This window comes from Patagioenas fasciata, chromosome 1, assembly GCF_037038585.1.
Source record: "Patagioenas fasciata isolate bPatFas1 chromosome 1, bPatFas1.hap1, whole genome shotgun sequence".
Taxonomy (NCBI): Eukaryota; Metazoa; Chordata; class Aves; order Columbiformes; family Columbidae; genus Patagioenas; species Patagioenas fasciata.
The window spans coordinates 66,784,903-66,903,998 of NC_092520.1; the positions used below are offsets into that span (position 1 = coordinate 66,784,903).

Consider the following 119,096-nt stretch of genomic DNA (forward strand, 5'->3'; position numbering starts at 1 on the left):
ATTGGGAAATTATGGCTCGTCAATGCCATTCTTTCTGCCTGATGCCTTTTCTCTCTCCTTGTGTGTGCTCCTCATGGGAATACGACTAGTCCTGGCCACCAGTAACTGGGAATGCACAGGGTGCTGGCCAAGACGTGATGGTGCTTTACAACAGAGCACAGTTGCTTGGCTTGGCATTTTCTGAATTGAAAAATGGCACTGTTGATATGACACCCTCAGTCCTCTACTTTCCAGCATACATTTCCCACAACTGTGCTCGAAGGGGGAGGGAGAGAAGATGAAGTTATTTGCCATAAATAATTTGTCTGAAAACACATTTCCTTTTGCAAATGATCTGCACACGGTTTACAGTCCACGACTTCAATAACTGTTTAAAATTTTACAGTGTGGATATACTTGAGCCGATTTTCATCCTAAGCTTTCTGCTGCCTTTCCAATTTTCGTGTCTTATGGCTGGTCAGAGAAATCACGTGCTCTCATTTCTTGTCCATGAGCTGATCCAGGTTTTACAGCCAGGAAAATTCTCTCTCTTGGTTGGTGATTATGCTCAGATGCTTTTTCAGTATTCCAGAAGTGCCTCTGCAAATAGAAAAATCACATTTTGAGGAAAGCTGCAGTTGCCTTTCTTGAATATTCACGCAGATTTTGACAGGGCTTTTAGATTCTGTGTGCCTCTTGCAAAACACAGAAAGTTTCCTGCATTAGTGTTCATGAACAAGCAAATACAAAGAAAGGGCGACGAATGTCAACAAATCTGTGTTACATCCAGCAGTGTACGAGCAGAGTCTCTTCCCATTGCTTGCCTCCAGCTCCCACGCTGGCAGACTGATGGTTGCATCGCTAACCTTGCCACCTTCCCTCGCAAATTGCCGGGGATCCTTTCGGGTTATCGCCTTCATTTTACTTACCATGAGTGAAGCGTTATTTCTGCTGACTCCTCCGCTTCCCTCCCTCCAGGATAATGACTGAAGAAATAAGGGCTCGGTGGCAGGGCTGAGATGTTTTGCTTATGACCTCTGGTGGTAAAAGGGAGGCTCTGCAAACCCATTATTTGCATCAAAAATGACCATGAAAAAAGCAGGCAGCCTTGTTTCCTGTCAAGAATTGGGCAGTAGCTCACCTGAGGATGTTGTTCTCCTTTTCTTTTCTTTTCTTTTCTTTTCTTTTCTTTTCTTTTCTTTTCTTTTCTTTTCTTTTCTTTTCTTTTCTTTTCTTTTCTTTTCTTTTCTTTTCTTTTCTTTTCTTTTCTTTTCTTTTCTTTCTTTTCTTTTCTTTTTTTTCTTTTCTTTTCTTTTCTTTTTTTCTTTTCTTTTCTTTTCTTTTCTTTTCTTTTCTTTTCTTTTCTTTTCTTTTCTTTTCTTTTCTTTTCTTTTCTTTTCTTTTCTTTTCTTTTCTTTTCTTTTCTTTTCTTTTCTTTTCTTTTCTTTTCTTTTCTTTTTTCTTTCTTTTCTTTCTTTCTTTTTCTTTTCTTTTCTTTTCTTTTCTTTTCTTTTCTTTTCTTTTCTTTTCTTTTCTTTTCTTTTCTTTTCTTTTCTTTTCTTTTCTTTTCTTTTCTTTTCTTTTCTTTTCTTTTCTTTTCTTTTCTTTTCTTTTTTCTTTCTTTTTCTTTTCTTTTCTTTTCTTTTCTTTTCTTTTCTTTTCTTTTCTTTTCTTTTCTTTTCTTTTCTTTTCTTTTCTTTTCTTTTCTTTTCTTTTCTTTTCTTTTCTTTTCTTTTCTTTTCTTTTCTTTTTTCTTTTTTCTTTTCTTCTTTTTTCTTTTCCTTTTTTTTTTTTTTTTCAACCAAACAGCGAATTTCCCTTACATAGATCCATACATGATATTGATCCTGCTGAATGATTGTAGTAATGCAGACAGTGTCATTCACAGAGGCACTTCGGGGGCTGTAAGGAGCTGTACTTTCCTACTTCTTGAGTGTCTTGAGTGCTTGCTCTCCAGGAGTGTCCTTACCCTCTGTTTCACCACAATGTTTTCTTTTACTACAACTTCTACTTTAAAATAATGCATTCAAAATCATGCACTCATGCACTTTTTTTTCACGTTGAAGATTTCTTTTATAAAATTCAATTTATTTCTCATTTCTGAAGCACTTTGCACCAGATAAGTCATGATCCTGTTTACACCTGTACAAATCCAGAGGCAGTGTAGAATCCAGCCAGATTTTGGTTAACTAATTGACAGAACCGCAGTAAAGTGTGTACATACAAACTGTGCATTAACTAAGTATATATAAATATTAAATACATATTACTGAGGAGGAAGTTGTGGAATGGAAATCAAGTAACGTACACAAAATCTGCATAAGAAAGGTGGTGCTTGGTACAGGACAAGATACCTGCAACCTACTCTTGTCTTCAGCTGGCAGGTTAAAGCAACAACAAAACTGCTTTCTTCTTTTGTACCAGTCCTGGCTGCTGCCCCCATCTGCTGCCTAGCCTCTGGTGATGGGTCATGGTGTCTCTGTTGTCCAGTGGATTAAGTCTCAAGCTTTACCTGAGGGCCCAAAAAGGGGATGTTTTACCCCTGCTTAAGCTGCCCCCTGCCCATGGGGCAGTTATCCCAGAGCCGGGGGCAATAATGTTGCTCCTTGGCAGAGAAGAGGATGAACTGAGGCTCCATCTCCCTTCCAGTCCTCAAGCTGCATGGAGAATCACAGGGCAGGTTTTTTGCTAGAATCAAACACCCCTCTCCTAAACTGCACAGCAAAAATGAGGCATTGTTTCCCAGACCCTCGGCAGTCCAGCAAAATCCTTCACTTGTGAAGTTTGAACAGAACTAATGACACCGAAGGAAGGAGACGCACCACGGGAATGTGCATTTACCCTGCAGAGTCCTGCAAAGAAACTGGGTCACCACAGTGAGTCTGACGACAGGGCTTCACCCTGCCAAAGCATGTCAGCCTACTTTTAGCCCTGTGTATGTGTAGATCCCGCTAGTCTGTCCTCAGTTTTAAGCCCACTCACTTCACTTGGATCTTTGCTTAAATCTTGTTTTTTCTCTGAGCTAGGTCAACAAAGCATTTTTTATTAATGAAGCTGGATGGTTTTGAAGTAGCCTTTTCAAAAGTTACTTTGCAAATCTTTATCTTTTATTATCTGTGCTCTGAGAAAGGCAACTTTGCTTTTAGTGCAATCTGGTATCAAAAGAATTGTCTGCACAGAGGTAGCCACAGGAAGAGAGACGCCTTCTTCTCTGAGAAGTCAGGGAATGTACAAATTATTACAAGGAAAGCAATTAAATTGCATTTGGGAAGAGTTTCATTATAGATAGTAAAGTCATTTCAACAGATGGTTGTAAAGTCACCACATTTCAGACATTTGGTTGAAAACAGACCAATTCTGACATCACTTTGGTGACTTCCTGTACCATACATGTCCCAGCTTCAGCATTTTTATGCTACATACCATGGACTCAGAGAAAGGGAGTTACAGACTTGATTAATGCCAGACCAGTACATCCCACCTCATGTCACTTGCCACCTGGAAGTGCCTGTGTCTGGATTTCCCGTGACCATGGACAGAGATTATGATGGGAATTAGACGTTTACCAAGTACGTTGGTTATACACAGGGTGTTAAGAAGGATGGATACAGACTGAAGAGTCTATGGTGATTGCAGAGCAGGAGGGTCCTGGAGAGCTAAGGAATGAACATTGTTAAACATGGGATGGTGGGGAGCGGTGCTGGAGGATTTGAGTACTTGTCCAAGTGCACACAGGCAGTCTGGGCGAGAGCCAGGGGTGAACACATGACTCCAGTTCACTTGTCCTAGCTGTCTCAGAGAGGTGTGAAATGGGTCTCTGCAGTGTGACAGCTCTTACCAGGACTAGTTGTGACAAAGAAGGATGAAAAAAGACATCAGAGAAGCAGTGACGTCTGGCCAAGCGCCCATCTTTCCACTGACTAGCACTTCTAAAGCCAAGATATTAATGGTAGAGGAAGTTTATTTCCTTTATGTCACACCTCTGAGATCTCCTGCTGTGCCATTACTGTGCAAGAGTTTTATGCCATGGGCTTCACAGGGTTCGTATGTTTAAAGTATTAACCATGGCTCTGCAGTGAGATGGAAGGTAGGTCTTTCTTCCTCCTGGGCACACGTCACAACATCCTGCAAAGCACAGGACCAAGGTTCGTTACCTCGGCTCCACGGGCACATTGCACAGTAGCCCAAGTGTGTTGCAACACCAATGGGAGCCCTTTGCAATGTCCTCTGTGGGACCATGGCCCACACAGTGGGTAATTGTCACAAACCTGGTGACTCAGACCACCCATGAACCAAAGTCCCTCCTTGATGGGGCATTTACAAAGGCTGAAATGTCTGAAGTCTGAAGAGGGGAGGCTTGGGAGATCAGAGACCAGACTCTGGTCAGAGAGAACTCATCTGTTCCTGCCCCTTCCCAGTGCTGATAGTGTGAAGGCTCTTCTACACAATACCATAGAGTCCAGCTGCTGCTGCTGTGCTCCTGCTCCTTCTTCAATACGCTAGATCTTGCTGCATGGGCAGCAAGGAGGAACAGGAAGGGTGTCATTGCAGAGTCATTGCAGTGGCATCTGCCACGCTGTTCCATCAATGCCATGACAATGCTGTGCCATGAGGAGGGTTTGGTTTCTATTTTTTGGTTTATGGCTACCTGGGAGTAGCAGAAAGAGGCAATAAGCCCTGTGGTTGCTCAGACACCTCCAAACCATTTTTCAGCTGGACAGAAGGGTCAGAGAAAGAATTAATATTTTGTAATATGAAATACTTATTTTATTCTGAAACAAAAGCTTTCTGCTTCCTTCTTGAACTGCAAACATTGAAGATGTTTTGAAGAGGAGAGTTTCAAAAACTCCACCCAAAGATGAACAATACAGTGAAATGAAAGTGCAGGAAATCCTTTGGTATTGCTGAGTTCAGATTTGACACTTGAAAAGAGTTTTAGGTGTGAGGAAAGGAGAGGAGGAGGGGAAAAAAGCCTGTTTTCCATTTTTACGTGCAATGTGGGAGACAAACGAAAACACTAAAACCCAGTTTTAGCAAGGAGCAGCTGACACCTCTGTACCAGGCTGAAGGCCATGAGGGGAGACAGACACAGGGAGCAAACTAAATTAGAAAACAAACCAAGCAGCCAATATGTGTGCACAGACCATGCTACAGCCCACGCAGTGTGTCCCCCAAGTCTAACACCATCTCAGCATGGGAAGAACAAAAAAGGGCACAAGGGAGACAAGAGCCAAAAGACAAGGACAAAAAAAAAGAAGGGGGAGAGCAGCATGTCTCTCCCAGCAGAACCTGGCTTTCCTCTTCTCTGTATGCTTTTCCTATCTTAATGTACAAAGCTTGAGGCCAGTCGATTAGATCGCTCTCTCTTCCTTGCCATTTGTATGTCACTTCTCTGCTTATCTTGGATTCTCCCCAGGGCAGGGAGTATATCTTCATGTACACAGTCTGGCTGCACTGCAACACGAAGGTGAAGAAAAATAGGAAAGTGCTCGCAAGAGAGAAAACAGCACAAATAGAGAGGTGGGTTTTTATGTAAAGAATGGAAAAAAATATATGACAGTGTCTGAGCTTGTTACATTTAACTGCATAAACATATTGAAACTCTGCTGCCCTCTGTGCTCTCATTATTCCCACGCACACCTCACTTACCCTGCACAGCAGAGTAGGGTGCCCTTTTACTGGAAATAAGTCCTGCTCCTGTCAGTGCTGAGGAAGATCACTGTAATGCTTGCTGTAGGGGAAAGAGAGAAGAAAATCAGTGCCTGATGTGCTAGCAGACAGTAAAACTCGAGGGTCATAGGAAGCCACAAATCTGCCAGAGAGGATTAATTCAGTGGAGAAAGCGGAACCCTAAAAGTTTTTTCTGTTTTCTTTGTACCGTCAAGTTTCTTTTTATTTTACACAAGAGACAACACTTGATTAGGACAGATGTCTGAAATGAGTGGTCCGAGAGAGACACTGGGGTAGCGGGCTGTTGCAGGGCAGCATGCCACCGATCGGGACCTACTTGAGCACGGGTGACACGTACGTGCCTGATACATCACACCACTGTCCAATCCTGTGACACGGCATGTTAGGTGATGTTAAACACAGCCTTTTGGCTGATCGGATGGGAACCATCTCCAATAGGAGGAGGTAGCCTGGCTCCTCATCTCCAAATTCATGGCTTTACCTCTCTCTTTGGAGCAGCACAGAGACGAGCTGTGTGAGACCTGACTGTGTGGACAAGGATGGAGAATTATAGCAAATATAAGTGAAGCTGCAAGAAGCAAATCTTAAGAATCATAGAATTGTTTTGGTTGGAAGAGACCTTTAAGATCATCGAGTCCAACCGTTAACCTAACACTGTCAAATCTACCTCTAATTCATGTCCCAAATCCCATCTGTGGGATTTCTCAAAAACATCATTTGTTAAAAAAGGAGGGAACCTACATATTTGGACCAAAACAATTTCATAGTTGCTGACCTGCTTCTGGGAACAGATTAATCTCCATCACGCTGGATGCACCACCTATCTGTCCCATTTTCTTCCCATCTAGTCTTTGTTTAATTACACAACTTAAAAAAACACAGACATCTGCTTTTCACTATCAAGACCCTGTGTAGCCCTGCCCTTGCAAATACCCTTCTGATCTTCCCTTCCTATCCCCTTACCGTCATAAAACCCATGGCATCCTTTCACTCTCCATTTCCCACTCTCATTCTGCTGCAATCCCTTTTGCAGCTCTCTCCTGCAGAGAAAGCTGTTTCCATGCTCATCCTCTCCTATCAGGAAGTTCAGTTCTGTCATGGACCTGACAAGTAGTGCAGTAATACTGTACTAATAATATACTAGATCTTCAAGATGTCCATGATGGACATATATATATATGTATATATAGATATAGATATATAAGTGCAGGAGAGCTGTCAAGGGGAGATAACTGAAAGGATGCAGGGCATTTTTCTTCCTCCTTTTCTCATCCATTTCCCCCTGGTTTCTGCGTTGCCTCTTAATCTGACAGAGAACTCTTATAACCAGTTACTCTGTTTCTGTCACTGGAGAGTACTAAAAATGAAAATAATAGCAGACCAAAAAGCAAACAAGGAGGAGTATCAAGATTTGCTCTTTCCTCCTATTACTGCAGATGTTATTGAGTAACTGGTGAGAAGCTGGGATGTAGAGTGAAACCAAGGTTTGTCTACAGCTGTGGTGTCCTTGATGGCAGCGAGGGAGCAGAGAAATACAGCAGTTGGATCTTAAACCCCATCTCTGCTTTGGGCCCTCCCCAGAAAAGATCTTCACTGCAACCTCTTCCAATTCTTGTCTCTCACAGTGGGCTACTAGTGGACCCCCCACAAAACTGTTACTTTTATTATCGAGTAAGATAAAATGCTATATGTACAGCTTTCAGACTTAATTTTATTATAACATTTTTAAGACCAGAAGAGCAAGCTAACTTTTTGTGCATTTTTCTTATAGTTTTCAGTGCATTTACACATATATAATTGTCCTGGAGCACTAATCTAATAGAAGACAACTTTCTGCAAACAAGGATCTCAATTACTCCAAACCCAACAGTGATCCAGATGTAATGCAGCAAATCTCCTGAAGGGCTGGACATGCAAATCTCACAGTTTTTAGGCCCATAAGCTGTGTCTATAGTTAATGCAAAATGGAAAAGGGACTGACTCCAGCTTGGAAGCCAAGGGGCAGGACACAACTCATATCCAATCAGCTAAACTCCATGGCCTTTCCTTCCCCCTTCCAAAAATTCCTAGTGTGGCCCTTCCAAACTTGTGCTGGGCTGGTTCCTTCACATCCTAACCTCTGAGCTGCACCCAGGCACTGTTGGGGACTGCTGGTTGACTTGACCAAACCCACCTTAGGAAAATGCTACTGATAAGCTGCATGGACATATGGAGGAATAGTGCTCAAACTCATGGCCCGGCCCTGTTTAATTTATCAGTGCAAACATGCCCTTATTGAATCTGTGGCCCAGCAGATGCTTTTTCTTGTCCTTACTTTTCCTTGGCAATCTCATACATCATTTAGCTGTGTATTGAAAGTGAGAGGCTCATGTCTCACTCTGTTCAGCGGAGCCTCCAGAAAGCACTATATTAGGAAACAGATCTGTGCCACATGAAGACCTACAGGACACTACTTGCACACCAGCTCTGTCTTTGCTTCTCCAGACTGACTGACAAGGTGGTCTCATGCATGTGAGGCTGATTTCCCCAAAAGACCCAACAGTAGCATCCTTCGAGCACCATCTTTGAGACACACCATCTGTGAACTGACTTGTATGCACACAGGCACAAACGAAAACAGGGGCACATTCTCAAAATGTTGCTCACAATAGAAGTGTCTGAAGAGATGATGCCCATTGTTCTTCCCCACATGCACTCCTAAGCCAGGGTGCTGGTCTGTTAACCTGCCCTGGGCAAAAGACTTGTGAGATGTAAGGCACACAGAACTGTCCTGTGCTTTCCCTTTCCAGTGAATGTAAACATGATAACAACAGTACTTTATAATGGACAATCAGGTTGAAAATAGTTTTGACACTCTGAACTATACATGGTCAGAACAAGCTGGGCATGCATTGGGGTAGGAAAATGAGTATCTGGAAAGTGGTCTCTGATGAAGTGTATTCAAAACCTTGAATCCAAGCCCCTCTGAGTCCTTGATTCTGAACTGTGGTGCTCAGGCTGGGTTCTGGTGCCTGTTTTTTCCTGACTCTACAAATTGGTGAATTCACAGATCTTCAGAGCAGAGGAAACTGCTATGAGTGACAAGTGTGCCCTCTTCTACCCTGCTGGCCACAGAGTTTCACCACATAAAACATGCCCAGGAGGGTAATTCTGTGTTGCTGTTTGTAGGTATCCATGCAGGGAAGATCTGATGTGTCATTTCTTGCACAAAGTTTCATCTGGGGTGAAAAGAATTTGACACTTTCTACCTCTGTAATTTTGAGGTTAAATACCTTTCCTGAGTCCTAACAACAAGAACACATGCATTTAGCTTTGGATTCACAAAGACTGTGTGTAAACCCTTCTTCTGGGAAGGAAAAAATACCTGTGATACCTGGTGCCTGCTGCATCCATGGCAGGGAGCAACTGGAGATCACCACAGTGTTGCACACACACGCATTTCCTTTTGTGGAAAATACTGGTGGGGTTAGTGGACTTCTGGGTGTGAATGAGGACATACAGGTTTGAGACCATCTACAAGACTTCCTAATCAAGACAAAAGTAAAGTAATTTGTGGTTATGCAACAAGTTGCAGTGTAATCGAGGAGACTCGAGTATTGAGGGTTTTGGTGGATTACTCTGTACGAGTTTGGTACCTTAATGAAACAAAGCTTCCCCCTGCTTTCTGGTTCCTACAAAAGGAAGCTCAAGAGTCTGAGCTCAAAGAGTTCCTCAGACTGCCCCATGTCCCTGTGACTGGGGAACAGAAGGTAGGACCAGGTTACACATTGCATCCGCTCTGCAGTTTGGATGCAGCTTTTCCTGTAATTTACAGTTTGTTCATTTATTACTTACCATGATTGATTTCTGTGGTTATTTGCTCAGTCATGCGACAATAACTGAATATAAGTTGGTTATTTGTCTGTTTTGTATGCTCTTCAGTATGTAAGAAATGTCTTTACTTTTATGAAAGCTTGGCAGGCACGAAGTATCATTCATTAAAGCAGAGAGGAAAAAATGTTAGATTGGATGTGGAATGTGTCTGGGAAAAAAAGACAGAGCTCTCCATTTATGAAAACTGAAGTCCTAGAATTGATATTATTCATTCCATCTGAGTAATTAAGCAGTAATGACCATGGTATAGGCTATTTCAGGCAATTAATGATCAGCTCCAGGGGTTGATGGCCTGTGAGGAAGCTAAGGGACATTAACCTCTGCTGGCTATTAGTCATCCAGATATTGCCATGTGCTGACTCTATTGCAGTTTTCTCTCATTTAAAAAATATAGATGTTAAAAGTTACACTAAAAGCATCTGTGGTATAATGACTGTGAGCCAGACATCTCTGCAAAAATAGCAGGGTCAGAGCTGTGATGGCCCAAAGATCTCTTGAGGATGTCTTGAGTTCTGTTTAAGTCCTGAGGCTGAGAAGGAATGACAGGAAGGCAGAGAGAGAGAGAGAGAAAGAGAGGGAAGGAAGAAAGACAGCAAGAGAGAGAGAAGTAGAGAAGGAGAGAAAGAAGGAGAGAAAGAGAGAAATAAAAAGAGAGAGAGAAAGGAAGGAAGGGAGAAAGGAAGGGAGGAAGAAAGAGAGGAAGAAAGGAAGAGAAGAAGGGAGGAAGGGAAGAAGGAAGGAAGAAAGGAAGGAAGAAAGGAAAAGAAGAAAGGAAAGGAAAGGAAAGGAAAGGAAAGGAAAGGAAAGGAAAGGAAAGGAAAGGAAAGGAAAGGAAAGGAAAGGAAAGGAAAGGAAAGGAAAGGAAAGGAAAGGAAAGGAAAGGAAAGGAAAGGAAAGGAAAGGAAAGGAAAGGAAAGGAAAGGAAAGGAAAGGAAAGGAAAGGAGGAAGGGAGAAAGAAAGAGAGAAAGAAAGAGAGAAAGAGAGAAAGAGAGAAAGAAAGAGAAAGGAAGGAAGGAAGGAAGGAAGGAAGGAAGGAAGGAAGGAAGGAAGGAAGGAAGGAAGGAAGGAAGGAAAAGGAAAGAAGGAAGAAAGAGAAAGAAAGAGAAAGAAAGAGAGAAAGAGAGAAAGAGAGAAAGAGAGAGAGAGAAAGAAAGACAGAAAGAAAGAAGAAAGAAAGAAGAAAGAAAGAAAGAGAGAAAGAGAGAGAGAAAGAGAGAGAGAGAAAGAAAGACAGAAAGAAAGAAGAAAGAAAGAAAGACAGAAAGAAAGACAGAAAGAAAGAAAGAAAGAAAGAAAGAAAGAAAGAAAGAAAGAAAGAAAGAAGGAAGGAAAGAAGGAAAGAAAGAAAGAAGGAAAGAAAGAAAGAAGGAAAGAAAGAAGGAAAGAAAGAAGGAAAGAAAGAAGGAAAGAAGGAAAGAAAGAAGGAAAGAAAGAAGGAAAGAAAGAAGGAAAGAAAGAAGGAAAGAAAGAAGGAAAGAAAGAAGGAAAGAAAGAAAGAAAGAAAGAAAGAAGGAAAGAAAGAAGGAAAGAAAGAAGGAAAGAAGGAAAGAAAGAAGGAAAGAAAGAAGGAAAGAAAGAAGGAAAGAAAGAAGGAAAGAAAGAAAGAAAGAAAGAAAGAAAGAAAGAAAGAAAGAAAGAAAGAAAGAAAGAAAGAAAGAAAGAAAGAAAGAAAGAAAGAAAGGAAGGAAGGAAGAAAGAAAAGAAGGAAGAAAGAGAGAGAGAAAGAGAGAGAGAGAAAGAGAGGAAGGAAGGAAGGAAGGAAGGAAGGAAGGAAGGAAGGAAGGAAGGAAGGAAGGAAGGAAGGAAGGAAGGAAGGAAGGAAAAGGAAAGAAGGAAGAAAGAGAAAGAAAGAGAAAGAAAGAGAGAAAGAGAAGAGAGAAAGAGAGAAAGAGAGAAAGAGAGAAAGAGAGAAAGAGAGAAAGAGAGAAAGAGAGAAAGAGAGAAAGAGAGAAAGAGAGAAAGAGAGGAAGGAAGGAAGGAAGGAAGGAAGGAAGGAAGGAAGGAAGGAAGGAAGGAAGGAAGGAAGGAAGGAAGGAAGGAAGGAAGGAAGGAAGGAAGGAAGGAAGGAAGGAAGGAAGGAAGGAAGGAAGGAAGGAAGGAAGGAAGGAAGGAAGGAAGAAACACCTGACCTGCCTTTCTCCCCCTCTGCCCAAAGTCTTCCCTTTGCAACCTGCTAAAGTGTCTCTAGGCTTGTCACACAGTACAGAGATTATGGTCAGAAGAAAGATGAAACAGAGTTTCAAGATGCATTCGAATAGTCTTGTCTCCATCACCATTTCAAATTGCAACCCCAAGTGTTAGACGGAGACTAATTATGCAGTTTTATAACACAAAAAAGCATCAAAAGCCACAGACACCCAAATCTGCAACAATCATCAGCCTGAAGTGGGTAAAGGGATGGGTCAGTTGACCATTAGCAGAGAGGGAACCAGAATAGTAATTGGTTTTATTTTAGTGGAAAAAAATTAATTTTTTTTCACTTTTTTGTTCTTGTTCATCCTGTGGTAAGAGGTTTTTTTTAATAATGAAGTTATATTAGATCTGGTCTACTGAGTCACATTTGTGGCTGGTATAATTTTGCTGCAGACAAAAGCAGTCTAATTCATGTGAGATGGCTCTATTGCTTATCTCACTGGGACACTTACAAAGACGCTCTGGAGAGAATCAAGAGTGCGAAAATTGTAGGAAAATGCGCCTAAACAGAATACACCACTTCTATGGTGGATGGAATTATGTGCTGCAGAGTTTATTCTTTTTTTTTGTATATTACAGTATTCTCAGGCTCAAAGTATAATTGCTTTCTCATTGTAAAGGAAAGACAAACTGATGGCATCAGAGCCAGTGTAGAGTTGCAGCAGTGGTGAGAAATTGCAAATACACCTTTTGCTGTGGCCCATGTTCTAAAACTGCCTCCAGATTTCACAACAAATTGGCCTATTCAGCTCTCAACCCATGGTCTACTGACACGTTCCTCTGTAGCACTGCCCTTTTTTTTGGCCAGGGTGTTGGTGCATGGAGGTAGGTTGTTTTTTTGTTTGGTTGGGTTTTTTTGTATTTTTGTCTGTTGTAATTTAAAAAACCAAATCCAAATAAAACAAAACAAGCAAATAAAAAATAGGAATTAAGGGGGAGGGGGGAGGAAGGAGGAAAAAAAAAATCTGTTCCTAGAAGGCCAGTCCAGAACAAGCCTCCTTTAGGGCTCTCTCCACCCCTGAACAGACATTACTAAATTGTTTGCAAGGAGAAAATAAGCAGCAGTTTATCAACTGGTAACTGGTCCCGCTAGTGCCATGGCAAGACAAAACTGAGCTTTGCACTGGAAACACTGTCCTGCATTTTTTATTTGCCGGGGGTCTGATCTTTTGACCTTGGTGTCCAGAGAAGCTGCCCAGGTAATAACCTCTTAAAAGTGACAGGTCTAATACATGGGATTTGGGAAGATGAGGGACTCAGGGAATTGGCTGTGAAGTTTCAGAAGAAAAGTGCTGGAAGGAGGATGCCATGGAAGCTCAGGCTGACCTTTGCAACCCTGTGAAGTCAGCTGCCCTGTGTTCCCCTCTGGTTTAATTAAGGCTGGCAAAATATGCTTGCCTCAGCCCAAATCTGCTCTCTTGGTCCTTACTGCTGTGGTGAGTGCAATGAAAACACTCAAGTTATTTTGTTCCCTCATTAAAAAAAAAGGTTGCTTTTAGTGGGTAACAATTTTGCAGCTGGTTGAGTTTCTCTGGTAGTTAGATCTATTCTCCTTAGGGTTTTTGTGCTACTCATACTTTCATAGTCTCTGGTTTGATAGCCGAAGAGTTCAGAGCAGCTTCTCCTGACCAAGCTGCTCACACTGGTCTGTTACCTTCGGGTCTACAGAAAAATTCCTGAGAAGAAATCACCTCAGCCTTCCTCCTTTCTTCTCTTTTATCATTACAAGTGAAAAAATAATTTCAGATTAATTTAGAAAAAGATGCAGTAGATGCCTTGTACACAAGAGGGCAGATCTGCTTCTCCTTTCATCAATAGCAATTCCCTATGCTACTTTGCTCACCAGTATCTTCTGCTTTCAGCCAGCCATATGGGGCTGGATGTCACAAAAGCAGCATGGCTGTAAAGCAGAGTCTTAGTCTGAATTGACAAAACCATCTAGGGATGGCTTAAAAGCCTTTTATGCTGCTAAGGCAATACCCATGTTATAGACAGTTACACATACTATACACAGTTAAAAATGCTCCTTTATATTATTTTCACTGAGGTTACTCAACCTAATTTTTTTTTTTTTGCAAGCCTGAAATAAATAGACTTTCAGGCCTGAAGAGGCAGGGTTCATACCTGACTTTTTCAACCTATCCCCCACCCTCTTTCCTCTCCTTTTCCCAGCACAGTTTTGGAAGCTCAGACATCAGGTACCAGTTTCCACCGCTCTCAGGTGGCTGAGTATGAAGATTTCATTTCAAAACCTTTTGACAAGTAGGAAATACCTCTGACCTCAAGGCAGGCTGGGGGCTCTACGGATCCAGTATCTTGCTTGGCATGGAACTGAAACTCTGTCAGGAGTCACTTGCTGTTCCCTCAGCCCTGCTTCCCTGGGGCCCCCTCGCTTGGTGCTGTAAGGGAGCTATGGTTTAAACCTGAATTTTACCTCCCTGAGAGGAAAGGACAGCTTATTGGAAACCAGAGAATTTAATAGACTCTTCGCAGGCTTGTTCTGGATGCTGAAATGGTGAGCAGCCACCCCAGGATACCCATGATGTGGGTTTCACTCAAAGGGAAGTTTTCCACACCACAGAAGAAGAGGGACTTCCCCAAATTCCCAGAGTTAATTCTTGGCCAGCGCTATGCTTCTCAGGAGAGCCAGACACTGCCTCTTCCTTCCCCAGGGCAGGACCATGCCCCTTCATTTGGCTCCTAAAATGCCAGAGGAATTTCTGGTCACAATGCTGATGGAGGAGCCAACCCAATTTCTGTAAAACAGTCTTGAGGGATATAAGCAAACCAGCAGAGGGGGATGAAGTGTGGTCCTTCTCCCATAAAGTCTTGATTCAACTTAAAGAAACTGAAAAAATCAAGGCCTTGTGCAATGATACAAAGTCACACGACTACATTGTCTACACTAAGCCATCCATAAATTTAAAAAAAAAAAAAAGTTGTACATTTTGAAGAGCACTGGAAGGATTACTTTTTAAATCAGAAAAGGCACTCTATATCAAACATTTTTCTTGTAACACCTAGAGTCTTTGGAGGGAGGGAGGAGAAATGAATACCATGTTTTCCGTCCAAGTGCCCTGGAGAAAGGCTGAGGCGAGTGAATAGGCGAGCAAACCCAGGCTTACCCAGGCTTTTTAAGAGAAGAGCAAAGGTCAGAAAAGCTCATCTTTGAAAAAGGAAACCAAGAAAAAAAGAAAACTGGGCACAGTTTATCTAGATGTTTTTTCCTTGTACTTTATGGTGTCTCCTGATCCTGTCAAATCCCTTATATTTTATGTACAGAGGCAAAATATTGCTGTCAGCAGTGTCACTTGGTAACCGTCCAGCTAAAGGCCACCTGTTGGAGAACAGAGCTGAATGCCAGCTTTGGAAAAAACAGGGATATGGTTAAAGCCACTCATGTCAGACATAATTAGAGATTTACTGGGACGTTGCTGGAAGAGTCTCTGGAAATTTCCAAAACACCGGGTCGCTGACAATCAAACATATTTGCTTCTCCATCTTAGCAATCAATGTATCTGTGCTTGTGGAAAGGCTAGTGAACTATTTCTTTCATCAGTCACAATTAGAGAAGTGCTAATCATGTTAAGGGGTTGTTAATCATATATTAAATTAAAAGAATGACACATGCTCTTGTACAGTGCACTCACCAAGTGGCAAGCCCATCTGAGATACTCTCTCTTGCTCTTTATGGTATGCCTGTTTTGCCTACAAATACATAATAATTTATGCTCTTAATTAGATTATTGCAATGCACAAAGTAAGTAGCATTCCTGCGATCTACTGGTTATCTTTTTCCTTTTACAGAAACCTCTGCACAGTCAAGATGGATCTACTTTATCAACATATCCCACAGTGCTGCTAAAAAATTGTTCTAAGGACTTGCAGCCATTCAATGGGGAGAAAAAAAGGAGGATTGTTTGAATGTGTTCCCTGAATGGGCCAGCAATGGAAGACAGCTAATCAGTTGTAAATCGAGGCTTGCATTGCCTTAGCTAAGTCAATACAGGGAATACGCATCAACAGGTACAGAAGTGACATATACAAAGGTTTTCTCAGCCATAGCTAAAAAGTGCTATCAACAGAGCTTTGCTTAAAGTACATGCTTCTTAATATGAAAGTGGGAGTGTATATGTGTGAGTGTATACACCTCTGTGTGTGTATATATGCATAAATGTAGGGAATGTAAAGACAATTAATACAAATTTGAGAACATACTGTGCAGCAAAATGAGAAAATAGGAGTACACTGGCTGGCTGCTGGAAGAGGACTTGGAGCTATTTACCTGTCCTTATCAGTTCTCCTCAGCATTTGTTTGTGCACGCTGCTGCTGCTGTGCTAGCTGCCTCTTTGCTCAGCAGCTGTGCAGCCTGTCTTCTACCAGGGTCACAGACTGTTAGAGGAATTTTAATTCTACCAGGAGCAAAATACTTGCTGTGATACCAGTCAATTGCTAGAAGGAGATGGCAAACTATTTAAGATGATAATTTAGTGGGAATTTGTAATCAGTGGTAGTAGAAAACCAAGATGGCCCATTCTGATACCAATTTTGTAAAGGTCTTGGAGCACCATGGAAATTTCAGAAGTGTGGGAACATGCTGATCCTGTGTCAGCAGCAGACTAGCTCTGGCTTTTGAGCCTAATACTAGACATTAGCAGATAGAAAATAATAAAATTACTTGAAAGATGGAGCAAAGGCAGGGAATTTGATTAATGTTGATCCATGTGGCCTTATGGAAAATTGATCAGTTTATAAAGAAAGTCTAATTTCCTTTTTTGGATGAGACTACAAGTTTGTGTGATAAAGGGGCTTGACAGCAGAATAAAAATAATTCTCCTTAAAGAAATCCTGCATGACACATGGCCTAGTGCTATCAGTACAACACGTTAAACAGCCTAAACTGTCTGTGTGACGGATACAAAAAATTATCTGTCCATGGGTTTTCATAAATGGTCATTTCTAGTGATGTTTCACAGGTATCTGTATTAGAGTTGAACTCTGCACATCACTTCAAATTGAGAAGCATACATTAAAATATTTCTAGTAATAGGTGAAGATGATGAAGAAAGGCAGAGGAGTGAGGGAAGGATGGTGTTAAAGAACAACTTTGATCACTCAAGGAAGCTGGGCTTCAATGTCTACCTCCAACCTGGAGCATCCACGAGCACTTCTGGTTGTACCTTCCATTGGGTGTGTTGTCTCAATCAAAATGTGCTTTTATACCGCTGCCAAGTGGGGATCACACCTCAAAGGACCAGAGCTGGAAAAGAGCCAGACCATCCTCACAGGGTAGGGGGCCATATCCTTAGAAATATCAGCACCCTACAGCGACTGGAAAGGTGACAGTGTACAAAGATCAGCACAGTCGCCCAGGGCAGCACCAGTAGCCGAGATCCTGAGTGTACAATCAGAGGTAAATTTAGCTCTGTTGTCAACATAGATACTAGCAGGTAATTCTGGTGTCTCCATTTTCAGAGGGACTTGTAAGGCTGCAAAGACTGCAGCAAACCGCTGCCAACATGAGTTGGAGGCTGGAAAAACCGCTGTGTACTCAGAGACAGGAAGAATCTGTTAATTCTTCAAAAACAGACTGAAGGGAGATTGAGTTTCTGTGTGTAATTTCCTGTGTGTGGGGGGGGCGAAGTAAAAAAAAAAGAGTCTTTATATCTGGACATTAAATCCAACTGCATTCAAACCAGAAACAGTGACAGACATTTTCAACTGTGAGGCTGTTAGTTGTTGGAACAAGTTACAAAGGAAAATGCTGCATTTGTCATGACTATGTGTCTCTAAGTAAGGGCAAATCCTTCTAGGTAAGCTACTTTTCTATTTTATTTTGTTCCCTTTTTGTCTAGAAAGATACAACATTGTGGCCTTTGTTGTGAAGCAGATGAGAGAGGTGGTCAGATTTTAAAGTCTGTGCATTATTAACAAGAAGTTTGCTCATCACATCAGGATGGAATAGGGGACATGATCCTATGAATACAGTGCAGATCACAGCCATATAGTGAAATCCCTGCAGTGTCTATTGCTGAGCCTCTGGTACTGATAGTTTGAAAAAAAAGTACTGGATTTCTTCTTGCATAGTGGTTGTGTTATAGCAGCTAGAATAAGGTTGCTTATAGGACTGAATTGGATCTGGGCATGGATGTGACAAGCAGGTGTTGGATGGAAGAGCATACACTGGGAATGTGTTTAGATATCCCAAACAGCACTTTCCAGCACAAAATAGATATACATCCCCATCCAGCCTCACGCTCTTACCTGTTTACTTTAGTGCTGCTGGAAGCTAAACACACTCCTGCTTCTCTCCAGTTGCCACGTAACCAACCGTCTGTTGTCACAACCCAACTTGCCTGTGAGCAAGACATCTCGGCGGTTTTGAACCGCTCTTGGCTGTTTTTGTCTCTCATCTATTGAGTGTCAAATTTCAAGTGACTTAGTGGGCGCTTTCTGGAAAAAGTAGACTTGCTTAAATAGAAAAATTTCTCAAAGTTATTTTACCTCTAAGTTGTAAATGTCATTCAACCCAAAGAGACTACTTTGTGTTCATGTGGTAGTTTTCATGCACGCTAGGGAGCATTTCAGACCTGCTGTGTTTAACTGCTAATAGGATTTGCAGCTATGTTTGTGAATTCCAGCTACCCCATTTACTTCACTAAACTTCAAGTTTATATGCTGTGAAGAACCAGAATGAAATATTAACACCATACAGCTAAACAGAGAAAGTTTGTACAGTATCCTGGACTACATTTTTCTCCATTTTCCATCGGAAAAAGGATAAAGGCACCACAAGGCTATAAAAATTCTATAGCAATGTATCGGCTTTAGAAAACATTTTCTTTACTTCCAAAATACTGTGATTCAAATATAATTTATGAGGAGCACAGAGCTGATTTAGAGAAGACCTTAAAATGACCCATTAATCCAAATTCAATTGGAAACTGGAATAGCTGTAACTGATCTGCTGTCACAACAGCAGTACACAAAAGGCATAGGAACAGACTGAGAAGATAATACTGCTAAAAGGTAGATGTTTTCCCACAGGATCTTCAGCCAGCTACAAACAATTTCAGTTTTCAAAGAAATATAGCAAAGATAAAAATTATATTTGAAGTATTTTCCTTACTTACTTTATGTGAACCAAACCGCTGCTTATTTTTTTGTCATTTAAATTATAATTTAATCTTGTATTTCTAATTCCCCTCGGTGCATTTATATTGCTAGCCCATCCTTTCATTTGCACACATCCCTAAATCACCTATATTTTATTATACGATTTACAGCACAGGATTTCGTTTAAACCACAAAAGGACTGAACCCTAATTGGATCAGTTCTAAAACAGAAAACAGGGATAAAACTCTTATTAATTTGAAGTTTGTGGGCCTTGACCTAAGTTAATAAAGAAATATTTGTTTTGATACCAGAGTTGTTTTTTTAATCCCCTAAATATTTGTTCATACCAGTCATCAGTTCCAAAAGCATCTCCTCGGGACTGCTGGAGCTGCTCAGTCTGCAACTACAAGGCTTGGTATGAAATTGGAGGAGTAAATCCAGAAAACTGTCCCTTAAGGTGGCTATGATGATTATGGAATGGTTTCTTTGTCCCTTCCTGGAGCACTTGCACAGCCTGCATACCATATTTTGTGGGTACACACGCCATTAGGGCAGGAAGTAGGTTCTGCAGTGCCCAAGAGGAGCCTCTCTCTGTGCAGCCCCTCTCCAGCGCCCTGCCAGCTGAAGAGAGAGTTGGACCAAGACAGTCCAGCTGACAACCACAAATAATCTGCATGTGCCAACCAGGAAAAGTGAATCTGTCTCATGGAACGGGCAACCCCGTGCCCATGTAGCTGCCAGAGACCCTGTTACAAATTCTCTACCAGAAGAAGTTTGTCCTTTAGCCCTGGGTATCAATCTTCCTCCCATTCCTTGAGTAGGGAAATGTACCTATGGTGGCCTGAACACCCTATTACCTTTCATGGGCCCCCTGCTCTTTTGTGTAGGTGGCTCCAATGGTTCATCCATGCTGAAGGCCTCACGTGTCTTCCTCATCTGACTATGTATGACCTTCCTACTGCAGACAAGGCCTTCTCTGCTGCTTGAGAAAAACTCACAATGAAAAGTGTAAAGAAGCACAAAAATCATAGGCATGATAAGCATGTGAAATTTGTGGTCATCACCCGGATTTTTAATTGACATTTGCAATGTGAGCAGATCCACCTCCCACCATAAGATTTACTTGGATACAAAAGGCTAGTCTTCTCTGGGCTGGTCACATGGATACTTCCGTATTTTTTTGCTGTGTTTTTCTTGTTATTTGTTATTTGTAATTTATTTAAAACCAACCCCATTCAAAGTCAAAACAAAGACAGTATGTTCAGTCACTCAAATTACAGGCCGTTGCCCAGGACGATAACCCAATACTATAAAAATTCATGTAATGCCTTAAAAAAGAAGGAAAAACAGCAGCCTCATTATTTGGCAAGCAAGAACTGCGATTTTGTTGAGACTTGCTTAAAAGAAACATTATCAGATTTTGTTTTGTCCTTTTACCAAGGAATCTGTACATGAGCATAAATTATACAAGCATTCAGGATTTAGGATATGCCAGATTAAAAATGTCCATCCCTACCCTCCTTATGCCCTATGGTCCTCAAAAAAAATCTTCATATGCTAGGCTGCCTAATGATCCACAAAATGTTCACCTGCTGATTGCACGAAGTAACTTTCTACCCCACGAAAAGATGGTTCGTGTTACGAACCACGGAAGTGCAGGCTAGGAGAACTGTTCAGAAAGCTCTCTCAGTTGAGAAGAGAGACATCTGGATGTTTACAGCTGTTGAAAGACTTAGCAACAAGCTTCAAAAAAAGAGGCCACAGGGCAGTGGTTACACAAATAAAAATGAAGATGTTTTTCCTGGAGATTTACTTGCTAACTTGAAAGTGGCCTCTCTGCAGGCACGAGGGGATGATGCTCACTGTTAATCATCCAGCAGGCGCTTGCATATTACTTTCTGGCTGTTGAAATGAGCTATAGGATGAGGTGAAAGTAAGGAAGATGTGCCTGTGGAAATGTTATAAATGCTTAATCCCAAGAAGGCTTCCTCAAATATAGTCTTCTTTCCATTTGCTTCTCACAATTTGTAGTCAGAAGTACACAGAGTTGCAGACCAAAGCAGTATTTCCTGCTAAATTGTCGTTCCTGCTGCTACTCCTACATCGCAGCACATCTAAACTTAGCTAACTGTAACCTCCTATAATTTAATTTATTGCTTAGACATACCATACCTTTTTTTCTTAATATCAATGTGATAGTCATTTTTGGATACTGAGGGTATACCATGCTGGAGTATTCATGTTCCTGTACTCATGCCTACCTATCTGAGTTCATCCATTTTTGGAGACAGGTTACCAAGATGACTGGACTTTTGGTTATATGTCATTATTGTTTCCTCCCCAAAGAGAAAGCTGTTTTCTCGATAACAGCATACCTGGACAGATCTTGATCATGAGTAGTTTTGTAACACTGTACTCCAAAGCAGATGTAGCTTTGACAATTTACATCAGTAGTACAGAAGCCTTATTCCCTGGGTACCTTTCCCAGGTGGATAACCTGAGGTAGTGTTGTGGGTGGATCAAATTATTTCTGTTTCACAATGGCTAATAAGCAACCATGGTATGGCACATATTTTTATGACCTCCACTTAGTTTAATCTGCAATCAGCTACCATTTCTTAAGTGAAATTGCTGACTAAAATTCACTCCTATGGACACTTGAAAACCTTAAATGCATTGTTCACTGTTCAATTTACTTCCGAACTGTATGTTGACCCTTTGTGTACATTCTCTCTAATTTGTGTGAAGATATAAAAGTGAGCTTCTGAAATAGCTAAGCAGAACCCTAACCACACTTTTTTCCCCTCATCAAAAGTCTTAAGGCATTATCATATAATTAGCTGAGGGGGTACAGTTGACTGTTTTGCAAACTTTGTGGAAGTAGCGAGAAGAAGGAAAAGATAAACCAGTAGAACTGTAAGAAACAAAAAGACTCAGTTACTGTGCTTTGTAACCTGAAAGAAAACATAGTAAAAGAAGAAAACAAATCCTCTGATCCACTAGTTCTGTAAAACTCTTTATGCAGAATTTTTTTTTTCCCAATGTACTGATTTAAATCACTTCTGTACAAGAAGAAAAAACCCACATATCCATCCATATGAATTTAAAGAAAAGGCCAAGAGCACTTTCCTCATTCTCTTCCATGACACAGCAGAGCTTCAAAAAAGAGGCCACAGGGCAGTGGTTACACAAATAAAAATAAAGATGTTTTTCCTGGAGATTTACTTGCTAACTTGAAAGTGGCCTCTCTGCAGGCACGGGGGGATGATGCTCACTGTTAATCATCCAGCAGGTGCTTGCATATTACTTTCTGGCTGTTGACAGTGTTCACAGTGTTAGCATAAATCACAGTCCCTGTGACTTTTTAATTAATTTCTTTTTAATAGCTATCAAGACCAGAGGAGACCTTTACACTGTTATCTGAAAGGGCAATGAGTAATGGTCAAGGCCTTTTTTTCCTAAGTCAAACAGGCCAGGAACTAGTGTCATGTGCACTGGTAGAAGAGAACTGAATTTGGGGATAGATATGTCTTTTGCCCTGGCCACAGTTCAATCAGAGAAGGGATTTGAGGTCTGTTCACATCTGATGAGTTTTTGACCAACACTGCCAACACTACTGCCTGACCCATCTGCTTCTGCTCTGGGAAGTATTGACTCTTCCTTACACAAGGATCAGAACAATCATATGGAATTAATTCTGTCTCTCTTTCCTCTCTCTCTCTCTCTCTCTCTCTCAACACTTGAATGAGATTGGATTCCTGTCTGAACTTGCCTTAGCATTTATTGGTGAAGGCCATTAATCCCAGAGACAGGGAAATCTCCCATCTCATTTTCTGTCCTGCATGAATACTTCCCTCCCTTTCCTTCTCACCTCCCTCCTGAACACTGTCAGAGAGACAACAGCCCCACCTCTGGGGTGGTTGGGACTGGTTGGGGCACACAGGGGTGAGACACCCCCAGTCAATTCAGTAGGTCAGCCAGGGCTCAGGTATGAACTTGACAGAGGTATGATCTTAATCTGATCTACCCATCCTGCCTTTTCTTCTCTGGACATCAGTGCACTTGTTTTGCCTGCAGCATCTGAGCGACAAAACTAGCAAGGTTGCGGAGATAAAACAGAAAATTGCTGAGCAGATGAGGGCTGAGAAAATCAAAGACTGAGATGGAGAAGCAGTCAAGAAAAGCTGGAGCTGAGCAGCCAGCAGGGAGCTGGAAATAAAAGCCCATAGCTCTACTTAGGTTTGCACAAATTCCTACTTTTATATCCATGAAAGTGACTCATGACTCACTCAAATCTGAATTTCAGGATGACGAGGCAAAACCTGGCAGACAGCCTTCCCGTGCTATTCCTGCTCTTGCTCAGCAATATATCTCCCCTCCCACATGGCACTCTCTTTAAAACTCTTGAGCTGGTTCTGGGGAAAGTTTTGAAATGCCAACATGAAGGCAAAAATAGTCTTCCAAATGCTCTTCCTAAATAATCTGATTGATATAGAGGAGCCTGACAGGTAAGGTTTTCAGGCTGCTGGACTCTGAAAATCTCTGGGATTCATGGGAGAGCAGCTTCATTGGTACATTGGTACATTGCTTCAGATGTCTTTCTTTCCAGTCTTATTCTGTGTATATGTGTATGCATGTGTGTGTATCACCCAACAACTACCGATACGCCTTGATAATTTCCATATACATTGTTGGGTGGGTAATACTCTCAAATATATATATATATATATTTTTTTTTTTTCTGCAAGATTAACAAAAACAACAGCTAACTAAAGAAACAAAACCCAAGAAGCATGTAGAGTTGAGGCAGTCTCCCCATTAGCCGTCAGACAATAAACACTGAAGGCCCCAAACAAATAAGAGCTTTCAGTCTGAGCTTATGCTTTGTTCGATAATGCTGAATCTAACACAAAGCCATAAAATCCCTACTTTTTCCATTTTGTATTTGTATAGAGCAGTAAGATCTTGTTCTTGGTTTGAATTACTAAAAAGTCTCTGCTTCCAGTTGTATCTGGTGTACATGTTGCATGTGTACTGGCATTTTTTCAGATTTATTATCTTAGAGATAAGAAACCTCAACACATCTCTATTTTAATTTGTCTGTATTTTAAATTCTCATTGTGGTCTGAAAGATACTAAGGGTTTTGGTAAACAAAGGTGTGGATTTGCTATTTGTCAGCTAAAAGCTTGATTACCTCAGATTCACAAAATAAATGTTGTTCTGGTTTGTATGAGTTTCTGGTCTCTGTCAGGGTTCCTAAGCACTATGGTAATACAGATAAATAATAATTGCATCTAGTGCCAAATGGCACAGGTGCAAAAATAGTTTGTACCAGCTGAGTAGAAAATGGACACTTCACTTTTGCTTTGCAAGGAAAATTTGATTTTCTGGGAAAAAAAAAAGAACAGAAACGTCTAGTTTATCATTTTTTGTTTAAAGCAAATGAACAAACAAAAAACACTACCAAGAACAAATGTACTCTGCAGTGAGTGCTGAGAGATGTTTATTAGCTCTCTCACATCCCCATCCATTCCACACACAGCACGGTCACTGGGCAAGCGCTGCCTGTAGCAGCCCATGCGGCTTGGCTGCTGAGAAGCCACATTCCCTGGAGTAAACGGTGAGGGTGAGGCAGGGCAGGAATCAAGCGGAGGGAGGAGAACCGGTGAACCACAACTTTCATAAGGTCCTAGGGGCAAGGTTTCAATTAATTTCAATTGCTTTCTCAATAGATTCAACATTCATTTCAGAAAGCAAATATTTAACTGGAAAAATAAATGCTACATTGGTTTTCACCAAAAATAATTTTGAAGGAAAATTTCGGACTAACCCAATCAACAAGTAAAGTATATCAATCCTATAGGGATGCTTTGCGATTCCCAGTATCTGGCCAAAGGAAGCAAGAGTCTACACAAAATCTAAAACTGAGATATTTACTGCTGTAAGACTGCATGGTTCTCCTAGGTCTTAGTTGTGGCAGAGGATTATTGTATGATGTTTTCATTAGAAACTCTCATGTCTTTAAGAGAAGGTGGCCAGAATGTGTTGAGCTTTGATCACCATGCCCATTTATCATTTTGTGAAATGGTTAAATAATATTTGATCTTTTACTTCAAGCTACAGGTCCTGAAAACACAGAACGGAGTAAGAATGTCAGATTTCATTTTTCAAAACTACACCTTGAAGCCTTGTGAGAGATAAAGAAAGCCTGTAAAGGTAACGTTTAATCCTTCCCTTTCCATGCACATCCAACCTTCCCTTATTCCACAATCCCAAGTATCAGGAGGTCATTAACACAAAGCCAGAGGCACTGTTTTAAATCTCTGGTTTGTTGAAATCTGCCTCGTTGTTTGTCTTTTTCTTAGCACTTGGCATTGGCAATGATTAATGCTGCCAACATTTTCCTTGCCAGGAAAGATGTTTCTTTCCTCTCTGGATTGCCAGCAAAGCCCAGAGACACCTCCAATTCTGGGTCTGCCTTTGCTCCCTTACCTACAGGGAGAGCAGCTAAAGAGGATGGAAATCTCATGCCTCTTTCAGGAGAGGCATTTCCAAGCAGGAAGGAAGGAAAAACAGCAGTTTACAGTTTTCTTGTGAATCAAGAGCAATGGTAAAAACGTTCAGGAGTTCCAAACATTTTTTCCCTTTCTTTTCCACTCCTGCTGAAATGTAAATCAGGAGGCATAGATAAGCTCTCTTCTCCCTTCCTCAGGCACAGCACTATATGCCCAGAGATTGACTCAAGAAATGCTGCTTGGCAGAAAGCTATAATCAGAGTAATTGAATTGAGGGTTGATGCTTGAAGGTAGGAAGGCTTTACAAAGGGAGTTGGACCCGCTGGATCATTGGGCTGAGGTCAGTTGTAGGAGGTTTAACAAGGCCAAGTGCCGGGTCCTGCACTTGGGTCACAACAACCCCGGACAGCGCTACAGGCTCGGGGAAGAGTCGCAGGAAAGCTGCTTGGTGGAAAAGGATCTGGGGGTGTTGGTCAACAACTGGCTGAACATGAGCTACCAGTGTGCCCAGGTGGCCAAAAAGGCCAACAGCATCCTAGTTTGTATCAGGAATAGTGTGGCCAGCAGGACTAGGGCAGTGATCGTCCCACTGTACTTGGCGCTGGTGAGGCCACACCTTGAATCCTGTGTTCATTTTTGGGCCCCTCACTTCAAGAAAGACACTGAGGTGCTGGAGCAAGTTCAGAGAAAGGCAACAAAGCTGGTGAGGGGTCTGAAGCACAAGTCTGATTAGGAGCGGCTGAGGGAACTGGGGCTGTTTAGCCTGGAGAAAAGGAGGCTGAGGGGAGACCTTATCGTTCTCTGCAATCACCTGAAAGGAGGTTGTAGCATGGAGGGGGTTGGTCTCTTCTCCCAAGTAGTAAGTGACAGGATAAGAGGAAATGGCCTCAAGTTGCACCGGGGGAGGCTTAGGTTGGATATTAAGAAAAATTTCTTCATGGAAAGGTTGTCAGGCATTGGAACAGGCTGCCCAGGGACGTGGTTGAATCACCATCACTGGAAGCGTTTAAAAGGTGCAGAGATGAGGTTCTTAGGGACATGGTTTAGTGCCAGTCTTACGGTAATGGCTGGACTCAATGATTTTGAGGGTCTCTTCCAAACAAAATAATTCTATGATTCTGTTAATTGACCCATAGCCTCCTCGAGATTGATCCACAAAATGACAGCTACCAGGATGAGGCCAGTTGGGTTATCTCAGCAGTCCATACACAGGCCATGGGTTAAGACTCTTCACTTACACTGACACAGTGATGTGGGTTAAGCTTAGCTTTGCATGGGACAGATCTCCACTTGTTTCTTTGAATTTTTGCTCTCCCTGTGAGATGGAGTGACCGGGAGAGGCATTTTTGGCTGGCCATTTGCAGCTGGATGTTTGCCAGCTCCTTTTCACGTCCTGAGCACCACAGAAATGCTAGATCAGATTTGAAAATCTGGCCGATTATTTTTTTATTATTGTCCTAAGGATAGAAGAGTACCCTCTTCACTTGTCAGCGACTAATAGGTCACAAGTTGGCTGGTTTACCAAACATGAAAACGATTTGCCAGCAGCAGGGACTTAGACCCTAAAAGGAGAGAATACGCTTTCAGTTGGCAGCCTCCTCGCCACCCTGAACAAAGGAGAGATACAGGGTATCAGTAGCTGCTTTTAAGTTGTCCTGAGTGCTAACTTGTTTTTGATTTTTAGGCTGTCTGTCTTTTAAGTCTTGCTTGTCTAGTGCTAACAACTGCTCGGTGAGCTAATACTTCTTAAGAGCTGCTATCAGTCACCCACACTGCCTGGTCTGGAAAACAGACATGAAGTTTCTGGTAGCTAAATCCTTATCCCACCACATCGGTGGGATCCTGCCGCTGATGATGAAGGGTGGAAGATTAAAGCCAGCTCATTCTGTTGCCCTTGGTCAGGCTTCAGCCATCTTAAAGGTACTGAAAGGGCCTAGATTTATTTCATTTGAAATGATTGTAGCACCAGCTGCATCTTATGTGAATATGGAGACAAAATTTCCTCTTTATTCCTAATGGTATCTTAGAATATTCTAATTGCATATTTTTCCTTTCGTTTTGTGCAGCAGCTACAGAATTCAGACGGAGATGCCAGCAGTAGATGAAGAGGGTTTGGAAGTTACACAGGTGTGTAGAAAAGGGGAGAGAAGGCTTAGGATGGACTGAAAGGAATTGCATGCCCTTCCTTGCTCACTGCTGACACTTCCCAGTCTCATGTCTCGGCAGCCTGTCCCTTGGATACCCTCAGCAACTCTCTTCCGCTAAGATACTTAAGGTGAGAAGGGAACTTGTAAGGCACTGAAATGTTGCCCTTAGCAGTGATTCATGCTGGGAACAGTCCTTGGCCCTTGCATTTGGCCCTACAGCACATTTTGACAGAGGAACAGGGGTGGGGCTTGGCTGCCTGGAGTTCCTGGAGCTGTAATAGGAACACTTTTTATTCTCATTAAGGCCATGAGCTCAGTGCGGTTATTTAGGGTATTTGTGGGAAGATTCACCATCCTTGATACAGGGAACTGCAAGTTAAGATGTTCATTCAGCTGCTCACACAGAGGTGGCTCATGTGCTGTGAGGTGTCCTGGGCATCCAGGCAGCCAGAACAGCACAGGTCACTTCTAGGTCCTGTGTCCTCCCTCCTGCCCCATATAGGTGTCTTGGAGACCCCAGGGTACATCCAGTGGCATTAGGCAGCTCCCTGTGAGCAACTGCCTGGAGCCCTCGAGGGCCAAGACTAATATAGTCTCTTTTTCTAGGAATGAGTAGGCTTCTCCAGAGCACAATTAGGCATCTAAGGGAAGCCAGATGAATTGCCCTCTGGAGGTTAATGTTTCACTTCTTTAGTCATGCCCACAGACTTTAGACTTATGACTTTCTTGTGTCTTGTATAAAATGAGACAAATCCCACTTACGCTGCAGTAAAACCCGATGCAGACATTTTTTAGAACTTTCTTTTAGGGTCAAGTCACAGATCAAAACAATTTACAAGCCTCCATTTATCTTCTTTTTCTTTTTTTTTTTTTTTTTCCATTCACACACAACCTTTCTATTCTTGTACTTATCTCTTAAGTTCCCTTTTTAACGACTGCCAACAGAACAGCTACTGCTATCATGCACTGTGCCACGGCTGCTTCCCAGTGGCACCACGTTTAGCCCCCAGGTGTGATTTCCAGGAGGTGAAGAGAGAGCAAGCATTGGTGCAGGCGTGAGCAGGCGAGCATACACTTTATAACAATAATGAGATGCTGAAGAGAGGTAGCTGAAATGTTGATCATATCATGGCAACGTTACCAAGAGACACCTCACAGCATGGCAGACACATGCTATTGGAGTCTCTTCACCCTCTGCAGGGTGGTGGGTGTAATGTTTTACATCTCTCACTCAGACATGGAGGACGAGCAGCCTAACGAGGTCATGTTTGTTAGAGGCATGCATATTTCCATCTGCGAGGGCGGATGGCAAACAAAGTGCCTGGCACAAAGCAAGACACTCTGAAAAGGAATTGTTTTAGAGGGAGTGTCTATGCAAAGCTAGGAAGACAAACGGTGGTTAGATACCAAATGTTGAGGCAGGCATAAATACATTAAATCAAAGCCTCATGTATTTATCCAGTAAAACAGCAAAAGCTACTTTTGATTTTGAAAACCCTTCCATCTCTATTTGCTAACAGGTCACTGTTAGCAAAGTGGCAGAGGAAATGCGTGATGTACCCCCAAAGCTCAAAGTTCATTCCTTCACTTCTAATGCAGAACCTGTGTTGTGAAATGGTTCGTAGCTACTGCTGAATCTTTGCTAGACTTGAGAGAGCACTGTTTCAGCTGTTGAGTCTTAGATGGGATATTCACAAAAACATAATGCTCATCTAGGTTGCACCTTGAATTTCTTTCATGGTGGACAAAGATAGAAAATACCTCTCAATCTTTGAGGTGAGAAGGCACAGCCTTAGAAATCTCAGCTCTGAACTTTATTTATGCTAAATCCCTATGAGATGAAAGCTGTAGCTTCACTTGTTTCATATCCTGGACTCAAGAATCTTCAGAGCATGGAGTTTTGAAAACCTACTGTCTTACAAAATCTCGTATCTTCAATCTATGATGATAATAGAAATCAATATGTCTAGAAGATGCAATGTCTTTTCAGACTTCCAGGAACATTGAGTAATTAGTATGGAAAGGACATGAGAATAAGGAAGGCACAGATTAAGTTTTCCTTTGAGGCATCACTATGATATGATTTGTGATTATATTCAGTTAAAGGTGTATCTTATTGTGTCCTCTTTCAGTTTTACTGAGGTTCAAGGCAATGTCATTATCCTCTGTTGGCTCCTGAGAAATGAAGCTCCATTGAATTACACACTATGATTTTGAATCAGCAGCTATTTCCTTTCCATGAAATGCTTTCTGCAAATTTTGCATATTTGGAGGTTTACAAGAATGCCTATGTCAAAAATGCACACTAAACTCAACTCTTGTTGAGACTGCTGTCTGAATGGCAGACAATGGGGCATGTTTCTGCTTCTGGGGCCAAGATCCCTCTCCTCCCTGCCTGCCTTTGATGTTGGTGTCTCAGTGAAGAGGAACAGAATGGCCCAAAAAGAGACTCTTGACTTATAAACATTAGAGTAATGGTCAGTGACAACAGAAGAGAGTCTTCTCACCGGCATAGCAGCAGAAAGCCTGAGAAAGCCAGTCCCTTTGCTAGGAACTGATTGGGGATACATCTCCATGGTTGGACACAAGTAAATGGATAATGTGGTCATAGTTCACCTGCAAAAATGACTCAGCCACTCTCTAAGCCCTGGGCTGGATGGGCAGAGGCATTGGCACATCAGCAGAGGTCTGAGCGAGACCCACCAGGCTGGTGTGCAAGTCCATGTGCTGCTGAGCACTGTCAGCCACATGTCTTGACTCAGGTCTCTGACACCACAGGCACCTCTGTGCTTGGGGACTGAAGACAATGGATAAGGATCAGAATAACAGGCAGCTGGGCTGGAAGGTGCTCATGTGGGCACCCCTGTGTGTCTGGCCTCTTCCCAATAGCTTCCCACAGCCTGGGGACCACTGGGAGACATCATAGGCACTGCAGGAGGGGTGAGAAGCAGCAGCTGTTGGGGAAGCCCACGTCAGCTAAAATATGCATTTGACTTCAGAGTCAGGAAGATTGGCCAGCACTGACTCAAATAATGCACTGTATCATCCTACCAAGAGTTTTCCTGGAAATCTTTTTCAGATTCCCAGACAACTCCCAGACAGCTTTAGTTGCCCTCTTTAGTGTAGACTGACAGTGAGCAGGTTGCTAAAAATTGAACACGGCATAAAATTTCGGCCATGCCAGAAGCAAGATGACATTCTCTGAAATTAAGAGCAAATACTGTTTGACAGACATAGTCAGAGAAATTAAGAGCTACTTAACTTGCTTTCTGCAGATGCTAGGGTATGGATATACACTAAGAGCAAATTCTTAATGCCTGGGGATGACTCCTAAAGCCAATGTTTATATTTTACTTAGCTTACTTAATAAGTAATGACAGACACATGACAGTGGATAACTATGGTGCGCCTTAATCAGTGTCAAAGCTGTACACAGCTCCTCCTGGTTTGTTTGGCTCACTTGAAGAGGACTATCAGCAGCAATTCATCACCTCTGAAGAGGGGCTGATAAGCAGCAGAGAGTGTTCTCAGAAACTCAACTGCTGGGGAAGGACGGCAAAGTTTGGTTCTGCAGGAGAGGCCCCGAGGTCAGCAGCAGGAGCCAGGAAGGCATTTCAGGGGCCAAGGTCCCCTGCTGTCAGGCTGAGGGAGCTGCCATGAGATCAGGATGAACAGCACAGCAGAGACTGTCTCCAGGATGAACTCAGTGGAAAGGGACCACTTTACCTTCTGCTCTGTCATACAGGACTAAGGGCACTTCGGAAAGATGTTCAGCATTATGGATTCACCTTTTTGTTGTTTCACATTTAACAACCAGGAGTCTTGATTTAGAATCATAGAATCATAGGATTGTTTTTGTTGGAAGAGATCATCAAGATCATCGCGTCCAACCATTAACCTAACTCTGGTACTAGACCATGACTCTAAGAACCTGATCTACATGTCTTTTAAACCCCTCCAGGGGTGGTGACTCAATCACTTCCCTGGGCAGCCTGTTCCAGTGCCTGACTTCTTGACCCTTTGGAGACCTTCAAAATACTTTACCACCAGGATAAGTAACAGCCAGCTGTTCAGAAATCATTATGCTAACAAGAAGAATAGGCTGGACCTAAAGTGGTATACTTTCCTGGACTGAACTGGTCAGGACATGAAAGGGGATACTGACCCTTTGATAAGACACCCTGGTCTGCACAAATCCATTGCATAGTTTAATGGTAGACCTTTAGATTTGCCTATATATGAAAGCATGAGATACTGAAAGTGTAAATAGAGAGTGTTAACATCCTTTAACTGGCCAAAAGGGAAAATTTTAGGCAAGGATTCATTTTCATTAATAAGTCTCATAATTATTCTTCAGCATAAAAAAAACATATTTCAGAAGCTTTTCCACAGTACATGAGATTTTGCTGACATAAGCTATGCTAACTTAGATACTCTTAAAAACAATAGCCACATTTACTTTTAAGCAAATATTTTTAATTACTCCAACACTCAGGAGCTGGCCAGGTCAATGGCTCAGTTGTGCTGGGTGCTGTGCAAAAACAAAGTACAAAGGAACACTCAGAATCTCACCACACTGTTAAATGCCAGCCTGCTCCACATTTTAAGCTGGGGATAACCATCTGTCTGTAGTAATTTTGTGGTTTGCATTCATTTGAAAAATGTCTCCTGTTATGTGCCTTGGTTAAAATTATGAGGCAACAACTTCAGAGAAAAGTCTCCTGTATTCTTTTCCGGGATGTGTGGTTTTCTCCTTCCATATGCACCTCCTCTTTCTCTTCTGGAGAACAAATCACAGCTTCCTCTGAAAGCTCATACATTGACTAACTTATCTGCTCAGCTGAAAAAGTACCCTCCCTAGCTGTGCTCAAAATACTGTCGCTCCCCATACACAGATTATCCCCAATACTTTGTTCCCCTTAATCATGAGACTGAACTCTCATTGTTACTTGAGTCTCTAAGGCAGATTGTGTGCCCTCTTATCAAGAGAAAAAAGGTGAAATGAGGATCATATTACAATCCAAATATAGCAGAAGATTCTGTTGAGCTCTCCTGCTTATTTTAGTGATTTGGCCGCCTTCCCACACCAGATAATGCTGATCTGAGATGTAAGTTGTGGCCTTCGTGGTGTTAGAAATGTGTTAGACAACAAACATTTTGAGGAAAAACCCACAGACATGAGTCACGCTCAAAATTCTCTGGCTACCTCCATTAACCTGCTGTACCCCTTTTTTTCCTCTGATCTTTTGGGAGTGGATGTCTGCAAAAACAGAGACTTAGCCTGAAACTTTCTGAGCATGGCAGTTTCCTGTGGTGTGGGCAGATTTCTGTGATACCACAGATTTTCCTTCTGTGGCCACTCCAGCAAGGAGATCCTTTGCGAATCTCCCCACCTTCAGCAATAGTTTCCAATGCCACATTCCCTCTTGTGCTGCTACATTTGCTTGTGGGCAGCACACACTTGAACCAAGCAGGGGAATTTGTTGGGTTGCTTTTTATTAAAGGGTATTTTTAGGTGGCTCAGCTGTCTCAGTACAGGCTCACACAGAGCTGTATCAGCACAGCTGAGCCAGCCATGCTCTGTGTTGCAGTAGCAGGGGTGAACTTTTGGGTGCTCAGGCAGAAGAAGAGACAGAGTGGGGTTTGCTGACGGTGGCTTGGACATGGGGAGAGTTGTCCATGGAAACATGCACCACACTGATGAGATTGGCTAGATTTACAATCTGTGAATGTTACCTTGTGAAGGGAAATGGACCTCTACACGAGCAGAGGAGTGGATTTAGAAGATTGGGGAAAAGCAAATTAATTACCCCAGGAAAATCTCCTCAAAGCTTTCCTTTTTGGGAAGTCTAGATATACCAAATAGGGCTGTCTCGGCTTATGCAAGTAAGATACACAAGCTTTTGAAGTAGTGAGCCCTAGAAGTATGTCTTCGTGCAAAGGGAAGGTGTGATACTTGTATAAGGCTAGATATGGGGAAGAAAATTGTTACAATGAGGGTGGTGAAACACTGGCACAGGTTGCTCAGGAGGCCCCATCCCTGGGGGCATTCCAGGCCAGGCTGGATTTGGGCTCTGAGCAACCTGATTTAGTTGAAGATACCCTTGCTCATTGCAGGGGATTGGACCAGATGACATTCGAAGGTCCCTTCCCACCCAAACTATTCTATGATTCTATGAGACTGCATATCTGTGCTTCCTTAATCCATCCAGCTTCTTACACAGAGGCAGGGGAGACTCTGATTTAGAGTACACTTCATCTAGAGCACATCCCCTGAGAAATTAAGCATTGACAGTCTGCCTAACCTTCAGGCTACCTTGTACCTACACTGCTTATCTCCACGTGAGACAGACTGAGCTGACAAGAGCCACAATCACGCCTTCACTGCATTTTTTCATTGTAATTTAACCTATCCCTTTTGCTTTATTTCATAGTCATGGAAAGTGATTGATCCCTCAGGCAAGTGGTCACTGGAAGTGCTCAAGGCTGCGTTTCTGGATGCAGAAGGCAAGGCAACTGAGGGAGCTAGAGACTATGAGATTACTGCAGATAGATTTGGTTATAGCTGCCACCTTAAGAGTCAGTATTGTTGGCCCAAAATAAGACGGATGTAGCCAGGGTAACAGGTAGCCTCCCATAAGCTCTTTCATTTGTCTGTAGGGGTGAAATTGCTCTACCATATTCATAAATGCTGTATGTAACCTGCTATATGTCTGATATCTCCTCACACTCTTGCTCGCTGTCACATGCCTGTAGTTACAGCTTGAGTTTTAAAGTGCTGAAGAGCTGTAACAGGCATTTCTGTGACATATACATGTGTCTGAAAGCCTGGGCCCCAAAGTTGTTTATTTATAGGCTACTAGACATGATCAGCTCCTATATCTGAAACAGCCATTTCCCCATCACATTTGTGACCATTGTGACCCACGCTCAGCTCTTGCAGCTTGGGTTTTCTGCTGTCTTATGCCGCCTCTTAACAGAAGACCTAAGCTGCTGGGACCAAAATGAGCTTCTCCAGTGAGGGAGAACTGCAAGCGGAGGGTTAGCACTCATATGGGACAGAGATTTGTAAGGGCAGGGACTCAGCCATCAGCAGTAGGTGGCTGACCCTAATGCCCAGACTTCAGCCCTGGGACAGGAGAGGCCTTTGCAGGCAGGAGCAGAGCTGAACAACACACAGCAAATGAGTAGATCAAGGAGAGGAATGTAAGGCAGCCCCTAAGCAGAAACTTTGAGGTCTTTTTGAATCACTGTTTTGGACTGATGATATGGACACCATGTCTCTGGATCAAAAGAGACAGAAATCCCATCCAAAACCAGCTCAAAATCTCCTTCGGGTACTCCAGTATTCTCAGTGACCTTCTGTGAAATGAAGAAAAGCCAAAAAAAGAATACAGAAGGCTGAAAGAAGAAAGCCAACATAATTCTCCAAAGACAGGCTGCCTCACGCTGAAATTCACCAAGAAAACCCATGTTTCACTAGTGAACAAGCAAGTGGGGAACACCAGCCTTTTTGCAAGTGTTTTAGTAGGCTCCATCTGAGTATGAGGAGAAACTTCTTTACTTTGTGTGTGGTAGACCACTGGAACAGGCTGCCCAGAGAGACTGGGGAGTCTCCTTCTCTGGAGACATTCAAAACACATTCCTGTGTGATCTGCTCTAGGTGAACCTGCTTTAGCAGGTGGGTTGGACTAGGTGATCTCCAGAGGTCCCTTCCAACCTCAACCATTCTGTGACTCTGTGATTCTGTGTTGGTGAAAATCCTGCTGCTCCCTCTTCTCTCTCTGCTCAGCAGACCAGACAGTGTGATCAGCCGTGTGAACACTGGGGTCACTTCACTCAAACCTGCCAGGGACAGCCCAAGACATAACCCTTGTTCCCTAACCACATGCTGCCATGCCATAAGGGGGTTAGAGAGGAGAAAGGTGTAGGCTGTGAATCAACCAGGCTTGTCATCTTGCTATGTGCTAATTAAATGGTCTCACAGCTCCGGGGAGCTAGTCATTCTGCGGTTTAACAGGTGGTTAAAAATGCAGACCTTTTTTCCGGAATATGAAATCTTGTACAGTATTAACTCACCATTCATGTAATATAAAAACACATTTTTAAACTACCTAAGCGTATAGGTGGAAGTGATTGAATTTATTCCAAAACAAAATGTACTGAAGGGTTCCAAAATTCCCCAATAAAAGCTAAAAAACCCCCAGTAGAGGCCTGAGGGTTGTTAAATCATCTTTAATCATGATGTGTGCCCATGGGTGAGGGGGAGACACAGCAGAAGCGGGATCGTGCCCTCCTGAGCCAGGCTGCAGAGCTCCTGCTGAGAGTGTCACCTCAATGCAGAGAGCCATCTCCCTCTGCTCTGAAGTGAAAAGGGCTGCAGCCAAACGTGGACATCTCAGTTATTCTTTCCAATTGCATCTTTCAGATCTCTCAAACTTGTACCCAAAAGTCCTCATCAGGTCGAGTATCAATAACTCAAGGAGAGCGAATGTCTGAGTTGTGCTGGAAAGTAGCTTCCAGATTACAAAACTGATTTCACTGGAACTGATCCCTAAACTGTGAGCATGTACTTCAGACTCCTGGGTTAGGAAAAGATTTAAATGTGTGCCTGAGACACATCAAGAGTATGTATAGCTCTCAGAGCTAGCACAGACTGAGGCATCTTCCTCAGGCTGTGGGATCACAGGCTCAAAACCGGAGGTTGGGAGATGGTCCCAGAGTGAGGTAGGGATGGATCCAGGTACCAAGAATGTAGTGGGTATCTTGTTGTGTAAGCTGTAGATGTTTTCTCCCACCTCCCTCACCTCACTGGACCAACCTCTGGCACCTCTTGCCCATTGCAGTGGGGGAAAGATGCAGGTTTAATCTTGGAAGGTGGGGAGAAGACACATGAGAGCAATGGCCTCCGTGAGGAAATGTCTGTTCCCAGTGCAGTCAGTCCATCTGATAGCTACATTGCCATATCCCAAACTCCCACTGCATGTGGCTGCATTACATGAAACCCAGTTTGAGGTCAAGGAAGATGAGCTGAGGAAGAAGGTGGCACTCATGGAGGTCCCTAGGCAGGACAGCACCTGCAGCAGCCTCACTGGTGCTCCTGAGGGCAATGCACCCAATTTCCACCCAGACCTGGCTTCAACAGCTGCCATCCCCAAAGCCAGAGCCTTCTCCTGCCCCAGAGTGGGCTTGGATGCCCTTGCAGAAGGAGAAAGCGTGGGGGAGCCACAGGACAGCTGGCTGGGGCTTGGTGAGCCTGACTTGGGGAAGGAGGCCACCACTGTCTGCAGGGACAGCAGTGACGCAGATGGAGAAGGAGAGTGTCCTTGCAGGGAGCTGTGCCTGCTGGTCTGCTAAGCTTGTGGCAGTGCTTTCCTGTTAAATCCTGATTAACTCAGCCTTAAAATCTCAGCCCAGGCAAGTGTGTGATATACAAGGACTCTCAAGGCGGCTCAGGTAAACTATATGCTTTATAACCTCTGTTTTTAGTGTCTTATTTTAAGAGTTTGTTAACTTAGAGCATCTTTTAATATAGGGAAGTGAGATAAGTTTGAATTAGAAAATGCCTGGAAATTCAGGTTTTGATTAGTATTCTTCCTCTGTGCTTCAAATTAAGTGTGGCCTATTAATGGCAACAGGGAAAATTCTGAGTAATGCAGTTTAAGCTGGATGCTTTAAACCATTTAAACATAAAGGACCAGATTCTCCTTTATACAAAGGCCCTAAAGTGATAGAAAATAGTATTTAAATCCTCTTTCACATCTAAACATTTTCATTAAGAGTAATTTTTATAGTATGTGTCTAATCCAAACTAATCTTGCAAAAGATGGTTTAGTGCATTTAGTACCAACTATTTACATAATAACAGATAAAATGAATACATCACTTTGCCAGCTATTAAAATACAGTTAATAATTCCAGTTGGAGCACTCAGGTATAAGAGCTGCTTTTCATTTCAGTGAACTTTCTGCTATGGAGAGGAAAGAAATGATTCCTCCACATGGCTGATCATCAGGTTTCTTTGAGCATGAAACCAGGCTTCTAAAGGGTCAGTGTTTACAGATGCTTGTCTCCAGGAGGAGAGTTTTCTGACATGCAAACAACCTGCCATCCGCTAACACGCTTTAAGCAGCTTTCTGCTCTAAAACCTTCTTCTGCAAGCCTTTGTCAGCCCAGCCCAGCATGTGCATGGATTAGCTTCATTTCCGGAGGTGGTGGTGTCATTGCTTTGGTGCTGTGCTGCTGCAGCTGCCACAGCTGTCTGAAAAACACTGAGTGGCAAAAGAGATAAATTGAAAAAAGGTATTTGTGGATCACAGGAGGGTTCTCCTGCCCTTCTCCCTCTCTGGACTCATCTCTGAAGAAAATCTCTGCTAACTCAGAACACCAGGAGTTGATTTCTGACTGGAGGTTGACTTGCAGCAGCTCTTTTTCTAAACTACTCTTTACAGCTAATAGCTGGGGTTTTTTGTCTTGTTTTGTTATAGCAGTGCTCACTGTTTAAACAAGCGAGGATGTTTAAACAAGTGTGGATGTTTAGACAAGTGTGGATGTCCTCATACTTTCGGGAAAGCTGAATGGTGCTCTAGGCTCCACAGGCTGTACCTGGTGCCTGAGGTGACTCACTCAGATGTAGATATTTAAACTGTAGCCAATAGTGTGAGTGTGCCCTGGCAGCCGAGAGTGCCACCCCTGTCCTGGGTGCATCAAGCACAGCATTGCCAGCCAGGTGAGGGATGTGATTGTCCCGCTCTGCTCTGCACTGGTGCAACCTGACCCAGAGCACTGTGTGCAGTTCTGGGTGCCACAGGAGAAAAAGGATATAAAGCTACTGGAGAGCGTCCAGAAGAAGGACATGAAGCTGGTAAAGGGTTTGGAGAGGACGCCGTATGAGGAGTGACTAAAGTCACTTGGTTTGTTCAGCCTGGGGAAGAGGAGACTGAGGGGAGACCTTATGGGGCTACAGCTTCCTCACAAGGGGAGGAGGAGGGACAGATGCTGATCTCTTCTCTGTGGTATCCAGTGGTAGGACCCAAGTGAATGTCAGGAAGATGTGCCAGTGGAGGTTTAGGTTGGACATTAGGAAAAGGTTCTTCCCCCAGAGGGTGGTGGAGCACTGGAATGGGATCCCCAGGGAGGTGTCACAGCCCCAAGTCTGACAGTGTTCAAGAAGAGACTGGACAATGCCCTCAGACACATGGTGTGAATGTTGGGGTTGTCACATGCAGGGATAGGAGTTGGACTCAATGACCCTCGTGGGCCCCTTCCAACTCAGGACATTCTATGATTCTATGTGCCCTCAGCTGGTATACATACATTCCTTCTGTATTTGTGTACATTTGACTATACATTACAGGAAATAAAACTACTGTGTTACACAACGAAACTTACACTATGGAAAACCTACCTTTGTGTCTGGCAACTCAAGAATGACCTCAAGTTGAAGCCAGAGACTCCCTTTGTATTTGAAATACTTAGATGGGACACTGCTTGTACACTCACTCAGCAGAGTGTGATGGGCGAAGGGCTCTTCTCAGTCCATCTCATTGCTGACCAGGGCTCTGAAAATAAAAGACAAAATTTTGAAAAAAACTCACCTTATTTCAGCTTAGAGTGGGAGGTAATTTGTGAGTAAGAATGAGCAGCCAAGATGAGGGGAAGGCAATTTTTGTCTAGGCCATCTGATAATAGTAAGCTAAAAGGTGCCTGGCAGATGACACATTAAAATGGGCCAGACTAATCTGGAGTGAAGGGAAAAGGAGGAGAGAACGGGCAGAAGAAAGAACAGAAAGAACTTGTACCCATCTGGAGTTTCATCCTGGGTGGAGTAGGATGACTGAGACCAACTCTTTAGGGCAGCTGCACATGTCCTTGCTCCATTCAGGCTCCTCAGTAAAACATGACTGAGCAACCCCCAAGTGTCCTGCACTCTAGTCACACCTGCACGACAAGTACCACTCCTGCCATGCCACTGCTCGTCTATGCATAAATAACCGCAGGAATGTTTTGGGGGAGAACTAATGTTATGGTACTTTTCTGAAAGGCAAGCTACCCACGGTAGCGTTGCATAGTTGAACATCAGGCTCCCATAAATAATTAGTATCGCAAATCTTTGCCTTGCCTTTTATCTCTGTCACAGTGACTGGAATGCACCCCACTACCATCTGTGATTATAATTCATGCGTCACTAAAACCACAAAGTATGCTTTTTATACGCCTGATGTACACCCCTCCACCCACCAGCACTGCCCATAAATCTCCTTTTTTCCAAAGATCCTAAGACTCACTGGCAAAACCTGAAAACTTGCCAAGTATTTGCTTGAAATATTAATATATTGTTAAAAACAGGAGCTCTTCACAAAAGACATATCTGACATTTCCAAGGAGTGTTTGGTGAGCTAGAATATCTGGAAAGTGTCTGTTGCGAGCCTGATGGAAGAAGTGGTTCAGAATAATCTTTTGCAGCAGGAAGCATTTTCAGCAAGGCCCTTGCTTTACTAGGAAGGGAGATGCTGATAGAAGCTAACCTAAACCAGCTGCTGTATTTTTACCACTGTTGGCAGTTTCAACACTAATAATAACAATAATAACTATAACTAAACAATACAGGATGAGCTGCCCACAATGGTCTGACTGCCCCACAGCCTTAGTTGTTTGTTTGCCGTGCTGTACAGTGCATGATCCCTAAAAGTCGCTACATATTAAAGAAAAGGGGAAAAAAAGCAACAGCTCTGCATATTTTTAAGATCCACTGCATAGTCTGTGTGGGTTATGAAAACATGTGCAGTCTAAGCAGCAAAATAATAATTGAGAAAAATAACCCCCCTCAGACAATCCAAACCAAGAGCCTTTCCTTGAGTACACAGTAATGATCCTAAACAAAGCCAGGGACACTCGTTAGGGCAGAGGATTTTTGTGCCACGGCACTATGGAGGAACTGATCATTCCCCAAGGGACTGACACATTTTCCACAGATAGCTCACTTGTCTGGCTATACATACAGGCTAACAGAATGTTCTTATTCTAAAGTTTATTTAGGCATCAAAAATTATTAGACATATTGTGCAATATTTATCTCAGTGTGGTCTTGTACACTGCTGCCAGCTGCTTGGGAAATCATAGTACCCCAGGAAACAAAATCTTTGCTTAGGAATATTTTTTTTTACTTCTGCCATAGTGATGCTGGTGTATATAACCCATTCACAAAGATGAGTAGTTAACACTGTAGCGAGAAAAGGATGATTCTTCTGCCATGTGATGTAGAGGTCACAATGACCCAGTCTCTGATAGCAGAGAAGGGAAGATGCAAGGTGACTGAGGACTCGACCTGGATCAGACTCTCTTGTTTTCTCATGTGTTGTACTGTACATGTATGGACAGCTTTCATAGTAACTAGTACCAAGAAGAGGAATTTCAGCAAATCGTTTTCATGGAAAACAAACAAACAAACAAGACAACAAAACAAACAAACAAATCCCACGTGAACAACCCTTCTTGCTTATCTTTACATGTCTCCACCTGTGGTGTCACCACTGGTGACCCTCTTTGAGCACTTATGGCAAAGCTGGCCAGATGTGCTTCACCCCTTTTGCCTTTACCACGCCAGGCAGTGGAAGTTGGGAGAAGAACCTTAGAAGAGTTTTGTTCCAAATCAATCTGGTGCAAAGCAGAAATGAACACAGCAGAGTGTTCATCTTGCCCAACCTAACCCACCCAGGTCGCGGGCACCTCCTTCATTTTCACTACAATACAATGCTAAGCAATGGGAGGAGTGCATGGTTTTTGCTACAAGATTCACACACACACTCACACACAAAATGATAGGGATTGGAAGGGACCTCATGACCTCATACATTTATGAAAGACCCTGGTGAGAGGCTTTGGCAAACCTTGTCCTGAGCTGTGCCTGGCCCAAATGGTACCAAACAAAGCTTATAAAGTCACCGGTGAGTTTTTAGCCTTCACCTCAGCTATTTGCACAGTAAGGTCTGGGAAGCAAAGCTGGTTTAACTCACAGTAGTTCAAATAAATCAGAGGATTTAGAACAGTTCTTGCCATCACAGCCTCTGCCACTCTGTCTGTCTGTCTGGATGTGAGACTGATTCTATGGCCAAATCCTCATCTAGCCTCTTTAATAGCCTTGGTGAAAGGGCTCACATCAGTAAGCACTGAAGTCCGCAGAAGTTTATCTGTCTGTGGCAACAGCCAATGTCTCATCTCTTAGGCTGACTCTGAAAATTTCATATATAAGGTTGCTTTCATATCAGAGAACAAAATTTAAAGGCTGACAGTTTAAAACACAGATGGCCTGAGCCAAGTGAATGGTTTGGTGACTATTCACAGAGATCATGTAAAGCTCTTCAGCCTGACCCAAAGCAGATGGTGCATTGTACAGAGACCCAGGTGATACCAAATAAAGTGTCTTATGGTTACAGAGGCACAGCCACAGGGCTCTGTGTGAAATTATGCAGCCAAGAACCAGGAGAACCACTCCTGTTATGTGCAATCACATTGCTAACAATGACTTCATTGCTAGAAGGGAGCCAGACTCGTCCTCCTTTCTGAGAAGAGGCTCAACTACAGCATCACCAGAGAGACCTGTTTGTGTACTGGAGAAACAGGGAAAGGGAGAGGGCTACTTACAGAGCACTAAGGTGCAACATTTGTAGGATGTGTATGTTTCACCCTGAGTGACACTCACACTTTTTTGCCACCCTGCATGCAGGGCTTGATTCAGAGATGTTGAAAACTTTTGTTTGACTTCAGCCTGAAAGGAGGAAAAGATAAACTGACTTTTTTCCCCTGGAAAGATCCAGTAAAATAGTTCAGTAAGAGAGAAGTAGGGTACCATAATGTTTGGGGGTTTGTTGGGCTTTTTTTGTTGTTGGCTGGTTGGGCTTTTCTTCCCCACAGCAGCTCATAATCTAATGCCTGGATTATTTTTAATGATACATTCTTCTTGTTGTTGTGGTTTCTAAGGAGAACAGCCCGCAGGGCCTTTGGCCACAGAGCCCAGCAGGCAGCTGAAACAGAGCAGCAGGAGATGCTGCAGAGAAACACGGTCCATGACCCAGATGGCAGCTGGGGCTCCCAAAAGGCCGGGGGAAAGGGGGTCACCAGAGGAGGACAAGGTTGCAGGGCCACACTCGGATACCCTCTCCCCCGAGCTGTGCTAGGCAGATGCTGCTGCGGAAGCAGAAGGTGACGGGGTGACCCCTGAGCCCATAGATTCAACAGCAGAGCCTACAAACCCACCGCAGTCCTTGTGACTACCCCAGGAGGCTTGTGAGCAAGCTCCAGAAAAGACAGAGGTTTGATTTGGGCTAACATGAGCCATGTTCTTGTTTAGTCTGGGCCTGGCCCAAAGTCAGTCTTAATGCTCTGGTTTGTGTCCTGGCTGAAATAGGATTTGCTTTTCCATTTTTGAGAGAGCCCAGAAAGCAGGCTCCTGGTTTGAAAGCCCTATCAGCCAGACTGCTGATGTGAAACAAAAGTCTCACATTTGTTTCTTTTCATATCCTTTTGGTTTAGGAGCACATAGATACATTTAGCAGGAACACACACCCTAAAAATAACATCTTTAGAAGAGTCAGAAAATCAAGATTTTTACTCTTTAATGATTACCTTAAGCAGCCCTGATTTATGATCTGGCCTTGGAACTGGCATTGCATAACAGATCAGCCTTACAAACAAAACCAGTTTTCACACTTTGCTACTTTTAAGATAGAAAGCCTTTTAATGGCTTTTCTACTAATTAGCTGCCATAACTTCCCAGTCACTTGGTGGAGGCTCTTTTTAATGTATGTCAATAAAACCAACAAGCATTATGGTCTTTTATTTAAAGTATGTTCATGAAAGATAAGGAAGCATAACAGTGCCACTTTATCCCCACTAATGGCCACCTCCAGCTGTGTCCCTGCAAATATCAGACCTGCTGCAGCACCCACCTGCCTGGGCAGGAGTTGTCAGGAGGGGCTGGGGTTGGGGCTAAGTGGCCAGGAGGATGGAGCAGAAAGCTACAGCTACAGCCCCATCACATGTTTTTCTGCTGCTAAAGCCAAGTGCAAAGCCCAAAGGAAGCCACACAGCAAAGTTGCCCACCCAGGATACAGAGGATTGATAAACCCAGTGGCTTTTTCTGAGGCAGAGACTGCTGTGCAGCTGCCGTGATGCTCCCTTACAGCTCTCCTCTTTCTCACGGGAGAGCTCTTCAGTCTGAGCAATGTGCAAATAAACATGATGTCAGTAAAGAAAAAAGCCATCTGAGTATAAATAAAAGGGGCCAAAGCCTCCTTAGCTGTGGTCAGTGTCTAAGCATCTCCGTGATCTAGATGTTGCCAACATTTAAGTCTAGGTCTTGCACTCTTGCTCAAGCAGCATCAAGCACTGGCTGATGTCAGTAGTGGATATTAAGGGAATACGCACAATTACACTAAGGACTAACAAATGATCTAGAACATGCCTTTGGATGCACATTTTAAAATAAACATTTAGAGTTTCAGTTCTTCAGCAGCTGAAAACAGGACCAGCCTAATTCCATAACCTCAGGATTTCTCATCTTGGATCACACCGAACATTGGCCTTTCTAATCTTACACAGCAAGTTGTCTCATTATTCCTAACTAACACAATTATCTGTGCTCATATTTTCCACACAGTCTCAATAAAAAACTCAGACATTTCAAACCCATCATTTAATTAAACTATGGCAAATAGGGTTTTTCAGTTCCAGGAGTATCTGAGGCAGAGATACTAAGGATAAATGTGGCACTTGTGCTTTCAGAGAAGGGGATAGACACTGTTCTGTGTGAGGACAAAGCTTTCAGAGAACTGAATTTCATTAGCATCTGAATCCTCTAGAAAGCTTGCTTCTTTCATGCATTTCAGGTTAGATGCTCAAAGATGGAAGCCATCGAGCTTACTTGTGGCAACTTTGTCTTATGCATGCAAGGAGAGCTGGAGATTCACCTATTCCTCCATGCTAAAGAAGTATTTTTAAGAGGTTTTGACACTCTCTGTGCAGCCAGGCATGCCAAGACAGCATGGCTCCCTGTGGGAGCTTCTGCTTGGCCTCTACTTTTACTAGCCATACAAAGAGCAATGTTAGGTTTCTTTGTGTTAAATTGTGTGACTAAAGGGCAACCACAGCAAACAGTAAGATCTGCAAGGATCAGTGGCAGATGGAGGCAGCATAGTGACCTGAGCAGTGAAAACAGGACCCACTGAATTGGCAATTCCCTCCAACCATCAAAGAGAAAGGATTAGACCATTACTGGTGTGAAACACTCCATGACGGGACAGTCAAATGGATCAGACAGACACACACAGGAAAGGGAGATACTGCCTAAAAGGATGCAGGATTTAGCACAGTATGTACAGGAAGGAAAATGTGAGGATTGTATACTTTTTTACAGGAATTTTTCAGGATCTCAGTAAGGGATGCTTATGGGAAGGACCAGAGGTGGAAAAATTGAGTCATCAGAGTGAATTTTGGCAATAATCAACAAGAGGAAATGCAGGGAAAAAGGAGATAAAAGGGCTCAGTTCATTGTACACTTGCTTGACTGAACATTGTACTTCATCACCACCATTTATCCCATATTGTCACTAAACTGGCTTCTGTGAGAGTGCACTCTCTGTCCTGAGTTATTTTGTGTGAGTGCTACCAAGCTTCATACCAACTTAGTAGGATTAGAGAATACTAGCACCCAGAGGGGGACCATGAACCTGTGGGGCTCAGAAATCCAAGTGGCAGCAGCTGGAGGAGACCAGGAGCTAGATGGCAACTAGAGGACACAGTATCCATGAGCAGCTCCTTGAGTGACCCATGCGTTGTGTGTATATCCCAGTATTACAGAATCATAGAATAGTTTGTGTTGGAAGGGACCTTCAAAGCTCATCTAGTCCACCCCCCTGCAATGAGCAGGGACAGCTTCAACTAGATCAGGTTGCTCAGAGCCCCGTCCAGCCTGGCCTGGAATGTCTCCAGGGATGGGGCATCTCCCACCTCTCTGGGCAACCTGGGCCAGTGTTTCACCACCCTCGTTGTAAAAAATTCCTTTGTCATGTCTGGCCTGAATCTCCCCTCATTTAGTTTAAAACTGTCACCCCTTATCCTGTCCTGTCTGTCCCCATCATTCTTATAGATCCCTTTTAAGTACTGAAAGGCCAGAATAAGGTGTCCCCACACTGAAGTACTGGACTTCAATCCTGATCCTTCAGAGAGGGGGAACAGAGTTGGGCTGTTTGTGTTGCTCGTGTTTGTGTTGTGCTGTCTGTGCCAATAAAGGCACCGATTCCTCTTCACTCTGGTCTGTGTGACTGGCCATGTGTACATTGCGTGTGTGTTTGCCTATCAGGCATGCACACTCAGCCTCACTACGGCCTGGATCCATGAACACGGAGCTGCAGCAGTCTCACCTACATCCTGAAGCTCACCACATTCAGCCACCCCTAACACTATGAACTTGCTGGAGACTCCATGTTGAGGCACTTTCCTAGCTTTCCAGAGAAAGACTCTGTCCCAGGAAGACTTCCTTTTCATCTCGTTATCAACTTTGAAAATGTCCCATGCATCTCAGGGAGAAACATCTGGCTACCTCTGGGTTTGTATCTTTTCTAGGAGAACAGGCCAACACCCCCGGTTACTGAATCGTCGCTTCTTTGGGAATGGAATGATGGTGGTTTGCCAGTTATCCTTAAATCACTTCTACCACCAGACAGGCTTGAAGATAAAGTAAGGAATGAATTTATTCAGGAATCCAAAGATCAGCAGTATGATCTCCTTATTTAGAGGCAGCTGTGCAGAAATGAAACAAAACTTGCAGCTGCAGACTGCTTGTTTTAACTCTGTCTTCTGTTTTATCCAGTTGAAAAGCTCTCAGCATGCTTACATATCTTTCAGCTGGAAACTTGTCTTTAAGCAAGACCTGGTCCAGAGCATATATTTTGTTGAAGTGATCTTGATTCAGGGATATGTGTGTCCTCACACATCTCTTTTTTCCCTTGGGATGTTTCGAGTCCCCCTCATATCTCTCCCTTTCATGTCGTCACCTGACCTGAGAAGTGCTGGTTCCTGATGGATAGGTGGGATCTCCTGCCCAGGCAGGGAAAAAATATCACCATCCTGGTGCTCTACCTTAATGCACACTGACTGTGAAAGAAAGCTTCTCATCAAAGGTATAGCAGAATTCAAGCCTCCTTGCATTAATTCTTTATGCACTCAAAACACCATTTCATATATAAGCATAAGCTAACAATCGTATATATAAACATGTAAACAGTAATAATGCATGTAGTTAGATAGATCTCGTCTGCATCAAGACAAGAATTAACAGTAACCAAATTATTTCAGGATGACAATGACATGACCATGCTTGGCATGAACAAAGCCCCTGCAATACCCCATAACTGCATTATCTTCCTTTGAAGGAATGGAAATACTGGATTAAAGATTTTTTGAAAACATTAAAACCAAAAGTCATTTATTACACACCATAATCTATTAACACAGTTTCATTTTCCATCTGTTCTCCCAAATCCAGGCACCATGTTGGCCAATGCCTTGCATCAAGCAGTCCCTGTATTTAGGTCTCATATGTTACACTAGTGCCCATACTCACCTGCAAAATTTCAAAACTGGCACTGATGGCAAAAGTTTTTGCTTCTTTTGTAACGGCTGGAAACATACCTACCACTGTCACATTAACATAAAGAGGAAGGTGAGCAACTTGAGCTGTTAGCAGCATACCATGCTTGAAAAGGAGCAGGAATGCTCTGTTGCTCACAGTCACATTGAAAGGTGATACAAATAATTTTCTGTCATAGCAGTGATAGGTCACACATTTGAAAGGCTTCTCTATTCATTCCTTTAACACAACTGAGCCAGAAAGGGGACTTTGGGAGCTGTGTTTCTGGGCCTCCCCTACCATACCTTCCTCCTTCTCCTCCTCCTCCCCCAAGCCATGTTGCCCTACAGCATGTGTAATGGAGGTGGTGTAACCCTCTTTTACGGACAGGGAGGTTAATTCACATCATGTTTGGTGCCAGGTGGCTAGGACTGCACAGTAGCTCCTCCTGGGCTTGCAGCAGCCTCATGGGTGCTGGACCTGGTCCTGGGGTGAAGCTGTAGCAGAATTCAGGGAATGTGGGGTTTCTCCTGCCAGGGCTGAGGCAGTGGGAGGCCCCATAGGAAGGACATCTAGGGGTCTCCATCACAGACCTCAGCTTTAGGTCCTTAATCTTAATGCCATAAACCAGGGGAATGACAAGAACAGCTGAACTCTTTAGCTGCCCAGGTGAGCTCCTGCCAATGCTCTTCCATGGCTCTGCATGAGCCGTCCTGGAAACATCCTGCAGCTTTGTAGGAGAGCAAGCATTCTCTGTGTGGGCTGTTTTGTTGCCCAACTGTAAAGTAAATGGAGATTCACACCTCTTCTGCAGCACTCACATTTTTGTTGGGTTTTTGTTGTTGTTGTTTTATTATTATTATGTTTGGTTAGTTGGTTGGTGGTTTGTTTTTTTTTTTTTTTTAGATATAAACTCCCACAGCCTATTAGATTCCATTAATGAAATTATTGTATTTCTATACAATTCAATATTTGTTTTCCTAAAAATCTGATCTCTAGAGGGCAAAGTTGTCTCTGGAGCCCTTCCTGTACACAACAATAGATCATGACAAAAGCAGGATCATGGCCAGAGGGCCCACAGCTCTGAGATCTGGTGTCATTTCAGGATCTGTTGTGATGATGCACAGAATTGAATGGCTTGAAAACATTTCAGTGTGCAAGGCAGAGATGACAACTTCTCTTTCTTTCTGCTTCTTCATCTCCCTTTGTTTTAGACTCTATTGTCAGGAGGCCTTTCTTTTTAAACTCCTTTAGGCTTGGCATCTATTGACCCTCTTCAGGCCAACACTCAACTGCAAACTGTGGGTGATGCCCATGGCTCATGCTGGGGCTCCAAAAAACACCTCAATACACTCTTGCAAAGGAGTACATTCTTCCTAAAAGACAGAAACAAGTGCTTCTGCCTGCTGAGCAGGATCCAAGTCTAGTGCCATCAAAGAGAGGTATGAACCTCTTGTCCCCATCTTGGCAGGGCACTCTCCAGAATACTTAATGCTGGTGCCCAAACATTAAATGACAAGATTTGTTTACACAAGTGTTTTCCAAGAGATGCTTGGGCTGTGCTTGGCAACTGCCCTTATCACTGGTGCTGGACATACCTTGCGTGTCTGGATGATTTATGGTTTTGAACTGCTTTCCACAAGACTCCTGCTAGCGAGGCAAGGGTGTGCTCCAGCGCAGCAGAGGGGCCCTAAAACAACAGCTGCAACAGATGGCTCCAGCTCTTGTCTTGGTTCAGTGTGCCCTGCCAAAAAGGTGCCAGACACACACATTTCTGCAGGGCTTGATGAACATTTGTCAACTGCAAATGAAGAGGAATAACGTGCTGTCAGGAGATAAAGTTAAACAGGGAGATGTGCGGAATGAGGTGAAGGGGGAAAATGGCAGGTGTTCTGAGGAACCACCTGTTAAACCCAGGGGGAAAAGAAGTGATGACACGATGAAAGCTCTAGGGAGACCTTATTGTGGCCTTTCAGTACTTAAAAGGGATCTATAAAACAGTTGGGGACAGACTTTTTAGCAGGGTCTGATATGATAGGACAAAGAGTAATAGTTTTAAACTAAAAGAGGGGAGATTCAGGCCAGACATGAGGAAGGAATTTTTTACGCTGAGGGTGGTGAAACACTGGCCCAGGTTGCCCAGAGAGGTGGTAGATGCCCCATCCCTGGAGACATTCCAGGCCAGGCTGGACGGGGCTCTGAGCAACCTGATCTAGTTGCAGATGTCCCTGCTCATTGCACGGGCTTGGACTGGATGGCCTTTGAAGGTCCCTTCCAACCCAAACTATTCTATGATTCTATGCTAAGGACATGGAGATTGAGAAGATTAGCTTGCAGGTTTCACGGTATGAGGTGGTGGAGGAGGTTGACAGACCACACTGCTGGCAGAGCAGGTGCCGGGGCAGAAATGAAGCAGGGGAGGGATGTGGTGTGCCAGCCCTAACAGCCGATAGGAGAAGAGATGGTGGAACATGGGAAAAAATGCAAAGAAAATGATGGCAATGCTAAGGTAGTGCTTCATTACATTGGATGATGGTTGTATGAGGCGTACAGGTGGCAACTAGAAAAAGGTCTGCAAATTCATAGACAGGATATGTACAAAAACAGAACGCTGATTTTGCATGAAAAAGACTAATCTCACTATCCTTCAGTTATATTGTATGTAAGCCTATCTCTTTAAAGCATGAAAAAAGATACTGTGGTGGTTTATTTTTCTCAATAATCTGAAAATCAGAGATCTCTTTGTGTATTTTGATCAGCATGTAACTAACAATTTAGCTAGTCTCAGCTGACAAGACACACATAGGAAAGATCTGTCACTTCCTTGTTCAGTGTGCTTTGGTTTTGGTTTCTGTACTCCGACAACTTAATGGCTAAACATGTCTGTCAAGACTTTCAAATTAATGCATGGCCATAGAACTGACTATTTTTCTTTAAACTGTTTTTGGGAAACCTGAGCAGCTCTGATGGTCACAGCAGTAGTTCTATTGTTTAACTGAGGTACCAGAAAGAGCTGTCCTTCCAGTAAATGTCATGTTTTTGGTTGAACTTGGCCATAAAATAAGGGTGCCAGTTTTAATGCACATAGAATTTTTTCAGCCACAAGTAAAATCACTGTGAGCTCTCAAAAATAGCATCACTGAAACAGATGAAATAGTAATACAATCAGCGGAAGACTTTTTACATTATGGATAGGAAAAGAGGCAAATCAGTGACTCAACGAAGAGAAAAACCAAGCATTTGAGGATCATCATAGTCATGCACAGAATCTGAGTAAAGGGAAATGGTAGGTGTCAGGTTTGACATCAATTTTGACACTTGCATCCAGGCTAATCTAGGCTCTCCAGTGAAATTTTTCACATTGCACTAAATGGCCTAAGAGGTACATGGTAGCCCTGGGCTGCACTTCTAGCAGCAACACAACAAATCATGAGCGAAGATTGAGTTACCGGTTATGCAGCTGATTATGTCTCTAGGGGAAGGATATACACTACAACACCAGCAGCTGCTCTCTATAAACACAACTTTTTAATATTGCTGAGCTTGTTTCAAATTGAACACAGTGACCTTCAGAAGACTAACCTGAGCTACCAGGCTGACACCAAGGCAATACCAAAATGGGGGGACACTGCCCAATTCCACGGTGTGCAGAGATGATGAAGGCTTAAACATTTTGTGGGAGATTTTAGATTTATCACCACTGCCAGCTGCATTATTCCAGTTTCTATTTCTGCTCTGTTTTGGGAAGTGCCTTTGAAGGCAGTACAATGTCATACTAGTTTTGCAAGGAAAGACTAACGTCCTACTTAATATGTCCTAATAACAGCCTATAGATTGCAATATAGTGCATGCAGACAGGACAGTTCTGGGGTTCTTGAGACAATGTGCCCCCTACCCAGCATGAACCCTAAGGCAGAAGATGTAGGGAAAGGCCTCTCACATCCAATCTTGGGACTTTTTGCTGGGAAATGTGCTCCTGCCAGAAAGATCCTTCTAATGGCTGTGGCAGTCTGGGAAATTCTTAGTTCTCTGAGGGCTGGGGTTTTTTATGATTTCAGGTCTTGTTCCCAGCAACAATCTCTGTCATGGTTTCCCCTGTAAGTGGGAAACCTGAGCCCCAGGGAGTTTAATTTGATTTTTTTTTTTTTTTTAAGTGCTTGGCACTTGCAGCTCCTCTGTCCTTCAGTGGGACTTGCACACACTTGCCAGGTTTGATAATGTGGATGTGAGTGTCATGTCCAAGGTCACACAATGAACTGATGCCAGAACTGGGATTATTATTACTTATTATGGGCAGGTTGGTGACTACACCTATCCTTAAGGCAATCTACAACTCTACAACTTCTATTACAAAAGTCTGCTTTGGTTTCTATGCATGTCAAAATAAAACTACTTAGGCTGAAATTCCTCATCCACACAAACACCCTTGTATTTGGGGGCAGGCAAAGGAGACTGGGCTGTTGCTTGCTTAGTTTTGCTGGTGGCAGTGCAGAAAGGACATTGATTCAAACAGGCAGGTAAGTGTGCAAATGGGTCACTGAAGTACAGTATTACTGGGATTGCTTCTCCCATCTGCTTTCAACTCAAGCAATTACTCGGGTGCCTTTGTCACTGCAACCCACAAATGGTTGTATCTCGGCTTGTTTTTAAGTGAAGCCTATCAGGACTTAGTTTGGTGTATTATGAGGGCACATTTAGTTCTGTACTGAAGAAGTCAGCGTGATCCAAAAACAGCAGCTACAGTGCAGTAAACGAGTATTTCAGCCAAAATGGGAAAGGGCAGAAGTGGGATAATGAAACAGCTGCTAAGAGCAGTGGCCTTTTGTGAGCTGTAACATTTGCTGGGCAGATAAATGGAGGAGTGAAGAAGAAATTATTCCTCCTTTTCCAACCTTATTTGTACTCTGAAAATCTAGCCAGAGTTCCCTCTGGCTAAAGAGGTACCATCCAGTTCTCTCTTTGCTCAGGGCATTTGCTAGTGCCGTCGTCACTAGATCTGCAAAGTGAACCCTCAGATATAGGGACTGCCCTCTGTGTGAGTGGGGCAGGGGATGGAGAGGCAGAGAAAGGGGAAAGCTTCCTAGGTGTTCCATGCACAGTTTGTTTTTAGAGGTATTGGAGAACTGGGTGTCTGAATTTTCAAACTAAGGCTTATCTGCCCCATTTACCCGAATGTGGTATTGTTTGTGATGGAGGGAGAGCTCTTGTCTGTGCGCTAAGCCTCTGCCAGCCCCCAGGACTGGAGGGGACCAAATGCCCTGAGCGTTTGAGTTCAGAAACAGGGAAATTCACAGAAAGAAAATTAAAAAAAAATCCATCAATGTCATTATATATAGTTTGCTTCTGTCTCAGAGGGTCCCCAAACCAAAACCCATGGGAATTCAAGAAATTGTTCTGGGGAAAATATGTATCTCCAAACATGAATTATTGGCCGTTGCTATAGACAAGAAAATAAGCTAGGTTAACCCACATCTGGCCCAAGATGGGCATTTTTGCAGCACGCTTCACACAGCAAGGGCACCTCAGTGAGTGAGGCACATTTCACATAATTTGAGTCACCAGAAGTTAGCTGTCTGCTGTGGGTCATCTCTTGTCCCCTGCAGTCAGCACCAGGAGATAGGCACCTCCACTCACTAACAGTATGCAGATAACCAGCTTACGCTAGATGCCAGCTTTTGATGGCAAAAAGTAGGTGAGGTGAACTGCTGATGATAGCATCCATGGAAAACAGAGGTCACAGAGCTCCAAGTGTTTCAGCCTGCCTTCTAGCCTGTGTGTAACTTTGCAATGATGACATCTTCTTGGAAACATGGGGTAAGAGGGGAAGCTGGACAGAGACGAGGCCCTTGGAAATCATACACCCTTTGCTGCTTCATATGAAGGCACCACCACCTCACCTGGGCACGGTGTTGGCAGCGAGGATTGCTGCCTACCAGGAGGGAATGGGTTCTGGGGTCCTCCTGGTGCTCCTCTGTCTGCAGGGGCCTGGAGGTCACCAGAGTCCATGAGGCCACAGCTGCTGAAGCCCAAACACTGCCTGCCACAAGCATTTTCACAGGCATGGGAAGGCCTGAAGATGTGCAATGTTCCTGACAGCCTGTGTGCCTCCTGGCAAAGGGTTGTGTGCCCGCAGGTTTGCACAGTGGTCAGCGTTGGTGCATGCTCTTCCTCCAGGGGCAGAGCAGCTGCGTTTGGGGTTTTATGTTTAAATGCCTTATTTGGAAGGTACTGGTGTGGCCTGTGGTTGAGAAGGGTAAGAAGAAGCAGGCAGGCTGATGGCTTGCCTTTGCGCAGCCAAATCCCCAGTTCATAGAGGCAAATGCTAATCCCGTCTTCCTCACTACAAGGGCCTGATTATAAAGTGTTTGCGAAAAAACTGGCTACCAACAAAATCTCCACAGGCTCTCTCTTACACTCTGACTCTACTACTAAGTCTTTGGCAGTCAATATCATATGCACAGAACCTACCTCTAAATCCCCCAAATTAGATTAAAGGCTCAACAACATTGTAACGCAGTTTTAATCTCTGTGCTACCTGCCATGAACACAAATGTCAGGACAGCAAATTCAGATTACCATGAATATCTGTCAGTAGAGCTCTTCCTTTAGGAAAGGCAGTACCAGTGCAAGCTGGTGAGATTTTGTTTGTTAAAACTATCCTGAAGATTTACATCCTTCTCGGATGCTCACACTCTGGCATCTTCTGTGACTTGCAGAGAATGGTGGGGCAAATCCTAATTGTGAGGGATCAGTGGTAAAACTTCTAATCTCAGTGTAACCAATGGGTAACAGGGCCTTGGTGTGGTTTCCACAGGGAGCTGTGCTTTAAAGCTTGCAGTATTTCCCTTGCATTTCAAAAGCACAGTTGGACTCGATGATCTTAAAGGTATTTTCCAACCTAAATGGTTCTATGATTCTAAAGCAGTTCTTCTACCACACACACTTCCCATCACCTTGGAAGAGAGAACTGTCTGAAATTCTTGCTTTGCTTTCTCCCATGCCCTAGTTGTGGAAGCAGAAGGGCTGGCTCCAATGTCACAGATACATGGAGATGGCAAAGGAGCCCAGTGTGCCACTGCTGCTTTGGGCCACAGAGTTTCATCCCCCAACCCTCTTTTTAAAGAGCTAAATTCCAGTTCTGCTATAAAGGTAAGCAGCCTGACAACACCCACATCTTCTCCAGAAAAGGGCAATGAAGCTGGTGAGGGGTCTGGAGCACAAGTCTGATGAGGAGCTGCTGAGGGAGCTGGGGCTGTTCAGCCTGGAGAAAAGGAAGCTGAGGGAAGACCTTATCGCTCTCTGCAACTACCTGGAAGGAGGCTGTAGCATGGAGGGGGTTGGTATCTTCTCCCAAGTAACAAGCAACGTGATGAGAGGAAATGGCCTCAAGTTGCAGCGGAGGAGGTTTAGATTGGATATTAGGAAAAAAACTTCTTCACCGAAAGGGTTATCAGGCATTGGAACAGGCTGCCCAGGGAAGTGGTGGATTCACTATCCCTGGAGGTGTCTAAAAGATGCATAGATGAGGTTCTGGGGACATGGTTTAGTGCCAGAGTTATGTTAATGGTTGTACTTGATGATCTTGAGGGTCTCTTCCAACCAAAATGATTCTATGATTCTGTGATTAGCCTGCTATCCTTCTGTATCTCAGAAGTGCTGGCACCCTGAGTATGGGGGAACTTCCCTGCCTGTCTCAGGGGAGCAGCTCAGATGTTACCTGCTGCGGGGAGCACAGGATCAGGCCCAGCATCCTGACTTGTTGTCAATGCTTTAGCCTTCTGGCAGCATCTCTTTTAGAGAGTCATGCTTTCCCCGGTGAGCAAAATGAAATTGGAACAGTTTAATTAGAGGGACAGAGTGGGGAAACCAGCCTTACAGGACTTTCGCTTTTTTTCAGAGAGAAAAGCAGTTATGTTTGTGTTAACCAATCTGTAATCCACCTTCTCAAATATTTAGATGAAGTATGTTGGGTGGCCACATTTACCCCAAGTTGGTCCCTGTTTGCTCGATGTTTATACCAGATCCAAATGTGCTCTGTAATTGGGCTGACACCTGGGGATTAAACATGTCATTGTTGTCCAGCACAGCCTGGGCTGTGGCTGGGGACAACCATCTTTTATCCAGGTTGTTTCTGCAATGTCACCTGGACCTTTGGATCATGCAAACAAAAAAATTGGCTAACATGAAAAGGTTGAGGCTTTCCAGAGCTGTCCAAACATATGTCCTAACCACCGCATTTGTGCTGCTTATACAGCTTTTCATAACTGTTTATTGTTCTGGGAAATGAGAAAGAGCGGTTTACATGGTAACTAAAGGAACATGTGGCAGAAACAGCTAACTCTTGGATGAACAATGTTTTCATCAGGAATCTGCGGGACATTTCTCGTATCTCCTCAACCTGCGTCTCTAGTCTAGGCCATGCTCCTTGTGCACAGCACTTGGAAGCTGGGCGTTTTTGCACAGGCAAAAGGAGATGGGTGAAAGTCATTTGTTCCAGGAGACTTGACTCAGGCTGTCAAATCATGTTGCTTGGCAAGGGCCGAGGATGTGTTGTTATGAGCTTTTTTATGTTAGGATGAATCCTCCAGATGCCAGCTTCTCATTGGTTTGGAGTTAAAAAACATAAACCTGACTGGGCTTCATGTCAAACAATAAATCAGTTTGTCATGTCAGAAAACCTGGCACACAGTCTCTGTTAGTATCTAGTCTCCACAGCTTGACCCATGCTTGCTATCCAAACAAACTGCTCAGAGACAAGCTAAGACATGACACTATCTCCTAAAGACTATTGTTCCACCAGCACCCTGAAGATGAGAGATGAGGGATATGAAGGGAATGGGAGATTCTTCAGGACTGTGGAAGTAATAAATAAATCCAGCAGAGAAATCAAATCCCTCCTGCTTCATCCAGGAGGAAGAAAACAGGCAATCTCAGTTCAACAGCACAGCACTTCTTCAGAGAAGTATGCTGCTATGTAAAGGAGAGTCTTTTGCCTGCACGTGGATGCTTCTCAGTGCTATTTCTTCACCTTCCTGCCTTAGATATTTCTCTTTTCCTCCCTTAGAAAAAAAAAAAATTAAAAAAAAAATAAATAAAGAAACCTTAAAGTAGTTTAGCTTCGTATCAAGGGCCATGCCTCTGCTTCAACTTTCTCTGCAGAAGTACATTGAAATGCAGAGCTGGACATGACACTGGCAAGGAGGTGGGCAGGTTGTAACCCCACCTCTGCACTGAGCCTTGCTTGAACAGGTTTCCTTCAGAGCCAGTGAAATGCTGCCCATGGGGGCTGCTGGAAGAGCTTTTTTTTCCACCTCTAATCTCTTGTTCCTTCCATATACTAATGTCCCCGTCACCCAGCATCCCACCTGCGCTGCAGTGGGAAGGGAACCCTGAGCATAGAGCTCACTCCTTAGCTACGACCTCGCTGCCCACGTGGATTTATTTTGTGACCTCAAGCTAATCTCTAAAGTTGCTGTCTTTTTTGCTGTGAAATGGTATCACTGGCACTACCTTCCCCCACACGAGGTGGTGCAGGAGTAAAATGAGGCTAAACATGAGGCACAAGACTCCCCTGCAGCAAGGCTGCACACTTGGGATGGTCAGACAGACAAAGGGGAGTTGGAGATTGCTACATCTGAAGAGCAGTCAGCATTTCCCAAGGTGTTTCTGCCAATCCCAAAACCCTGACAGATAATCTGATTGAGATATCACACCCTGAAATATCACTGGCTCCTTGGGGTCCCTTGGAGAACCTCCCAACAGCAGGTGAGTATATTTTAAGATCAGGCATCCCCAAACAGAGCAGAGCAAAGGGCCAGGGCCACTCAGGATCTGGGCAGCCCTTTCCATCAGGGCACTCGTGCCACTTCAGCTATGATGCCTTAAAAGGCTGGTAGCACAGAGGTGCTGCGGTCCTTATCTCCTGCTGGTGGCTGGTACTTTGGAGATATTATATTTATAGCTCATCCAAAGCACAAATGCCTGACTGTCTAACTACTAAACACATTGTTTGGGCAATCCAATAAAGCAGCAAGTCTGTCCCTGTCCTCTCTCGTTTGCAGACTCACAAGCAGAGGCAGCACCAAGGTGCAGCGAGGTAAGACAGTGACTTATTCTGGTTTTCACTGTCCTTTGGGCCCCTTTTATCCTTTTCACCTTGCCTTTGTGAAGGGGGTTGGCAATTTCTCAGGGCTCTGTGTAGATACCATGAGGTGAGCGCTTGCTTCTTAGGGGAAGAGTGAATTTTAAGATGTTTGTTCCCTTCTTGCTGCCAGGGCACATACAGAGCATCTCTCTTTGTATTTCCTGTCTGCTTTTGGGAACCAGGTGCTAACTAACAGCTGTTCTTTAGTTTCCGCACTAATAATATGCTGTCATGTTTTCATGTTCTCAAGGAACACAACCACGTCTAACTATAGACACTTTCCTGGTTTGAATAGCAAACAGAATGACTTCAGGCAGAAAGCTTTTCATTAGTTTGTTGGGTTTTTTTCCTTCTATCAGCAATTTCTCCTTTATGATGAATATCTGGGAAATGAATAGATAGTGGGAAACAAAAGGACAGAAGGAACATTTTACTTTTACCCCCTCCTTTAGACCATTTCCTAATGGCTGTGAAAGAAATGTAAATTACAGGCGATTCCTGCTGGTTTCATGTTGAAACAATCACTTGGTATGGATTACAGCAGCTGTGTAAAAAGGGAAAAGAAAGCAAAGCATTGAAACATAACTGACTGTCAAAGCAGAAGTTAATCAGAACTAGTCTGTAAAATAGCATTAGCAATATCTGCCAAATGCCAATTATCAGGCTATTGTTACATTAAATTACTTTTACCCTCATTGCATGAGAGCATTAATTTTCAAATGAAGCCAATCAAAGAAGACCTCTTTGGAAAAATAAGATTGTTTGTGCATGTATGTACATTTGTTTGGATCCATTTACACATGTATTTTTAATATAAACAGTTTGTAATGAAAGTCTCTTTAATCCAAGGATCACAAAGTATGACACAAAGATATGAAATATGAATTTACTTTAAGCCTAAGAAGTAAAGCTATCACATTTTGCATGAGAGTGTTTGTTTACTACTCCATTATTTATGAAATTAAATTTTAAAAGGTTTTTTTTTTTCAAAATGCTGAGAGACCATTGCTTCATGGGCTTTGACAGGATCATAGGTCCCTGGCATCCCTGGGGAGCAAGACTCCCTAGACCTGACCCAAACCCAATGCTTGTAGGAACAGTCAGCCCACTTCAAAGTGTTTGGGCTTGGGCTCAGCCCCTAAGTGAGGATTTCAAAGGTGAAAGGGTAGGTCCTTAGTTGGTCCAAAGCTGTTGGAAATGCACTGACTTTAGCCCAGAGATGGGTGTTTACACCAGGTGCTGATTGGACAGATGGACATGGAGAAGTTGGGTCCGGTCCCTGGGCTGTCTCTCAGGCTCTGTCATGACAGTGTGCACAATATCTCTGGCCGTGCTCCTGTGGGAGATGCAGCCCTGGGTTTGTACCCAGGCCATTACACACTCCTGGCCTCAGAAACCAAGTGACCACATCCAAAACCACATCCTAGGAACAGTTTGCTCCCAAGCCACGCCCAGGTGAGAGAGCCCTGGCTGGCATCTGTACACCTAACCAGACTGTGTCTCAATGCCTGGGAATGTCCTGTGGTCCTGTTTAATCTATGAGTACAGACATAGCCTCTGAGGGTTCCCCCATGTGTTCAACCTCACCTGTGATGGAGACTCACTCCCATGGTGATTGTCCTTGGTTAACATATCTCATCCACCCAGGCTCTCCAGACTTAAGCTGGCAGGGGGCCATGACTGTCAGCGTAGACGGCTTAGGATCAAACTTGCTCCACATTTTATGTGAAGAACAGCATACAACTTAAGCAAAAGAAAAAAACAATGTAAAATATCAAATTGTCTTCACACATGCATATCTTCTCTCATGGTTTACTGTCCCTGAACAGATACCTTGGAAAGCTTAACATCTTCCAACACCACAGCTCGTGTCTCTGCACATCCTTCTGTTCTCTAGGAGCAACGATCTCACTGCTAGACCATAGTCTGTTCTGTTCAGATCTGCACAGGGCTCCAATCTTCTGCCCTCCAGCATGGGTGAGATGAGTTTTGCAACTTGGCTGGAGCCCAAACATAGAGTGTCCCACCAGAGAGCTCGGCGTTGGCTCTTAGTGAGCCACTAGCAGGAGCTGGCAGCTGCCTTAGCCAGTCCTGCTGCTCCACTTGGTCTCTTTTTTCCAAGATCTTGCTACTAAGCTAAACTGATGTGCCTCCGCAGTAAATTGTGCAATAAAGAAATCATGTACGAAACTAATATTTTTTTTATGGAATAGTCTCACTTCTCCCATACTAGAAATATTCTCATGTCCTCAAATTCTTTGTCTATCATCCAAGCCTCAGGCTAAAACAATAAAAATAACAAAATTGTTCTCATTGGGCTCTTAGTGTTGAAGTATCACCACTGGTCTATCGACAGTATTCCCTCTTAAAAAGAAGAAACAGAAGCAGCATTCCAATCATGTGCAGCAAAACATTAGGAAATTTTTATGATTTTTTTTTTAAAACATGTTGGCCAAAGGCCTTTAGCTTTAAAAAATGCAGGAACATACATACTAATGCAGTGACTTTTCACTGGATTTGAATTTAAAAGTGAAATAAAACAAAAAGACCCAAAGCCTATTCCCCAAGTGAACCCATTCTAAAGGCAGTGTTTCCAACAATAATACTTTGTTCTTACCTAGCATTTGAAATATGATTAATGGATGAATAACTTTACTTTTTCCCTTCCAAATAGCACGTTATCAGAACAAGGCAGACCTTTCATTGCAGCTGGCAAGACGCTGGTTGGGGGGGCAGATACATTCAAACACTTCTTTAATACAGAAAATGTAAAAGGCCATTTTACAAGGAAGAAAACCAGAGAAAGAAGTGAATGTGAAGACTGTCTTGGGGGCGAAATCCTGGCCCCACTGAAATCAGTGGGAGTTTTCTCAAAAACATTCACTGATTTTAGCAAAGCTCAGATCTCCTCCTTTTCCTTCTGGTTTTATTAGTGCCAAACTTGTGTAGATTTTCACCTCCAAAGCATGTTTCCACATTTTTCCTCACAAGTTTTCCTTTTTTGTAGCTGTCTATTGTCTAACCAGAGCACAGGCACTCTGACTCAGTTGTTTTTCAGCGAGATGAATTATTACTGGCTGCAATATTTTATCTTTGGCTTTACATCAGAGTGAGTACAGTTTCATGCTGATAAATCTCAGTCTGTTTCAACAATGTTCATCATCTAACACTGATTAGCTTTGAGAAGCACAGGTCATATTACACAGAGTCCTAGTTTTTCTGAAAGCAGCTGGAGTGATTCTGCCTGGTTTTGCTCAGCTCACTCTGACACAGACATAGAAGGAGCACTACCATACTCTTTTAAAAAGGATCCATCAACTTCATAAAACTCAAAACATTTCTGCTTTAGGTTGATTTACTGGCTACCATTACACGTGCCACCAATAAGTAGTGAAACTGAAAGAGCTAGAAGAAAAAAATATTTTCCCCCAATTTCACTTTATATTTTCAGTAAAATTTTGTGTGAAGCCAGTTGTACGCGTTCTCTTCTGTAATTTTTTTTCCTGCTGTCTCTGTGAAACTTCCATATCGCAACAAATGAGAGGAAAACTCTCCTTAAGAAAAAAGGAAAATAAGTACACCATCAAACAGTGTTGTCGTGGGAGTAGAATGGGAACAGACATGGGGACAGAAATTGTCTCATACGCTTCACAAACAAAGCCAGTGGGCTTTCAGATCAGCATATTCCCTGTCAAGCTTAACGGATTTCCACCAAAGTCTCACTAGAAATTTGCATGCTTACTGTTGGAGGGAAGTAGGTAACACTGACTTGTGCTCCTTTTTGGTAGTCTGCAGCTAGGGAAGCAAGCTTGGCATGCCTGGAGATTACCATACGAAAAGAGGAATACCTACAATCCACAGATACCACTACACAGAAGCCCATTATTCTGTCATTTATCTCATTTTTTGAATGCTCAGTATCCTAATTTCCTATGTGTGAAGTCCATTGACTGCAACACGCCCCACAGCCTCCAGCGCTGGGTGCAGAAGGCAGCAGGACACTCAAGGGGTTAGGTCACATTTTATAATACAAAGAAAGAGATATGCCAGTGCCACACAGCACAGTATAATATAGGAGAGGAAACTGTCAGAATAAACCTTATCTGTGGAAGTTTTCAACTTCTGGGTGTAAGCCCTGGCTTGGGAATTCGCATGAGCACAGGTTAAACACTTTGTTTATTACGTACTCTCATGGCCCATATTTCATATTGTTGAGTGTTTCTTGTCTCAACAGCCTCTTAGGGGAAAAGAGTAGCACTTTTTCCTAATTCAGAAAACAGCAATAAGGGCTAGATCTGATGGAAGACTCAAGCACAGAAGTGCAGTGAGGATTGGCAGATGCAGTGACCCAGGGCTTTCCCCTCTCTTCCTTTCATCTGCCTTAAAAATCCTCTAAGACAACATGAGCGATGTTGTGTCCAGTTCTGCTCAATTAAACAGAGAGGTATGTAGTGCCTGAATACAGAAGTGTGAATTCTGCCTGTACACATCTGCCATGCTTTAGCTATCCAAGATCAGGTGTCCAACTGAACTAGACAGCTGGATTCAACTCTAGATTCAAAGGGGAGAGAAAAGCACATCTATAGGGCGGTCCATTTCATCCCCAATAGACGTCTAACAAAACATTCCTCACAAGTGCTTCTCCTTCTCCATCTGCTATAGTGGGATCGTAGATGGCTTGTTTGGATCAGCTAACATACAGTCAGTTAAAAGGAGGTGAAATGGATTGCACCATGAATTATTTGCCCAGATTACACAAAGCATTTTGGTGATGAGGAACAGACTATGTCATCACAAGTCTTTGACTACTACCTAGAAACTTTCCCCCCCCTTTCTACTTTTATGAGCTCAGGTGCTTTGGTAATGTAGACTCTCTGTAACAAGAACTGGGTTGTGCTTACTTCTCCTCTTTCTCCATGGTAATTTTTACTTCTTTTATTGGTTTTCCTGTATATTGAAGCATTCCGGGGCATTCTTTGGAGATTCATTACGTGAACCAAGGCTATCCTGGTGCTGTAGGAACACTTGAACTTCTACTTCTAGGTGCAAAGTGGGAGAAGGAGCACATCAGATGAATGCAAATTGCTTCTGGTAGAAACAAGAATCCATGTAGGAAGTGAAAATATTTTGTTAGGACTTCTTCCTCACTTGGTGGGGCTGTAAGAGTGAGCAATAGTCTGCCGAAGTTACTTTGCCTCTGAAAACAAAGGGGTGTGAAATAGTTTGTTTAGGAATGAAGGATTATGGAAGACTAGAAATTTAGGAGGAGAGACTGTACAGTGGTGTTTTTCTAGATCATCCATTCTCATCTGCAGGGAGAAAATGACACAAACCTGTTTGAATATGTGTAATGGCAATAGTCTTTTCAGCCAACACTACCTAAAAAAGGTTCAATCCAATGCACCTTTTTGTTCAAAGTTGAAGCTCTCTGAAAAATTGGAGATTGTGATGGAAAAGTTACCAGTCTTTTGTAGAAGTCTTAAATGGAAATAAGAAGTTTTGCATGTGATTAGTACTTTCCTAGTCTGATGTTATGCATTGGACTTGTATACCTAACTATTTTTACTGAACTGCTTTTGAAAAACATCAGTGTGACTGTGGTAACAATGACAATCAGACAGATAGGACATTGGTGTCTCCCATTTTAGACTGACTATTTAAAATAAGAAAAATACCAGAACTTTGACTACTAATGGAAGGTGTATATGTAAGTTTGTTAGTAAAGTGATTGATGGGAAAATATTCAATCATTATAAATAACCTCTTATAAAAGACAATTGGCACTTATCAGGACTAATACCAAGGTCATTCATTTGTAAACTGTTTCACCCTCCTCCCATCTCATCAAATTCAATAACAGTTTTACTCTGAGGCCTCCAAGATTGGCTACAGAAGCATTTCTGAGTTTCATGGTAATAATATTCACATTTCTTTGTATACCACAACTATAAATAAAGCCATGGTGTTATTTGTAGTGTCATCTTACTTAAATCTCACAGTTCAATAACTTGCAAATTCATAACTTAAGGAGGATCTAGATTTATTAGAGCAATTTGTGTCTTAGGCTACAATTATTTGTTGCTGCGGAATATTGGTGGCCAAGCAGAGGATATAATTATATGGACTTGATTACATGAACATAGTATATGATGTGCATAGTAAAAAGCGATTGATCTGCTTAAGAAGACCTTTAGGCAGACAGAAGTGAGGAAGACAGTGGTTGCAGATGCTGGCACCCCAGCACACTCTTGAAAAACAGTCAGCAAACATGTCTGTTTTAAGGATCTTACATCCACGCCCCACTAAGTCTGAAGACCAAGTGACCACGAAACTACAAGCAGCAAAAGAGCCAAGACAAAGGGACTAAAGCAGGCCAAAGCTGTTTTGTTCTGACCCTGAGGAACAAATGGTGCATGAGGTAGAGGGCTACATCAACCGAACCATAGAAATCACAGGAACAGTTTATCAATATTGGCCATGAGTCCAACTGGCACAGATGATGTCCATAGAATTATACTGTCTTACCAGGAAAAATTAGATGGACACATCCACTCCCTTCTTAGGAGCAATCCTTTGAGCAGGACAGCTCTTGGACCACGACAGAGACCCCTTGGGAGAGCAATGGAGGCTTTGGGTTCAACCAGACCCAGGGCTGCACTTACAGTTGGACAGTGTGGACCACCCTCTGCTGTGTTTGGGCCAACACAAGTTACTGGTACAGATGGAGGCAGGAAAGGCAGAGAGGACAGAGGAATGGGCAATGCAGTCACCCTCAGAAGGTCTCTGTGTCATTGGCACAAGGAGGTTGCAAGGGGGTTGCAGTACGTGAGGGCAGTTTGTTCATCCATCCTTTTCTCCTCAGCAGCCCTTGGTTTGCTTTCACTGGCAAAATGTACGCACACAGGGGTGGTGTGGCCAGGCCACCCTCTCCCACGAGCAAGAGCACCCAGCTTGCGTGCCAGGGATCATGTGGGTCCATGCATAGCTTTCCCTTTGTCGTAGCACTGTTATCATTGCTTCCTACTGGAATCTACCACTCATCTCAGGTACCTGCTTTTGGTAATGGTTTCCTAATTCGTTTAATGAAAGCGGCTGAGTTAGCAGAAACCCAGCACATTAAATGCCTGGGCACGTCCAGCTCATTGTGCTTGGGACAGGGTAAGGTTTGGTTATGCAGGCGATTGTGCCAGCTGCTGGGAGAGGACTTAAGACCAGACTCTCAGCCTGAATATCTGCCCAAGCACCTACAGACATGCCTCCTTTCTGGTTTTCCCCTCTGTGCTCACAAATGCAAACGTAGGGTAGATATGCAGCTTTCTAAAGGAAACAGTAAACAGCTCTGGGTCTGAGGCATGCTCACAAAGAAAGCCAGCATGAGCATGGCTGTAGAAGAGCTGCGGGCACCCAAGCAGAGCAGCCTGCCTTTCTCCCAGGTCTTCTTCTGCCCCCCCCAAACTTGAATTTTCTGCTGCCTGCAGTACTGTGTCTGCTGCCAGAGAAGTCAGTTCCTTCCCCTCTTTTTTGGGGGGAGCACCCAAGTGTTAAGAACTTCCCCTTTCAAATGAGGAGTCTGGATTCCTGGAAATCCTTCTGGGTATAAGGAAGAGTCAACATGACTGTGGACCAGCTCTTCAGGAGCAGCCAGCCAGGCGGGCAGTGCTCAGTTGTGTAAGGCATTTGTATTGTGGTAACCCAGCTAGGACTTGCTAGACTTTGTGGTTAGCCACTAAGGATAAATGAAAGGACTAGCACTGCTTCATTATATGATTTCTGACTCCTCCCTAATGACTCAAAAAAATTACTTCTCTTCCAGCATGAGACACATTGTCTTCCAGACAAGGCATTATTACAAGCCTTTATTTAGTTTTACTCACAACATTTTAATTTCATTCATATTAAGACAGCAACTCCACTAGATAACTGTGTGAATATAAACTTGGCAGGGACAAACACAATCCATATGTCTATCATGCTGACAATAGATGCTATATTTTTTCAGCTCCATGTGAAGTGTTGGACATGAAATTCACATCAGCAACTAGAAGATTGCTTTAATCCTATTATTTAAAGGGCCTGTGCACTTATAGAGTTCAAAGTAAGCACAGGCCTAAGAGGATCAACAGCAAGGACTCTACTTCAAAGTGCAGAATCTAAGCTCATATTTTCAGTCATAATAGATGTCTGAGCCTACGTCTCAGATCCTCTCAGCTTATAGGTAGTATACACAAGCAGTGGTTGAGCAGAAAAATAACTGTTGCCATACAGAACGATCTTTCTGCAGAACTGGATGCCCTCAGTTACATCCAGATCAGAAAGGGCAACTGTTTCTACTTACATCAAAATATTAGGAGTCTGAAGTAATTAAGGAAGTGATTTGCAACCGTATGCTTCTTTTGAACTCAAGGCAAGTTGAATGGTTTGGGGAACTATAGGGCCAGTACATAACCAGGGTATAAAAGAAGTCCCCAAGAAAGACATGGATGTAACAGAAAAAACTAAATGAATTCTTTTTGCTCCTATATTCACTGTGAGGAACTTGGAGAGCTTCCCACATCAGAACACTTCCTTATGGGGAACATCAGAGGATCTATTTCAAGCTGAAGTGTCTGTAGAAGAGGTATGGAACAAATAAACAAAATTAACAGGAAGAAAATGTTAGAACCAGATGGTGTTAAACCAAGAGATCTAAAGGAACTCTAGGATGAATTAGCTGGAATAATAATAGTGCATGGCCTTTTATTTAAAACAGACTTAGAACTGAGCACCTGAAACTAGCTAGTAGGGTGCCAGCCTTTTTAAATGGTTCCAAGAGAAACTGGGGGAATTAGAGACTGGTAGGTTTGATAAATTTGGTAGAAATTACTGTGCAAGATAGAGGAGATGAATAAATGTGATACATTGGGAGAAATTCAATACAGCTTTATAAAGGCAAATCATGCCCTACAAATCCATCAGGTTCCTGTAAGATGCTAATAAGAATGCAGTTACAGGAGATCTTTGGTTGGCAGCATCTGTTTACTTGCACTTTTCCATGTATTCAACAAAGGTCCTCACCAAATATCCTTAAAAACTTGTAAGAAGCCACAGGATAAGAGGGACGATCTTTGCATGTATTGCATAAAATTGGTTGAAAGATAAACAGGCAGTTCTTGCAGTAAAGGAAGATTAATATGAGATTAATAGTGGAATTCCACTAAGACTGAGAAACAGAGGAATCTTAGGCAACAGGATGAGTGGGCACTGGAAGAGTTATCTCAGACTGAACAAGATAAAGCAGTGCACATGGGGAAAAATGTAACTTTAGCTATGAAGTAATGGTTCTGACCTGACCACCTAGTTGTGAAATTTTGTGGTTATATAGGTTTACAAAAATAACTGCTCAGTGCTCAAAAGCAGCCAAAGAGCAAATTGAATATTAAAGTTCTGGTCACTTCATCTGAAAATGTAAATTGTCGTATTAGAAAAAAAATTGAGAAGAATGATAATACTCAGGCAGAAGTTTTCATATGGAGCAACTAGGTAGGCTGGGACTCTCCAGTCTAGAAGAGAGATGGCTGAGCGGAGATACGATAAAGTTTGACAAAGACATGAGTAGCCTGTAGCATGTGAATAAAGATCACTTGCTCGTTATGTCTCCAAATGTAAGACCTTGGAGACATCAGATGAAGATAGTGGGTAATATGTTCAAAATGAACACAAGGAGACAGTTCTTCAACAATGTAGAATAGAGCTGTTATAGGAATCTGTGGATTTCGTTCCAGCGGATCTGGAGGGAACTGTGCAGGTTCATTGAAGTGATATTCAGTATGGATACTGCCTCCAGGCTGAGAAATACCTGAGCCAAAAGCTGTGGGAGGCTGAAAGAATATTATGAGGAGACAGCATTACCAGCTATTTTCCCTTTTTCCCCTAGTCATTTCCTGGATCCTAAGAACAAGATAACAAGTTAGAGGAACCTTTCTGCTCAACAGTTCTCATACTGCTAAGGCATGATCTGAATACCTACAAGTTACGGCTTCTGCCTGAAACTAGTCATCATTTACAACCACTCATGTTCGACTGAAAACCATCTGAATGTTTTTTTCTTTCTTCCCTCTGTGTTGGACTGACAAAATTTACACTCATATGACTTAGGAGGTTGTGGAGTCTTAACGTTATTCCTTAAGGGCAGATTAGACAAGGATCTGCCAGGAATGAGTTAGATGTTGTCACTCCTGCCTTGGGAACGAATTTGATAAGTTCTTGAGGTGCCTGCCAACTGCTCAGTTGTACAAACCTCTCTTTGCTCATAAGCTCCCAGAGCCTCTGGCTGGCTGATAAGGAGAAATGGCAGTTACAAACATCACTGTTGACTATTTCTAGAGGGTCATAAAAGATGTCAGGGATGCAGGCAGAAAAAGCATGAGGGGGACCAGAAGGAAATCGTTCACACAGAAGTCAGATTTTGGAGAAGAAGCCATGAGCAGTGGAGCAGTGGGAGGGGGAGGATTCTGGAAAGGGTGTTTTGCCTAAAAACTCTGGAGCATGCTGGAAACACTGCAGGGAATACTAGGTATGTGAGCTATTTTGTACAGAATTGCATGCCTCTTGTGTTATCAAAAACACTGAGCAATTAGTTTTTGGAACAATCATAGGGTGCTTGTTTCATGTGTCTGAAACAGGGAACCATAAATCATGATTATACTAAAATGAATAAATCCTAAATTAAGGAGTAGTATTTGCCAATTCAGAAGATCAACAATTACTGCAAACTCTGTAGTAATTTGACATCCTGGATTCCACCCACCGGGGTAGAAACCCCAAAAGCCTCTTCCCATTTGTCATACTCAGGGCCCCACATGGCAATCAAGCTGAATCCAGAGGAAAGGAAAGAAGCAACAGCTCCTCTGCATAGGTCTCTGCAGTATCGTCATTTAGAGTCATTGTTCCTAAAGACCACTCACCCCTTCTCAGAGCTTGTCTCTGAATCCCAAAGTGCTCCCAAAGACATGTCACCAGGCTCCCTATCTCTGTTTATGGATGAGCAAACTATGGAGTTGAGGGGTTCAGGGAATGTTTAGAGTCTAAAGAGGTGTAAGGATGGCGCAGATGAAAATGTTTCACCTCTGTTTCCGTAAAAGTAGAGACAACATCTGTTCTCTAGTGAGAGAAAAGGAAGGAAGGAAGGAAGGAAGGAAGGAAGGAAGGAAGGAAGGAAGGAAGGAAGGAAGGAAGGAAGGAAGGAAGGAAGGAAGGAAGGAAGGAAGGAAGGAAGGAAGGAAGGAAGGAAGGAAGGAAGGAAGGAAGGAAGGAAGGAAGGAAGGAAGGAAGGAAGGGAATGTAGGGAAGGAGAAGACTATTGTTGCTTTCACTTGCAACTGGCACATACACCTGCTGCTTGGGGACTGGCTTCCTTTATCCTGTGAAGACTTCTATGACTTCTTTTAACCCATGAAGACATGGGATGTCTCTTCTGACAATGCTGTTTGCCCAAAGAAGGACCTGTCAGTCCTGTAATGTGGTAACTCAGCTTTCCAAGCTGTTGAAAGCTCAACTATCACCAACCAGGATTTTCCTTGCCAGATACCAGTTCCCTAAAACCCTGGCTTTCTCCTTGAAGCTTCCTCTGGTGTGGTCTGTCCCCCTCCTTCCTCAAGCACCTCTGCCCTTCGCCCCTGTCGTCCCCTCCATTCATGTCCCACCCCTCACCCGTGTCAAGAGCTGTTTGTCACTACAGCTCAGACAGAGGAAAGCAGCAGCAGCAGGGACATAGCTGTCCTTCTGCCTGTGTCATCCTTTGTAAACCATCTCTTCATCTCAACTGGCCATGGAGAAAGGGGCAGAGGTGCAATTACTTAGACAGCAGCAGACCACATGTTAACTGGTGTCACACTGCCACATTCACTTTGAAACATTGTTTTCAGGAAACAGATTTCTCTGAATGAAACTGGGGATAACTGGATAGAAAAGAAGGTCTTGATTAACTTTGAAAATGGAACAAAATCATTGTCCAACTGAACCATAATGATCTGAAGTGCTTTCAGATCCATCCAAGACCATTATATTAATATCACAGAACCAGCCTTGAATTTGAGTCAGTATCATCTATCTTATCACCTAGCAATATACTATCCTTTTAAATATAACTTTTCCTATAGAAAAACAAAAGTTCTTCAGTGCTACTGAGCCATGGTACCTTTCTCTAAATTCACTGAAGAAAATTATTAAAGATGGTATGTGAAAACTATTCATACACATTAAGAAAGCAAACAAGGATTTTTTTTTTTTTTCACAAATTAGACTGGAATTTTTAAAATACTAAGCTTTTAACACTGATTTAGGCTAAACATCCTCCCAAAATTAAGAGAAGTCTTGCATCAACCCAAGGGAGACAGACTTCCATGTCACATAAAGTTCCCTATCTGCCTTGGCTGCAGTTGTTTTAACTGATTGTCCAAAGGTATCCATAATTTCTTCATCAGAGTCTGCAAAACCCTGATACTTCTTACTTGCTGTGTTATTTCTACTTGAGAATCAAGTCATCTAGGGGAAGAAAATATCAGAATATTGCAAAAAGCCTTGTGACAGAGAGACTGGATGGGGAGAGAAAATATACGCTAAAAAAATCTGTATTTACCCTTTGCATATTCCTCATATGCCTGGGGAAAACTACATATTTGAGAATATCTTATGTGAATGAAATTTCAGGAAGATTTCATATTGGCTGTTGTTTTAAGTTTAATGAACGAAAATGCAACGTCTGCATGAGCTTATACTACTTCCTAAACAGCAGTGCCAAAAATAGCAGTTCTCTTAAATGGAACCTCTCATATTCATTTGAAGCTGGTGTTACACAGGTTCCAGCATTAAAAAGGGATTTGCTGAATTCTGATAAAATAACTTAGTTTCTAGGATAAAATAGTGGTGGAGCGAATCAGTCAGTAGTTTAGCCATTTTCAAACCTAAAAGTGTAGCTTTCCACACCCCCTGCCCTCTCAGAGACATTAAATTTCTCTGTGACTTAAACTGGTGAATAAATAAATATTCCAATTCCAGCTGTATCTTTTCATTATTTTTCTTTGTTCACTCTTTTCAGCCAGAAAAGGAGATGAGTGCAGCAATGATAGTTATACCTGCATCAACCCAATAGCCCAAGTGAGATTTCTGAAGGATTACTAAGACGATTGAGAGATCCCGCTATTAAAATAATACCTTTTCCATTTTGTTTCCTATGTGTCAGGTATGGCCTTCTCCACATAGAATTAAACCTGGTAAAGCAGAGACCACTGAAGAACAAGCAATATATGCTACAGAAATGTTACATATATGTCAAATATATAAGCCGTGGGGTATGTTTCTAAAACACAAAATGGCACTGAATGGTATTTTTATTTTCAGCCTTAAATTTAGGCATCCTTTTAGAAACATAGCCCCCTGTTTTCATTGCAATGTCTCCTCTGATGACCTGAAGATGAGTGATCTGTGTTGAGCTAACCAGAGAACCAATGAAGTAAAAAAAATACAATAATAAAAAGTGCGTCACTTAAACATTAAATTTGTCATGAAAAAAAAAAAAAAAGCCTCTGCTCTTTCCTCCCCATCTTTCCTTCTTTAATTATCACTAAGGAAATTTGTTTTTCTTCCTCTGGTGGATTTGATGCTGGTGGGAAAGGGAGTGTGGGGCTTTTTGTCAGTTACTGATGAATATTTAATTGTCGGATAAAAAGTTGAAGTGAGCAGGGGCGGACCAACTGAAGGAGGATGAGGGCTCAGATGTTCCCCCTGCCATGCCAAGTAGTGTTTGATGGAGCCCATGGGATGAGGGAAGGAGCTGCCTGGTAACTCTCCTTCATCCCTTTCACAGCTCCATACAGTCCTGATGTGGCTGCTGAGCATCAGGTTCTATAATAAGCCCACGGCCCCACAGATCATCAGGTTTTAAATTGGAAGAGATTCTTCTGCCTTCAGGGACTCAGAAATGTTAGATTAAATCAGACAGAAGTGATATTATCTTCCTAAAGCCAACCCATGACCTGCAGGAGTTAAAGTAAACCATTTCAGCTAGAGTCAGTATGTAGTTTAACTTCTAAGTGGGGAAAGTACTTGTATTCCAGCACATCACATCAAAAATTCTCTGGCAGAGTTGCTGCAGTGGCTGTCAATGGACAGAAAGGGAAATGAAAATATCATGGAAACTGAAGAAAAAAATCAAAGAATATGTTTGGAATATTTGATTTGTTTTAGAAAGGTTTGGAAATAAACTGACTCAACTAGCCAAAATCTAATCACCTTAAGATTCTATTTTTCTTCTTTACATGCACTTCTAAATCAGAGCTGAGGTAAGAACTGTAACCAAAATGGAAATTAATTATTATTGTTGCTGTTGTGCAATAGTTTAAAAGAAATAATTATTATTCTGTACTAACTAGTCCCTTGTAAATTTGCTAACAACAATTTTGGCCGTCCTAAGCTCTATATTTACAGACAGTGAAACTAAAGACCAGAAAAATGCAGTGTCTTGTTCAAAGGCATCCAAGAAGTCAGTGATGAGGCTGGAAACCCAAACAGTGCTCCCCCAAGACACGGGTTCAGCTCCATAGTAGTTCAAGGGCTCACTGAAAAATTGTTCACTCTTTGGTTTAACTCATCTTCCACTGACAGTGCAAATGCAAGGGAGGAGCCAGGGACATGTGGCTGGGGAGTGAGGCAGCTTTGATTTAAATAAGCTTTAATTGCCATAGAATCAAACTGCTTAATCCCATATGCCCATGGTTGGTCATCCAGGGCACAACGCCTGTGTTTTGAAAATGCAACTACAGTGACTGCAGCAACAGACAGAGCAATCCACAGGCATTGCTGGTCATCAGAACAACTTGTGTCGGTAAAGGAGGTTTTGTTTCTTATAGGAGAACTAGGAATGGTCCTTTCCCGCCATTTTATTCTGTCTGTGCTTTTGTAGATTTTCAGTAGCACTGAGACTAACATATTTCATTCCTATTCCAAATCTGACTACAATTCGGGTGCATGAAAGGACAGTAAACACAGGTCAGGGTTCTGGTATAGGTTTGTTTCTCAGAAGACACCCTTAATCAACTCATATGCATACCTGTGCCACTACCCAAGCACCACCGCCCAAGCACCACCACCCAGTGTCCAACACAAAAAACGGACCTACTTTGCATCATCTGGATGCAGAACAACAGCAACACTATCTCGAGATAATGGGCTTTACATTTTTATCCTACTGGTTTCTCTTAAAGTTGAAAGCATTCAAATTAAAGCACCTCTCTTTGGCAAGCACCAGTCATTACTCGAGTATTACCCTGAAATGCCTCCCCACCCTACCCCTCAAATGCTAGAGACCAGACTTCTGTGTGTTTCTGATTCAAATTCTTCCCTCTGGGGGGTTTCCCAGGGCCCTCACTGTTTTTATTAACAAAATGTGTTTCTGCTAGAATGGTTGATAGATGAAATTCGGTTTTGTAGCAGAAAAATTAGTTCCTGTTTATAGCAGGATTAATGGTTCCTTGTCTCTTCAGCATGTGCCCACCGGCAGGGCTCTCTGCTGGGTCCTGAGCATGTGCTGAGACAATCTGTTCCTTTGGCTTTCTCTTACACAAGGGTTTTTTTTTTGGTTGTTTCATGAATATCCCCTGCTTTTCCTCTTTTCCCTGCTCACTATGGGGGAACTTGCAAAGAAAGAAGAGTGGAGAGAAACAAGAATGAGCTCTAAACGCTCGTAAAGAAATGCCTGTGTACTTGCTCCTCATAAAAATGTGCACCTCTCCACGAAGGAGAAGAGAGAGAGCTTGTTTCACCCTTCTCTGGGCAAGGCACTAAGTTGCAGAAGGCAAAACAGCCAAAGCGAATAAAGCCTCATACCAATTTTAACCAAACACTTCACTCAGCTGGGTGAACAGCCTTACAAATGTTTAGGTCTGAGCTGCTGTAAAACCTTCCCTTCTGTAAAGTGTGATCCCTCGGATTTAGCAAAGCTACATTATTAATAAGCATCAGGGGTTTAGAGAAACAAAAGGCTGGAGGAGGGGAGGGGGAGTCTTATTTTAGGAAAGGGGCCAAGAAAGACAAGATGTTTAGGAGGGGGAAGTATCGACACCCTTGGAATAGAGAAAGTGTCGAATGCCAGCTGCAGAGCGCCTAAAAGAATGAGTGTCTCCGATGCTTTTGTCTCCTTATATGGTAAAATGATAGAGAGGGGTTTCACTGGGCTGGGGAAGGCAGCAGCCTCTTTCCACACAACACTGACTGCAGAGCTGAAATCGGAAGAGCTGCTCTTGGCAGGCAGTGGAAAGCCCCGGCTCTCTGTACAGCTCTCCTCTGCAAGCAGGCCGGTCTTGCTCTTTACACATTCGTTAATGGATGTGACCCCCTGTCCCTGGTCCAGGAGGTGACATTAACTGCCCGCTACTGCTCTGTAAGTAAATATCCCTTTTTTCCCCCCTCCCTCCCCGCTACCCACGGGCTGTATCTTTGAAGGTGTTGCTTTAAACAATGGGTGCAGAGAGGAGGAGAGGGTTGTTTAATGCCCCAGTGGGTTGTTGGGTAAGGATGCGAGGAGAGAGACTGCCAGTCCCCCTTTTCTCCTGAGCACATAGTGAGGGGTGTGAAGAGGAGAAAGAAGACAAATTTGTTATCAGAGCAATTACTGCTGCATGTCTGTCCGTAAAATGACACATCAGCGAGCTGAAGAAGCTCTGGGTCATTTCACATGTAACTATATTTAATGACTGTATTATGCTGCGTGTGTAATCCACCGGGGAGGTGACAAAAAGTAAAAGCTGGGGTCTTAGATTCCTCACACCTATGTGCACACTCCTGCTGCCGAGCTCAACAAAGGAGCATTTTTGCACCGTAGCAAGAGCAGATGCACATGAAACAAAGGTAGCCTTTCCTCTTTGCAGGCAAACACTGTGTATAGATTGTGTGTGGAGTAAACAGGGAGCCATCAGCATCGTATTTATTCTTTTTTACATGGAGAGAATAAATTAGAAGGCAAATCCCACTTAATAGCTCTGAATTTCTTCTTTCCGTGCTTCTCTCTGCATGCGTGTGCAGCCACAATAACCCAGGTCCTTAATGTATGCTGTCTAACATGGACTTCTCTGTGTACATAATAAAGGAAATACTAACTTTCATTGTTTTCATTAATGGCTGTTGTAAAGTTTCTACTTCGCTAAAGTGATACAGCTTTTATTAGTTCACCAGACACCTGCATATTTTAGCTTTGTTGTGTACAGAGACACACACATAGTCACAAGAAAGCAAACCTTAGAAAATCTATATAGCAGCAGTCAGTCATTTATTGTTATTGTTACTCCCCTGACTCCTATTTAGAGGTATATTAATAAGAATGCCGATTGCTGATTGACACTGAGATTGCCACAGTCAGTGGTTATAACATTTATTGTTGGTTGTACATGTTTGTACACTGTCTTCAACAGGAATTGTCCCAGAAGGGCTGTGTGTTATTAGATACTCATACACATTCGAATGTGAAAGGATGTTATGCCTAAGGTTGCCAGTTGTTTTCTGCTATGAACTTTATTTTCACCAGTTCATAAATTTACAGGACTCCCTGCTTTCTGGCTAAAACCTTTTGTGCCTTTTATCAGCCAGATGGTAAACTTCAAAAATTATTGCTTCAGGCATTTGAATTTGGAAACCAGAAAAATCTTACATTTAAAAAAAAATTCTAAAAATATCCATTTTCTGCCCCTGTACATGTAACTGGGAAAGGATGCACTCTAAAAGCTGCTCTGTTAATAGAACCTGTGTATATTCTTGATCACATTTGGAGAAAAAGAAAATATGGTTATAAAGTACTATATTTATTGAAAACTCAGTTCCTAACACTGTCATAGTGGCACTACTGTATCCAAAATCTGACCAGAGCACCAATAATACTATCTTTTATCCTACCCATAGCATAGATAATGGTCTTTGGCTTCCAAGCCAACACAGGGTTGAGGTGAGCAGGGCGGCTGAAAGGTCACAAACCACTATTGCTGAGAGCAAAAAGTCACCTCGAGTTCCCACCTGACTTCTCTATCTGACTAGCAAGCCTGAGGCTGGGAATGGACCAGTTCTTGAGGTCTTTTCAGAAAGCTTAGGAGGTCTCAAGATAGCAGGAGGGCTGAGGTAGAATATACTTATTTTGGTTCTCACCATTTTGCAGAATGTGCTCCCATGGGAGTCAGCAGTGCTACACATGCAGGCACCATGTAGTCACTTCCAGGTGGCTGGGCTTATAGCAAGATATTACTAATTTTTGTGAGATCACTGTTATCTCATAGCAGTGGCTATACTGTGTCAGATATTGTTTGTATATGCCAAGGTCCTGCCATGAAGAATATGCATGTAATGGTGATACCCAACTAAAGTATGCAGGTACAGATAAGGCCCCATTTCCTACCAGCAATTAAACAGTTTCTTAAAGATGCCGAGGGAAGCCTATTCATACAGATATCAGCACTCCCAGATGGCACACTTTGCATTAGAAAAAAATCAGACAACTCCTTCAATCACACACAACACTGTCCTCCAGGATCCCATTACACTTTAAACATCAGGAGCAAAAAAAAAAATAAGATAAAGAGGTTGGCGACAAAGTACAACTCCTGCAATTGAAAAGGTCGGTGACAGTTTGTGCTGCACTGCACTGCACTGCAAATTCAAGTTTTTATGGAAAACAAAAGGATGAGGAGGGCTGTAAAGACCTATATTCACTTGTGTGACTCTTGGATCAGTTCTCCAAGGCATTGAGCCTTGAGCCCGAGAGCCAAACAATATCAGACCTGCTGATGTCCTCACCTCCTTGCCTCACCTCACAAGGGTCAGGTCATTCAGAACTAAGGGAGGGTCAGATAAATGTTAACACCATCAGTCAGAAGAAATGGCTTCCTCTCCATGAAAATCGGGCTGAAAACTGAAGTAATGCCTGTTGCTCCTGGCCAGCACACTGCCACACTTTCAGGGTCTTCACAGACCAGTTATGTGCAGGTCTGAGGCTCATTCATATTTCTCTGATAGATACATCAGTCTTGAGCATCTTCAGAGAAACTCTTGATGGTGTAGTGTTGTAGGCAGTCACATTCCCTCACTTGGGTACTGCTTCAGAGATTAGGGATCTCATAATTTGCATTTTTAGACTGATTAATTCTAATTGTGTAGTTTTGATGTTTCATTTACATATGCACAGTTATTTGTGATGCAGATTCACCCCAAGTGAGGGTGTGAAATGGCAGGGTAATGACAGGTTTCATGGAAATAAATCTTGGATACACTGACAGTCACTGAAGCATTAACATTCCAACAATACTAATTAGCTATATATACAGAGAGAGTTTGATTAAAAACCACTGGAGGCTTCTTTTAAGGCTGAATGTCAAAATACGCATGCCAGGTGAAAAATGTACAGTCCTAATTTTGTTCCTTTTCACATACCCTTCTATACTGTATTGGATAATCCTAACTAGGCTGCTGAATGGTTACTGTACATATAGTAAGATGCTGTAAGAGAAACATAGGTGAGCATAACACTGATATAGGAGTATTAATCTCTCACTTTCACAGCAAATCTTCTACTTTAAAGTTGCAAATATGGCAACCACAGCAGAGTAAAGCCTAAGGTTGCACTTTTGGTGGTGGCAGATAGTTCTAAACCCTTGGCAAGCACAGGCACAAGGGCTCAAAACCCACCACTCTTTAATTCATCTTGCATAATAAAAGTAACAAGTTGCATGAAACAATAAAATACCTGTAAACATTTACCTAGCTCTATTTTGTCATTGCTCTGAAGCACGCTTGAGATTTAGAACAAAGGTATTTCAGAGACCAGGATCCCACCTCTGATGAATTCTCTCCCTCCATACTCTGCTGTGCATCTCTCCATGGTGGACCCAACTTCTTCCTTCTTCCATTAGAAAGGATCTCACCCACAAAGAGATGGCATGTGTCCTTGTCCCCTGGCTCTCTGTGTCTTTCCAAGCTTGCTACTGTATCTCTCATGCACCACAGGTACTCTGACTCGACGTCAACAGCTGATCTCTGCTCTCTGTGTCCATTCTCCAGGCCCAAACCCCAGCAAACAAATTGGACCAAACTGATTTCACTCAGGTGTAATCAACCTATTCTGCTATGATGTGCCCAGCTGAGCAGGTACCTCTATGATTCATGTAGCCTCCTCTGCCATGTTTTGGAAAGTCAATGTCACAGCAGCAGAGCAGAGAAGTGCGGATGCCTCACAGCCCTGAGGCTGTCGCTGCTACAGCAGTTTTATACAGTAGCCGAAAGAGGTACAATAACTGATCCTCTGAATCACCACACATGCCAATCATCTGAGATGGAAAGGGGCTTTGTGGTCTTGCCTCTGTAAACAGAACCAGACAGAGAGACACAGAACTCTTCTGCTAGAGGCCAGGACAAATAACAAAGCACTCCTTCTCCATAGGTTCCCCCCAGCTTTGCTTCTGTCCTTTATAGAAAGAAAGAAACACAGAATATGGGGGACATTGTTCTGGTTTTGTGTCCTGGCTTGTATTATACAAGATTTTAAAAATACAGGAGAATTCAGAAATGTCACTGCATGGCAGCACATGGCATTTTCTGGGTATTTTTATTTTAGTGTCTAGTTTCTTTGGGATTAGCAGTGTTCCTGTCAATGATAGAAAGCAAATGTTTTCTGGAAAAAAACAAACCTCCATTAGTGTTTAGTGTCTGCATTCATTTAGCTTATACATTATTTCTGTAGGGTAGGGCCAGAGACAACAAGAGGTTTTATTAATCTTACACTATTTTTCTCCTTTATCATTTTCTGTTAGGGTTTAAATGGTTTTATTAGAAATATGAATTTCTATGCTTAAGTAATATCAAGTATTTGATCTTTCTCTTTGAGTAAGGCTTTGCTTATTCTGCAAGAGAAAGAAGGAAGACAGCCGTTTCAAAAGGCTTTAAAATAGAAGAGCAAACCTTTCCGCTCGAACTGTGCTCTTCCTTGCTCTGGTAGATTTAGGAGTCATGCTCCATGTTATTTCAATAGGCTCCTTTTGTAATTGAAATGTATGCAGGAATGCTGGTAAAACCATACATCCTCCAGTCATTTCAATATCAACCTCAGATAATCCTAGTGTAAATTGCATGGCGTAGACTTTCAAAGTGTCAGTGCTCAGTTCTTCTGTGGCCTCTGGAGTTACTACCACTGGTGTTTGCTCTACCACTGCTGGAGTGGCTCTAAACTGAGCAGAACCTTTTTGACTGCCAAAGACAACAAACCACACAGAAACCACAACTGGAGTGTTCCTTCTCCGCTACTATAACTACAATTACTTTAGCCGGGTGCATGAGCAGCCTTACCACACAAGAAACATTTTCTGGTGGTTTATTATTATTGATATGATGTTAAGGAAAACAATCTTAAATAGCAGACTATCCCCTTTCCTATTCATGGTAGGCTGACTGTGCAATCCAGACAGGAACCAGGTATGCTTTGGTTATCTGCACATGTTAATGCAGTCTGTCTGCTCAGAAAATTGCTCTAAAGTACTTAAAAAGAGACATCAGAATGTTATACCATAGGCAAAATAAGTCAGCCACGTGCAAGGAAGCTGAGTTGCTGGAAAAACCTGTGATTTTGAAGGATGTTTTAAGGTAACTTTAAAAAGTCCATTCAAAACGAAACATTTTTAGATAACTTTTAATATTTAGCACATATATAGAAAGGCCTGAGTGGGATAATTAGGAAGATATTTCCTTACTTGGTTTTGATTTTTATTAGTGTTATGTTCAAATATCAAATGAAGTTTTCCTGGCTTTTGCTGGGGAACTACTAGGACATCTGTGAATATCTACTCTGAGCTTAAAACCTTCAGAAGCAGCAATGATCACCTCTGTAATTAGATACTTCTGATATCCTAACCTTAATGTGGACATTGGTAAAGCAGTATGTGCTTGTTAACAGGGCTCTTCCGATAAAGCAATGACATATGACGTTATAAGGCCTTGATTTCTTGAAGACATGGTGCCAAATTATTTTGATGGGCTTACTACAGGATTGTTCTTCCATAGCATCAGCAAGAGAAAAAGGCTTCTACTTTTTTTTCAACCTAAAAAATTAAAGAGTACAGCCACATTTGTCTAAGCATCCTTGTGTTATTTACAAGCTTCACATAAACCCCAGATCATGTGATACAGGGAAACGCAACAACTTGTCCCCTACTGTAATCATGACTACCCTTTTTAAGGATCTACACAAAGATGACGGTTTGAACAACAGTCGTAGTAATAATCTTCAGTGACTCCATAACCTTGCATAAGTATTTTCATTCTCTTTAGTCAAGAAATGCACCTTCAGCCAGTGGTAATCCATTAGAATCATAGAATCATTTTGATTGGAAAAGACCTTTAAGATCACTGAGCCCAACCGTTAATCTAGCATTGCCAAGCCCACCTCTAAACCGCGTCCCTAAGAACCTCCTCTACACATCTTTTAAACATCTCCAGGGACAGTCACTCCACCACTGTCAGGGACAGAGGGCCTGTGGAAGGAGAAGAGCAGCTGGTTGGAGTTCCTACAGGATAAGCTGTGTATCACACACTTCTAATCACTTGGTTAGCTTTTGCATTGACCTTCTTTAGCATATGGGAGCAAATGTCCTTCTGTGACCCATGGAAGGAGACATGGCTGTTCTGCATCAGCTGGCTTGGCTCCCCATGGCCAGGACCCTGCTGCTGGAGGGTCAGGGATCCAAGGAACACCTGCCCTATGGCCAGCTAGACCTCCAAGCACTCAGGTTCCCTCTGCTCTCCCTCTGTCACCATGGTATCTGCAGGCACTCATCCCATGAATAAAAGCATAAGCTATACCTGCCCAGACAAAGAAAGAAGGCTACTGCCTCTTGATGTGATTTATTAAATCTAAACACACAGGGTGCATGTTTTGGATGTTTGTGATGCACATCTACTCCAGCTGACTCCTGAAGTTCAGGTGGACTCTTGACTGTATGTTGCTTCTTTTTTTATTCTTGTCAGTGCTACTGGTCATTGTTTTCTTTTCCTAAAGTAACTGAAAAATAAATAAAATTAGCTTTCCACCCTCTCCCCTTGCATGGCATCACAGCCTGATTTGGAAAAATGATTAGCTCTTAGAAAAGTGGCTTGCAGTTGCTGTAACGAGATGATAGATAAAAAATGTGGCAATAGCTGCTAAGTTACAGGAAAATAATCGCTTCTTGCCAGAAAGACAAGCACAGTTTGAACTGCTAGTTCATAGTTGCAAAGGATATCATAAATCTTTGCATTTTAGCCTTTGGAACATTAACATAAATTGTTTCCAAATGCTCTAGACCTGCATGGCTTATGTCACTGGGTTTGCCAGACACAAATCTTCCTTTCTCAAGGGAAGGAAAATAAACAGATAGAAAATTCTCCATGTGCGCAGCTCTTCTTGAAAAAAGTCAGGTGGGAGAAATGTGTGTACACCATGGAGGAAGATGGGTGTCTCCGAAGACCTTTTATTTCCCGTGCAGGTGGTGAACAGAACATCCTGCTCCAGGAGCACAGGTAGAGCCCCAGCCCTATTGACTCAGCTGGGGTCAATAGCAGGGCCCCCTTTGGCATCTACAGGGGCTTAATGCTGTGTCTCCACATACCGTTACAGCAAGAGATCAGAGCTTCACTTTGCTGAATAAACTAAACAACTCCTACATTTTTTAGACAGTTTCCCCTTGGCTTCTTTCTCTCTCTTGTGCGTGTACATCTGCACCTCTCGATGTTCAACACACCCTAAGAGCGGCTGAAACCAGAGATGCACAGGACATCTCGTATTAGGCTTGCAGACACAGTTGAAAAAGCAGGCAAGATCTGAGAGACCTAGCCCTATTTTCCAGGAGTCAATAGTGTCATGGAATGGGAGAACACCAGATAATTTTTTAATGACATTATGAGCCCTAATTTTTAGGAGGTAATATGATAACTTTAACAATGACTTCTAGTAAGATGAGACTGAGCAAACAGGGGAACAAGAGGAAAGAAGCATAATTTTTAAGGCACCCTGCTAACTTTAAAGTGATTTTCATGTCAATTCTTACATCCTGGGAGACACTATGTGGGTAGCGGTAACATTTGGCATAAGCTGTAACTTCTGGGCATAGAATCATTTTGGAAGTGGAAAGCTCTTTTCCTTTTGGAAATGTACTTATGTCTAATGTTGTAGGAGGGAGACTGTATGGCAGAAAAATAAATTTGTCTTTCATGATAGTGTTGGGAGCAATCTGAAAAAGCATGAGATGACTACTGTGATAAAATCTTAGGACCTTTCTGTACCAGAAAGAGGTGTAATAAAGTAGACCCTCTGGCCCACAAAGCTTTACAGTCAACAAGTATCAAACACAAGAGGAAGAAATAAGACTCCTTTCAGTGGTGCCCAATGATAGGATGAGGGGTAATGGGCACAGACTGAAGCGTAGGAGGTTCCATCTGGGTATGAGGAAAAACTTCTTTACTCTGAGGATGCCAGAGCACCGGAACAGGCTGCCCAGAGAGGTTGAGGAGTCTCCTTCTCTGGAGACATTCAAGACCCGCCAGGACATATTTCTGTGCGATCTGCTCTGGGAGAACCTGCTTTAGCAGGTGAGTTGGACTAGATGATCTCCAGAGGTCTCTTCCAACCCCAACCATTCTGTGATTCTGTGATTTAGGCATTAAGCAGTGCATAAAGCCTGCGCTGAGCTATGCATGATTTTTTTTATGTGACAGAAACAAACGGACTGGTGATGTAAAGTACCACATGTAGAATGTGACAAGCAAAAACATAAAACATTGCTCAGTATGATTTCATGTGTCTTGTTTGTAAGGCAACAGTTAAATTATTTGTTTGACATTCCTGCTAATTTTTCCTGTAAACAGGACCCATAATTACTTTGGATTTAATTTTCTCCAGAGGAGAAAAAAAGCTGTAAAATATCCTCAGAATGCTACATAGTAGATCATGGGATCCAATCCAAGTGCCAGATCTAAACAGCCTGGAATCTGGGATGCTTCACCCCAAATTCCAGCTTTCTGAATGAAACCACATGAACCTGAATTCCTAGCTTTAAAAGATATTGGATGTGAAACTGGTCCCAGATCTAATAAAAGATTCACGCAACTAAAACCAAAACACAAACGTTCCTTTGATGTCTTTTGATTTCCCAGGTCTCTGCAGTTGTGCATCAAAACCCACCCAGTGCTGCACCTTCAGTGTCCTAACAGAGTGGAGTTCACCCCTCACGCTGTTTGGGACATAGAAATCAGGTCTGCCTCTCCTTCTTCAGGGTGAGGGGGACAATCCATTGTGACAAACTTGGAAAACATTTAACAAAACTAGATCCCTTCCAGGATAGTGAGGCAAGCGCCTGGCTATTTTCTAAAATAGCAGCAGTGACTATTAAATAATTATTAAATAAATTATTAAAAATTATCAAAAAGTTAAATAAATCATTTAATAAATCTGTTAAGAAATGCTTGCCTCTGGTCTTGTGGAAAGCACCCAGAAAATAACACAGCACTCAAGAAGAAATCTTCTGTGACCAAGAGACAGGAACATCTACTTCTAAGGGAAAAGTCCTGCTTCCAGTCACAAACCACTTCTATATTATAGATTTAGCAGCTTTGGATGAAGAACAGAACTGGTATAAACCTGTAAAGGAATCACATTCTGTGGTTTTTTGCTTTTGCACATCTTGACTGCAGAGAAATTTTTTACTCTTTGGTATCACACATCTACTTCTAATTCAGGGCTGGAAAGAACTAATTCTGAAGAAAGGTGAAAAAATGCAAGTTAATAAATGGCTTCTGCTCACAATTTAACTTAGTAATAATGCAAATTTACCAAGCAACTAAATCGTATCATTTGGTAAAAGTATCTAACACAGTCTGGTAAAAAGTGCAGATTTCTGCACTATTTGGACAAAGCTGTCAGTCCTCTCAGACTCAGTCATACATATACACATCAGTTTATATTGGTCTGATTCCATTAGTGTGCTGAAACTACTCCTGTAAGGAAATTAAGTCCTCTGCAGTTCTTTCATGGGAAGTACTAATGTGTTATGTAGGTTGGGGGTGTAAATGGCTTTAGAACAAAGGGGAAAATAAAGGCACCATCATCTTCTAAATGTTGTGGTAAATACTGCATATCTGCCTCAAGAGGAGACCAGCTTGCTGGACGCAGATATTATGGAAAGTTCACGCTGTACCAGCCCTGTTTCTCCTTCTCTTCCCTTATACCTTCATTGTGAGGCACTGCTGTTGGAGACAGGATAGAGAGGAACTTTGGGGAGTCATTGCACTTCTCTCTTCAGTGTAATTCTTCTTACTTTTCACCTTTTTGTTATCAGTCCCTATGATCCTGTCTACTCCTTAAGGATCAAGAGCACCTAACATACTCCCAACTCCCCTTTGGTATAAGAAAATGAGTCAGTTCATCCCTACATCATCTGTAGGGTCAAAACAGCTGGACTGCTACCCCTTTTGGGTTGGCCATGGCACAGATGACCAGCTGTAGGGGTTATTCTTCCAAGCACATTTTGGGGGTTAGTAGTTTGTCTCACTTTCTTCTTTAGTAGTTACCTGGAGCTCAAAAACCTTCCAGGAGTGAGACAACTTTTACCCTTAGTCTGTGCTAGTCACCACACAATTCAGCAGTTGACAGAGCATTAAAAATAAAATAAATAAATTAAAGTTTTCTAGACATGAAAACAAACTTTGCCCATTCAGACTGCCCTAAACCGTTAATCAAAACCCAAATACAGGGAATACAAGATAACAACAAAAACTGAAATCCTGGAGGAGAACACAGGATTTCAGAATGTCCTAATGGTGACTCTCACTGCCAGGAGAGGACAAACTCCAGAATTGAGCACCCTGTGCCAAGAACACTAAGCAAGTAACAACTTTTTGTTTAAAACTGAGAGCTGAAGTTGGCAAAAGGACTGTAGCTGCTGTAAATGTCACTTGTGTGTGAAAGATAGAGGTAGCCAGTTACATCATTAGTACCCAAAGCATTTAAGGCTTTATAGATCAAATGTGGCTTAAAGAAGGGATCAGATCTGGCAGGCAGTGAAGATCATGCAGTCCAGGTGGAACGTGCTTTCTGCCTGGGAAATTCCCCTTCCTAAGCAGGCAGCTATGCCCTGCTCCAGCTGTAATGTCCAAACAGATTTCAGGTGCAACACACACTGCAAGCCTCAGGTTAAGAAAGAAGCCAATGTCTCCAATGGAACCCCAAATCAATTGTCCCAGGTGATAATGAACATTCATGCAAGTAATCAAATGCACTGTGTCCTTGTTTGTGTGCATCCAGAAAATGCTGAAGATATTACAAGACCTGAGGAGCAAAACGCAGTTATCCCTCATTTAGACAAGCTGATATGTTATTTGCAGTTCCTTCCACTTGCTTTTCCCAATCAGTAATCATCGTTCAACATTTGCCTGAACCAGGGTAGCTAGATCTTGTTTGAGTCGCAGGACACCACAGCTGCTGGATAACTCATTCAGCTGCCCCAGGGAAGAATCAGACATACAGTCACCGACCCCACATCTCCTGCTGTTAACAGTCCCATGCACAAGCAGAGATGGAGGGTTGGTGTCTCACTGCAATGCAATGATCGCCAGACATTGGCTCATAAAGAATGTAGAAAAGGAAGGAGCAGAATCACCTAACAGTGATGCCCAATAAGCTGTGCACGACTACACAATGCAAAGTTTTCTCCTTCTTTGTGGAGGAGATGTTGCTCCTTCTGAAGATAAGCTGGCTCATCCTTTTAATGTACTTGGCTTCCTCCATCTCCTACAAAGACAGCTTCTTGCTTTGGACCTACTGGTGAAACCCCATTCCTCTTTCTCATCTCTAATATCAGCTCTGGTCACAGACAGGTCAGTGGAAAGCTAAAGTAGATAGGTTACTGTCATTACCCAGCACTGCAAAATTTATCATCCAGTTTCTTCCTATTCTGTTGATTTATCTGACTGAAAGTTGAATTAAAATTGAGGTACAGTGTAGTAAACCAGAACTGATAAACCTTTCTTGAGGACTGGGTCATGTGTAGCTCAATCTGACATGTGCCTATTTCTGTCTTTGTGACAGGATAGCTGGACTCCAGACAACAACATGACTGAACGCTTTGACTGCCACCACTGCAAAGAGTCCCTGTTCGGTAAGAAGTACATCCTGAAGGAGGAGAGCCCCTATTGTGTGAAATGCTACGAGAACCTTTATTCCAACACCTGCGAGGAATGCAAGAAACCTATAGGTGCTGACTGCAAGGTATGCCAATGTCTTGTTACAGAGATCTTGAAAGAGTAGCCCAGATAGATCTGAGACATGGTGCCATCACCTGGAAGAATCCAGTTTTACAGCTGCTTAGGGGTTTAGCTTTGTGGGAGAGCATGTTTTCTTTAGCCCTGTATCTGCTTTTCACCACTTCACTTGGAAAATCCTTTTTATCAAGCATGTTATAATAACAGAAGAAGAAGAACACCCCTCTCTTCCTGTAAGACATAGAATGATCTGATCATCTGATGTTAGAAAGTATCTCTAACTCATTAGGAGAGGCCAGCTGAGATCTGGAAAAGCATCAGATGATTTTGTCTACCTTAGGGTCAGGGGGAACTAAGCCACTGATGGCTTTGAAGTGACCACAACTCAGTTGTCATCAAGTGACAAGACATGCTAAAGAAAATCTGCCAACTCCTGGACCACAAAAGTCTGACAAAAGTTGACCCACATAATAAATCAGAACACAGAATAATTAGCCTTTTAAATACAGTCTAACTATAGATTGCAAAGGAGAGAGGCCTTGCATGCTTGAGCTATTGTATGACTACACCACATGGAAACATCTACCTGATACAAATGTGACCAACCTGCATTTCTTTTAAATTAACCAAAACTGGAGTTCATACCGGTTTTACTCTGACTGAATGAATACAGATGATATTTGAGACATCCAGTGAAGTGTTTGGTGGGCTGCTACAGATAAGACTTCATCCAATATGCATCCTCCTTGCACAAAACTGACCTGTTTGAAGTTGACCAAGAGTTTTCACTGGGAGATTGAGTTTGCAGCAGAGCAGCAATCTGCATTGCATGGGCCTGGAATTCTTGACTGGTATGAGGTCTGATGTTTGATTTGCTGCATTGCTCATCCAAACCTCTGGAAGCACCAATTAGTCACTATTATTGATACTACCACCCTATCACTAGTTCAGAGATATAAAAATATATGCTTACTCAGATTGGGAGAAATAAATGTCTCATGTCTTCCAAATCGATTTATCCCACCCTAATGGCAAATCAATAGCAAAGCCACTTTCAGAAGCATTAAAAAGGTGAAAATGTTTCACCATCATGACAGGGAACTGGCAATAATCTGTAAGAGGGTATAAAACTGCCAGCTTTCCTACAGCTCATAAATATTCAGATTAGAGAAAAGATACAGCTGCTCTGACCTGAAAAAGCAAAATACTTCTGCCCCATTCCAGAATGCACTTGTGTTTTAAGGTCTCTTTCTAATCCCCTGAGAAGATATTTCCATGTGTTGATATTCAAGAATTTAAAAACTTGGACCAGCTTCAACAAATCTTGGACAACGTATTCAGGAATTAATCAAGCTGAACTTTTCAACTCAGATTTATGGATTTAGGGAGTGTGGGTGTTATTCGATATACTGCTTTTCTGTACTTTTAGGCAATACACACTCTAATAGCAGATAGAAACAAAACCCCCTACTTGTCTGCAATATAGGAATATTTTATATATGTAAAGGACCAGAACTATATGTGGAAAACACAACTATAAGACAGTAAACAAAGATTTATTAAAGAGCTATAAAGTGTGCCAGAAACAAATGTGTCCTTTTTTGTTTCTGTGACTGCTGTTTGTGCTTGCCTATACTTTATGCTGCAGCTTTTGAATTTGTTGACCAATTTAAACCAAATTCTGACGGATAGATAAAAGTTGCAAACTTACATTCCTACAGGCTTTCTGGAAAAAAAAATGTGGTTGGGTAGAAAAAGAGATCCTATTAATGTCCCACTGAGAGGAAAACTAGAGTAGTTTTTCAATGACAGAAATAGACACCAGAGAATACATTTGACAGAGTCCTTGTAAGTGCCTCAGCCACAAGATAAGTTTCAGTCAAAGCTTGTGCACTGTATGGCTGAGCATAATTCAACCCTGAAACACAAAGTCACAAGAAATTATGCTTCTGCTTCTCATTAAACCATATATATATATACACTCATAAGCATATAAACACATAATAAATGTACACATATATACATACACAGACACATACGTATGTATTTTTATATATATCTTTGTACACATTGCATCTGTATTTTCCCCTGAAAAAAAGAAGACAAAAGGTACTGTGCTTAGGAATAAAGCCAGTGTGTTTACTGTATGTACGAAATAGATTCCATATTTATTTGTATGTTCTGACACAGTCTTTATACAGTCGTAAAATTGGAACTAAAACCTAATGGAGTGACAGTGTTAACAGAAGGGGTCACATCCAGGGCTCTGCATCTTGCAGAGACACCCATATTCACATCCACATTACAACCTGAAAAGCTCCACCTAGCTGTTCACCTCAGATCCTCCTTTGCGAGTCCCTTCTTGTCCACCTTCTGCATAGAGTGCAGAACTGAGAACCTAGCTGCAGTTGAGATGTTTCTATTTTCACCCTGCGAAGAATTTCCTTCTTGAAGATGGCTATATAGCCTATGGATGTTTCTTAGGACTTGCAAAATATGAGATTAACAACTAGGATTAAATTTGGAGCTCCTGATTCTTAAAAGAGTGCAAAGCAAGAATTAGCTTTGAATGCAACTCACATACTTATTGGTCTGGGTGAAAATTACTGTACAAAACCAACTAATCAAACAAGCAAGAAGACTCTTCTCTTAGTGGTCAAAACAACTCTCCTACCAGCCCTCCCAATTAAAAGCAGTCCTCCCATAGCTGAAAGGATTACACCAGAGTAAGACAGGTGTCGATAGGAGGACAGACAGCTCTCCCTCTCTAACACTATTGTAGTGTATCAGAACTGGTGCATAGCATCATAGAATGGTTTGGGTTGGAAGGGACCTTTAAGATCATCTAGTTCCAAACCCCCTCCCACAAGCAGGAACACCTTCCACTACACCAGGTTTCCAAAGCCCCATCCAACCTGACCTTTGAATACTCCCAAGGATGGGTCATCTACAGCTTGTCTGGGTAGCCTGTTCCTGTGCTTCACCACCCTCCTAGCGAAGCGTTTCTTCCTTATATCTAATCTAAATCTACCCTCCTTCAGTTTAAAGCCGTTACCCCTTGTCCTGTCACTACATGCCTTTGTAAAAAGTCCCTCTCCAGCTTTTTTGTAGGCACCACTTTTAGGTACTAGAAGGCTGCTGTAAGCTCTCTCAACTCTCACCCAAGTTGAACTTAAGCCTGCTCAGACTCTGGTAATACTCCAATTTTGACAGCACTGGGCTCTGAGAGTGTCAAACTGATGCCAGATTTTCACCTTGTGTTTTAGCTACGGCACAGAGATCCCATAAGACAAACTGTCCTGAAAACAAGCTTTCTTTGAATTAAAATCAGAAGATAATTTGCTTCACTAGCTTTCAATCTTCCTGTGGTAATTGATGGGTAACTGCGAATGTAACTGAGTAATAACCACTCTATACTTTATTTTAAAGAATGACAACATGTGCCTGAATGACACCTTTGGACTTAGGCCATTTCATTAACTGTAAACAATTTTAGCTGATGTTTATGAAACTTTCACAGGCAGATTAAAAGTGTCATAAATTGAGTGGCGGGGGCACTGGCAGGCAGTAGAAAAACGCAATGCGATTTCTCTCACAGCTATGACACATTATCCATTTGCCAACAGGTTCTAAACAAAATTTGCTCGTTCTAAAAAGAACTGGCATTTCTTTGACTACATCCCAGGTGAACGCTCACCAGAACTACGGTTTCACGCTTCTTTCTGGAAATCCATCCATCATGTTCTCATTTGCTTAACTGTTGAAGTATGACTTTTGGTTGATTTTGGCTTTTTTAATAGTTTCCTTGCAGGGCCTATGGCACAGAAACCATCACAAATACAGGAAATACCTACAGTAATCCAGTGTTTAATGCAGTCCACAAGTTGGCCTTGGCAAGCAGGAGAGGGTGCAAACTCTCTGCAAAATGTGAGAATGAAACGAAAAGTAGATTGTTAGATAAATCGACCATGTCAGCACACAGGCCAAAAATTAATCAAAAGGGTTGGTCTTGCACTCAAACTAAACAAAAAAAATAAAGCCTCTAGTAATGTGGATAAGGAAAAGGAGAAAATAGTTGTTTTCCAAATTTTTAATGTTTAAACCCTTCCTGAGATGCAACACTTTTTCAGTGCATTACTGAACATCAGACTAGTTGTTGCTGAAGTGGAATGGTAAAAGAAACAGACACCTCCATCTCTTCCCACACGATTAAGGTTCTGGCTTCAGCACATTATATTACTTATTTTTACCCTTTCTAAACATACTTTTCATAGAGAAGTATTAGTCTAACATATTTAAATATTTTGCTACAGGGTGTGCATGGCTAAAATCTGCACAGCATTTTGTTGTCATACTCCATTTCCTCTGCTCAGCCTTCTGAAAAGAGCATTGTGGCAAGCATATAAAGTTACTCTTCTGGTAATAATCTCTCTAATCTCCTTCCTGTTGGGTCCCTGCTGAAAGCCAATTCAGAAGAAAAGGTAATACAAAATGGCTTAAGTTTACTTAGATTTATAAGGCCAAAGTAGAAGACAATACAGTTGCAGGATATGAGGAGCCTGTGCTCAACCCAGTTACCTGGTAACTCTAGTCTTGGTGATCTACTAGTTTAAAAAAAAAAAAGAAGTCATCAGCAGTCCCATCCTAGAGGCCCATGCTAGATCAAAACTATACAGAACTATGGAGGAACTATCAAATGTGATTGTGCCAATGTCAAAAACAGTTATCTTGACAAAGTTTTCTTTGGGAAGGAAATAAAGAAAATAAGTGAAAATGAAATTGCTTGAAAAGCACATAATGCCTTTTCAGACCATAAATTCCAAACCCATTTTGCAAGGGATAATCTTTTGGATACAAGTGTTTTGGATACAAATAGGATCTGCATTAAGTTTTGCTTGCATCATAATCTCACAGTCAGCTATCTGTGTACAAAGCACCTCCACTTGGCCAGCTCTCTGACATCTGAGAAACATCCCAGGATTCACTGCTCATTTGCTTGTCCCAAAGCACACTGAGAAGGAATTTTCAGCTGAGGTTGATTCTCAGATCAGGCTGAGAAAAGCACCCATTCAAATTCGAGTCATTTCAGGGACTGCTAATTTCGTTAGTTTTTATCTTCAAATGAAATCAGGCAAGGGAAGGATTATTTTCCATGCTCAAAAGAAATGCAACCAAATTAAGTGTTAAATATTTCTCCCTACAAATTCTGCTGCAGAATTTATTGCAGCTCTGCAGAGAGGCATTGCCTTCCTTTTCTTTTCACTAGCAGCACATCTGGAACTGGTCTGGAGCTCTCTGCACTTCAGCTGCAAAACTTGTGTGCAGGACAGACTGCATCCATGAGCACCTATGTGCATGCATCTCTATATATGTAAACACTGTTCCACTTATCAAATGTCAATCCATGGTAGTTCTTCAGTCTCTTATCTGTGCTTCTGTGTGCTTTATCTAACAAGAGCACGTGGCTGTTAGTTTTCATAGACGGATGCACAGATCAATTGCAGAAAGAGTCATTCTCCGAATTTCTTTAAGGCAACATCAGAAGCTGCATTTAAAACTATAGTTAAAATATGTAGCACTGGGGACTGATTTCCCTCAGGCTGCATAAAGTGGCTGGGAAGTCATGCTTATCAATATTTTAACAATACACTCCAGTTCTGAGTCCACAACGGTAATTTTCTCTATTAGTTCTTCCTGAAAATCTACGCAATAAATGGGAATTAGTTGTATATCACTTGTACTTTCTGATGGAACAGATTTATTCAGATTACAACTAGCTAGTGTAACCTAGAGCTCACAGAGTAAACGTAATGTTCTTTCAGTTTAACTGAGGACCAGCCTAACAGTCAGACAAGCCTGAAGTCAGCTTTGCACATACAACTTCTCCAGCTTAGAATCTCTTCCAGATCAATACAGCCACAGCTTATGTACAAGCCAAGGGGTAAAGTTAGATACACAACACACCAAAGCAGACTAAAGCTGATCTCTGATGACTTTATTACGCTGATCGAAGAACAACCACGATGCAGAAACTGTTTGATCAGTACGTTGGACTTCCTTGCTTCAGATGTGACCTATTCAGAGAGAGAAGAAAATATCCATTTCATCAGTCTAATATTCTGCTGCAGGGATGTCAAAGCCAGACATCTTAGACTCCCTCTACATTTCATGACAATGTCTATTATAATCACCCAAGGCAGCTAAAGGTCGTTCAAGTCAGTCTGTATCTTGGGTACTTTGGGTTGTGCCATGATGGAATATCTGCTACTTTCACCTAACCAGCTAGTGTATATACAAGCTTGCCATCATAACTGACTCAAGAATTAAACCTTTCACCATTGACACTTAATCCTTGTCTTAAATACTCCTCTTCTAAAAGGCATGCACCTTCTCCAGGATATAATTTTATTGATAACACAAGGCAGAACACATGCAAGCATCAACATATGAATTTTGGAGATTAAAAAAATAGCTTGCAGAGAATTGCGAAAGAAGGAGAAAGGCAGCAAGCAGAAAAGACACCAGAACTGTTATCATTCTATTTTCTAGCAGGAAAAGTTCACATTTTGGGCAACTCTGTTGGCTGTATGTTGTATTTTGTTGCTGAAAATTCTTTCCCCTCTGAGATCAGATTTACATTATTGAACATCATTTAAATAAAAGGGAAAAAAATTAAATAATTTCCAAAGAAGGTGGGGTTTGTTGTTTGGTTTTTTGTTGTTGTTGGGTTTTTTTCATCTTACTCTTAGAAAGATGAAAATGTTGAAGTCAGAAGTCTGGGTTGTTTCAAAAAGAGTTAGCTGAAATGAACAGACAAACTGAATACACAACTGTCTGAAAGCTGTGAAGTAGGAAGCTTAGATGTTCTATCTCAGAGCACAGACTCCCAGGTGAAGGATACGTTGGGTACCAACTGTTACTCGTGGAGACTGAAGAAACGTAGGTGAGTAGCATAGATGTCCAAACAAAATTCTTTGTTGCACAGTCAAATTCTGACTGAAGTTACTATAGTTTAAGAAGTTACCACTTACCAGCTGAGCTAGGCAAAATTATTTCAGTGTTTCCTGTTAGCTATTTATGACAATAAGGCTCCTGCATACATAAAGCATATTTATTTTAGGCTAACCTAAATACACAGAATCTTTTGCTTGCTCTGGGCTAAGACTGTACATGTGGAGTTACCTATGATTGTACTGACACAGAGCATCCTAGGCCAGGTTGTTTAAACACTTTGTGATACTTCAATTTACACAATTAAAAAAATCTGATATTCTACAACCCATTCTTCTCCTTCAGATAACCAGCTTAATTCAGTGCTTGTAATTATCACATAGTGGATCCTGAGCTAGAACCTGATACATTATTTCTGTTGAATTTTTATGCTCCCCATTCATGACAATACTAGCCCATCATCCTCCCACCTCAAACCAAAGCCTATATATTTTGGGGTAGACACCCTTTCTTGTAATGACCTAAGCTTTGTTTTGTTGGAAGTCCAAAGACACCATTCAAGTGTTACATAATTAGGCCACCTTAATTAAAATATTAAAAGGCACAAGCCATCCCTTTAGGTCACAATTTTTAGGACTTTTTTTTTTTATAGCAATGCAGAGAGTATTTTAAATAGTCTGATGTCCATGCTAATCCATTGGCCAGAGTGTTCTGGATCACCAGCTGCAGGTTCAATGTGGTCTCATCTTTCTGTCTGATCCACTTTTGAAACATCAGTAAACAAAAACACCAGAGTCAGTAAAATTCAGTCACAGTGGAAAAACAAACAAAAAAAGGAACAGAAGTCAGATCAATTCTGCCCTTGGTGTAAATCCATTGAACTGAATAAATACCAGAAAGTAATTGGAAAAAGGATTTTTGTCCAGGAATGAAGAGTTTCGAATTGACCTAGAAATCAGCAATAGCCAAGACAAATAAGGAAAGTCTATTATATCTATAAGGTTAACAAATTTTAATCTAACTCGGAAATGTGACTTTATTCTCAAAGGAAATACCTAAAGGACATTAGCAGTTCCTCTGCCACATACAAAAAATTAAGGTTACTTTGAACAGAAAAAGGGTCAATAGTAGTCATGAGCTCTTCTTGGTAATCACAGCAAAATAAGTTCACCTCCATTGGAACGTTTTGTTTTCTTGAGCTGTGCAAATGAGCCTCAGCTCCTGGCCATGGTTCAGATTTGGATGTGCTTTACATTCTCTGAGCTTCCAGTTGTGCAAATTATTTATTCCGTTTACTCTGTGGTTTTGGATTCCTACAGGATCTGTCTTACAAGGACCGTCACTGGCACGAAACCTGCTTCCACTGCTTCCAGTGCAAGAATTCATTGGTGGACAAACCTTTTGCTGCAAAAGAAGAACATCTACTTTGTACTGATTGCTACTCCAACGAATACTCTTCCAAATGCAATGAGTGCAAGAAGACTATTATGCCAGGTAAGGATGCTCACTTTTTGGACTAAGAAAAGATAAGGCTAAATATCAAGTCCAAAATCAACAACATTTGTGACAAAGTTTTTCCTTTACTATCTCTGATAAATTCTAGTGAACTTTGGAAAATGCAGCTGATGGTGCGTTCTAAGTATCTTCCATGACCCGAACACATAATTTTCATAACGGATAATCATAAAAGTGTTGTTCACATGAAGTGGATTACTCTTGAAAATTAGTAATTATTTCATTTAGCAATTTTATTAATGGGATTTATAATGGGATTTATAATATGCTATAGCAGTATTCATTAAAAGGCTTTTGATGGCTGGACAACCAAAACTGGTTTTTCTGTCCAATCCCAACTTTGTACTCTGTCTTGATTGGCTTCCACTGCTTGAAGATCAGAGGCAGCTTGCAAATTTAACAGCTTACTTAATTAATGATTTTGCTTTTTATGTATTTACTCTAAATTTAGCTCCTCCAATAAAAATGAAAAATTGGTCAAAGTGCCTGTAAGGTCTTTCTTGAGTGTGAAGATATGAAGAAACAGGAAAGAGCTATTTTCTTTTTCAACATGAAACACGAGCTTATAGTAATAGATTGCTAAAACTTCATCTGCTCTTGTCAACAGTATAGCATTCTGTGATGATTTGAGGGCTTAAAGTGGAAGGAATATTGGTCCAGACATAAAATATTAAAAGGCAATTTGAAGAATCTACATACGTGCTCCATAATGATTACAAGTTACTTTTTTCAGTAAAATTTTTCTTTGGCTGGTTCTGACATTAGTCATCTTAGACAAAAGCTGAAAACCTCAACGTTGTGCACCTAAGGTGCAAAAATGAAATGGGACCTATAAATAGAAACAACAGTAATATTTAAAAGCATATAGCCCTATTCATTCATGATAGTTTATGCACCTCCTTCTATCAGTGCATGTGCGCCTGTTTTTACCGATACAGCATTAACAACTAACATGTTTGGTAATAGCCAGTGCTAGTTTTAAAGCTGAAACTACATATACCTATGTATTTTTAAAATTGTTCATCAAATTCATCCTCATGATCAGTGAGCTTATCTACCCAGTGGATCTCTTTTTGCCTATTATGCCAGCTACGGATTGATACGTCCTAATGGAGGCTGGATTCAGCAACCCAGAGAATTCTTTTTTCTATTATAATCCGAAACAGAAGAAATCAATTTTTATGAAACTTTACAACCACCAAATGGTCTTTAGTTGCTTACTCAAGATAGCCATGATGTCACCACATTCGGAGAGCAGTACAGCCAGCATGTATTTTCTACTTACCCAGCACACCATATTAGTAGAGGAGCTACATCAGAGCACTATGATCACCAACTGAAGCATAATTCATTTTGAAAGAACCAGCAAGTGGCTGGATACCCTTTATAGAAACTGTTAATGCTACACTTGCCCTTTGCTTTGCTCCACTAAATGCACAATTTAGATTTAATAAAGCATTACCATGACAAGCCCATTAAATACCATAGTAATTACAAGATTGATCTTGTAGTCCTTCTGCAAACTAAACTCCCATTGACTTCAGCCCAGCAGTGAACAAACAGGGCTCTCCCTGCCTTGTGTTTCAATGACAACATAATCCCAAAGACAGAACAGCTAAAAATTTGAAAATAAAATTCTAGAGTGTTCAAAAAAAAGAAAACAAACCTCCACATCTCCTTTTTCCAGAACATCATTCCTTCAAGGACTGATTTTTTTGCTCCTTGGTATGATGTACAAAGTTAGCAGAACAGAGAGGGCGTTATTCTTAAGATTTGTCCGTTAAAAAAATAGATCAGAAATATTCAAGCATATAAGAATCAGACAGAAGGATAATTAACAGTCCATTTACTACACTGCTCTTGAAAAAAAAAAATCGGAAATATGACTCTGGGTAAAATTTAATGAGGTTAAAAGAAAAAAAAGTACTATATGCAAATAGTAAACAAAGATGAATTAATACTTGAGAAAAATGGTAAAAACTTCCCTGCACTAATGGGAGTGGGGAGATTTGGCACCAAATGAGTTAGTGCGATTCTCCATCCTTAGCCAACACAGGATAAGCTTGTCTGTCTTCCAAGCACTTGACACCATGGTTGTTGCTAAAGGCTTCAAGAGTAATGCAGAACTGTAGGAGCATCATTTGTTTGCTTTCTCTTCTGGTCAGTATCAAATATTCTGACTCAGACTGGTGCGCCAGAGCATGTGAAGAAATTTGTCCATGCAAGAAGGCATCATACAGTGTGTTGAACCTGTTAAGTGCAGTATCTGTACCCTAAACCTTCATTCTAGAGAAGCATGTTTAGCTCCTAACTGCCACACTGCTTTTCTGCTTTTCAGTAACTAAAGAGTTTTGCAACTACAGTTCAAATATAACAGAAGATGGAGAAAAAGCTTCTCTCTCACTCAAAGTTTCAAGAGACAGAAAGACATTTAGGATAGATGATACAGAGCTGGAAAACATTGCAAATTTATAGTGGACTTCAAAGAGGATAGGAATAGGGACACAGAGCTAATATGAAATAGCCCTTTTTCTCAGGCAGTGATTTACTTCATTGGAAAGGGAGGCAAGGAGCTTGCCAGGAATTAAGCAGGTATCTTGCAGTTGTCTGAAGAAGAAACAAAAGGGACCTGGAATGAATGAAGTCAAACTGTAATGAGAAATGGCCTTACCTTCACTCAGCAATAACAGCAGCTTTCATTGGTGTCTCACCAATTCCCCAGAATCTTCCTGTGCATTGGAATTCACCATTAACTCTAATAACACCACAAAAAGGCATCCTAAGCCTTCATTATTGGCAGTAAACGTTTCTCTTTTTTATAGGAGGAGAATGACTCACTTCCAAAAACTTAAAATGGTACTCAATATCATGCAGAGCTGGTGGGAACATGAAATAACCCCCGGCTCACAGCTGCGCTGCTTATTGACTGACAGCCAGCTGTCAGGCAAACAAGAGCTACAAATCGTGTCAGCCTCAGCCAGAAGAAGTTCAGTCGATGCTCTGGTCTCATTACAGGTACTCGGAAGATGGAGTACAAGGGCAACAGCTGGCATGAGACCTGCTTTATCTGCTACCGCTGCCAACAGCCTATTGGGACAAAGAGCTTCATCCCTAAGGACAATCAAAACTTCTGCGTACCCTGCTACGAAAAGCAGTTTGCCATGCAGTGCGTCCAGTGCAAGAAGGTAGTGCTCTTATTTTACTTACCTAAAACCTAAGGAATTGAAGCCCACTCCATTTTATGCCAAGTAGGTAGAATATCTTATTTTTCTATATGTGTTAGAAAATTCAGCATCAGCTGATTTTAAGAATGATATGATTTCAGCTCCCATCCTGCACCAGAACAGTACTTACTACAGTGAGAATCCCCTTCCTCAAGGTTAAAGATCTCTTAGTATTGAAAGCATATAGAGAACACATTTTTGAAAACAAAAAAGAGGCCAAACAACTCTCCATTGAAATAACATCATTCCAGTACAACACATCATATATCATATACCAAACATTCCAACTGGAAGATGAGCTAATGCTGATCATATTTAAATATTGTAATAACATTCAAGAGAGAGAAGCTTTACACAGAGCAAACACCATTCCTAAAATAAACACTGGTAAACTCAATATGCTCAGAGTATGACTTTCTAGGCTAAGGACCTTTTATTTGTGAATTTCCTCAATTCTTTACACAGATAAAAAAAATAAAATTCTTAAAAAACAAACTAAACAAAACACAAAAAAACCTGTCTCCTTTGTTATGGAACTAGCACATCTGTTTCCTATGGATATATGCATAGGCAAAACAAAACTACAGCTACATCCACACTGAATTCCCTTTCCCACTGCCACTCTTTCCTCTTTGTGTCCCTTGACCCCCTGCGTACCTCCAGCCAACATCTGTGCCCAAAATACGCTGATTTCTCCCATGGGTGCTACCTGCTCATTTGCCCTTCCAGTCAGGCAAAGCTGCAGTCTGGTCAGACATCCCAGTTGGCCAGAAATGCCTCCATCTTTGCTGTTGCACAGGCAAAACCAAACAGGTAAAAGCTGAATTTTTCTTTCAGCCTTTGACCTAAAGTATATCTAATTACCTTTACTACCTCCTATCCATCCATCCATCAATTTTCTGAAGCTTCTAGGAGTTTTATATCTTAAAAAAATCTGTCTAGCATCCAATTTTAACCACATTTGAGAACAGGCTCAAAAATACTTGGGAAAGAGGCAAAGACACAAATGAATACACATATTAGTAGGTAGCATGACCACATACAAGTCTCCTCTAGGTGTTCCTGCTCCAGCAGGGGGATTGGACTAGATGATGTTTCGAGGTCCCTTCCGATCCCTTACATTCTGTGATACCCAGGGAATCTCTGTTTAGGGAAGAAAAGAAGAAAAATTAAACTATCTGATTTTACAGCCTTCTTAGGAATACTCAAAGGGTCAAAAAAGTTTAGTTTGTCTAACATCTGGGGAGCTGTTTTTGTAGGCAACAACTTGTTATAAGAGAAAAAGACCGAAGTCCAGAGAAGCAGAAAGCAAAGACTTCAGTTAAAATTTGAAATAACAGTCTTTGCCAAGGAAAGTAACAGGGAAATTGAAACACATAAGATAGTTCCTTCACCATGAAGAATGGGACAGGTGAAGGAACAGAGATGGACAAATCCTAGCACACACATATGAAAAGCGACATACAAAGACTAGGTTTAAAAACAGTGGACAATTAAGAATACAACCATACCATACATGGAGAATAAAGTACTTTTAGTATGGGGCTTCTTTGTATAAATTAGGAAATTATAATAAATCACTTATCTGATTTTCTCAAGGTCAACTCCAGTGAAAATAATGATTTTGCTGCTGTTAAGCCACCATTCCTTCCTCCCACCCACAAGAACCTCACCACCCTTCCTCTCTACCAAATCAAGATACAAAGCTGCGACCCTCAAGGAAACACCTTCTTTCTGTCTTTCCATAAAACAGGCGATCACTACAGGAGGTGTTACTTACCGGGAGCAACCGTGGCATAAGGAGTGCTTCGTCTGTACTGGATGCAAGAAGCAGTTGTCTGGACAACGCTTTACCTCCAGGGATGAGTTCGCATATTGCCTGAGCTGCTTCTGCAACCTCTACGCTAAAAAGTGTGCTGGATGCACAAACCCAATCAGTGGTAGGTCTTTCTGGGCCTTTATTTATTTTTTTTTTCCAATCAACTTCTTCTAACATTAAAAATGGTTCAATAATTCATTCCAAATAACTTGAAAGACTCGAGACACTATATAATTCAAGATGTGAGACATTAAATACTTACAATGCCTTTCAAGTGCCTAACAAAACAAAGTGGAACAAATCTTCAGTCCTGCTTTTCATCTGATTTTCATGAAACAGGTAGACATGCAGTAACAGCACTAAGCTTGTAGTGGGATATGCATGCTCTGTGTATCATTCCACTTGCACGGGACCACTGATCTCTGTTACAACAGACTCTCCGCCAGGAGAAAGTGTCAAATTTGCTGACTTTTCAGCACAGTAAGTGAGAAACCACAAGGCTTTTAAATACTGCTTTCCAGTAGAGAAGTACTTAAAGTAGTAACTGCTAAGAGCTCTACTATGAAACACCTAGCATAAAAATATAGCCTCTTCTATGAAGTAATCAGCATTTAACAACATGATACATACAGTCCAAGACAGCAAATCTGGGTTATATCTGGACCATTTTCTCTCTTGTTATTGCTCTGCCCTTGTGGATATACCTCACTAACATATGCTTGATTGCTCAACTTCTAGAAAAATCAGCACATAACACCACAGACACTGTTTTCTGCTCACGTGACAGAGACATTTCTCTTCTGAATATTGCAGCCCTTTCTATTACGTTTTTTGTTTTGTTTCTCAAAATGTTGCTACTGAAAGCAAAACAAAACAAATACCCATCTCATCATGTAAGAGATATGCCCAGTCAAATCTTTTCACCAACTTCCAGCTAGTCATTCCAATGCATCATATTAAAATTGCTTGTCATTCATAGGTTAAGGAAGAGATAATCACTTCTAAGAGACATAAGAGTCTAAGAGTTCTAAGAGACATAAGAGGCATTTTTTCACTAGTATATGTTTGAACTCCATAGCAATCCATGAGTGGAATCTGAAATAGCATCACTTGATGGCTGATATGCTATTCTTTTCTTGTAACAGAATGCTTCTGGTTTTCAAACAGGACTCGGAGGAACCAAGTACATCTCCTTTGAAGAACGGCAGTGGCACAATGATTGCTTTAACTGTAAGAAGTGCTCTCTCTCATTAGTGGGTCGTGGCTTCCTCACGGAAAGGGATGACATCCTTTGCCCTGAATGTGGAAAGGATATTTAAAGCTCAAAATTAAAGGTAGGGAGAGGAGAAGAAAGCTGTGCTTGCAGTATGTAGTCTGAAATCCATGGCTGTTTGGAACTAGCTTTGCCACTCTGTGTTTCGCTGTACTATTAACATTATTTAACCTTCTTCTTCAAACTCTCCAAACCTGAGGGAAAAACAATTTCAAAATCTCTAGAAACAGTGTTGGCATTTAAGACTTCTACGAGCTAACCAAAACTAATGCAAAACCTGAGACATAAAACCATTTGGGTGTTATTGCCATAACATACTCTCTTTTTTTTTCCTTCCACTAAATATTCCAGTTACAAGCAAGTGATATAGTTCAAGGATTACAATGGCCATGTACAAGACATTCACAGATGGATATTCATGGTGAAACCCTCAGCCCACTGAAATAAATGGCAAACCCCATTTGATTTCAATAAGGCTGTGGTCTCGCCTCAGTGTTCTTGAGCTACATGCCTCTTGTGTGCTGTCAAGTGTGTAGAAAGACTGCGAACGTAGAGGGTGTTTCGATGTACAAGGATTTGTGCCATGCCATACAGAGATAACGATAAAACAGCTGAAGTGGAAGCACTTCGTAACAGGCACATATTTTATTGCATGACTAGCTGATCATTGTGTGAAGTACAAGTTCTGATCGACAGTGTCAGTATTAGTCGACGTTACACTGCACATTGTATTTTTCAAAATAAAACCATTTAAAACAAAATCGTGATTGTGGTTTCATTGTATTTACATAGTAGATATTTACAAATAAAATGCTTTCACAATCTGAAGAAACACAACAGAAGAGCCATACAAACACAATCCTTTTTGCACCCGGTCATTATGAAACTGTGGAGTTTAGACAATCCTCAGATTGTCCCTACTGAAATAACGTAGTCTTCTACTAACTGAAATCAGTGGGAAAATAATCAGCAAAACCAAACAACAATGTGAAAATACTGAATTGAGTGCAGCTGATAAAAATGTGTTCATAGGTTCTAAACTCAAATCCAAAATATTGTTCTTCACAGCAAGCACAGAGATCAAGACAACTAAAAAGACATTTATCTTTGCAAAAGTCTGAAGCTCAAGTTTTATACTAGGGCATGCTTTAATTTTGTTCTGTATTGCAATATGTAATACCTTCTGCTCTAGCACCATTTCTGCTATGTTTGCTGCAAAGGCAACTGTCAACAACAACACACTGGCAGGACAATGAAACCAAGATGAAACAATCCAAAGGAAGATAACTTCCTTCCCAAAGCAAACTTCAAGAAATATGGCCATGTTATACAGTGCATGATCCTGGTACACCCTCCATATGGATTGTATCCAGCAAAAAGAGGAAAGTAGTATGTCACACTTCCAACAGTAATCTTCGGACGTGGAAAGACAAATTAGGAACACACTTAATTCTGTGTGTAACTGGGTAGGGAAAGTTTGCTCCTAGTTGCTGCCACCACTCTTGAATTTGTCTCCTTTTGTGCCAAGTGTGAAGTGCTCACAGCTCACTCCTCTCTCAGTAATTCAACAAGCTGAATAGATGCATCAGATCAGATTTGGTTTACTGTACACCATTTGAAGAACTTGGTCAGCTGACATTTTTAAGTGCACACCACGCTAACCTGATCTCACTGAATGACTAAATTCTATCCTTTGGTGACTTCATTCTGTGTTGAAGACTGTAGTAAAGAATAGCCATAAAAATCCCTCTCATATGCACACCTTCCATAAGAGGGTAAGCACCTCACTCTCTCCTCCAGGGTCTGGCAATCCCCCAGGACACTGCAGCTCTGCTCTAGTACTTTGCTGAGAGAAGAAGGGTAAGAGTAAGGTAGTAACGGCAGCACAGCTTGTGCCTTGTCCCCCCAAGTGCTACAATACAAACAAGACAGTCTCAGCTTTGGGGAAAGGTAGGCGAAATGTGACAAGGCTGGAAAGCACACCAGCCTGAAAACAAGCCTGTTACCATGCAATAGCACCATGCTATTATTTCACTACAGTTCTGCAGAACACTCCTTAACACATACTAACACACACGTGCTCCTAGCAACTGGAACTACAACAAAATACAGCCTAGACTCCAAACCACTGCCAAGAAGCCACCCACAAAACAGAACTCCTACCAGACTGTTATGCTACTGCAAGGACCAGCACTTTACGTGGTACTAACTGCTGCTAAAACTCCAAAGTAGCTACTGAGGTTTTTTTACCCTGTAAACTTTTTCTTAAGTTCTAATCACTTCAAGTCTGCTAAAATATAACTGTATAAAATGAACAAGTTTAATCACATCACAAAAACAAGTCAATGCTACTTTGTTTGCTTTTAATTGAATTTATTTAAATAGGATAAGGCTACTTAAAAGACAACTCTTTACATACAAAATGTACATTACGTTAAAGTTTGCTGTACTCAAGTACAAAAAACTGCACAAGTGTTTAGTAAAAGGGAAACTGCACACAATATTTCAAAACACACATTCTTACCATTTTACAGCATTTGAGAAGTGCCTTTTATTTCCTAACTGTGAATGGAGAACTTCTGTCAGTAATAAATGAAGCTACAGCTTTTGTTTTCAATATTAACTAATGTTAAAAATTTAAACAAGCTTTCAGATCACTACTGACAGCTTCTTTCAGTGGGTTAACTAAGTGGATTCAGAAGTTGATTCTTTTTTTGTTTTACTAACTTTGGAAGCATTATTATTATGTACTATCCATATCCAAAATGGATCTAAATCGGCTTCACTCTGAGCCACTGAGATTTAATAAAGTTTCCAACAACTTAACTGGATTTCTGCCTTATAAGGCATCACCAATAATCCAGATGAAACACCAAGTTTCACAGAAAACCAACATCTATCTTAAACTATCAAAGGAAGGGAAAACAGGTGGGCTTTCGCCTTTTTTTTTTAAAAAAAAAGAGTGCAATCACATATGCTAATGCTCCCAAGGTACTACTTTGTCTTCCTATCCCTGTCCCTCTTCAACTGTAAGTTGAGAAACCACTGGCCTGCATTCCACAGGTTTTCCTGATATTTTATAAGCATGATTGTAACCAGGAAAACAAAAAATTTCACTGCATCAGCACATTTTTACACTTATGCATGTATAAAATATGCCTGTGTATTTAGGAGAACATGGCACTAATCCATTCACTACTTCCTGTCAAAGATTCACATCAGTCTAATAACATACTTCCATCTGTGCATTTCTTCTTTCGCACTTCAATAAGAGAAACTTCAATTTGAAGTAATGCTGTTAAACTAGTTCATCTCTTATTACCAACCTAACTGACACTGTGAATTCCACACTCCTGCTCTGAGTAACAAAAAGGAAAAAATTTTATATCAGACTATCTAATCAGTAGAATGGTCAGTTTTCTCATCTAAAGGAATTATCTTTTTAAAGCCAAGAAGGCTCTTGGGATCACTCTGAATCTCAATAGCTATTTTAACTATTTAACCAGAAGTGGAACAAAACTGAATCTTACTGAAACAAAAAAATTATATATGTATATGTATGAATTGCAGTGACATGCAGGAGATGAACTATAATAATCTTGAAAACTGAAAGTGGGGAGTTTAGTATATCACAATATTACTACCTTTAAAAGAAGTAATGAACTACTTGGTGTTCAAGAGTAGACACTCTTGAGGTGACTGGTGGTAATGACTCCAGCTTTACAACAGGGAACTTTTAAACTTGTTAAAACTTCACAGCAATCTGAATCCCTGTAAGGTTTAAAAAGAATTGTACTTAAAACTGTTTAAATATGACTTATCTGTTTGAAAATATGGAAGTAACATTTACGTTTTAAGCACCATTAGCTACTTCATGGCCATGTAACATGCTGGATCTTCTTCTTTGCTTCCGTAGGCTTTAGGTCATTCTGCAATACACAAAATATATAAGTATTCTTAGATATACTGTACAAGTAGAAGTTTGTAATTAACCTGCCAGAGTCAAATATAGTATTGCCTACTGTTGTAGTCAGCTGTATGCTATTACAACAGCTTTCTATTGCCATCTTGTGGATAAAGTTAAATATAACAGAACTTCCCTAGAGAACATAAAAAATAAAGCAAATGAATTTAAATATCTACAAATCACACGTAAGCGTTTTGTTTTTTCTTAATTCTGAAATTAGTTATGCAAAGCCAACTTTCAATTATGCAACTTAGAAACAGGTACATACAGAAGTTTCAAAGTGTACTTCTAAAGTTATTTCAACAAGTATTTTAAGGAGGCAATCTGAAAAAGCATTGTATAAGAAAAAAACCCAAACAAACATCTAGGATACTAATTTACTTCTGTAAAACAGTAAAAATATTAGAAAAACAGAAGGAAAAGTTGTTTTTTCTTTTAGTGACCTGTACAAAAAAGTGAAATTGTTAAAAACCTCAGATGAACTAATCTTTCAAGCCCCGCCCCAAGAAACTGCGGCGGGGTGGGTGGGTGGAAATCAAGCAAGCCTGAAGTAAAACAAAGGCAGACTGAAGTGGTGAAATAATTACCTTTCATTATCTAAAACAAGGAAAAAAAAAATCTGAGAAATTAGAGCTTCAATAGTTCACACAAGCAGAGTAAAGACAGGTATAAAAACTTCCAAGAACATTCTGCAACACACTGGTTTGGGGAGCACAATCCAGAGAAGAGTTTCAGTGTTATCTGCATCAATACTGTAGACTGCAACCACTGAAAGGTTTAAGGGAATTAGACCCAAAGATCAGAAGGATAGTTCTGTGCTATTCAGCATGAGAACTTCAGTTTTTCTTGAAAGTCAGAGAACAGCCACTTGTTTGAAAAGGCAATTGTCATTACTGTCCTTATACTAGTATCAGGCTTTACACTCTACAGCCATCTGCCAAGTATATTGATTCCTCCTGGCTGCGTTACTTATTATTCAACACATTTTTTAATTTCAGACAGTAACACCCATACATCACACTTTCTTAACTTCAAACATGTCTGACCAACTTTAACTGAACTTACTGGTAATAATGAACAAAAACTGTGGCTAAGGTAGAAAGTCAAATGCTAGAGGTCACAGCTTCTGAGTGTCAGTGATACAGTGTCACTTAAAAGTGTTCATCACTGTGTCTACAAAACATTTAAATTCAATATAAAGAAGCTGTGAGATGTATACTTCACAAGTTTCAAAAGCTCTGTAGGTTCAGATCTGACTAATACATTGAAGAGCTCTAAATTACTGGAGTTCATAATACTGGCAGTAGGAAATACATCTCTGCAGCATAAATCTGATTCAGGGCCTCAGCCATGATTCTTGCAAAAGCTGCTAAATCTGTCTTTCAGAACAGCCACGTGTTTAGGTGCTCATATTTAACAGAAGTCTGATGGAACAGCAAGGATATCACCTGCACTCTTTCATGAAATGTTGTTGTTTTTTTTTTTAAAAAGAGATTAATAGAAAGCATTTCATGAGGCACTCTTGAGAAAACAAAAGTTAGGAAAACTTTAATCAACGTAAATGTACACTGCATATCTAAAGCTCCCCCTGCAGTTCAACTGAGAACAGATACTTCTATTTCTTCATTTGAAGCCCAGACTAATTTCAGATCACAGAATCACAGAATGTTAGGGATTGGAAGGGACCTCAAAAGATCACCTAGTCCAATCTCGCAACTGGAGCAGGAACACCTAGATGAGGTTACACAATAACATGTCCAGGTGGGTTTTGAATGTCTCCAGAGAAGGAGACTCCACAACCTCCCTGGGCAGCCTGTTCCAGCGCTCTGTCACCCTCACTGAGAAGAAGTTTCTTCTCATATTTAAGTGGAACCTGCTGTGTTCCAGTTTGTCCCTTGTCTTATAATTGGTTGTCACCAAGAAGAGCCGGGCTCCATCCTTGTGACACTCACCCTTTACATATTTACAAACATTAATGAGGTCACCCCTCAGTCTCCTCTTCTCCAAACTAAAGAGACCCAGCTCCCTCAGCTCTTCCTCCTAAGGGAGATGCTCCACTCCCTTAATTATCTTTGTGGCTCTGTGCTGGACTCTCTCCAGCAGTTCCCTGTCCTTCTTGAACTGAGGGGCCCAGAACTGGACATAATATTCCAGATGTGGTCTCACCAGGGCAGAGTAGAGAGGAACGAGAACCTCTCTCGACCTACTAACCACCGTCCTCCTAATATACCCCAGGATGCCATTTGCCTTCCTGGCCACAAGGGCACAGCGCTGGTCCACAGTCAACATGCTGTCCACCAGGACCCCAGGTCCCTTTCCGCTACGCTGCTCTCTAACAGGTCATTCCCCAACTTATACTGGAACCTGGGGTTGTTCCTACCCAGATGCAAGACTCTACACTTGCCCTTGTTATACTTCATCAAATTTTTCCCCGCCCTGCTCTCCAGCCTGTGCAGGTCTCGCTGGATGGCAGCACAGCCGTTGATGAATATATTGAATAGTACTGGTCCCAGTACCGACCCCTGAGGGACTCCACCAGATACAGGCCTCCAACTAGACTCTGCCCCATTGACCATGACTCTCTGGCTTCTTTCCTTCAGCCAGTTCCCAGTCCACCTCACTACCTGATCGTGCAGTCCACACTTCCTCAGTTTAGCTGCAAGGATGCTGTGGAATTATATTCCAATGGATATTCCAGTGGAAACATGACAATTCCTTAATTTGTATCATGAGGTAATACAACACAAATAAGACTTATCCCTACCTCGCAGCACATTTTAAAAAGGAGATGGCCCATTGCTCTTTGCTTACTGACGAGCTCTTAAAGGTTAATCGCACCTTCATCAAAAATAATCACTGTTCTACCTTTTTCTCCAACTGCCACCTACATTCAGCACTATTACCTACATTTTCAAATATATGCCCTGTTGAAATCATATATCCTGTCTTAGTTCTTCTTTCATCACTTCACTCATCAGCCTCATTCTGCCCCTACCTGTAGTCTAGTTCCCTACAGAAAATTAGCTTTCAGTTGAATCTAACTTGCAGAAAGAAGGTGACTATTTACCTTGATGGTTAACAGCTCAGTGACTAGTCTTCTACTTCAGAGGAGCGCCCTTTTGTTCAAGATCTGGGCTATGAGTGACATGCTGAGGTACCTAATTAATGTCACCATGGCTCAAAACGAGCACTTGACCTTTGGTCTCTCACTTCAACTAGCATGGTTTGTGATGGTTTCTCATTCAGACCCACAATCTAGGCAGCTCTCCAGATTTTCACATCCAGTTCCTTCCTCTAGCTTGCCAACTCCTGCATGAGATTTAAAACAGATGGCATTCCTCCTATAAGGATATATTCTACAGCTCTCAGCATCTCTTCAGTTCCTGTAACATCTCTCCCTTCATTTTGACAAATGAAAGCTTGTCCTACTCAACCATTCAAGTGTGATAGTAACAAATGCTATCATTCAACTGTTTTCTTCCCTACTACTGAAAACAGACCACTTGTCCTCTCTTTAAGGCTGTTTGTGTTGTTCTATAATGCCTGTTCTCTCTCTTTCAGACCTACCAGTAGGACTATTTTGTATGTGTTTTATTTGACTACTATCAGCACCACCTTAAGTATTACCTACCTACTCGTTTCAAAATTACCTGCATGTTTTCTACAAAGCTGCCTCTCTCATACACAAATTTCCCATGGACAAGTACAAAGTACTTCATTTCTTCCCTTCTGATCTTTCCCAAACCAGCTACTCTTTTTGCTTGTTTCTAAATTAAGACTCTACTACTATTTCCGAAATAATCCTGAAAACCCTTATGGGGTCTACCTGTGGCTCCTGCAACTTTTGATTAAAATATAACCTGCAAAACAAGATGCTGAATGTACATACCGGCAAATCAGATTCTTCTTTTGGAACAGCTCTCTTTAACTTCACAACAGTAGTTCCCGCTACTGGAGACAAAGGGTACACCTTCAGACTAGACAACATACTGCTGTTAGTCTTTGAAATATTGTTCTGCTTAGCCTCGTTATTCTTCCTTCCCAGCTTAGTGTCCTCTGATAAAGTGGAGGCTGAAATATATGTTGAGGCATTTGAAGGAACTGACAATCTTCTAACAGTGTTGGTGGTGCTTCCAGCTGGAGGAGGTTTTAGGCGATCAGCAGCTCCATTCTCGGTCTTCTTCACCTTTATGCTTGTACTTGTTGAATTGCCATCAAACACAATTAATGGCCGTTTCCTTAAGCCTTCTACCATTGTAACACTGAAAATACAAATCATAAGATTCTCAGAAACATAAGCTAAATGATCCAAAACCAGTATATCCAAGACACACTGTTTCTCAGCAAAGAGGGTTGTGGGAGGAACTTTCTAGGCAGACAATTACAGTCATATGATCAAGGACTGTATGCTTATACCATTGCAGCTATTCCAGAGTAACTAAGAAGACAATAGCTGTTAAGTATTTCAAAAAGAAAATATTTTAGAAAGTGTGTGCCATCTTACCTACAAGAACAGCATCTAACATGCTGATGCTTTCAATCATGTTAAGATAGTCAAAAAGACTGTTAGACAAGGAATAAAACCATTAAGCAAAAAAAGCACACTTGTTTTTGAAATAAGCTGTCCTTGAACAGGAATCCCAAGTTGATTTAATGACTATTTTTTTTAATAGTTTGTGCCTTTAAGCCTATGTGCAGTCAGAGCTGGCCAATTTATTAAGATCTGAATCATGAAAAAGGAATATAATCAAGCTACAGTACTATCAGAAAACATCCTGACTCCCAAAAAACAAAGCACAAAGTTATCATAGCTCACTGTACATTAGAGTTTTAGAAAAGCACTGCTCAAGAATGACAAAGTGCTTGAAAAGCACATATTTAACCAAAAAAAACCCAAACAAACAAAAAAACCCCACCACAAACAAAAAGACCCCACCATTAATTTATATAATATTCTTGCTTAGAAACCAGTTTTCAGTACAGACTATTTAACCATCTCACATTAAACAGAGAAATAAAAGTTGAACTACAGTGTTTCCAACAATTAAATACGGTAATTAATTTGCAATTAACAAATTGGCCAATATTCACGTTGCTATCTCAACACTCTTCAATGTAAGACATGAGCAGAGACTTGATTCATTTGACTTGGAAAAACATTAGGTTACTGGTCGTTGATAAACCTCATGTATTAAGAAATTACACATTGCTTACACAATTTCTCTCAAGACGGGTTTCCTCCATAAAACTGAAAGGAGTCACAATTTAAGAGCTCATACAGCAAGAGAAATTCAGCTGTTACTCAGATTTGCTTTGACATTATTATCTGCTCGCAACAACATATGTCACATAATCCTCCTCTTTTTCTATTCGTTGGGTTCCCAGAACAGACAGAGACAAAGAAAGACCTTTAATTCATTTGGGACTTGTTTGTCAAGAGATCGGATGCAACTCTTTGGCTTATATCTACAGCAGATGCAGTTTGTACAACTTCTACAAAATAAGACTACCTTCCAGGACCAGGAATGTTCAGCCACGCACACTGTTTCAACTAAATACTATTGAAACAACAGTAGTTTTTAAAACATCCATTAAATTAAGGAGTATAATTACACTTGAAAAGCCTAAAAAACTGACACACTTCAAAATTAAAACATGATACTTCTTGATCACTTTGGCTTTATCCAATAATCTATTCAACACTCCCAACAAGGAACACAGTCCCCTTTTTGAAAAGATAGTTTACAAACTATGAGAAAGAAAAGATTGTATACCTATTTTCAGTTACCTTCTTTAATATAATTAGTCAGCTTTTCTTATGGAGTTGGCTGTTTCGTTATTGTTGGTTGGTTTTTGTTGTTGTTATTTTGGTTTGTTGTTTTGGTTGGTTGGTTTTGTTTTTAAAATTCAGCTTTGTGAAGACTAGCAAGTCAGGAACTAACTGCAATCCTAGGAGGATTGTTATCTATTATAAACTGAATTTCAGAATTACAGCACTTGTACAAATGACTACAGGCTACAATACAGATAATATTCCCAGAGAAATCTTTGGGAAAATTCCAAAAGACATTTGGATGCTGTACCATCAAGAATTAATCTAATTTTTAGATACATGGCTCACAGAACACAGAACCTTGGGTGTAACATTCACTTGCTTTATATGAAGTACAGGCAGCTTAAAAGCTTTAAAGTAGGACCCATGTTAGCCAGCAGTCTTCTGAGGGAGGACACTGACATGATCCCATTCTGGGATCATGACCCCTCCTGCAGGGCACTCTGCGAAACCTAAATTTCAATGCATATCTCCCTCGTTCTAGAGGAACATTCTAGCCACACTTTGGGCTAGGCTGGACAGAAGGCACGCTCTAATCGTGCTGTTTACTTTGTAGAGCATGATAAAGAATGTGAGATTTACTAGAGGAAGCAAAAACTTCTCTACACCAGCAATCCAGGTTTCCACTGTTTCATGTGACTACTCAGTCAGGATGACCTTTGAGTAACTCCCAATTATGAGGCAAATTTAATTAAAAATTCTCCTATTCTTGTCTAGCTTAGCTGGTACTTAAGGTAGCACCCTAAAACCATAAAGAAATGCAGATTTTAGCTCCTACCCCTTGATTATCCTTAATATTTGCCTGTTACTAAAACAGGCAGGTGATCACCTATTCTGTGAATGTCTGAAACTGGTCAGAAGTACCATCTTTTCCCCTGACCTCAACATTCATAGTTCTCAGCAGATGCTGAAGCAGTCTCTTGGGTGACTGTGGAGAAACAATGAACTCTACCAAGGCCACAGCTCTGAGCACACACAGCCACAGTGCTCCTGGAGACTGAGTTTGCAGGTGAGAGTCTTCAGACAGCATGGCACTTCAGAAACTACATATATGTTCTAAGATTCATATCATCCTTTTTCTTCCAGTGGGCATGATGATCTTATAGATCTACAAAATTAACTGTCCCTGAAGACAAATATTTTCTGAAATGTTTAAGGTTGGATAGACTGCATTTGTTTTTATTTGGTACGATTGTCTGCAAGCTCAAATATTCAGCAATGAGAGTGTATAAACCATAATCTGTGATCTCAGATATTTGATTGTATATTGAGGTATAAGCTCAGCTGATACCCAGCAAGTTCTTTAGGGTACGCGATAAATCACCAATGGTAAAACTAAATACGATATTCAACACTGACTTTTAAATTTCAATGTGTTTTTACCTCCTATCTGTAACTACTAGAGGGATGCAAACACACACTAAGCTGTGTTGATCAAGTCTCCAAGCCTCATATTAATTTCAGTGCACACTGTAAAGCCATGCTTTCCACAGAGGAACTCATCAGAAACCTCTTGTTGTCCATACAAGAAATCAGTTTAACTGCGTTATAAACCAAACTAACAGCACACTTAGATCCCATCTCTGACTTGCACATAACTCATTGGCTCACAATACCTAGGAATTTTGTTTTCTTTTTAAAAACAATAAGGTCAAGTTCTCCCTCCTCATCTGTCCAAAGGCATTGTGCCAGTTCTGCTTAAGTGGTGCACACAACTATGAGGAAAAGTGTAATATTTTACAACCCAAAAAGATGATTGACCTTCCTTGATTCTTCCCATCGATATGCTAAAACTAGAAGTTTTCTCTGTGCAACTTTTACTTACTAAAAGTACCGCAAGTGTTTTTCTCTCATTTCTCTGGGGTTAGTAATACTAGCAGTAAAAGATTAACTTTTCTAGACAGCATTTTGCCAGCATATTCGTTAAGTATGAAAGATATAATACAAGTAAAAGCAGTAACTGCTGGAAAACCTTTAAACTGTCAGCAACAGAGCAAAAGACTAAGCCTAGCAAGCTAGATGCTAAGTGTTAAGAGCAACCAGTAAAGAAAAGCAAATTGGCAGATTAAACTTACTTCCTCATACTTACTATTTTGACAGCAAATACTACATAGTTTTAACCATTACTGAATTTTAGTATGCCAAAATAAGAGCCCCTAGACTTATTCTACATATACACTTTGGATGAAGCCATTCTGTTACCTAAAAATTAACACTGCTACCTCCTCTCAGAAACATTCACCCTGCTATCTTTATTTCCTTGATAGAAAGAAATGTTTGCACATATTTCAGCACACCAACAGTTTCTTGTTATTCAAACACTAACCTCATGCTTTCATCCTCAAGTTGCAAGTTGTAAATAAACTGAGGTACTATAACCTTTTACGTACAGGGAAAAAAAAGTAAATGACATAAGACAATTCAGTGTCCTGGTCACCGCTAAAAATTTTAAAAATTTACAACCAAAAAAGAAAGAATAAAATACAGAATTTGTTTAGCTCTTCCAAGTCAGAAATCTCAGTAAAGTTAAAACAGACTCATGAAATCAACAAGTTATAGTCCTGCAAAATTATAATAAGAATTTCCATCCACCTTTCCTTAGGATTTACTGCTGAAGCTAAATAAGAATGCAACCCATGCACATCATACATCAAAGTCGTGGGCAGTGGAAGGTCAGGAAGAGAAGAAACTCAGTAAAATAAACTTTTGAGGAAGATTTGACTATCTGATCAAATAGAAACAGAAAGATGTTAAAAACGAGGCAGAATGTTTCATTCAGAAAGCAGCTGTTATTTTTGAATCGGACATGCAAAACTGCTGCCGCGTACACCCCTGACTCGAGAGTAGACGAATCCTGTCCAGGGAGCAGGCACAATTAAACATGTTGTTGGTACTTTTATTAAACACTGTAAATATTATTATTAAACAACTATATGGTGAAACAAGAAATAATTAATTTTTCTTCATTATAAAGTACCTTGAAATGCACCAATAATCTGGTTTCAATACAGGCTGGGGGATGAAGGGATCAAGAGCAGCCCTGCAGAGAAGGACTTTGGGGTACTAGTGGATGAAAAACTGGACGTGAGTTGGCAATGTGCGCTTGCAGCCCAGAGGGCCAGTTTTATCTTGGGCTGCATCAAAAGCAGTGTGGCCAGCAGGTCGAGGGAGGTGATTCTGCCCCTCTGAGTTCTGCATCCAGCTCTGGAGCTCTCAGTACAGGAAGGACACGGACCTGTTGGAGAGGGGCCAGAGGAGGCCAGAAAAATGATCAGGGGGCTGGAACCCCTCTGCTGTGGGGACAGGCTGAGAGAGCTGGGGTTGTTCAGCCTGGAGAAGGCTCCAGGGAGACCTTATTGTGGCCTTTAACTACTGAAAGGGAGCTTCTAAGAAAAGATGGGGACAGAGTTTTTAGCTGAGACTGTAGTGATAGGACAAGAGGTAACAGTTTTAAACTTAAAGGGGGGTGATTTGGACTAGATATAAGGAAGAACTTTTTTACAGTGGGGGTGGAGAAACACCTGGAACAGGTTGTCCAGAGAGGTGGTAGATGTCCCTGCTCAGTGCAGGGAGGTTGGACCAGATGACCTTTGAAGGCCCCTTCCAACCCAAACTATTATGTGATTCTATTAAAAGGAGCACTATAAGCTAGATACCATTAACATTTGGGTGACAAAAAAATATTATTTTCCCCTTTTTCCTATTCTTGCTTCTAATGCAGGAGACCTGACACAGCATTCTCTGTAAACTGTTACCATGTCCAAAAGCTGTAGAAGTTTCATTAATCAGGCAAACAAAAATTAAACTAAATGCATTGTCCTAAATTCTCCAAGTCTAGTGCAATAAAAGCTAAATTACCTTTCATTATTACTTTTCAACTCATTTTGCTGTCTTTTCTTTTCCATCATTTTCCCCCATCTACTTTTTGGTAAGTCACGCTGAGGCAGGGGAATGGCATGTTGAATATAGAGATCAGTGAGTCCATCTTTGTCCATCTTCACGTCATTTTCTACTACTATATTTTTCTGTGGGGAACAGAGAAAAAAGTTGTTATTATTATTACAAATTCAATGCACAAACATCTTAGTGGCATAGTTCCTTTTTTCAAAAGCTACTTCAGTGTATTGGCATAAATGACAGGGTTTCAGAAGTGAGGGGGCTGCAGGGGTGACCGGTACGGAGAGGCCATGAGCTGCCCTCTGTCAATGAGGGCCTGGTCTCCTGCCTTCCTACTGTCAACTTCCCTTGTTTTCTGTGTGGATTAGACTCAGCCTCTCTCTTCAGTAGGGCAATGGGAAATGCAGGATGTTTGGGTGGCTGCAGTGGTTTCTTTTTCCATCACCTGTAAGCGCCACCTCTTCACATATCTCCTCAAGTGCCTCTTCCTGTGTGTCCTTTCCTGTCACCTGCCCCTAATGGCTGCTGCTCTTAGCTAACTATGCTTGAGCACAGGTGCCATGAGCTCCTCTGCTTTAAACTTTGGTGTGTGAAGGGCTGTTTACATTAGTGTCAGAAACAGTTGGATCCAACTGCAACCAGTACTGGGCAGTTCATCACCTCTGCCTGCACAGATCAAGCCTACAGGCCCCAATCCAAAGCCCTGAAATTATTCCCAATTAAAATAGTAGCAAAAAAAAGGAAAAAGTTAGACAAACTGTTGATGACTGATGTTTTCATGCACTCTTAAACACATCTCCCTGAATCCAACAATACCAGAGCTCTTCTTCACACTTCTTAAAAAACAAGCAACTAGAATATAGTGCAGTTCAAACTTACAGATGTAGAGCCGTGTTTCCTTCCCCAGTTCTCAAAGAATAAATTGTGAAGGAAGAATAACTGTCAGTTGCAATAGAACACCAGTTTTCTTTCTACTCACGTATAGGGTTTTGAAAACAAAATTTCATGGTACCTCCTGCCAAATTTATTGAAAAAGGAAACCCCCCCCCAACTTACTACAAACTAAAGATCACTGAAAGCAGGTCAAGTCTCTGCCACTACTGGTTTTGGCAACACTTCACAGCTTCTGATACGGGCCTAAAACCTGTACATTTTTGTTCACGCAAAATACATGGACCAGAGCAGTGGAAAATTCAGTGAGCTTATAAAAAAACCTAACGCTTTGATTACTGTTGTTTCATGTACCTAAAGTTTTCAGGGAAGGCAGTAACAAGAACTCCAAATAACAAACTGAAGCTTCATACAGTCCCAAATTCTTCACAACTCACCTTCAAACTCTTTTAATCATGCATACATAAGCATCAGTTTGATTGACTACATATGATGAAATTTCCTTAATTCACTGACTATGAACACGGCAACTTTAATGGAGTAAAAATCATCTCTCCAGTTATAATTTTACTGTATGCAAACACCATCTCACAGACATGCTGATTTGGGTAAGTTATTCTTTAGCAGCTACAGTACTCAAAAACAGCCCCTTTGCAAATATGGAGACATCTCTCATACTACAGGCCTCCTTAAGCAAGTACTCAGTCTACAGAGTATCAACTCGGGTTTTGTTTTTTCCTAAAAGCTTCCTAAGTACCTGTTAAGGGCAATACAATCACTGGGAAGTGCAAGAGGGCTGGGAAAAAACAGTGTGTGTAGGCAACTAGAGGTAAGAGTCTCCCTGTGGTTTAATCAGATTCACAGAATGTTACGGATTGGATGGGACCTCAAAAAATCATCTAGTCCAATCCTCCTGCTGGAGCACAAACACCTAGATGAGGCTACACAGGAATGTATCCAGGTGGGTTTTGAATGTCTCCAAAGAAGACTCCACAACCTCCTTGGATAGGCTGTTCCAGTGCCCTGGCACCCTGACTGAAAAGAAGCTTCTTCTCATATTTAAGTGGAACTGCCTGTGTTCCAGTTTTCACCCACTACCCCATGTCTTATAATTGGTTGCCACCAAGAGCCTGGCTCCGTCCTCGTAACACTCACCCTTTACATATTTATAAACACTAATGAGGTCATCCCTCAGTCTCCTCTTCTCCAAACTAAAGAGACCCAGCTCCCTCAGCCTTTCCTCGTAAAGGAGATGCTCCACTCCCTTAATCATCTTCGTGGTTCTGCACTGGACTCTTTCAAGCAGTTCCCTGTCCTTCTTGAACTGAGGGGCCAAAAAAACAGCGGAGAAACAAACAGGGCAGGTCTAAGGCACAGAGGACCCACACCGAAGCAGCAGGGCCGCAGGTCCAGGACACCTTCCTTTCCCGCACCTCCTCCCCCAGCCCCTCGTCAGGGCCCACCGCCCCAGGGCCGAGCTGGCCCCCAGGCCACACCTGCTCCAGGGTGAGCAGCAGGAACTCCTCTGAGAGCAGCTCCGGGTGCAGCAGCAGCTCCGAATCGGGGTGTCCAGACCCGCGCTCCTCCGCGCTGCCGCAAACCCGAGCCCTTCCCCGCGCCGCCATCTTCGACCCCCAGAGGCCGCTTTCCGGCCTCCCACAATGCCACGCGGAGGGGGGAGGAGGGGCTCGCGCGGGAAGTTACGCAAACGCGTGACGTCACGCTGTCCAACGGGAAAAACGAAGTCGATGTTACTGTGTCTTATGACAGCTCGGCCAGGTAGCGTATGGAAGGACAGAGCCGTTATGCTGCTACCCGCGGGGAGCTTCGCCGCCTCACCAAACGAGCTCTAAAATTTCGCCCATAAATGTGATAACGGCCAAATGACGCCCCATGATCTGCAATAACGAAAGTTGCTTTATAATTCCAAGGTAAAGTGACTGCCTGCTCATTTGAGTTAGTAATCTGCTTACGCGTTTAAAAGCAGAATAAGGAATTACAAATTATTATGTTAGTAAGTTAAACATGTCATTAGAACTTAAAATTGTAATTTGAAGCACCTGATGCATTTTACACTATCAAGAAGCGCAGCCAGCAATGTAACACGAGTGATGTAACAAAAATACACGCACACAGAACAAGTCGCATATATATGCCTACGTACCATTACTGCTATATATATATAGCACTTCTAAGAATATGTATTCAAATTTTGAGTATTTAAAAATAATTTAAGTGTATAAGTAAGCAATATAATAACATTTCATATCATCATAGAATGTCCTGAGTTGGAAGTGACCCACAAGGATCGTTGAGCCCAACTCCTGTTCCTGCATATGACAACCCCACAGTTCACAGATACCAAAAAGTCAGCAAAAAGTCTCCTTAACGCTGTTTCAAAAGTGTTAAAGAGCAGGCACTTTTATTGCAGCATGCTGAACACTCAGAGGATCATTCCTGTAATCGAGCGCGCATGTGATTTGCACTTCTTGGTATTGATTATATATACCTATTGCATATCAGTTTGTTCCTAGTGCTTAGTTAATTCATTAAACATTGTTTACATAACCCTGACCTTTGCCGGCAGTCCATCTTTGGTATTCCAGTCTTCATTAGGGGTCTCTAGTGGTCCCCAGTGGTTCTTGCAGCCTGATAGCCCCCCCAGTGTCGGCTTCTTGTCCTCATTTCTTGAGCATGCATATTGCCATTTTGTGCTACTGCTCAGCAAAAGTCATGTAGCTGTTTCTTCATTTAGTGGAACATTGCGCTTTCCCAGCTTGCAAGCCAAGGACATCCTGCTTTGCATCATGTCCAGTCTCTGTAGAGCTATTGTTTCTCTATTAGGTTTTGATTACATTATGTCTAGGCTTGCTACATTAGGCCTAGGGGTTTCCAAAGTATTTTTTGTTCATCCTATCAACACCATGCATCTGAGAGCATTGTCCAATTGTTGCATGAACACCGTCAGGCTTAAGGTTGTGATACCTCCCTGGGGAGCCTGTTCCAGTGCTCCACCACCCTCTGGGTGAAGAACCTTTTCCTAATGTCCAACCTAAACCTCCCTGACACATCTTACTGCTACTCCCTTGGGTTCTGTCACTGGTCACCAGAAAGAAGAGATCAGCACCTGCCCCTCCTCCTTCTCTTGTGAAGAAGCTGTAGCCACCATGAGGTCTTCCCTCAGTCTCCTCCAGGTTGAACAAACCTAGTGGCTTTAGCTGCTCCCCATATGGTTTCCCCAACAGTATTTCCTATGGTGTCCTCACACCTGCCCTCCGGCAGCATATGCCATTTGTTTCCTTATGTTGCCTCCCTTCCCCTCCTCCCCAGCCACCCACAGCTGCTGTTATTTCTGGATTTCTCTTGAAAGAGCCGCTTTTCCCGCCTGTGTTTATCCTCTGTACCTCAGGGTTGGACCTGCTCTGTAACTACCATCTGTAACACCACCTCACCAGTTAGAAATAAACAGCTCTCTTTGGTCCTGCTGGGATCACGCACGGTGGATGTTGTGTGCACTGCGCGGCTGGACCCTCCTCTCTGCAGGGATACGGGTTGGATGCACCTCACAATGTTCAGCCTGCTTCTCAGTGCGGCAGCACTGGGTCAGCTGGAGCCTAGTGGCCCCCAGGGCAGCACAAGGCCCTGGTTACCCCTCATAGAATCACAGAATGTTAGGGATTGGAAGGTACCTCAAAAGATCACCTAGTCCAATCCCCCTGCCAGAGCAGGAACACCTAGATGAGGTTACACAGGAATGTGTCCAGGCAGGTTTTGAATGTCTCCAGAGGAGACTCCACAACGCCCCCGGGCAGCCTGTTCCAGTGCTCTGGCACCCTCACCGTGAAGAAGTTTCTTTTCATATTTAAGTGGAACCTTTTGTGTTCCAGTTTGCACCCATTACCCCTTGTCTTATAATTGGTTGTCACCAAGAAGAGCCTGGCTCCATCCTCATGACACTCACTCTTTACATATTTATAAACATTAATGAGGTCACCCCTCAGTCTCCTCTCCTCCAAGCTAAAGAGACACAGCTCCCTCAGCCTTTCCTCATAAGGAAGATGCTCCGCTCTCTTAATCACCTCCGTTTCAAACCCCTCGGGGAGGCGGAGCCCGGAGCCGCCCCGTCCACCGCCGGCCGCCGCCGAAA

General features: G+C 41.9%; 2 protein-coding genes and 1 long non-coding RNA gene across 9 annotated transcripts; 2 read left to right on the forward strand and 1 right to left on the reverse strand.

Moving 5' to 3' along the window:
• The first annotated feature begins 17,339 nt into the window (after window positions 1-17,339).
• On the forward strand, window positions 17,340-27,567 carry LOC139826996 (uncharacterized). Its single transcript, XR_011737168.1, has 3 exons — window positions 17,340-17,551; window positions 24,974-25,072; window positions 27,438-27,567. It is a non-coding gene; the product is annotated as an uncharacterized lncRNA (long non-coding RNA).
• A 9,291-nt stretch (window positions 27,568-36,858) lies between these two features.
• On the forward strand, window positions 36,859-101,122 carry FHL2 (four and a half LIM domains 2). 7 transcript variants are annotated; one of them, XM_065829534.2, is made up of 7 exons: window positions 77,426-77,446; window positions 85,407-85,586; window positions 93,850-94,024; window positions 97,061-97,230; window positions 99,023-99,209; window positions 100,256-100,422; window positions 100,713-101,122. In XM_065829534.2, exons 1-6 carry the CDS (start codon window positions 77,426-77,428, stop codon window positions 100,405-100,407), a joined length of 885 nt encoding a protein of 294 aa, XP_065685606.1. In that variant the 3' UTR covers window positions 100,408-100,422; window positions 100,713-101,122. The 7 variants fall into 7 exon arrangements, with proteins under 7 accessions (XP_065685611.1, XP_065685608.1, XP_065685609.1 ...); XM_065829539.2 differs by lacking the exon at window positions 77,426-77,446 and adding an exon at window positions 36,859-36,974 and having other exon boundaries at window positions 100,256-101,122; XM_065829536.2 differs by lacking the exon at window positions 77,426-77,446 and adding an exon at window positions 57,098-57,241 and having other exon boundaries at window positions 100,256-101,122.
• Window positions 101,123-102,703: 1,581 nt separating this feature from the next.
• On the reverse strand, window positions 102,704-116,603 carry C1H2orf49 (chromosome 1 C2orf49 homolog). Its single transcript, XM_065829542.2, has 4 exons — window positions 116,446-116,603; window positions 114,020-114,186; window positions 108,218-108,590; window positions 102,704-104,290 (listed from the first exon to the last, which is right to left on the reverse strand). Exons 1-4 carry the CDS (start codon window positions 116,572-116,574, stop codon window positions 104,234-104,236), a joined length of 726 nt encoding a protein of 241 aa, XP_065685614.2. The 5' UTR covers window positions 116,575-116,603; the 3' UTR covers window positions 102,704-104,233.
• Window positions 116,604-119,096: the final 2,493 nt, after the last annotated feature.

Bases quoted from the DNA above. Each gene is read 5' to 3' on its own strand.
- C1H2orf49 (XM_065829542.2), bottom strand. From the start codon at position 116,574: ATGGCGGCGCGGGGAAGGGCTCGGGTTTGCGGCAGCGCGGAGGAGCGC. The intron at 108,591-114,019 runs GTAATTTAGCTT...TTGTATTTTCAG, and splicing joins TTGAAAAGTAATAATGAAAG to TGTTACAATGGTAGAAGGCT. The intron at 104,291-108,217 runs GTATGTACATTC...TGTGTATTGCAG, and splicing joins AAGAAGAATCTGATTTGCCG to AATGACCTAAAGCCTACGGA.
- FHL2 (XM_065829533.2), top strand. From the start codon at position 77,426: ATGATGTGCCCAGCTGAGCAG. The intron at 94,025-97,060 runs GTAAGGATGCTC...GTCTCATTACAG, and splicing joins CAAGAAGACTATTATGCCAG to GTACTCGGAAGATGGAGTAC. The intron at 97,231-99,022 runs GTAGTGCTCTTA...TCCATAAAACAG, and splicing joins AGTGCGTCCAGTGCAAGAAG to GCGATCACTACAGGAGGTGT.